This window comes from Mauremys mutica, chromosome 4 (assembly GCF_020497125.1).
Source record: "Mauremys mutica isolate MM-2020 ecotype Southern chromosome 4, ASM2049712v1, whole genome shotgun sequence".
Lineage (NCBI taxonomy): Eukaryota > Metazoa > Chordata > Testudines > Geoemydidae > Mauremys > Mauremys mutica.
Genome location: NC_059075.1, coordinates 124484585 through 124613881, shown reverse-complemented (window position 1 = coordinate 124613881; position 129297 = coordinate 124484585). Strand labels below are relative to the sequence as shown.

At 50.9% G+C, this 129297-nt stretch overlaps 2 protein-coding genes across 4 annotated transcripts; one reads left to right on the top strand and one right to left on the bottom strand.

Annotated features, from left to right (window-relative positions):
• Nucleotides 1-60460: 60460 nt before the first annotated feature.
• Nucleotides 60461-72525, top strand: LOC123370165 (myb-related transcription factor, partner of profilin-like). Its single transcript, XM_045016440.1, has 2 exons — nucleotides 60461-61038; nucleotides 71755-72525. The coding sequence occupies exons 1-2, from the start codon at nucleotides 60603-60605 to the stop codon at nucleotides 72318-72320; spliced, it is 1002 nt and encodes a 333-aa protein (XP_044872375.1). The 5' UTR covers nucleotides 60461-60602; the 3' UTR covers nucleotides 72321-72525.
• Nucleotides 72526-83865: 11340 nt separating this feature from the next.
• On the bottom strand, nucleotides 83866-128910 carry SHISA4 (shisa family member 4). 3 transcript variants are annotated; one of them, XM_045015236.1, is made up of 6 exons: nucleotides 128510-128910; nucleotides 116879-116960; nucleotides 100174-100345; nucleotides 96098-96231; nucleotides 88466-88645; nucleotides 83866-87115 (listed from the first exon to the last, which is right to left on the bottom strand). In XM_045015236.1, the coding sequence occupies exons 2-6, from the start codon at nucleotides 116904-116906 to the stop codon at nucleotides 87069-87071; spliced, it is 561 nt and encodes a 186-aa protein (XP_044871171.1). In that variant the 5' UTR covers nucleotides 116907-116960; nucleotides 128510-128910; the 3' UTR covers nucleotides 83866-87068. The 3 variants fall into 3 exon arrangements, with proteins under 3 accessions (XP_044871171.1, XP_044871170.1, XP_044871172.1); XM_045015235.1 differs by lacking the exon at nucleotides 116879-116960 and having other exon boundaries at nucleotides 128510-128904; XM_045015237.1 differs by lacking the exons at nucleotides 116879-116960; nucleotides 128510-128910 and adding an exon at nucleotides 100895-100976.
• Between the last annotated feature and the right edge of the window lie 387 nt (nucleotides 128911-129297).

Genomic DNA, 129297 nt, shown 5'->3' with positions numbered 1-129297 from the left:
CTCCAAGCATGGCTTGCTTGCTGCCAAGGAGCAAATGGCCCGCCAGGCTGTCCAATGAGAAATGAAACCACCCTGCTTTCAGGTCTGACCAACACCCCAAGTTCTCATGTTAGTGTCAGACACATGACACCTGCCTCCTTCAGGGCCTTGTGGCAGCTGCCCTCTTGGCTGACACCAGTGATCAACCAGGGTTCTCCAGAGTTGAGGGCCTGAGCTAGGCTTTGGCACTGGAGCTGCAACTAGGGTGACCAGATGTCCCGATTTTATAGGGACAATCCTGATTTTTGGGTCTTTTTCTTATATAAGCTCCTATTACCCCCCACCCCATCCCGATTTTTCACACTTGCTGTCTGGTCACCCTACTTACACCCAAGCTTGCCAGGCAGCTGGATGAGCCTGACCCTTGCTTGGCCAAACAAGGTACTGCGGAGCAGCACAACAAGCTCCCATTCCCCACCCCCGAGGCTAAGCATGTTGATACTGCATCCATCTGAGACCTCACATCAGATCTGGGGGATCTCAACAAGCGCCAATCCCTGATCTCCCTATGGCCTGACAGAGCAAGATCCAGTCACTGAGCTGTCCCAACATCCACTGATGCTCATGAGTAACCCACTCAAAAGACCTGCCAGCAGCATCTTGAAGATGTAGGAGACAATGTTGCATGCTCTGCTACTGCACAGAGTACAAGTTACCTGCCAACCCCATGCTCTGAGCTGTCCTGCCCCATTGTCTCAAAGGCACAGGCAGTGTGTGCCAACGAATAGCGTAGACCTCAGAGCCAGGAACAGCTCAGTTCTAACCCACCACTGATGCTGACTCCTTGTAGCCCTAGCAAAGTAACATAGCCTCGCTGCTTCAGTGTCTCTCGGTATAACAAGGGACTAATGCCCATCTTGTGGGGTGGGGAGCATTTAATTAGTGTCTGCAAAGGGCTTTTTAAGTGCTGGAGATGCTGATTTATAAACAGAAGCCAAGTCACGTTACCCCAGAACCACCCAGTGGGGGCTTCATCCTGCCACGCAGGAAGGGAAGGACATTGTGGAGAATACATTGAAAAGTGTGAAGCTACAAGCAAACACCGCAGCTGTTCTCAGCTCTGTCCTCTGTGATGGTAAAACCTGTTTGCACCGTGTACAACATCACCCACTGTGTCACTAATAAAGCTCACCAAACACTGCCTGTGATCAATATGGATGGCTCTGGGGTTGGGGGAAAAGAGCCCTGGGGCTTGCTGCAGAGTTTACCAGAGCAGGGCAGCGCTGCAGCAGCAGGACTCCTGCCCTTGGCTGCTGGTGAAGATTGGCCCAGGCTGTGGGTGTGCCAGTGGCACTAATGGTAATGTGACTGGCCTGGGTTGGAATTAAACCACCAGGGATAATTTGCACCAGAGGGAACTGTTGCATCTATGCACATGGCTGATTTGGGAACACATTGTTCCTTGTGTAAATAGGTGTTTAAATGGGAATTCTGCTACTCCTGCTGGTTGTTGGCAGGAAACTCCTTCTCCTGATGGGGGATGCTGAGGGTTTCAGGCACATTAAGATAAATGCTCAACTGCTGGGAAACTCCAGAGTTGCTGGGAAAACCTGCCAGAGCAAAGCAACTAACCAGTGCAAAGTAAAGGACAGTGATTGGAGGCTCTGGCCTGAGTCGCTCCTTGTTTGTCCAGTGCAAATTGGGGGGTAGGGTTACCAACTTTCCAGTCGCACAAAACTGAACACCCTAGCTCCGCCCCTGCCCTGAGGCCCCACCCCCCGCTCACTACATTCCCCTTCCGTCCGTGGCTTGCTCTCTCCCACTCTCACTCACTTGCACTGGGCTGAGGCAAGGGGTTGAGATATGGGAGGTGGTGAGGGCTCTAACTGAGGGTGCAGGCTCCGGGGTGGGGCCAGAAATGAGGGATTCAGGGCACAGGTGCCAACTTTTTTTTTCTCCAGTGGGTGCTCGTGCCCTCGGCCCCGCCCTTGCCCTGACTCCACCCCTGCGCCAAAGTCTCCACCCTAACTCTGCTCCTATTGGATCCCTCTCCCGGTCCCACCTCCTCCCACAAGCGTGCCACATTCCCCCCCTCCCTCCCAGGCTTGCCGCACGAAACAGCTGTTTTGTGGTGCAAGCACTGGGAGGGAGGGGGGAGAAGCAGTGTGCTCAGGGGAGGAGGCGGAGCAGAGGCGGAGGTGAGCTGGAGTGTGGGGGGGAGCTGCCGGTGGGTGCAGAGCACCCACCAATTTTTCCCCATGGGTGCTCCAGCCCTGGAGCACTCACGGAGTCGGCGCCTATGATTCCGGGTGCAGGATGGAGCTCCGGGCTGGGGCAGGGAGTTGGGGTGTGGGAGGGGGTGAGAACTCCGGCTGGGGGTGTGGTCTCTGGGGTGGGGGGTTGGGGATGAGGGGTTTGGGGTGCAGGAGGGTGCTCCAGGTTTGGGGGTTGGGGCTCAGGGGCTAAGGCAGGCTGCCTGCCTCTCCTGGCACCGTGCTGCATGGTGCCCTGGAAGCGGCCAGAAGGTCCAGATCTTAGGTGGGGGGGAGCAAGAGGCTCCACGTGCCACTCTTACCTGCAGGCACCGCTCCCCAAGCTCCCATTGGCTGGTTCCCAGTACTTGGGGCGGGGGCAGCGGCACACAGAGCCCCATAGCCCCACGCCCCTGCCTAGGACCTGGACCTGCTGGCAGCTTCTGGGGCGCCGCGTAGCACGGTGCCAGGATAGGTAGGGACTAGCCTGCCTTAGCGCTGCAGCACCGACCAGACTTTTAACGACCCAGTTGACGGTGCTGACCGGAGCCGCCAGAGTCCCTTTTCGACCAGGTGTTCCAGTCGAAAACCGGACACCTGGTCACCCTAGGGCCACATGCACCACTGACCCCAGTGGAGAGTCTCCGGTGAAACCCAGAAGCAATGAGACTAGCTGGGCCCTCCATACACTTGATGAATGGCAGGGCCAGGCATGGAGGCTGGGTCAAGGCTTCATAAACTCAAAACTGATTTTCCCTGGTAACCTAAGTCCAGCAGATGAGTCCAGGTCTGCAGAGCCGAACAGCCAATGGAAGACCAACCCACAGAGCCTCATGGCAGTAGCAGCCTTTCTACCGTGTCCAGGAGGAGCAGAGATTTGGTGCTGAACCTCCTGCAGCTGGGGTGGAGGGCGAAGGTGGGTCAATGACCATCAAGAGGGGAGGCACTATCGCAGCATGGGGCTCTGGCTCTGGAGCTCAGAGACCTGCCAGAGAACAGCCAAGGCTGTAGTGTCAACCAGGCGCAAAGCCATCACTGCAGCGTAGCTCCCCATCCGCGCAACCCACAGACACCCAGCACACCTGCTCCCAGCACACCCACACACCCTCCTCCCCCGCCCCACACACACCCACCCCCCCACCACACACCCTCAGCTGAGAGAACCTTACAGGCAAACAAGCACTTGCCCAACGCTGTCCTCTGGGTCCTTTCCAAGCAAGGACAAAGCAACTGCAGAGCTACTCCTCTGCCCCACTGGGACGGCCCATGTGTCAGGAACGCCTAAGCACTGGCAATGGGACCAAAGGCTGAGCCCAAAACATCAGCATGGGCACTTCATCCCCACCCTATGCTGGCAGGAGGCCGCTGACTCCCAGGCCCAGAGTCTGCATCCCACAGCAACGCCCCCACCTGACAGGTTAGTCCCAGGATGGCTCACCCTAGCCAATGCACCCCTTAAGGGCTGGTGGGGGAATGGGCCCTTCCTTGTAGGGCTTTTGTATTCGCCAGCACTCACAGTGAGGCTGTTGCTACCCGATCAGGCTCTGGGCTTAGCTCACGTATAAGAGAGGAGTTTTCAGAGGGGACCATGGAAAAGGCCCCATTTAACAAAATGCCGGTGGGAACGCCACATAAGAGTTTGCCATGTGGACATCCCAGTACGCACAGACACATGCCTGGGTGTACACATGCACACAGAAACACATATGTGCATCCCCACCTACACCCAGATACTCCCATGCATGTGCGTGCAAACACATAGCCAGCTGGCTCACTGGGCAAGGGGGGCTCAGGGCTGCACCAGGCCAGAGGGGCCCCTCCCTGGTCAGGCCTCGCTGCTCGTTCAGCTGAGCCCTGCAGCAGATGGCTGAGTCAGGCTCATACCCCACATTAGCTGCAGATGCTGCCAGCTGCTGAGTCTGGTTCCAAAGCTGGCTTCTTGGGACCCAGCAAAATGTCTATATTTGGGCATTGTGCACAGAGCTGCCCAAGCGGAGTCTCATTCCTCTGTTCTTCCTAACTCTGGGCAGGCAGCCAGTTCCAGGCTAGCAAGAGCGCTGGGATTTGCTTACTGCACCCACAAGGAAAGAAAACAAGGCCCAACTCCCTCCTGCTGCCCATGACACAGTCACAGCGCGCCCAGGGGATGGGGAGGGCCTGGCCATCACAGGACTTGGGGGGGGGGGTCCTGAGGCCCAAGGGATGGAGGTCCTGGCCATCAGAGACTCCTGGGGGGGAGAGGGTCTGGCCATCACAGAGTCATGGGGCGGGGGGGGGGGGTGGGAATCATGCCATCACAGACTCCTGGTGGGGGGGAGCGCTTGGCCATCACAGACTGCTGGGGGGGGGCGGGGGCGGGAGCACCTGGCCATCACAGGCTCGGGGGGGGCGGGGGGAAGGGCCTGGCCATCACAGACTCCTGGAGGGGAGGGGGGCCTGGACATCACAGGCTCCTTGAGGGGGCGGGAGGCCTGGACATCACAGGTGCCTGACAGGGGCCTGGCCATTGGGGTGGCGGGGAAAGGTAGTGCCCATCTCCTGAGCCCTGTGGCACCTAAGTGTAACAGCCTAGAAGAGCAATGGTGGCACATGGCTAGGGCCAGATTAACCCCTCCCTGTCCCTAGGCAAACATACATGTCTGGGCCTTTCTACTGGCCCACTAAGACAGTGGCTCCCAGGCATAGCGTAAGAGCAAAGCCCCTACCCAGCGACACTGACACCCCAAAAGCTGCACTGCGCGCAGGGGCATTGATTAGCTTAGCTGGGCCCATGCCCAGCACTCCACCTCCAACTGGTTAATGGCATGGGTTTTGCTCTACTGGCATCTATTTCCATGATAGCAGCATCTTTCTCAATAGTTTTCTTACATATCACCAAGTGACCACCTCTTTCCCCTTTTCCACAAGGTGGTATCCTCTCAAGGGCTTGTCTAGGTACACATTTGAGAGCCATACAGCAGCCAAACCTTCTCAAAGCGTCTGTTGGCCAGTCCTTTGTCACACACCAGGGCCATGTATGCTAAGAGGCATGGCCCTTGGGTGGTGTATGAGGGATGTGACATTATGCCCTTGTATTCTTCATAGAAATATGTTTATGATATGAATATGACATACGTAAGATGTATTTTTTTTTTAGATTCAGATTCATAGATTCATAGATTCTAGGACTGGAAGGGACCTCGAGAAGTCATCGAGTCCAGTCCCCTGCCCTCATGGCAGGACCAAATACTGTCTAGTCCATCCCTGATAGACATTTATCTAACCTATTCTTAAATATCTCCAGAGATGGAGATTCCACAACCTCCCTGGGCAATTTATTCCAGCGTTTAACCACCTGACAGTTAGGAACTTTTTCCTAATGTCCAACCTAAATCTCCCTTGCTGCAGTTTAAGCCCATTGCTTCTTGTTCTATCATTAGAGGCTAAGGTGAACAAGTTTTCTCCCTCCTCCTGATGACACCCTTTTAGATACCTGAAAACGGCTATTCTGTCCCCTCTGTCTCCTCTTTTCCAAACTAAACAAACCCAATTCTTTCAGCCTTCCTTCGTAGGTCATGTTCTCAAGACTTTTAATCATTCTTGTTACTCTTCTCTGGACCCTGTCCAATTTCTCCACATCTTTCTTGAAATGCAGTGCCCAGAACTGGACACAATACTCCAGTTGAGGCCTAACCAGCGCAGAGTAGAGCAGAAGAATGACTTCTCGTGTCTTGCTCACAACACACCTGTTAATGCATCCCAGAATCACGTTTGCTTTTTTTGCAACAGCATCACATGTTGACTCATATTTAGCTTGTGGTCCACTATAACCCCTAGGTCAGGGGTCAGCAACCTTTCAGAAGTGCTGTGCTGAGTCTTCATTTATTCACTCTAATTTAAGGTTTCACGTGCCGCTGATACATTTTAACCTTTTTAGAAGGTCACTTTTTATAAGTCTAGAATATATAACTAAACTATTGTTGTATGTAAAGTAAATAAGGTTTTTAAGAAACTTCATTTAAAGTTAAATTAAAATGCAGAGCCCCCCGGACCGGTGGCCAGGACCTAGGCAGTGTGAGGGCCACTGAAAATCAGCTTGCGTGCCACCTTTGACATCTCTGCCATAGGTTGCCTACCCCTGCCCTAGATCCCTTTCTGCCATACTCCTTCCTAGACAGTCTCTTCCCATTTTGTGTGTGTGAAACTGATTTTTCCTTCCTAAGTGGAGCACTTTGCACTTTTGATTTTATGAAAGATGGGTCATGTGAGGTAACTGGAAAGGTTCTGATTTACTGAATATGATTAGCCAATTCATATGCATGTATCATTTCTGAATCTGAAGTTAGGAATATTGACTATGTAACAATTACAACTGTGTTTTCACCTGGGGAATGCCCACCAGACAGTATGCAAACAGCCTGTCACATGGTACTGGACACCATTTTGTACTTCTAGTGTTTTTCCATTAAGGGGGGGGGTGTCGTCAAACTGGGAAACAAAGGATTCTCACCATATGCAAATCCTATTTAAGGCTGGGAAGGAAAGTAATCTTGGTTCATTCTACACTGAATCCCCACCCAAGATGACTGCTTGAGATATCAAAGAAACAAAGACAAAAGGGAAGGGGGGGGGAAGTACTGAACCCAGACTGGGAACGGTGTCTGGCCCATGAAGGATATACCTGGAGTTTTAAACTGCAAGCAAGAGCTGTCTGTACACAAAGAAATTCTGCAATCTGCTTAAAACAACATTTTAGGGTGAGAAATTACTATTTGTAGCCAGTTTCTTTAGTGTATTGAACTTAGTCTGCGTGTTTGTTTTATTTGCTCAGTAATCTGCTTTGTTCTGTTTGCTAGCCCTTAAAATCTACCTTTTATAGTTAATAAACTTGTTTTTTGTTTATTCCAAAACCAGTTTGTGTAATTCATAACTGGGGGGCGGGAGGGTGCAAAAAGTTGTGCATATCTTCCTCCACACTGAGGGAGGAGGTGGATTTCCTGAGATTGCGCTGTCCAGATTCCTGTGCAGTGCAAGACAAGACAATTTTGGGTTTACACTACAGAGGGGGGCGTGCACGTGAGCGCTGGGCAATTCCCTAGCTGAAAGCCTTCCCATGCAGCACTGATTTCAGTATCGGTGTCATTCTGCAGGGGTGTGTGTGTGTGTGCGTGTGTGTGCGCGTGCAGCAGGACAAGGTGAGGGAGTTCAGGCTGGTGGAATAGGCTCAGTGGAACCCCAGTACATCAGGTGCATCCTGGAGAAGGGTGGGAATCCATCACAAGGGACTCAGACATGGGAAGGAGAGATTAAAAACACCGGGACTTTTCAGCTTGGAAAAGAGACGACTAAGCGGGAATATGATAGAGGTCTATAGACTTGTGAATGATGTGGAGAAAGTAAATAGGGAAGTATAATTTATTCCTTTACATAACACACAAATCAGGGGTAATCCAATGACATTAATAGGCAGCAGGTTTAAAACAAACAAAAGGAAGTACTTCTCCACACAACACACAGTCAACATGTGGAACTCTTTGCCAGGGGATGTTGTGAAGGCCAACACTACGACAGAACTAGAGACGTTCCTGGGGGATAGGTCCATCAATGGCTATTTGACAGGCTGGTCAGGGATGCGTCACCTTGCTCTGAGTGTCTCTAGCCACTAATTGCCAGAACCTCGGTGTGGCTGATGGGATGGACCCAGGGCCGGTGCAACCATTAGGCAAACTAGGCGGCCGCCTAGGGTGCCAAGATTTGAGGGCGCCAAAAAGCTCACCCGGTGCTGCAGCTTTGATCAGCTCCAGCCGGCCAGGAAGTGATGTCATTCCTCCTTCGGCTGCCAGGGGTGCTGCACTGCTCCCTGCTGCTCTGGCTCTTCTCCAGGGCCCCGGCCCCTGCTCAGCCCGCCCCGCCCCCACTCTCCTGAGATCTGCAGCAGGGCCAGCCTGCACTCACCGGCAGGGGAAAGTGCAAAGACCCGGCCCCAGCCGTGCCGCTGGGGAGTGCTGGGGGGGGTGGTTTCCCCCCGCCCTCAAAGCCAGTGCAGGGGGGAGGCGGTGTAGGGCCTCAGAATATCTATGGACGGCCCCGGTACCCGCCACCCTGCCTGCAGCCAGCCCCACACCCCCTGCCCACAGCCAGCCAGCCCCACACCCCCTGCCCTGCCTCTAGCCAGCCCCGCAACCCCTGTCTCCAGCCAGCCCGTGCCGCACTCTCCTGCCCTGCCCGCAGCCAGCCCTGCACCCCCTTGTCTCCAGCCAATCCCTGCCCCCGCCCCCGCCTGAAGCCAGCCAGCCCCACACCCTGTCAGGTTATTCATTTATTTTCGTTAAATATGTAGACTAAATAATGAAATTAATAAATTTTCAAGCCAAACGTGTATTAATTCTAATGAACAATGCCATATTATGCAGTATTCATTTTTGAAAGTTTATAATCGATGCTCTGCGGGGAGGGGTGGGGGGAAGGGGCACAAGGTGGATGTTTTGCCTAGGGCGCAAAGTATCCTTGCACTGGCCCTGGATGGACCACTCAATGTGTGTCTGTTCTGTTCATTCCCTCTGAAGCACCTGGCCTAGGCCACTGTCGGCAATCAGGATACTGAGCTAGATGGACCATTGGCGTGGCACAGTGTGGGCGTTCTCACATAAGAGCTGCTCAGAATATATTGCATAATGAGCCCTGGCCCTACACTTGTGAATCAGGCTAAGTACCAATCCACATGAAAAAGATATAACCCAAGGACACTGACTACTCACCTATGATGGGCAGACAGACACATGGGTGCTGACTCCGTGGGTGCTCTGGGGCTCAAGCACCCAAGGAAAAAAATAGTGGGTGCTCCGCACCCAGCAGCCACAGCTCTTCAGTGGCAAGGGGAAGCACTTGGGGGAGGGAGGAGAGCGGTGAGTGGCAAGTAGGCGGGAGCCTCGGGGCATGGGCTGGAGCTGGGACAGGAAGAGGCACAGCGAGGGCAGGGCCTTGGGGAGGGGGCAGAGCAGGGTGGGGCCTCGGGGTGGAACGAGGATGGTACACCCCCAGGGAAAAATAAAAGTCAGCACCTATGGACAGTCCCCACACTGACCAAGTAGGGGGTACAACTAGGTGAGATGTCAAGCCTGGCCAGAGGCATTACAAGGGGAAAGGCCAATTCAGTCCCACTGGCTTTGGGAGACGCAGCGATTCCCAGGCCAGAAGGGACCATTGTGGCACCCTGTAACACAGGCCAGAGACCTGCCCCCACAGTATTCCTAGCGGAGAGCTGGTGGACAAACATCCCAGCTGGATTTGACCATTGTCAGTGACGGTGAATCCCCCAGCCCTTGGTCAGTAGTTGCAGTGGTGTGGGAGAGGGCCCTCGCGCGGGCCCTGCGAAGGAAGGACGGGTGGGGGCCAGCGCCTGACCAGCAACTCATAAACCCCAGCACTGCCTTGTGGCAGGTAGCCCGGTGTGGGGCCTTTTGTTTCTCTTGTTCCACAGAATTAGTTTGTTCTGCAGAGGAGTCGTCTGGGGAAGAGCCCATGGGCAGGCCGAGCTGCAGGCTACAGAAGGAAGCAGCCATGCCAGAGGTGACATGTAAATGTTGGGAGTGGGGGGGCAGAATTTAAAGATGGGCGGAGGGGCACATGACCACCCAACGCATATCCTCTGGCTGCAGGAACCTTTCAGCCCCACCTACCTGGGCCAGGGCAGCCAATCCCACTGGGGGGTCTGGGGCCACAGGAGTCAGGATCATGTGCCTCTGGGCCGCCTCTGGGCCACCTCTGGGTGGGGGGACTCACAGACATCTCAGCAAGGGGAGGGGCGCGGGCACTACCCACAACTCGGGCTGAGCAGAGAAAACTGCCTCCCAGCGCCTTCCCCAGTCACACACACCCCCGCCACCCCCCGTGCCTGGCCTGGAGCTGCCGCACTCTCCTCAACCCACCAGAGTTACCTGCCACACAGGCCTCCACCTCCTCCCCTGCACAGAGGCAGCAACCCAGAGCAGCCACCCTCACCCTGCAGGAGAAGCAGATCTGTCCCACCCACCCCCTTCACTCCCCGCCCAGGCCCAGTTGCCAGGGAGAGGGGCCGAGTGAGCTGGAAACATGCCAGGTGGGTACAGCATGAGATGGACAGAGCGCCCCCCTTCCCCGCTCCCCCCCCCCCCCCGCTGGCTGAGCAGAGCAAGCCCTGCAAAGGCAGCTCAGAGCTCACCGAAATCTGGGGGTCACGTGTCGCCTCTGGGTCAAGGGTGGGCCTGGGGTCCTGTGCGCCAGGTGTGTGAAGCCTCTGGAACCAAGGGCTGGAAGCCCCACAAAGCCTGAAGTCGGTCCAAAGCCCTGGTGCAGCGCTGCCAGACTATTGATGTTAGACTAAAGTGATCTGGCTGGAGGGCTGAGTCGCAGGATAAGGCAGCCCAGTGCAGGCCCAGTGCAGGCCTCGGCAGCTGTCTGCAAGGGGGTGCCAGAGAAGGAGAGGATGCTCTGGAATATATGTGCACAAATAAGATGACCACCCTCTTTCCAAATGCTTTTGTTGCTCTGCGCATACTTCTAATACTTCCTGTAACAGTTGCCAGTGGAGAATGCAGCTTCTCCAAGCTGAAGTTAATAAAAACACATCTACACTCCACAATGACACAGGAGAGGCTGGTTGGCCTTGCAACCATCTCAGTAGAGCACGAGCTGGCCCAGACTGTGGACCTTCAGGAAGGATTTCAAATCTTTGCAACCAAGAAGGCATGGAAAGCACCACTTTGATTATTCAAACAGATTAAAATGCCACTGTTTACTATGCAGACAAGAAAAGTTACATTTCGTGTTCAGGCATTTGAAAGTTGTGTTACTTACATTTTTTTTTGAACAAGGCATTTTTAAGTTGTTAGTTCTCCTTTATTGTGGGCCAGCCCTACCCCCAATCTCTGGGCTCTCCCCCAAGGCCTATAGCCAGACTAAGACAGACCATCCGAGTGCTGCTGTGTGTGTGTGTCTGTGTGTATCTGTGTGTGTGTGAAATCTCTCTCACACACCCTAGAGACGGCACCAACTGGTGGGCTCATCTGTGACAATTCGACCAACAGTTCTTAGCTAACATCTATGGCAGAAACCCTCCATGTCTCACCTTGCTTTTCAGACCAGCCAGCTGTGCTGAGGGCCCATTGCTGCTAGCTTGTCTGAGAGCCCCTTACCTTGGTGCTGCGGGCTCCGTGTTTAGTATTCCTGGGGAAATTATTGTGCTGCGCATAATTTTTTTCCACTAAAATAACTTCTGCCAGAAAGTTGCTGCAGTTCCACCTTTTGCCCAGCAGGGGCCACTGTGGCAGGAGCAGCCCCAGCTGCTGCTAAGGAAGGGAAGAGGTTGCCTGCCTGGCAGCACTTGTCAGGCCATGTAGGAGACGGGGGGATAGCCAGCGTTGGGCTGGGAGGTCAGAGACTGGGGGTCATAAGGGCTATTGGGGGAGGACAGACTGGGGCAGGGGCTGAATGGGAGTGGAGGTGCAGGACAACATGGGGACAGTGGGGAGGGGGTGCAGGGCCACATGAGAGAAGAGGGGTTGCTGAGGGGGCACAGGGACCCATGGGGATGGGGGAGGGCGTGCAGGGACACACGAGGGGTGTCTGAGTGCAGGTGGAGGGACACATGGGGACAGGGGGAGGGGGTGCAAGGACACATAGGGACAAGGGCAAATGTGCCTGACTGAATGGGAGGGGCTAGGAGTCAAACAAGATCTACATGGGGGCGACTCCTTAACAATTCCTCCCTGCCCCCCAAAAACACCCTTTCCATATTTCTCCCACCCACACCAAACAATCCTCCAAGTTCACTCCTAGGCTCCATCCCTCTTCCTCAGCTCCTGTTACCCCTAACTCCCACAAGCCTTTGCACTGCTTCTGAGGGGGGAGGTGGAAAATACGGTACTGTATTGTAGTTTAAATGAATTACTCAAAGTTCTGTATTTATATGCCTAGTAAGGATTCTATTTGACTAAAAAAAAAAATGCTAAATTTTTTTCATTGTCTGTATTGTTACAGACGTACTTGCTAACAGGTATTTTGAAATAAATTACCAAAATAATTGAAACAGGTGTGATTATATTGTGTTATTCTGACAAATAAAATATGAAGAATTTTGCAGAATTTAAATATATTGTGTGCAGAATTTTTTATTTTTTGGCGCAGAATTCCCCCAGGAGTAGTTTAGGGGCAGGCTGTCACTCAGGTGCATGGTTCATGGCATAGCAATGGGGAGGAATGAGACACTTCTGGGGGAAAGAGAAACAGCTAGGCTGTGCTGAGGCCTCCCTTCCCCAGTACAAATTCCTACTACTCACCAGCCAGGACAGGGCCTGCTGCCTAGATTGGGCAAAGGCTCATGTTCTAGTCTGGTTATAGAACATGATTCAGTGCCCATCTGCACTGCAGCCTAGAGGTGTCTGCCAGCGAGGTGTGTGCACGTACACACACACACACACACACACACACACACACACATGCACGCACGCTGACAGCTTTATTCAGATCCAGGTCTGCTCCTCACTCCCGTCCCGTCATCTCTTTTCACAGCTCTAAGAGTGGCATTTGCATTAGTGAAGAGCCAGGAGTGGGGGCCCCAAAACCCATCCAAGAGCAGAACAGCAAAGGGATGTGTGACATCATTGCCTTGTGCAGGGTTCTTGGGAACGGGCAATGGAGTCAGCAGGGCAAATTCAGGCCAGCAGGGACTGTGGGACGTCTCTATCTGCTGGCTGTTTGCTGGCCTATGTGTGATGAGTCAGGACAAGAGGGACAGCTCGGCCCACTTCCTAAGGAACTGGCGTCCTCAGCACAAATGCCTGACCACAGTGAACAGTGTGTGACACCCCACTGGCTGGCTCGGCAGAGAGGCTGCAGTGAGTTTGCACGGCGGCCCACATCATATCTGTCCTTCTCTCCTGGATGGTCAGAGGCCACCAGATCCCAGAGATATTCCAGCTGCGGTATATACATTACAGAGACAGGGGGATTCCATGGTTAGCTGAGCTGTGCTTTCCACTTAAAGCAGGTCTCAAATCCCTGCCTTTAGTAACTGAAGTTAATCTCCAAATTTGGCAGTAGCCCTTCAGAGGATGCGTGAATTTCCTCTACCATTTTTCAGTAAATACTGGCTCACTTTCACAGGGAAGCGTTTAAAAATGACCTTGCTTGAAATGTTGCCATTTCCCCCACATTTGTTTGGGTTCTTCTAGCTAAACAACCCCTCAAACTCCAAACATCTTGCTCTCCCATCTACTACAGTGATGGAGGCCAGAGCCGTATCTTAGACAGATAGTGTTTGCGATGCTGGCAGACCAAGCGCCAGCTCTTGCCAAAGTGCCTGTTGGTGTCACTAGGCATAAATCTAGGTAACTCGGGAGGATGGCTTTGGGCCTATGTGACCCAAAGTACCTTTACGTAAAGTGCTTTTGTTAGCCTTACTAAACTTTTGTAACCTTTTGTGTTATGTGCTAATTACTGGCAGTGGCAAGGTTGCTTGATACTAGATGTAGCCAATACTAAATAAGATAGGCGGAAAGCAGGTGCTGTAATTAAAGTTATATGCATGAGAACGTAGCCCCCACGGTGGGAAAGTACAGATAACTGATCACAGAAGAGTTGCTAACGAACTAAAGTGGTTTTTGCCAAGTATGACTTAATTGCTTAAGGTAATTGCTATTGCAAAGTGTATTTGCTGCATGGGAATGAAAGGTGGGGGGAGAGGAGGAGTGTGGGGGTGATGGGAATGCTTAGCTGAAGTTATGTATAAAGAGAGGAAAACTGCTTGTATGGGTGTGCAGGATTTGAGATTGATATGTCTCCCTTGCACCACCTTATTTGGGCTCAAATAAACTTTTTTTGCTTCTCCACCCTGGTGTGTCTATTGGAGCGAGGCACTCCGGGCAACGAACCACTGTTGCTGTCGCCTCGGGCCTTTGTGCCGGCAACAGTTTTGGCGTCCCTGGGTGGGCTCGAGGCAAAATTGTGCCTTGCCCGGACTCCTCCAATGGCCGGTGGACGATGGTGACAGCCGACGCCCAGCGCGCACCGGTGCCTTTACCGGGGGCCTCGGCAGAGACGCGTCAGGCTGACCTTGGAGGACACAACGGTGCAACGCGCTCAGATAGTGGAGAAGCAGCTGCAGGCGACGGTGAGGAACCGGTCTCGTGGATAAGGTAGGAACAGTCCAGTGGTGTGGACTTTTGCCTGAGGCTGGGGATGCCCAGCCGTTGTAATTCCCACTAGACGAGAGAGCGTTCTATAGTGGGTCAAGGGCAAGCCCGTGGTATGGGGCAGGGACAGAGTACAGGCAGGGTATGGTGTACACCCTTAGAATGCATTCTGATGAATTGGAGAGTGTTTGAATCAGATCCATTGACTAAAAGCAAACTGAAAAGGTTTTGTACAGTAGACTGGCCTCAGTATCAGCTAGAGAGCCAGGAAAGGTGGCCACCGGAAGGATCACTTAATTACAACACGATCCTTCAATTACTCCTGTTTTGTCAGCGAACAGGTAGCTTCTGAAGCTGTTTGTATGTAGAGCTCTTGTAAAAAATCCCTCATCATAAGCCCCAGAGCTGCACTGGGAGGAGAACTGTCCTTGGGGACGTCTGTCTCTGTTGGGCTCACGCAATCTGAACTTATTGACTGTGCAGCAAGATAAGATGCATCGTGGTAATAGGAAATAATGGTCTTGGTGTGTGTGTGTGCGTGTATACCAGTGTGAGTGTCTCTCCTGTGTAAGTGTCCTGTAGGAAGAGATCCTTAGTTTATGTGCCGCTAGCGGGGACAGGGCACCCTCTCTGTGTGTGTAAGTGGAAAATGGGGGAGGGACAGTCTAAACATTTTACCTCACCCCCTAAGGGTACCCCAGTATGTTACATGTACGTACATTATGGTCCTAAAACCTGCAGGTATTTAGAGAATTGGAATTTTTATATCTAAACAATGTCCATTAGAAGGTACCTTCAATCTAAATAAGATCATACATCTCAGAGGAGCTTTTAATCACAAAGAAAAGCCTCTGACACAGTGTGAGCAATTTGTCTAGGAACGGGTTAATTTGAAACTCGGCTAACCCCAGAGATAAAGAGAAAGCTGCTCTGCGTACAAGGTCAAGAATCAGTACAGACTATGTTAAGTACAAAGAAAAAAAACTGTTTTCAGCCCCAGCTGGTTGTGGAAAATAGAGAATGGGGGAGCCCTGCAGAATTTACACCATCTATCTGTTTTGCCCTTGTTATTTTATGTTTGCTTTGTTTGGTATTGTTGGTGTTATATGTTGAGGATTGTATGATTAAAGGTGTGCCCACTCTCAGCCGCAGTAAGTCTGAGAACTGGAGGGGGGTTTAGCATTCCTCTCTCGACCCTGGTTGACCGGGAAGGGTGGCAGGTGGATCTACCCCCAGTTGTAGCAGGACTGGGCAATAAAGTGGTTGGAAAAAAAGGAAGGACCCGGGTAGTCTTGTAAGTAAAAATGTTTTAGGGAAAAGACCAGAAGGGTGGGGGCAAGTTGAAAAGCCCAGCCTCCTAGCTAAACTGGTTGTGGAATAAGTTGGTACCCATGGAAGCGACGGTTCAGCGAGAAAAGAAGGATCGGGCCCAGGCGGGCAGGCAACAGACAGAGACATTGAAAAACAGGTTGGAACAAGTAAGTGATTTAAGGCAAAGTGCAAAGTTAACTCTATAGTTGCTAAAGGGAACAGCAGTTGAACTTTGTAAGAACACATACAAGAAAATATGGGGTAATTCCCCTGTGTTGTCTGAAATCAATAAAGGTATTTGTGTATTTTAAGTAATAATTGACTGCCCAGAAGGGGCAGACCTCTGTTTTTGTCTTTCAGATAATCAAAGAAAATTAATGCCAGCTGAACAGCATTCAATATACCATGCGTTTACTAATGGAGTAAAGAATTAAGTTTTGTGTTCTATGTTCTGTATTGTGGTGTTTGTCTTGTGGCCAGAATTGTTGTGTTTAATATTTTCATGGGATGGTCTGGTTTAAAATCAAGTGAAAGGGTTGGATTAAAATGCAGATACTTGTTTTGTTCAACTTAGAATACAAAGTGTTTGGATACATCAGGAAAAATGTGATATACTAAAGTCTAGTACATTTCCTTAAGAGAAAGAAAAACTTTATTGGCCAAATCTGTTAATTGAAAGTTTTTAAATTGATTGTTTAATTGAAGTTATTAAAATTTGCATATTAACAGTCTTTGGAAGCAAGGACATGAAGAGTTAACCCACTCCCCATATTGTGCAAGGGATCCTTCTGGCTACCTCAGACTTCTAGCCAGCGGGCTGGGGATGGTGGGAAGCTATTGGACTAGAGTTTGTATTGAATGAACTCCTCAAAGTGGGTGTGCTTGTCCTGACTTGTTGTTCCAAAGCTCTGTAATAAGGTTAATTTAGTAAAAGGGTATATGTGGCATACATTAAATAATAAGTGTATGTGTTCATTGTTAACAAAAGGTGTATAAATGAAAAGTAAAAGTTTCCTTTGTAGGTTAAAAGAAGCCAAAAAGGGGGGCTTAAATATACCCAAGCAGCTGTAAAATCTGCAAAGACACTAATGCAATGTGTTAGGTTTCTTTTCTCACAGGTAAAGAAGCACTATCCGAAGACCCTAGCAGCCCCGCTACTCCTTGGAACCAGAAGACCGGATCAATGTAAAAGACCACCAGCGAAAGACTGCTTTGGCTCCATGCTGGAACGGCCCTTATTAAGTCCTGCTGACTACCAACACCGCTGTGATGTGCCAAAGACTGACTGCCTGGACCCATGATTCTTACTGCAAAAAGACCCCTCCACCTCAGAAGAATTTTCCTACTGATGATTAGCCTATTCCTTTTTCTAGTTCTATTGTGCTTCTGGACAGCAGGGAAAAAGGACAAGGTGACGTGCTGGTTAAACCTCTCCCTTGTCCACGAACAAATCTGCTGTGCCTTTGAATTTTTCTATAAGAAGCAAAACCATTACAGGGTGATGTACTCGTAATTCCTCCCCTGTAGAATGCTGAACTACAACTGTTTGGGGAAAGGAGAAGAAACACTCACTCCACTGACATTGCCAAAGTCCAGGAATTCCTGACTAGAAAGGACATTGAGAACTGACCCTGGTGAAGAAACCCCAGGAAGAAACTTGTGGGACCCATGTTTGGGAATGTGGTATTAATTGGATTTTGGGGTTTATTCTACAGGCTGCGCCCTGTGTTTTGGATAAATCCTTCAGTATGTATTGCCCTCCCTAATTGGATTTTAAATGACATTGCCTTTATCCAGTTTTCAGATCACTTTTACATACCCAGATTGCTCACAAGGGGCTGCCATTAGATTAGCACAACAAAGAGCCTGGGTTATTTCCTCTGGAAAAAGAGGAAATTGGGCAGATCCCTGTGGGCTGGGTGGGGCTAACAGTGTAACAGCCATCTGGAATATTCTTAAAGGCCAAGAACATGATAAGAAATTGGGCCAACCAGAAAGGGCCACTAGCCTTATTTCTGAAGTTCAGCTAACCCAAGTATAGGCTGGAGTTGTTGAGTTACATGTCATTTCCACCATTAGTCCTATGACCCAGAAGTTACTGACAGAGATGGTATTGAATATCACTGAGGCTGGGAAGGCATTGCAGTGGGATCTAGTATGTTTAGAAATTCAGGATTTCCTGAATGACCAGCTGATGGCCATTCAGAGTGATCTTGAGCACCAGACTTGACCCACTGCCCTTACAGACATATCAGGAGTACCATCCGATCTGTGGTCATGAAGATATACTTGGACACTTTCTGGATGGAAGTGTGTACATTTACAGTGCTCCTTCCAAGCATTTGGACCGGTTAGGGTGGGTGTGGGCTCCCACATACCGAATCCTGCTGGGTCCATGGGGAGCATGCATATGGGACTGAATTATTCACCGAGACATCTGGGAAATTAAACCACTTGGTATACCTACCTGATTTATAGTCAGTGCCCCAATCCCTTAGTTGTTAAATGAACATTCCACTCTTTTGTCCATACGTTCATTCTTGGGTTGGGGTGACTAAGCTCAAAAGAGCAGTTGTACATATTTCTGCAGAGCTTCATTGTTTTCGGTCTTTAAAGTTTGAGAAGACTCAGCCAAAAGTTTGTTGAGTATTCTCAAAGGGGGGAGTTGTTGGTGTCACTAGGCATAAATCTAGGTAACTCGGGAGGATGGCTTTGGGCCTATGTGACCCAAAGTACCTTTATGTAAAGTGCTTTTGTTAGCCTTACTAAACTTTTGTAACCTTTTGTGTTATGTGCTAATTACTGGCAGTGGCAAGGTTGCTTGATACTAGATGTAGCCAATACTAAATAAGATAGGCGGAAAGCAGGTGCTGTAATTAAAGTTATATGCATGAGAACGTAGCCCCCATGGTGGGAAAGTACAGATAACTGATCACAGAAGAGTTGCTAACGAACTAAAGTGGTTTTTGCCAAGTATGACTTAATTGCTTAAGGTAATTGCTATTGCAAAGTGTATTTGCTGCATGGGAATGAAAGGTGGGGGGAGAGGAGGAGTGTGGGGGTGATGGGAATGCTTAGCTGAAGTTATGTATAAAGAGAGGAAAACCGCTTGTATGGGTGTGCAGGATTTGAGATTGATATGTCTCCCTTGCACCACCTTATTTGGGCTCAAATAAACTTTTTTTGCTTCTCCACCCTGGTGTGTCTATTGGAGCGAGGAACTCTGGGCAACGAACCACTGTTGCTGTCGCCTCGGGCCTTTGTGCCGGCAACATACCTTAGTTGAATACTGACAAGTACAGAGCTGGAATCAGTTTGGCTCACCTGGCTGTTAGTATTGTTCAAATAGGTATCGGAATGATAACAATGTGTTTGGTGTTTAGACTTTATGAAGCGCTTGTGAGTTGCTGCAGCATTAATCCCACTTGTAACATCTGTATCCCACACTGTAAGATAACATTGAAGTGTTTGCTTTGTGAGCCTTTGTGATGGTGTGAACCACCAGCCAGGAGGGAGACATGAATCATTGGGACATGCTGGTCTTCAGCAGAAGGAGTTATGTCCTGCCACACAAGGGAGGCCCAGCGACACCAGACGGACCAGAGTGGAACATTAAAAGGAGACAAAAGACTTTGTTTACTCTGTCCCTCCCAGGAAGATGAACCTTGCAAGTGAATTCCTCCCATCGCCTGAGCTTGCAGAAGGTGAGAAGGGAATAAAAAAACACTAACAAGGAGGAAGGGACTGTATTTCAGTGCTTCTTGGACTCTGGGGGGCAAGGTTTCTAGGCATAAGCAAGGGATTCCCAGTTGCTTAGCCTGGGCATATAGAGCTTGCTTGTTATAGAAGCTTTTACTACCTTTTGAAATTTAAGATTGTAACTCATTTGTGTATCTATGTTTACCTGCTTTAACCTTGTAAATAACTCTTATTTCCTTTTCCTATTTAATAAATCATTACTAGTTTATTATAGGATTGGCCAAAAGCATTGTCTTTGGTGTGCGATCTAAGATGCAATTGACCTGGGGTAAGTGATAGGTCCTTTGGAACTACGAGTAACCTGATTAGTGCTGTGATCATTGGTGTAAGGGACCACCTAACACAAAGGCAGCTCACCTGAGTGGCAGGACAGATCGGAGTGTCTGTGACTCCATGGTAAGGCTGTTACAATGCCTGAGGAGTTCTCACTTGATAATTGGTTGGTGAAATCTAAGTATAGAACTCATAGCCGGTTTGGGGCTTGGTTCCTACCAGGCTGCCCATGTCCCTGCAGGACAGCTTGACAGTGTTCACTAAACAGTGCAACAGTCACTTTTCTGTGCCAGGAGTTGTAACTTCATCCAGCATTAGTTCAGCTGTCCTGGACCATTACACAGGTTTAGAATCATAGATATTAAGGTTAGAAGAGACCTCAGGAGGTCATTTAGTCCAACCCCTGCTCAAAGCAGGACCAATCCCCAACTAAATCATCCCAGCCAGGGCTTTGTCAAGCCTGACCTTAAAAACCTCTAAGGAAGGAGATTCTACCACCTCCCTAGGTAACTGATTCCAGTGCTTCACAACCCTCCTAGTGAAATAGTATTTCCTAATATCCAACCTAGACCTCCCCCACTGCAACTTGAGACCATTGCTTCTTGTTCTGTCATCTGCCACCACTGAGAACAGCTGAGCTCCATCCTCTTTGGAACCCCCTTTCAGGTAGTTGAAAGCTGCTATCAAATCCCCCCTCACTCTTTTCTTCTGCAGACTAAACAAGCCCAATTCTCTCAGCCTATCCTCATAAGTCATGTGCCCCAGCCCCCTGATCATTTTCGTTGTCCTCTGCTGGACTCTCTCCAATTTGTCCACATCCTTCTTGCAGTGGGGGGCCCAAAACTGGACAAAACACTCCAGGTGTGGCCTCATCAGTGCCGAATAGAGGGGAATAATCACTTCCCTCGATCTGCTGGCAATGCTCCTACGAATACAGCCCAATATGCCATTAGCCTTTTTGGCAACAAGGGCACACTGCAGACTTATATCCAGCTTCTCGTCCACTGTAATCCCCAGCAGAACTGCTGGTTAACCAGTCAGTCCCCAGCCTGAAGCAATGCATGGGATTCTTCCGTCCTAAGTTCAGGACTCTGCAGTTGTCCTTGTTGAACCGCATCAGATTTCTTTTGGCCCAATCCTCCAATTTGTCTAGGTCACTCTGTATCCTATCTCTACCCTCCAGTGTATCTACCTCTCCCCCCCAGCTTAGTGTCATTTGCAAACTTGCTGAGGGTGCAATCCATCCCATCATCTAGATCGTTGATAAAGATCTGACCACTGGGGCACTCTGCTGGATACCGGCTGCCAACTAGACATCAAGCTGTTGATCACTACCCGTTGAGCCCGACGATCTAACCGGCTTTCTATCCACCTAACAGTCCATTCATCCAATCCATACTTTTTTAACTTGCTGGCAAGAATACTGTGGGGGACCATACCAAAAGCTTTGCTAATGTCAAGATATATCACGTCCACTGCTTTCCCCATATCCACAGGGCCAGTTATCTCATCATAGAAGGCAATCAGGTTGGTCAGGTTGGCTTCTCACAAGCTCTCACTTCCACTCACATGCTCCTGTCCGTCTCCTGTTTCTTTTCTCATTGACAGAGTCTAATCTACTTTCTGAAAGATGGGTCTTGGTCCCCATCTTATTTAATCTTGTCATTAATGACCTTGACACAAAAGTAGGATGTGAGCTAATGAAATTTGCTGGCGACACAAAGTTAGGAGACAGCATCAATACTGTGGAGGGTTGGAAGATTGTACAGGAAGAACGGGATGACCTAGAGGACTGGAGCAATAGAAATTTAATAAGCCTTGCACTTAGGGTCTAATAACAAGAATTTCTTCTATAAACTGGTGTCTCATCCATTGGAAACAACAGAGGAGAAACACGTGGGTGTATTGTTCAGTCACAGGACAACTAAGAGCCACCAGTGCGGTGTGGCTATGCAAAAGGCAACTGCAACTCATTTGGAGATGGGGCCTGATCAGTTTCTGAAGGGGATTATGTGCTATGGTTGCCTACATTGGACTCCGGGGCCAAGGAACCTGTCCTGTCCTTTGTCCTAATTGCTTCTTTCCGGCTCTCCCTCCATCTCTCTTCAGATCCTGCTGAGCTTTTCCTTTTCACCTTCCCCACATAAGCATTGGGTTGTTCAGCACAGACAGGATAAAAACTCCAACTTCATTGTCTCCTGTGGGGAGTCTTGGGGCTTGTCTCTGCCCAGGGTTCACACTGAGGCCAGTTCTAATGGCTCAGTTAGCTCGGCACAGCTAGTTCACGGAGGGTGTTCACACTGTTGTCCTTGCACCACTGCACGTTGCAACGCTTGTGTCTACAGAGTGGCACATTACACCATGCATATGTAAGCGGGGGAATGGTCCCGCTATTGTGGGGAACTTTTCTGGCTTCTGTGCTACCCCGGTGAAGTGGGCGAGCGAAAGGATCTGAGTCCTCGCTCCCACTTCCTTTACCCAGAGGCCTCCCTGCCCTTGAGGACTCCCCTTCCACTTTCCTGTCTGGCAGAGTTCTCGTAGCCCCAACAAGGCTGGGCCCAGGATTCCTGGGGGGCTCGACCCCCAACCCTGCTGTGGTCACCTAGGACAGGGGCTAAGGTGTTCCCACTCCAGGGTACCCTTTCTGCACTGGGCACCTCCCTGACCCACTGATTATTCCATACAATATAAAGCAAATACAAGTTGTTTACTTAACAATTAATTTAAAGAAAAGAATAAGAAAAAACGGGAAAGGTTACAGGGAAACACATCACCCTGCTCTGTGGCAGGGAACATCACAAACAGTGTCTCTGGACATTAAAGCACTTTGCAGTCAGTTCCTTGTAGGTTCCAGGCCGCCTTCTCAGGCCCTGGCTGTGCTGCAGTTATGCTGCCGGTTAGACACTTGCAATGGCGGTGACCACACACCTCCAGGCTTTGGGTGGTGGGACCCTTCTTCCCAGTGCCAGCCCCCCAGTCAGGTTAAGATCCCCCTCCCAGCCTGGCCTGCAAGGACCCTTGGCTGGGGTGTCTTCCTGCACTGGGCCCTTTTACCAAGGTTCCCCCCTTGGCTGGCCCCAGTTGCTCACCACACCTGGCTCTCTGGCTGAAGCTCCGCTCCCAGCACAGGATCTGCTTTTTCTGGGCTGTGCCTCTGGCTCTCTGGCTGCAGCTCCGCTCCCAGCACAGGATCTGCTCTCTCTGGGCTGTGCCTCTGGCTCTCTGGCTGCAGTTCTGCTCCCAGCACTGGATCTGCTCTTCCTGGGCTGTGCCTCTGGCTCTCCGGCTGCAGCTCTGGCCCCTCTGGATCTGGCCCAGCTCTGCTCTTCAGCTCAGCTTGGGCCCCTGCTTTCTCCTTAGCTTAGCCCCACTCTGACTCAGGCACATTCCTGCTCACACGGAGGACGGGACCCACCCTGGCCTTCTGTCTCCTTGATTAGCCAGCCCACCCTGTCAATCAGGCTGACCTGGAGCATTGGCCTCTTGCCATTGTTCCTGGGGACTGTCAGTCTCAGGGTCCTGATTTGCCATCAATTCCTCCCCTTTTAGTGCTGGGAGCTAGCAACCAAAACACCCCCACTGAATGTTAGTAAGGGGGCAACAGTCCCCTTACACATACATCAGAGCACATGGCTTCAGGGACATTCTCACAGCACAATGTAGGATACTTACTGGCATCTGAGGGAATTGCAGGAGAAGGGGTTATGAAGGCCCCCCCCCGATAAGGCTTTATGGAAATATGCTTATGAATATATATGACATAACTGAATCTATTAATCCTATTTGTATGCATGTATCATGTTTGTACTAAAAGTTATGAATATTGGCCATGTACTGGCTTGATTTCTAAATAACCTTAGTAGATCACTTGGTCAGTTCCTGGAGAAAGGAATTCACAAAGTTAAGTGTCCAATCAGGAAGCACTTAAGGAACAATGCATCTTGGAATGCTCCAATCCACATTCAAGATACGAGGTGGCCAATGGCTTCTGCCTGTAAAAACTGTGAGTCATGCATGGACATGTGACTTGCCCAGGTGACTCCAGAACTCCATCTTGGAGCTGGACTTTGCATAGGAGAGAGGAGGGGGTCTCCACCCACAAGAGAAAGTCTATTTAAGCCCGTGGGAGACCCCTTCATTTTGTCTTTAGCTGGCTAAAGAGAGAGCATCTCCATCCCCAAAGATACCTGAAAGAAACTGGAACAAAAGACAGTGACTGCAAGGGGTGTGAGTGATTGCTGGACCCAGACTAAAAGGAGATTAGTCTGTAAAAGGAAGCATTCTGGAACTGGTGAGGATCTTATCTGTATTAAGTTTCTTACTGTATTAGACATAGATTTGCGTGTGTTATTTTATTTTACTTAATAATTCACTTTGTTCTGTCTGTTACTACTTGGAACCACTTAAATCCTACTTTCTGTATTTAATAAAATCACTTTTTACTTATTAATTAACCCGGCGTATGTATTAATACCTGGGGGTGGGGCAAACAGCTGTGCATACCTCTCTATCAGTGTTATAGAGAGCAAACAATTCATGAGTTTACCCTGTATAAGCTTTATACAGGGTAGAATGGATTAATTTGGGTTTAGACCCCATTGGGAGTTGAGCATTGAGTGTTAAAGACAGGAACACTTCTGTAAGCTGCTTTCAGTTAAGTCTGCAGCTTTGGGGCAAGTTGGAGCAGACAGGGGTGTCTGGCTCAGCAAGACAGGGTGCTAGGGTCCCGACCTGGCAGGGAAAGCAGGAGCAGAGGTAGTCTTGGCACATCAGGTGGCAGCTCCCAAATGGGGTTCTGTGATCCAACCCCTCACAGGGGTCAAATATCCATCAGCCCAAGAAGGCATCTCTGCCTGTGCTCATTGTCATCATGGCTGAGGGAACTGGGATTGTTTAGCCTGGAGAAGAGAAGAATGAGGGGGGATTTGATAGCTGCTTTCAACTACCTGAAAGGAGGTTCCAAAGAGGATGGATCTAGACTGTTCTCAGTGGTAGAAGATGACAGAACAAGGAGTAATGGTCTCAAGCTGCAGAGGGGGAGGTTTAGGTTGGACATTAGGAAAAACTTTTTCACTAGTAGGGTGGTGAAGAACTGGAATGGGTTACCTAGGGAGGTGGTGGAATCTCCTTCCTTAGAGGTTTTTAAGGTCAGGCTTGACAAAGCCCTGGCTGGGATGATTTAGTTGGGTTTGGTCCTGCTTTGAGCAGGGGGTTGGACTAGATGACCTCCTGAGGGCCCTTCCAACCCTGAGATTCTATGATTCTGTGGCTGAGGGACAGAGAATGCAGTGCTCCTGTGTGTTGTTAAGACAGGAAAGAAGACTCTGCTACACTCAGCCAAGAGGCACAGGAGTGCTGAGCTTGGTGAGCCATTCCTCTTTGATCTATGCTCAAAGCAGCCACACTCAGTGGATTGACAATCTGGGGTCCAACCGATAAGCACTGAATGGTGGGACCGGATCATTCTGGAGACCCTGGATGGCCAGCAGTGCCTCCAGAACTGCCAGGTGCAGAAGGTTGTGTTCCTGGAATTGTGTCCCAAGCTTACCCAGACCTGCAGCACTATGACGAGAGCTGCCACCAGTGTGGAGTGGCACAGCAATATGGGAACTCACCACACTAGATTGTTACTGGTCTGTAAGTAAATCTTCAGTGGGGCACTGATGGATGTCTGCCAGGGAATTCAGCATGTCCTACTGCACAGGGAGACAGTGGGCATTGTGCAGGATATAACAGATGAATTCATGCAGTCAGGGTTCCCTCATTGTGGCAGTTGATAAGATCAATATGCCAAATTTGTGCCAGTCTCGCCTAGCCTCTGAACACAGCAATAGGAAGGGCCCAGGAACGGGGGAAAGTACTCGGCCTGGAAATGGCTGTGCTTTGGCTCTCGGCTCCCCACCTAGACCAAGCGCCCCTGAACTAAACCACTCAGCAGACACACATCCCGGCAGAGCCCGCAGGGCCGATGAGAGGAGGGGGAAGCCGGTACAAATTACCAGGGCCTGGCGGTCCAGAAGGAGCCCAGGGCCTGGCTTCGACAGCCCTGTTTAGCCAGTCTGCCCTTGCTGGGGGGCCCCAAAAATTTTTTTCACCAGGGCCCGAACCCGCTCTCGGCGGCCCTGCAGAGCCGTACAAACTGCAGTACCTCAGGCCATGGCTGTTCCCCGTAATGATGTGCAGGGGGATCTCCTAGGGAGCGCAATGCATCTGCCAGTAGCCAGTGTTCTCCATGCTCCGCAAAGCAAGGCACTAAGATTGCCTGTTCCCCTGTGTTCTCCAGCAGCACTGGCTGCATTTCCACTAACTGCCCCATGCTCATCTGGAGTTCTCTGTCCTCCCACCACTCCTTGAACATCTCCTCATGCCACCTGCCATCCTGACTGCCTGCTCCCTGGCACTTGGCCAGAATTCCAAGAAGCATTTTGCCCTCTCTCATGCCCTCCTTCTCCTGATGGTCACCAAACTCCGCCCTCATGCTAGGTCCATGGTGAAGGCTTTTACCCACTGAACAGGCTGATAAAGCAAACCCAGGGCACTTGTTAGCCACAGCTAAGTGCCACGATGATGGACATCAGGTCTCCCTGGATACAGCATGCAGGAGAGGAGCTCAGAGGCCTACAGTAATGAGCACAGCCTCCATAAGCAGACAGCTGGGAGGTCGTAGGTGGTCACAGACACAGCCCAGGTAAGTTTGAGTTTGCAATCCTTTGTGTTTCTCATCACCTCTGCCACGCTCATGTCCACACAACACCCTTCAAGACAAAGAATCTCAAAGCACTGTACAGACAGAAATCACATCCTGTTCACCCTACAGCAGCCACCTCTGGGTGGAATGAGGCAGCCTCTGAAGCAGTGCACTGCAACACTATACAGCAGCTTCAGACAAGATCCAAAGAAGTAGCCTGAACACACATGAAACTGCAGGGAATTAGGCAGCGTTTGGATCACATCAAAATCTAAATAACTGTGTGGCATGGAGCCCAGCTGTGGCTGGTGAATGCAGCAGCGCCCTCATGTGGTGGCATTCTCTGCTCCCTCACTTCTAATCCAGCTCATTTATACCCTGGTTTGGGGAGCCCAAGTTGAGTCAACTTGAGCCTGGTTTCTGGAGGGGCTGAGCCCCTGCAGCTCTGGCTGGTGGCAGTTGGAACTGGGAGTGCTCAGCACCTCTGACAGAGGCTAAAGCCTTGGAATTCATGAGCATTTTTAAGGTGAGGGGCTAAACCTCACACTTACGAGTGTGGGCTGCCTGGCTTCGCGCTAAGCTAGGTGACCATGACGTGGGCCTGATGAGATGGCTATGCAGAAGCTCTGGCTAGCACAGAAGCTGGCTGCACCCACCGGCTGGCCAGACCATACCCCGCTGGCAGCAGAGCATTCTAAGGGACTTCCATGGCCCTTGTCACTATAGGACCTAAGCGCCTCTGACCTCAATGCATTTGTCCTCCCAATACCCCAGAGAAGTATGGCAGTGCTCTCAGATGGGAAACTGAGGCCAGTCTAGGTGCTATGTTCACAAAGGGGACTTGGGCATTGTGACACCTAGCTCCTAGGTACCCTGCTGCGCAGGGAATTCACAGCCCTGAGCTAGGTGCCCAGGCCCCCATATAACACATGGGCAAAGTCAGGCACTTAAGAAAGAGACCATTGAAGCCAGCATGCTGAACAGGGACCTGCCTGAGCCAGCCAGGGGCGAAATGCAGAGAAGGCAGTGAGACTCAGGCCCACATGCTCCCCTTGAGCTGGGCCTTAGGTGCCTGACAGATTGGAAGGAGGCACATCCCTCCACTCAGGAATCTCAGCTGTGAACCCTCTCCTGGAGGTAGTTGCCTAAGAAAGATCTTCCCCTTCTCAGGACACACACACACACACACAATTACAGCCAATAGACAGTGTTCAGGGCATTCACGTGAGATAATTAAATCACAGCGCTTTAATATCATGTGCTGCAAAGAGTCGCAGGAGACACGTTAAAGAGCCTCTTGCTGCTCGTGAGCCTCAGTCAATCTCACTGATCTATAGGTTCCTCTTAACATTGCAAAACAGAACCAGCTCCCAGTAATCTGGGAAAACTAAACACCACTGCTGGGTGCCTCTAAGAGGCAATACTTCCTCACGCGCAGGCAGTGAGCCTGAGTATAACAACAGAAAGCTTTTATTAAAAGGAAAAGGGAACCAGCACTAGTTTGTGAAAACTTCACAACCACATTCAAAAGCATGTGACCATAAGGAAACCCGACCCCAAAACGTATTGGGCAGTATCCTTTGCCTCAGCTTTCCACCTTGCAGGGGAAAAGTCAGATGAATGAATGTCCCTTTAGCACATCACTCCCCTCTCCCTCTGCTGCACCCCACTCACAATTGGCTGTCCTTGGTTAGCAAAGTCCCAGAGTTCAGAGGTGTGGTCACCTCCCACCCTAGAAGGGAGAGAACATTGAACAACATCTCTGCAGTCACACCTCTGAAACTGGCTGTTTTTCCTTGCTGCTACTGCTGGATTCTTGCTGCTATTTCTACCATGCCACATTCTGAGGTTCCATTGTTTAACCCCGGTCTTTAATGATTTCACTGAGTAGCAGGGAACCTTGGTGCCAGTACAGCCTTTGCACTGTCTTTCATTTCATCACTGTCTTTACCCCTTTACCCACTGTCCTTAGACCTATTTATCAGTGATTCCGCTCTTGTAATCACTGAACACAAACACAGACCCTCAGTTAAGCCTAATCAGCTCTGTCTTTAAACACTAGAGAGGAAAGAGTCAAATGGTGGCTAGGACTCTTTGGGCAGAACCCATGGCACTAGGTTAGAGCAAAAACACTCAGCCTTCACTCTTTCTGTGGGATTTAGCATCCCTACCACTGCTTAGTGTGTAAGATTCAGTTTAGGGTGATCCCCTCAATCAGGCAGGCTAAGTACAGTTCCTCTGTCCTTTACTAATACAATAAGGATAACAGCATTTCTTATCTTCACTGTTAAGGATGTGAGGGAGATTCCCAAACCTGAGCCATTCTTTTTGGGTGCGAGAAGATACCCCAACACCATCTGGAAGGAGAGTCCCAACTATGGGAAGGTTTCTCTCTGCTCCTGTTGACTGCTCTACTTCCCTGGATCTTTCATCCTCCAACCAAAGGGTCAGTCCTAGGACCAATCCTATTCAACTTATTCATAAATGATCTGGAGAAAGGGGTAAACAGTGAGGTGGCAAAGTTTGCAGATGATACTAAACTGCTCAAGATAGTTAAGACCAAAGCAGACTGTGAAGAACTTCAAAAAGATCTCACAAAACTAAGTGATTGGGCAACAAAATGGCAAATGAAATTTAATGTGGATAAATGTAAAGTAATGCACATTGGAAGAAATAACCCCAACTATACATACAATATGATGAGGGTTAATTTAGCTACAACGAATGAGGAAAAAGATCTTGGAGTCATCGTGGATAGTTCTCTGAAAACATCCACTCAATGTGCAGCGGCAGTCAAAAAAGTGAACAGAATGTTGGGAATCATCAAGAAAGGGATAGATAATAAGACAGAAAATATCATATTACCTCTATATAAATCCATGGTACACCCACACCTTGAATACGGCGTGCAGATTTTTTCATGCAACGTATTGTCAACCTCTGGAACTCCTTGCCAGAGGGTGTTGTGAAGGGGTTCAAAAGGGAGCTTGATAGATTCATGGAGGATAGGTCCATCAATGGCTATTAGCCAGGATGGGCAGGAATGGTGTCCCTAGCCTCTGTTTGCCAGAAGCTGGGATTGGGTGACAGGGCATGGATCACTTGATGATAACCTGTCTGTTCATTCCCTTTGGGGCACCTGTCATTGGCCACTGTCAGAGGACAGGATACTGGGCTTGATGGACCTTTGGACTGACCCAGTATGGCCGTTCTTATGTTCTTACCCCTGCACACAACACTAGGGTAATTTGTAACCCAACCCCAGCCCAAAGTGATCGTTTTGCCAAAGCAGATCCATCATGCTGTGCACCTAGGCAGAGTAGGCCTGTCTATGCAAACATGGTCAGTTCCTCAAGTCTTTTCCCCCAGCTCAATGGAAAGCGGATATACACCAGCCTTTGCAAAACCTGAGCAGATTTACCACACGCTTCATACAAACTCACTGGTAAAGATAAATAGTAAAACAAATGTATTGACTACAAAAGATAGATTTTAAGTGATATTAAATGATAGGCTAAAAAAGTCAGAGTTAGTTACCAAAAGACTATAAAATATAAACATGCATTCTAAACTCTCAACCCCATTAGACTGGGCAACATCTAGATTAAACTGTTTTTCTCACCCCACTGGATATTGCAGTTCATAGTATACAGATTTCACCCTTGAAATCTGTGCCATTCCCTTCAGTTGGAGTCTTCAGAGTGTCCTCGTTGCTTGCAGCGTAAGTGGGTGAAGGAGAAAGGTCAAGCATGGGCCCTCTGTGTGTGGTTTTATACTCTCAGTCCATGTGCTTGGAAAACACAAGCCCAGGCATGTCTGGGTGGGCATTACTGAGCCTCCAGGCAAGGTTGAGCAATTCCCCTGGAGTAGCCTCATGCAAGTGAGTCATTGCATTGTAGCTCCCTTGCTGGACAATGGTTGTTGATGGGTTGATTGACACCCCAGCTGGGTGTTGGTTACTTTCCTTATTGTTGCCTCTGGGGAGCTAATATCTGGCTGATTTCCCAACTTACAGCATGTTTGGGTGACAACCATACAACCCAATTCTCATAACTTCATATGTGTTAATGATATATGTATATGGACAGAGAAATGACTTTCAGCAGACCATAACTTTTCCCCTGATACCTTACAAGGTATGCTTTATATGTAAGATCATGATTACATAAAAATGAGAAATATGGGGGTTCCTCCCCCCTTAGTTTACTGCAAGAGGGTTTAGTCATTGACTAACTCGAAGGCAGTTTGTGTTATGGCCTTGGAGGCTGGATGCCAAGAGAACTATGAGGCAGTGTGCCTCAATTTCCCCATTTACACACAGGAAACTAAGTCTCTGTCTCTGTCCCTGAGAAGTCAGCTGTGTGACTGCTCCCCTCCAGGATGTCAGTTACACAGTTCCCTCTCAAAGTCTGGGCCACAGGCTGATCAGATGCTGATTCACCCATTCGGTCCTGAGCGTCCTTTCCCAAGTGACCAGTGAGGATACATTCCTGCACTCCCACTATTTTTTCCCCAGTTCCCTTCTCTGGGCCCCTCTCCAAGACACATCTCTCTCTGCTCCCTAGGAAGGGGTCTGCCCCTTGTTCATCTGCAAAACTCTGCCTGCTAACAACTGGGACTGTTTCCTTAATCACCTCTCCAGCCCCTGCTCCTGAGGGCATGTTGTCTTCTGTTGGAAAGGAGCTAGTCTCAGCCCCTCCCATACTTAGAAGCATACTGCTTCTCCGTGTTACAGAATCATTGACTTTAACGTCAGAAGGGACCATTATGATCATCTAGTCTGACCTCCTGCACAACGCAGGCCACAGAATGTGACCCACCCACTCCTGTATCAAACCTGTGTCTGAGCCACTGAAGTCCTCAAATCATGGTTTAAAGACTTCAAGGTGCAGAGAACTTTCCAGCAAGTGACCTATGCCCCACGCTGCAGAGGAAGGTGGAAACCCCCCAGGGCTTCTGCCAATCTGCCCTGGAGGAAAATTCCTTCCTGACCCCAAATATGGCGATCAGCTAAACCCTGAGCATGTGGGCAAGACTCACCAGCCAGCACCCAGAAAATAATTCTCTGTAGTAACTCCGATCCCACCCCATCTAACATCCCATCACAGGCCATTGGGCATATTTACCGCTAGTAGTCAAAGACAAATTAACTGCCAAAATTAGGCTATCCCATTATACCATCCCCTTCATAAACTTATCAAGCTTAGACTTGAAGCCAGATATGTCTTCTGCCCTCACTACTCCCCTTGGAAGGCTGTTCCAGAACTTCACTCCTCTAATGGTTAGAAACCTTCGTCTAATTTCAAGTCTAAACTTCCTAGTGTCCAGTTTATATCCATTTGTTCTTGTGTCCACATTGGTACTAAGCTTAAATAATTCCTCTCCCTACCTGGTATTTATTCCTCTGATATATTTATAAAGAGCAATCATATCTCCCCTCAGCCTTCTTTTGATTAGGCTAAACAAGCCAAGCTCTTTGAGTCTCTTTTCATGACAGGTTTTCCATTCCTCAGATCATCCTAGTAGCCCTTCTCTGAACCTGTTCCAGTTTGAATTCATCTTTCTTAAACATGGGAGACCAGAACTGCACACAGTATTCCAGATGAGGTCTCACCAGTGCCTTGTATAATGGTACTAACACCTCCTTATCTCTACTGGAAATACCTCACCTGATGCATCCTAAAACCGCATTAGCTTTTTTTCACAGCCATATCACATTGGTGGCTCATAGTCATCCTGTGATCAACCAATACTCCGAGGTCCTTCTCCTCCTCTGTTACTTCCAACTGATGCATCCCCAATTTATAACTAAAATTCTTGTTATTAATCCCTAAATGCATGACCTTGCACTTTTCACTATTAAATTTCATCCTATTACTATTACTCCAGTTTACAAGGTCATCCAGATCTTCCTGTATGATATCCCGGTCCTTCTCTGTGTTAGCAATACCTCCCAGCTTTGTGTCATCCACAAACTTTATTAGCACATTCCCACTTTTTGTGCCAAGGTCAGTAATAAAAAGATTAAATAAGATTGGTCCCCAAACCAATCCCTGAGGAGCTCCACTAGTAACCTCCCTCCAGCCTGACAATTTGCCTTTCAGTACAACCTGTTGTAGTCTCCCCTTTAACCAGTTCCTTATCCACCTTTCAATTTTCATATTGAACCCCATCTTCTCTAATTTAGCTAATAATTCCCCATGTGGAACCGTATCACATGCCTTACTGAAATCGAGGTAAATTAGATCCACTGCGTTTCCTTTATCTAAAAAATCTGTTATCTTCTCAAAGGAGGAGATCAGGTTGGTTTGGCACGATCTACCTTTTGTAAAACCATGTTGTATTTTGTCCCAATTACCACTGACCTCAATGTCCTTAACTACTTTCTCCTTCAAAAATTTTTCCAAGACCTTGCATACTACAGCTGTCAAACTGACAGGCCTGTAGTTGCCCGGATCACTTTTTTCCCCTTTCTTAAAGATAGGAACTATGTTAGCAATTCTCCAGTCATACGGTACAACCGTTTACAGATTCATTAAAAATTCTTGCTAATGGGCTTGCAATTTCATGTGCCAGTTCCTGTAATATTCTTGGATGAAGATTATCTGGGCCCCCCGATTTAGTCCCATTAAGCTGTTCGAGTTTGGCTTCTACCTCGGATGTGGTAATATCTACCTCCATATCCTCATTCCTATTTGTCATCCTACCATTATCCCTAAGCTCCTCATTAGCCTCATTAAAGACTGAGGCAAAGTATTCATTTAGATATTGGGCCATGCCTAGATCAGGGCCGCCGGGGGGGGCAGGGGTGCAAGTGGGGCAATTTGCCCCAGGCCCCGCAGGGGCCCCCACAAGAATTTTTCAGGGGCCCTGGAGCGGGGTTCTTCACTCGCTCCGGGGGCCCGGAAAACTCTCACGGGTCCCGGGTCCCCGGAGCATCTTCTGCGGCAATTCGGCGGTGGGGGGGGTGTCCTTCCACTCCGGGACCTGCCGCCAAAGTGCCCCGAAGACACGCGGTGGGGGGGGGGGTCCTTCCGTCCTGGGACCTGCCTCTGCAGTGCCGGGTCTTCGGCGGCAATTTGGCAGCAATTCGGCGGCGGGGGGTCCTTCTGCTCCAGGACCCGCCGCTGAAGTGCCCCGAAGACCTGCGGCGGGGGAGGGGGGTCCTTCTGCCCTGGGACCCGCTGCCGAAGTGCCAGGTCTTCGGTGGAAATTCGGCGGCAGACCCCAGGCCCCCTGAATCCTCTGGGCGGCCCTGGCCTAGATTATCATAGAATCATAGAATCTCAGGGTTGGAAGGGACCTCAGGAGGTCATCTAGTCCAACCCCCTGCTCAAAGCAGGACCAAACCCAACTAAATCATCCCAGCCAGGGCTTTGTCAAGCCTGACCTTAAAAACCTCTAAGGAAGGAGATTCCACCACCTCCCTAGGTAACCCATTCCAGTTCTTCACCACCCTACTAGTGAAAAAGTTTTTCCTAATATCCAACCTAAACCTCCCCCTCTGCAACTTGAGACCATTACTCCTTGTTCTGTCATCTTCTACCACTGAGAACAGTCTAGATCCATCCTCTTTGGAACCCCCTTTCAGGTAGTTGAAAGCAGCTATCAAATCCCCCCTCATTCTTCTCTTCTGCAGGCTAAACAATCCCAGTTCCCTCAGCCTCTCCTCATAAGTCATGTGTTCCAGCCCCCTAATCATTTTTGTTGCCCTCCGCTGGACTCTCTCCAATTTATCCACATCCTTCTTGTAGTGTGGGGCCCAAAACTGGACACAGTACTCCAGATGAGGCCTCACCAGTGCTGAATAGAGGGGAATGATCACATCCCTCGATCTGCTGGAAATGCCCCTACTTATACAACCCAAAATGCCATTAACCTTCTTGGCAACAAGGGCACACTGTTGACTCATATTCAGCTTTTTGTCCACCATAACCCCTAGGTCCTTTTCTGCAGAACTGCTGCCCAGCCATTCGGTCCCTAGTCTGTAGCAGTGCATGGGATTCTTCCGTCCTAAGTGCAGGACTCTGCACTTGTCCTTGTTGAACCTCATCATATTTCTTTTGGCCCAATCCTCTAATTTGTCTAGGTCCCTCTGTATCCTATCCCTACCCTCCCAGTTTAGTGTCATCTGCAAACTTGCTAAGGGTGCAGTCCACACCATCCTCCAGATCGTTAATGAAGATATTGAATAAAACCGGCCCCAGCACCGACCCTTGGGGCACCCCACTTGATACCGGCTGCCAACAAGACATGGAACCATTGATCACTACCCGTTGAGCCCGACCATCTAGCCAGTTTTCTATCCACCTTACCGTCCATTCATCCAGCCCAGACTTCTTTAACTTGCTGGCAAGAATACTGTGGGAGACTGTATCAAAAGCTTTGCTAAAGTCCAGAAATAGCACATCCACTGCTTTCCCCTCATCCACAGAGCCGGTTATCTCATCATAGAAGGCAATTAGGTTAGTCAGGCATGACTTGCCCTTGATGAATCCATGCTGACTGTTCCTGATCACTTTCCCCTCCTTTAAGTGGTTCAGAATTGATTCCTTGAGGACCTGTTCCATGATTTTTCCAGGGACTGAGGTGAGACTGACTGGCCTGTAGTTCCCTGGATCTTCCTTCTTCCCTTTTTTAAAGATGGGCACTACATTAGCCTTTTTCCAGTCATCCGGGACCTTCCCCGATCGCCATGATTTTTCAAAGATAATGGCCAATTGCTCTGCAATCTCATCGGCCAACTCCTTTAGCACCCTCGGATGCAGCGCATCCGGCCCCATGGACTTGTGCTCGTCCAGCTTTTCTAAATAGTCCCGAACTACTTCTTTCCCCACAGAGAGCTGGTCACCTCCTCCCCATACCGTGCTGCAGAGTGCAGCTGTCTGGGAGCTGACCTTGTCTGTGAAGACAGAGGCAAAAAAAGCATTGAGTACACTAGCTTTCTCCACATCCTCTGTCACTAGGTTCCCTCCCTCATTCAGCAAGGGGCCCACAATTTCCTTGACTTTCTTCTTGTTGCTAACATATCTGAAGAAACCCTTCTTGTTACTCCTAACATCTCCGGCTAGCTGCAACTCCAAGCGTGATTTGGCTTTCCTAATTTCACTCCTGCATGCCTGAGCAATACTTTTATACTCCTCCCTGGTTATTTGTCCAGTCTTCCACTTCTTGTAAGCTGATTTTTTGTGTTTAAGACGAGCAAGGATTTCACTGTTAAGCCAAGCTGGTCGCCTGCCATATTTACTTTTCTTCCTACACATCGGGATGGTTTGTTCCTGCAACCTCAATAAGGTTTCTTTAAAATACAGCCAGCTTCCCTCGACTCCTTTCCCCGTCATGTTATTCTCCCAGGGGACCTTGCCCATCAGTTCCCTGAGGGAATCGAAGTCTGCTTTTCTGAAGTCCAGGGTCTCTGTTCTACTGCTCTCCTTTCTTCCTTGTCTTCCCCAGCCTGGCATAGTCTCCCTTGATATGTTCCAGCGAGAATCTAGCCGTATAATTCGTTCCCACATGAAGGACAAATCAGCGGATTCTTTCCCGCTCCCGTTAGGATCCTCTTCAGCCTCAGGTCCACATCCCATATCTTAGCACCGGGCAGACAGCACACCCTTCTGTTCTCTGGATCAGCTCTGGTTACAGGCCTGTCTATTCTTCTCAGTAAGGAGTCCCCAATCACATAGACCTGCCTTTTCCTGGTGATGGTATGATTTTCTAGTCTTTCTCCTGTTCCCTCTGGCTGCAAGTCTCGATTCCTATTCACCCTTGCAGTCCTCTGCAACCATCCTGTATCCTCCTGAGGCTCATGTTTGGTGTCATCTCCATTGACTCTTCCCCTCTCCTTATAGGGCTAGCTGCTCCTCTCTTCTTCCTTGCCCTCTCACCTTCAGCGACCACCTGCTCTGCCCCTTCTTCATTTTCCAACTCTGCAAACCTGTTCCTGAGCTCTATTGCTCCCTCACTAGCCTGTCTTTTCCTGTTTGGTTTGCTTAGTCACGTGCTTCCACCGTCCACTTTCCTCACCCAGCAGTCTCCCCTCAGAGTTCTTTGGTCCTGCTTCCATCTGCAAGTCTGAGCTTTTCCCTTCAGCCTCATCATGTCTTTGCTCCATCATCCGCTCGAACTCCCTTCTAAACTCGACCAGAGTTTCCACGTGCATCTCCAATCCTCGGATCTTTTCTTCCATCAGCTCTATCAGGCAGCACTTCATGCAGACAAAACTCTTTTCAGGTACCCTCTCCAGGATCATGTACATGCCGCAGCTTCCACATCCAGTCACCTTCATTGCGTCTTCCACTGCTTGGGTCACTACAACTGTTGCCTCTGTATCTGTCATAGACTTCCCACCTAAATCCTGTAAATCTGGGAAACACAAACCAACCCAAACCACCACCACCCATAGTAAAACAAACCCCCAACAAGAACCAAATCACTGCTAGAACACCGCACACTCCCTTCAGTAGTCTGTGTGTTCCTCTGCCTGCCTCTCTTAGTCTTCCCCCAAACTCCCACTCAAACTCCCCTGTTTACAGCTCTGTTTGCTGGCTCCTGCGAGGCTGTTTATGCCACTGCCTGACTGGCTGGCTACCTTTTATAGGACCTCTAGTCAGAGAAGCCCTGCCCCCTAATCAGGGCTCAGCTTCTCTCCCAGCACACTGCCCCTACCAGCCTCCACACATACAAATACAACTACAAATACAAATAGCTACAGAGTCTCAGGAATCCTCACCTCACTGGTTTCTGAGATTCCCTCCCTTTTCTCTGGGCTCCCCTCTGCGACACATTTCCCTATGCTCCCTAGAGTGTGGTCCGTCTCTAATTCAGCTGCAACCTGCTGGAAGCTAACAACCTGGATGATTCCCTGGCAGGGATTACACCCCCATCTCTTCCTGATGTGGTGTGGCCTCCCACATCCCAGTTGAGTGGATCTCCCACATCCCAGCTGAGTGCCCTAACCACTGGGCAATTGGAATAATAGGACATGGGCACAGGCATATAGTTGGCCATGCATGCTCAACACACACCTGGCAGCTCAGGCCCTGCAAGCGAGCTAGGCAAGGAATTTAGTGCAACAGTCCCACTGGTGTGAGAGTCAGGACTCCAAGCAGCTCACTGGCATCAGGACTTAGGTGGCTTGTGCATGCTGACTGGTGGGACTTTAGGTGCCTCCAGGGGAGGTTGTGATTTTGTGAATGTCACTGGTGCCTAAATGTTGGATTTAGCTTCCCCTTTAGGGAACCTAGTTGCCTACATCTCTTTCTGAACCTAGCCTTAAGTGACTTGCCCAAGGTCACCCCAATGAGTCTGTGGCAGAGGAAGGAATTGAATTTAGGTCTCCCAAGGCTCAGCTAGTGCATTAATCAGCAAGCCATCCTTCCTCTCTCTGCATGCATCCTACCTGCATGCCACTCCACTTCCAGGTTATATTCCAGGTGCTTATTTCCCTTCACAGAGCCCAAAATATCCTAGTCCCAAGTCACCTCAGGGAGGCCTTCTATGCACCTGGTAACCAGAACTCTTCAGCTCTCTAGCAGAGTGGGATGGATGATCCAGGAATCAGGGCATGCTCTCAGTAGTCACCTCAAGATCCAACCAAAGCAGTTTCCATTCGACAGCTGGCTCCTGCCCTGAGGATCTTTGCAGCTATCTTGTGGAGAGTATTGTTCAAATTCTGGGTAGATTTTATGGGGACAGTTTTGACCCTCAGTGGCCTGGGACCAGCCTACCTAACAGATGCCTCTTCTATGATCACTGGCCACCCTGTGACAGTGGGCAGGGCTGGTACTAGATCTCCCCCGTATCATAGAGAGTGGGTGGCTCACAGGGTGTTCTCCCTATTGGCTTCAGGGCACGGTGCATGGCCCACTTGACTCTGCTGAGCTTTGAAGAGAGGCAGGGTCTGGAGACAGTGCTTAATTTGTAATGAAAGAGGTGCTGGGGCTCAAGCTGGGCACCTGGAGAGCCGTGGCTACTGGCGGGGCGCCCAGCTCTGTAGCTGCTGGCAGCAGCACAGAAGTAAGGGGGACATGGTATGGCATTGTGTGCAGTGCTGCTAATGGCAGCACTCAGGGCCGGCCTTAGGGGTGGCCAAGCTGGGCCACCGCCCAGGGCACCATGCTCAAGGGGACGCTGTTTGGTAGCTCCCAACCTGACCTGCCAAGAGTCAGCTGGGCTTATGGAAGCAGCCAGGCAGGCAAGCGGTGTCCAGACATGCAGCACTGGAGAGAGCAGATGGACCCAGGCTGCAGGGGGACAACTGGACCTGCCAGGTAACTCCTCCAGAGCAGGGTATCCAGGGCTCCCCTCCCTCCCAGGATGGAGGCCCCCATGTTAGAGGCTATGCCTGAGCTGGAAGAGGCTCTCTATTTCTCTGGGATGAGCAGCTGAGGTTCATGTGGCGGGTGGAGGGGAAAGCGTATTCCAGCTGCTCTATGTGTCCCTGCTGGAGGCTCGGAGCCTCCTGCTGTCTAGGTTGTGGTGGGGTTAGGCCTGCAATATCACCCCCTCACAGCTCCACCGCTGTCGAGGCTGGGGCTCTCCTGTTTCCACTGGCAGGTAGGGGAGTGCATGCTGTCAAGGCTGAATCCCCATTCTGTCACTCCGAGTGCACAAGTTGGGGCCCACAAGGATTTTAAAAATTAATACTGGCCATTCCAGGTTTGTATTAAACTCCAGCTTCTCTCTGACCTTGGCTTGGTAAACGCTACCACCACCCAAATTAAAAAACAAAACAAAAAACCTTTGAACCCAGGAAAGAGCACTTGGGAATTCCTTCCTGTGGGGTACCCTCAAGCCTCCTCCCCACCCCACAAGGGAAGAGCTAAGAAAGAAAACAAAGGAAATTAGCTGTTGCCGCCAGCTAATCAAACAACATGCACAAACCTCTTAGGACACCAAAAATCCAATCCGGTTCTTAAAAAAGGTAAATTTTATTAAAAACAAAAAGGGAAAAAATACATCTGGAACTTAAGCTTTTTACTAGATCTTAAAAGAAACAATTACAAAAATTAAGCACCCAAAATAGCTTTCTTGGGGGTTCAGCTGAAAGATTACAAGCAAACAAAAGCATCTAGGGGGGTTAGTACAGAGGAGATCCAGGAGCCAAAATAAGAACTAAACTTGATCACATCTAGCTAAACATTCTGATCTACTTACACATTTGGAGTTCAGAGAAATAGTTCTAGGATGATCTGATGATTCATGATCATACCTGGCTTAAGCTGCTTACAACATTGCTGCTCTGTCCCTCCAGCCCAGAGAGAACAGACAAAGGGAAAGTTTCTTTCTCCCAATTTAAAAGTTCTAGCCTTCCCATTGGCTCTTTTGGTCAGGTGCCCACTCCTGTCCTTTTACCTGTGGGCTTGTTAATCCTTTACAGGTAAAGCAGGCAGAGAACAGACACCAAGAGGGATTTTACAGCTAACTGGCGGCTGGGTGTTCATAAACGGGGGCTACCCCCCCTTCATTTATTATACATGCTGTGCTCCGCACATGTGCACAGCCTGCTCCAATCCCTCTCCTGCAGGGGTGACATGTGGGGGGTCACGTGGGGTTATGTACCCCCCTAGATTTCTGCCAGTATTTGCTGGACAGCCCCCTCCCTGTGCAGCAGCTGCTGGAGCTGGCCAAGTGCGAGCTGCAGCCTGGAGAGAGAGGCAAACAAACTAGATGCTGCAGGGAGGCACTGCTGCTTTCCTGGAGGAGAGAGTGAGGGGAAGGGGAAGGGCTTCCTGGGGGGTAGGGGGCATGACTTGAGCTGTTGGGGAGAACCTTTCAATTGTGCCTACACACACACACTATGTCCCGCCCTGCTCTCCTGGCTCAGCAGCCTCCCTCACTTAGCCTCAGGGGCTGCCTCCCCAAAGTCAGGCAGGGAGATGCACAGGATGGAGATAACTAGGTGTTGGCTCAGTGCCCTCATGTGCCTTCCTCCCCCGCCCCCATCTGAACAGGAGTGGGTATGGGGGCCATAGTGAGTAGGGAGCTGAGTCATGGCCCTGTGCCCTGTCCCGGGGGATATTCCCAGCACAGTCAGTCCCTAACCATTGATCCCCACCCTCAGGCTTCTAGTTTGTAACTGTTTCTGTTTCCACCACATAACAGAATACTGACATTCCTTGGGGCTGGGCCTTGTCTAAGCTGTTGGGCAAAGTGCTGTGCACATTTCTAAATGGCATCAAGAATACAGAAACACTTTTCTTTACTCCCATCTCTGACTTAATTCCATATCCTGCAAGCCTCCTTTGTCCTATGGAAGTCGATGGGGTTCCTGCTGTTAGTGTGAGAACAATGTGTGATGTGACTTCAAGTTTCAGGCCCTTAAACTCTAGTGAGGATAGACTCTGCCCTCCTTCACCCCTCCGCCCTGCGCTTCAATCCTGCGGCTTTGGTGGCTTATAAATAGGCTTGGTAGACACAGTATTTATTTTTTATGACTTTGGCGGATAATATCAATTGTTTATTATAAGCTTTTTTGTTTTTTTTATCAATTTAAAATTGTGGGAAATTATGGGGGGAGGTCCAATAATTATTTAATGACAATAGAAGTGGAGATTCAAAGAGTTCAAGCTTTAAAGCTGTTAAAACACAAACTGAGAGAGTCAAGGCGGGTGAGGTAATAGTTTTGTTTGGGCCAACTTTGGTTGGTGAAAGAGACAAGCTTTTGAGCTCCGCAGAGCGTATAGGCCCACAGAGAAGAGCTCTGTGGAGCTTAAAAGCTTGTCTCTTTCAGCAACAGAAGTTGGGCCAATAAAAGATATTACTTCAGCCCCCTTGTGGCTCTTATATCCTGGGACCAACACGGCTACAACACTGCAAACACCACACGTTGTCAATGTCACATGTCAAGATATACAAAATATATATCCTAAAACCAGAAAGGATTTGTTGATTGAAGTATTCATTCACTAGTCCATTTTTAACCAGCTCATTTCAGAGTCTAAATCACTGGAGCATTTCCTTGTTTCCCTATTTGTATATTTCAATTATGATTGATGGAAATATTCTTGTGACTTTGTATGTGTACAGTGAAATCAACAGCTAATTTCTAAGTTACTATCTGCAAAAACAACTAGAGTTTTCAGGTGCCTGAGTAGCCCCTGGAAACACAGTGAAAGTTGTCTCCCCACTCAAATATGAAACGGCACCCCCAGTGAGCCAGGAGTGACCAGCGGGCTGCGGATGGCCATGGGCTCTGGCAAGATGCAGTTCCCGTGTGGCAGTGCAGAGCCTGCCTTGAGCCACAGGCTGAGTGCCACTATGAGCCACAGCAGCAGCAGCAAGTGCACCCGTGGCAGAAGCTGAGGGGGCTGCCAGTGCTTCTGCAGAGCAGCTCGCGCTGCGGAGGAAGAACCCTGCCACTGGCAGCTGGTCAAGTGACCATTGAACTTTCTTACCCTCTGTGTTTCATTTCACAATCTGATGCCATTCAAAAATAGCAGTCTTCCTTCTGTACATCACATTGCAGGAATGCCTTAGGGCAGGGCTCCCCAACACGGTGCCTGCGGGGGCATCTTAATGCGCCCGTGTCCTGGCCGCCGGGAGAGCACCCACCTAAATGCCGCAGCGGCATTTTGGCGGGGACGCCTCTCGATGATGGCGCTTGTTGCCGACAAGTGATGTCATCGAGAGGCATCGCTCCCGAATTTCGGCAGGGATGCCTCTCAATGACGTCGCTTGTCGACGGCAAGCGACGTCATCGAGAGGCGTCACCGCCGAAATGCCACCGAAATTCAGCGGCATTTCGGCAGGTGCTCCACCGCCGCAGTGGTCCTTCGGCTGGCGCCCGCCAGCCAAAAAGGTTGGGGACCATTGCCTTAGGGTAAATGCTTAATCTAAAATCATCCATTCTCTATGTCACTGTTAGGGGGCGCTCTGCCAAGGACTGATGCATGACAGCCCCTTCGCAAGGGACAGAGAAAATAACAGGCCCTGCACTCAGGGGAGCATAGGAGTGAGCTGCTTCCTTCATATGCCCCAGGGATGTGCATTGTCTCAAAGGGGTTAGGAGACATGGTGGGACCACCAGAGCAACTGGATAATCATAGAATCATAGAAGATTAGGGTTGGAAGAGACCTCAGGAGGTCATCTAGTCCAACCCCCTGCTCAAAGCAGGACCAACACCAACTAAATCATCACAGCCAGGGCTTTGTCAAGCCAGGCCTTAAAAACCTCTAAGGATAGAGATTCTACCATCTCCCTAGGTAACCCATTCCAGTGCTTCACCACCCTTCTAGTGAAACAGTTTTTCCTAATATCCAACATAGACCTCTCCCACTGTAACTTGAGACCATTTCTTCTTGTTCACATCTGCCACCACTGAGAACAGCCTAGCGCCATCCTCTTTGGAACCTCCCTTCAGGTAGTTGAAGGCTGCTATCAAATCCCCCCTCAGTCTTCTCTTCTGCAGACTAAACAAGCCCAATTCCCTCAGCCTCTCCTCATAAGTCATGTGTTCCAGCCCCCTAATCATTTTTGTTGCCCTCCGCTGGACTCTCTCCAATTTATCCACATCCTTCTTGTAGTGTGGGGCCCAAAACTGGACACAGTACTCCAGATGAGGCCTCACCAGTGCCAAATAGAGAGCAATAATCACTTCCCTCGATCTGCTGGCAATGATCCTACTAATGCAGCCCAATATGCCATTAGCCTTCTTGGCAAAAAGGGCACACTGCTGACTCATATCCAGCTTCTCGTCCACTGTAATCCCCAGGTCCTTTTCTGCAGAACTGCTGCTTAGCCAGTTGGTCCCCAGCCTGTAGCGGTGCATGGGATTCTTCCTTCCTAAGTGCAGGACTCTGCACTTGTCCTTGTTAAAATTCATCAGATTTATTTTGGCCCAATCCTCCAATTTGTCTAGTTCACTCTGTATCCTGTCCCTACCCTCCATCATATCAACCACTCCTCCCACGTCAGTGTCATCTGAGAACTTGCTCTGGGTGCAATTCATCCCATCTTCCAGATCATTAATAAAGATGTTGAACAAAATTGGCCCCAAGATCGACCCCTGGGACTCTCCGCTTGATACTGGCTGCCAACTAGACATCGAGCCATTGATCACTACACATTGAGCCCAATAAACTAGCCAGCTTTCTATCCACCTTATAGTCCATTCATCCAATCCATACTTTTTTAACTTGCTGGCAAGGATACTGTGGGAGATCATATCAAAAGCTCTGCTAAAGTCAAGATATATCACGTCCACTGCCTTCCTCTCATCCACAGAGCCAGTTATCTCATCAGAGAAGGCAATCAGGTTGGTCAGGCATGAATTGACCTTGGTGAATACATGTTGACTGTTCCTGATCACCTTCCTCTCCTCCAGATGCTTCATAATGGATTCCTTGAGGACCTGCTCTATGATTTTTCCAGGGACTGAGGTGAGGGACTCCCCAGATTCTTCTTCTTCCCTTTTTTAAAGATAGGGATTATATTTCCCTTTTTCCAATTGTCCGGGACCTCCCCCAATCGCCACGAGTTTTCAAAGATAATTGCCAATGGCCCTGCGATCACATCAGCCAACTCCCTTGTTAGGATATAGATATTCAGGCCTGTCTGTAAAGGCCTATATTTTAAGAATTTAGGTGCATTCTTATCACTTAGCTAGTTATAGAGATATAAAAGAAAGAATCAAAATCACTGTCTGTCTGTGTAATGGCCTTCTCTTACTGTGACAGGCTAAGGCCTTCAGCTAAGATGTAGTTAGGCAGCCATAAGCTGGGAAGTGTATGGTCACATCCTCACATTCCAAACTAGTCACATTTAAATAAGGTGCTATTGGGCTATTAAGAATACAATCCTGCCCTGATATTCCTATCACCTCCAGAGAAAGGGAAGAGCCTGCCTAGAAGATGTAAAAGGAAATTTAGTTTGATAGCATCCTGTCTGGCAAGAACTCACTTATCAATAGACACAGCTGGAAAACCCTTATGTCTGTATAGATGTAGTTGTGAAATCCTCACTTCTGTATTGTGTTGTATGTTTATTTGCATGGTCTCTGTCTGGTTCTGTGATTGTTTCTGTCTGCTGTATAATTAATTTTGTTGGGTGTAAACCAATTAAGGTGGTGGGGTATAATTGGCTAAATAACCATGTTACAGTAAGTTAGGATTGGTTAGTTAAATTTCAGTAAAATAATTGGTTAAGGTATAGCTAAGCAGAACTCAAGTTTTACTATATAGTCTGCAGTCAATCAGGAAGTGGGGGGGGGAAATGGGAACAGGGACTGGGGATGGGGGAATTGGGATCATGTTTTGCTAAAGGGGGAAATGGGAACAGGGGATGGGAACGGGAACAGAAACAGGGACACAGACAAGGCTCTGTGGTGTCAGAGCTGGGAAGGGGGGACACTGAGGAAGGAAACTGGAATCATGCTTGCTGGAAGTTCACCCCAATAAACATTGAATTGTTTGCGCCTTTGGACTTCGGGTATTGTTTTTCTCTGTTCACGCGAGAAGGACCAGGAAAGTGAGAGGGTGTAGGAATAAGCCCCCTAACATCCCTCAGCACCCTCGGGTGCACTGCATCCAACCCCATGGACTTGTGCATGTCCAGCTTTTCTAAATAGTTCTTGACCTGTTCTTTCACCACTGAGGGCTGCTCACCTCCTCCCCATACTGTGCTGCCCAGTGCAGCAGTCTGGGAGCTGACCTTAGCTGTGAAGACCAAGGCAAAAAAAGGATTGAGTACATCAGCTTTTTCCTCATCATCTGTCACTATGTTGCCTCCCCCTTTCAGTAAGGGTCCCACACTTTCCCTGACCTTTTTCTTGTTGCTAACATACCTGTAGAAATCCTTCTTGTTACACTTCACATCCCTTGCTAGCTGCAACTCCAATTGTGCCTTGGCCTTTCTGATTACACCCCTTCATGCTCTAGCAATATTTTTATATGCCTCCCTAGTCATCTGTCTAAATTTCCACTTATTGTAAGCTTCTTTTTGAGTCAGCCAAGCTGGTCGCCTGACATATTTGCTATTTTTTCATGCACTTCGGGATGCTTTGTTCCTGAGCTTCTTTAAAATACAGCCAGCTCTCCTGGACTCCTTTCCCCCTCATATTAGCCTCCCAGGGGATCCTGCCCATCAGGTCCCTAAGGGAGTCTAAGTCTGCTAATCCTAAAAGATGCTGAAGAGCTCAGGAAGAGATGGCACTTCCCCTGGGGCACACACCCTATTTAGATATACGCCTTTCTGGGACAATTAATTAATGTTTTTAACGCCCATGGCAGACTCCTATTGGCTATATAAAGCATATGTTGTGATAGATCAAGCATGTTTTCTTGCCAATTCTGAGACAGACATTGCAGGTATGTAATGTTGTTAAAGCTAGAATGTATGGGTTTGCACGGGAGGACATAGGTGTTGGAACTACAGGGGTGGGGGTGGGGCTTGAAGTGGCTGCCATTATGTATAGGGTTTACAGTGTCATAGAATTATAGATTAGGGTTTGAAGAGACCTCAGGAGGTCATCTACTCCAATCCCCTGCTCAAAGCAGGACCAACCCCAACTTAATCATCCCAGCCAGGGCTTTGTCAAGCCGGGCCTTAGGGCTTGGCTACACTCGAAACTCCAAAGTGCTGCCGCGGAAGCGCTCCTGCGGCAGCGCTTTGAAGTGCGAGTGTGGTCGCAGCGCCAGAGCTGGGAGAGAGCTCTCCCAGCGCTGCAGGTACTCCACCTCCCCATGGGGATTAGCTTACAGCGCTGGGGCACTGTTTACACTGGCGCTGTACAGCGCTGTAACTTGCTGCGCTCAGGGGGGTGTTTTTTTCACACCCCTGAGTGAGAAAGTTGCAGCGCTGTAAAGCACCAGTGTAGCCAAGGCCTAAAAAACCTCTAAGGAAGGAGATTCCACCACCTTCCTAGGTAACCCATTCCAGTGCTTCACCACCCTACTAGTGAAATAGCTTTTCCTAATATCCAACCTAAACCTCCCCCACTGCAACTTGAGACCATTGCTTCTTGTTCTGCCACCACTGAGAACAGCTGAGCTCCATCCTCTTCGGAACCCCCCTTCAAGTAGTTGAAGGCTGCTATCAAATCCCCCCTCACTCGTCTCTTCTGCAGACTAAATAACCCCAGTTCCCTCTGTGACAAAGTGGGGGGGGTTTCTTGTTTTTTCCTTGTTTTCCAATGGTTTGCATGCAGAGGGGGTGGGGACTCAGTTTCCCTGGGTGTTACTGGTTTAATGAGGTGAGGGGAGAGGGAGTTTGTTGTTACAGAGGACCGGAGAAGGAACTTGGGACCCCAGCCACTGGCCTGGAGGACGGATACCTCAGCGACTGGTGACCTGGCGACCCGGAGGCCCAGCTCAGGAGTCACAGCTAGTTCTGGCCAGTGGGAGGACAATGGGCTGCGAAGAGAGGACCCCGGTGACCTGACCAGCTGGCTCCAGCGAGAGGGGGCCAGAGGACAGACGAGAAGAGAGGAGGCCCAGATGACCCTGTTTACAACCCTGTTTACCTGGAGAGAAGACAATGGACAGAGGTGGGGCTTGGGACCGGTGATATCAGATGCCCAGCTGAGAAGCAAGGCGGACTTTGGGCTGGAGAAAGGGAGCAGGCAGAGCCCACCTGGATGCAGGGGAGACTGGGATGTGCTGTGCTGAGGGAGGCCAGGCCTGAGGCCCTAAGAGTTTCCTGTGATGTGTTCAACACTCAATAAACCCTCCTGTTTTATGCTGGCTGAGAGCCACTCTGGTCTAGAGAAAAAAGAACAGGAGTACTTGTGGCACCTTAAAGACTAACACATTTATTTTAGCATGAGCTTTCGTGAGCTACAGCTCACTTCTTCGGATGCATAGAATGGAACACACAGACAGGAGATATTTATGTGTTCCATTCTATGCATCCGAAGAAGTGAGCTGTAGCTCACGAAAGCTCATGCTAAAATAAATGTGTTAGTCTTTAAGGTGCCACAAGTACTCCTGTTCTTTTTGCAGATACAGACTAACACGGCTGCTACTCTGAAATCTGGTCTAGAGAACAGGGTTGCATCATCCCCTTTGGGGGGTGGAGGCCCCCGGGGTCCAGAGCGAGTGGACTCCCTGAGGGGGCCCACGGCAAGAAACAGGTGTGCTAAGGCCCAGAGAGGTGCGGCTCCAGGAGGTGGAGGGGCCTAACCCTGAGAGAGAGTGGACCCTCGAGAAGGGCTGTCTCACTGAAAGGGGCACCCCCCACAGACCGCACGGGGCCAAGAGTGGGCACAATCTGTGAGTCCGTGACAGCCTCAGCCTCTCCTCGTAAGTCATGTACCCCAGCCCCCTATCATTTTCGTTGCCCTTCGCTGGACTCTCGCCAATTTTCCACATCCTTCTTGTAGTGTGGAGCCCAAAACTGGACACAGTACTCAGATGTGGCCTCACCAGTTTGGTTCAATGGTTCTCAGCACCTCCAATATACAAATTGTTCCAGCAGCCCTGCAGGAGGAACTTACCTACAAATGAATTGCTAATAAAGAGAATTTCATCAGACTAAGCATTGGAATCAACTGCTGCAATATTGATTAGCCTAATCAACCAAATGATTAGTTTTGTAAAGACTGTGTAATAGCAGACAAAGTATGTCCAAGTCCAAAATTTATACCCTTTATGCAGGGTTTTGCACTTGTTGATATATTTTCATTATTGCTTTTTATTTTTAGCTAACACAGAATTTGCTAAGTGGTTGCTAACCTACATGATTCTAAGTTAAGTTTATTACATCACTGCCACTATCTGGAATTACAGACCATGACTCACCTGTGCACACATTTTTACCTGCTTTAACCCTTCAATAGCTCTCACCTCCTTTTCTTAGCTAATAAAACTTGAGCTAGTTTACTATAGAATTGGCTGCCAACATTGTCTTTGGCGTAAGATCTAGAGAACCAACTGATCTGGGGTAAGTGACTGGTCTCTTGGGACTGGGAGCAACCTGATGTGGTATGATTTTTTAAGTGACCTTTTATCACAAAGTCCAGTTTGTCTGTGTGGCAAGATAGACTGGAGAATCTAGGGGGACTGTCTGTGACTCCATGGTAAGACTGGTACAGCAATCCAGGAGTTCACATTTGTTACTGCACAGCTCTTACCATGGCTCTGAGGCTCCACCCCCACAGCCAGAGCAGGTTGGGGTAAGAGCTGCGCAGGCAGCTGTGGGGAGCCTGGGTCCCTCCACCAGCTCTGGGCAGGAGGACTGTGGGGCAGGGACATGGGCAGGGGGCTGCTTTCAGCCCCCCCCCCCCTTCCAGGGAAGAGAAGGTGAAGAGGTAATGCATTGGGGGGAAGGGGCAGGCTGGACAGGGGCAGGGCCTCATGGGGAAGTGGGGGGCCAGAGGTGCTGGAACAATGTGTATAGTGGGGGCGCTGAGAGCCATTGAACCAAACTGTAAACCCTGGATGTGATGGAAACCACTTCAAGCCAGGGAGGGCTGCAGCACCCCAGAGGTAAGGTGACCAGACGTCCCATTTTTAGAGGGATAGTCCTGTATTTAAGCCCTCCTGCAGTTGTCCCGACTTTTTCTTAAAAATAGGCAAATTGTTCCATATTTTCTGTCCCCCCCATCAGTTCTGGCGGGTCCGGCTGCTGGCCAGGTCCCTGCTCACCACTCACCTGCCCACCAGCGGTGAGTGGGAGGGTCCAGCGGCCAAAGATGCAGATGGGTGTGCAAAGCTGGTGACAGGGCCGGCCACTCCCCTGCTGTCTGTCATCACAGCCCCTGCTGTGTGCCGGCTCTCTGACGGCAGGGTTTTGCCCCCTGTCCTGTTTCCGGCCAGCACTGGTTGTGTGCTGTCAGCTGCAGCAGCCAACAAGTGCAGGAAGGTACCAGGCTGCGGCCAGTTATATGTTGCCTCTGCTGCCCACCCATCATCCCCCTCTCCCTGCCTTCTCCTTGCTTTGTCCCTTCACCTCCCCTTCCCCAGTCCCAGTGTTCCTTCATATCACCCCCTGGAAGGGCGCGTCCTGCTCCCAGTGCTGTGCGGAGAACGGCATGCTCAGCTCACCAACATCCTGGTCGGGAGGCTCCTTCCTTCCCCCACTGCCTCTGGCTAGGCTGGCATCCCCGGAAAGCCCAAGACCCTGTGGCCCAGGGTGCTGGCCAGGAGTAGCCAAGCCCTGCATGTGCCAAAGCCTGCATAGAGCTGGCACAGAGAAGTATCTCCACCCCTCAGCTAAGCTGTGGAATGGTGGAGGGGAAGCAATCTCCAGCCTGTTCACTCCCTGACCCTGCAGGCTCCACAGCAGCACCCCCTCTCCCCCAGCAGGGGCTTAGCACCCTCTTCACCAACACCCCACTCCCCGGGTCCTGCCCCCAGGGACTGCTCTGTCCCCTAGGCACCCTCTCCTGCTGAGCCACCTCTATGGCCAGGTTCACTGAAGCCCCTGCAGTCAGGTTCCCTGGGCCCCAATGCACAATGCATCCTGTGTGAGAGAGGTATACGGGAGTGTGTGTGTGTCATCTCTCCCTGTGTGAATCCTAAAGCCTTAAAGTTAAGAAGATAAAAAAAGGACTCCAACTACACAGTATTTCTTTTTAACAGGAGCTCAGTCAATTTTATGTTAATTTGACCATTTGTACTGCATAATTCTGACTGATTGCCATTGAACTTTGTTTGTCCAGTTGTTCCATTGCTCCAGATATATCAAGGTCAACACCTTGGAGTCTCTTGCTTACAACATTTATTTCAAACAGTATGTCATGCCACAACACTAAGCCACACAGAAATTTGAAGTTATGTATGTTTCTGGTGATTCCATTTCCCTCTGCCACTGTTCTCCCACGAACAATTCCTGTCATAGCATTATCCTCCATAATGGCAACTATGGCATCATCTATCTTCTCAATTTGGTGTTTGATAGGCTTTATCGTCTCCACTTGATTTTCCCATTGTGAGACACTCAGTGGTTTCAGTGTCAGAGAGGATGTTCCCAGATGTTGCTTCAAAATTTGCCATCAATGAGTTGATGCAGAGAAAAATACATAGATGCTTTGAATTACATTAAAAAATTCAGCAGCCTCACTAGAAGCTGATGCTGCATCACTGACCACCAATTTCAATGAATGAGAACTGCATGGGACAAAAAAATGTCAATGTCAATAAATTCTATAAAATGCTCTGTGACGGTCACCATTGCAGGGATATTTTCACTAGGTTCTGTTGTTGTTACAAAACGCACCATTAAAGTAATTTGTTCCGTATGGCTGATGTCTGGTGTGCAGTCCAAAATAACAGAGTAATATCTTGCTGACTTCAGATCTGCCACAATCTTCTGTTTGACTTTTGTTGCCAGTAACTGTATGATCTCATTTTGAATTGTTTTTCCAAGGTAGTGGTGTGTGTACATTTCTTGGGTACACTCTTCTTAGATGCTCCTGGAGTACAGCATCAAACTCAGCCATCAGCTCCACAATTTTAAAGAAGTTTCCATTGTTTTGGCACATACAGCTGATCTGAAGTGCCACGCAGGGCTAGGTTTTGGGTAGCAAGCACTCTCACAATGGCAGTGAGCCTTTTCAGAACATTTTGCCAGTAAACAGACTCTGATGCAATCTTCTCTTGATGCTGATCATCTATGGTGGCCTTTTAACCTTAGTCTCATCTCAAGCTCTTTCCACCTATGGAATGCTCTCTGGTGATTTGCTGCCTTCTCACGGCATGCAGATTTCTAGCCAGATTTTTCCAGTCCTTTGTTCCTGTAGAACCCAATGTGGCTGGAACATTAGACTGGAAGAGTTTGCAACAAAAACAGTATGCAGCATTCTGGGTTTTTGAGTACATAAGCCATGGCCTCTCCTCTTTGTCACCATTGGGGATTTCATGCCAGTCATGTGTTGGATGGAAACTTCTATTTTCATTGTCTTTGGGGAACATGACGTTTTTCACTTGCTGTGGCCCATGCAGTACAAGTCCCTCAGGCTACTGCTCAAGTGGGTCCACAGTCCTGGATCATCTAGACTTAAGGAACTAAACTCAGCAGCAGATGTTTCCTGCGCCTCCACCACACACTTCTCTGATCTACACTTTTCTTTAGGAATGTGCATGGTTACATCCATTTGAGATGGAGATATGGATGCTGCAGTAGCTGCCAGGTCACCTGCACTCTGACTAATTGGAAGATCAGGCATCTCCTCACCACTCACATCCTCACTGGGGCCAGAAGGCTCACCGTGAACATTTATGTCTATGTATTTCAGGAGAGCTCCTTCCTCATAGACTTTAAAGTCAGAAGGGACCATTATGATCATCTAGTCTGACCTCCTGCACAATGCAGGCCACAGAATCTCACCCATCCACTTCTATAACAAACCCCTAGCCTATGTCTGAGCCTTCCTGCTTCGATAGAAAAGCTTCCTTTGCTTTCTTTCTTTTTCTGAATGCTGCCCCAGGGTGGCATTTTCTTCTTTCACTCCTGACTGCTGTTGTGTGTCAGGTATAGTGGCTCTCAACACTCAATTGAAGGGGACAAATAAGCAGGCTGGTAGCAGGGCCTGAGTGAGGGAAGATATCAGCATCTTAAGAGCGTAACTGGCTCCTACTACTTCAGTTGACTGCCTGTTCTCCTCAAGTGGGTTCAGGGAAGCAGCAGGAAACAGGAAGCTCCCTGAGAAGCTGGTGTTAATCAGTCCAGGCTCCTGGGGATGCTAGAGAGGTCATAAGAGGCTCCTCCTCCTCTCTCTCCCTGCAGCTCCTGCTGCTTTCTGTTATTCCCTCTCCCCTTTTCTCCTGCCTGCCTGTTATGTCTCTTATGCCCTCCTTCCTCCAGCACAGCACTCCACCATCTCTGTACATCTAGAGCAGAGAGAATACATATGCACCAGCACCAGACACAATTTTCTACACTCTGTGTCCTAGTGGCATCCCCCCAGTCTGGCACCGAGGTGGCTGCCTCAGTTCGCCTCATGGTAAGGCCAGCCCTGGCTGCTGGCCAGGAGCTCAGAGCTGCCAGGGCTATGAACTCCCAATCCTAGATGTGCTCAGCCTTGGCACAAATGAAGCACTGGCTGGATATACATTCTGATGGATGGGGATGCTCCTGTTAGACTAGCAATAGACTGAGTCTCACCAGCCGCAAGTGGCTCTTTAATGTGTTTCCTGCAGCTCTTTGGCACATGTGATATTAAAACACTGTGTGATTGAATTATTAACCCATCTACGTTATTAACCAATCAGAATGCCTTTACTGTTATTAACCAATTATAGTTGATAAAATAGTCATTTTGCTGTGAGAATTTTAGATAGATAGATAGATAGATTAGATAGGCAGTCAATTAATCACACTTAATGCATGCAATTAATGCAAACAAATTAACTAGATTTAAAAAAATATTATTTATCAGTTTTAATCGCATTGTTAATACCAATTTAAATTTATTATAAATATTTTTAGATGTTTTTCTACATTTTCAAATATATTGATTTCAGTTACAACACAGAATACAACGTGCAGTGCTCACTTTATATTATTTTTATTACAAATATTTACACTATAAAAATATAAATAAAAGAAATAGTATTATTGAATTCACCACATGCAAGTACTGTACTGCAATCCCTTTTTCATGACAGTGCAACTTACAAGTGTAGAATTATTTTATCATACCTGCACTCAGAAACAAAACAATGTAAAACTTTAGAGCCTACAAGTACACCCAGAGTGTGTGTGTGGCGGGGGTGGGGGCAGAAGATAGCTCAGTGGTTTGAGCCTTGGCCTGCTAAACCCAGAGTTGGGAGCCAGCTAGGGATCTGGGGCAAAAATCTGCCTGGGGACTAGTACCTGCCTCAAGCAGGGGGGCTGGAGTAGGTCCCTTCCAACCGTGACATTCTATGATTCTACTTCTTGTTCAGACAAACAAGTTTGTTTACATTTAAAGGAGATAGTGCTGCCCACTCCTTATTTACAATGTCACCTGAAAGTGAGAATAGACATTCACATGGCACTATTGTAGCCAGTGTTGCAAGGTATTTACATCCCAGATATGCCAAACATTTGCATGCTCCTGCATGCTTCAACTTGTAGGCTCTAAGGCACTGGTTCTCAAACTTTTTCTTTCATGGACCAATTGAAATTTGCTGAGGGTCTCAGCAGACCACTTAATGATCTTTCCAAATGTTGCTTGTACCATTAGCTAACTATTGTAAAGTGCTTTGGATAAAAGCACTATATAAAAAAACCTTAATAATTAACTTGTTTTTGTTCTACAAATAAAAGCACACAACTCATATTTTAATATCAGTAGTCTTACTTTTCTAATGTAATAGATGTGCCCTCTCTCCCTCACCACAGCAGCCCCTGAGCTGGGACTGAGAAGCAGGGGCATCTCTCCCCAGCAGCCACAGCCCCCAAGCTGTGGAAAGTCACCTCTTTCTCTGGCCACCACAGCCCTGGACATCCCAAATTCCCCCACCCCCTCTTCTCACCCCCACTGCCCCTTCCCATCTACCCCTTATTCCCCCCAAGGCCACCACCTTACATGTGCATCTTCTCCAGGGTCCAGGCACCTAATTAGTGGAGCCACGCCTGTGCAGCTCCACTAATTAGGTGGGTGGTCCTTCATTCTCTCATGTGCAGCCACCCAGGCGTGCACCTTAGAGGAAACTATCTGTGGACCACCTGAATAGAGAGTCCGCAGAGCACAGTTTGAGAATCTCTGCTCTAAGGTTTTACATTGTTTTGGTTTTGAGTGCAGTTATGTATAAAAATAATAATTCTACATTTGTAAATTGCACTTTCACAATAAAGATATTGCACTACAGTACTTGTATGAGGTGAATTGAAAAATAGTTTATTTTGTTTTTTACAGTGTATTTATAATAAACATAATATAAAGTGAGCACTGTACACTTTGTATTCTGTGTTGTAACTGAAATCAATATATTTGAAAATGTAGAAAAACCAAAATTTTTTTATAAATGTAAATTATTCTATTATTGTTTAACAGTGTGATTAAAACTGTGATTAATCATGATTTTTTTAATCTCACAATTGATATTTTTTAATCATTTGACAGCCCTAATGTATACATACATATAAACTAAATATTTTCCATCATACTGTTTAAATATGACTCTACAGCACTAAAGTAAATGAAACAATGAATGCACACGACTGTGGCTCTTTCGGGTAATGTCAATCTCTAATCTGACTCCTGAACCCCTGAGGTCTGAATGGTGAAGGGATGAGCGGGTTGTAATTGGTAGCTGCTTGCACGGGCATGTTTCTTATTCTAAATCAAAATAAAATAAAAATAATATATAGAATTTGCTCCCCTTAGAAATCTCTCTGAGCCTGGCGCTGTCAAGAACTCCCTGCATGAGCCACTGCCCTGCCCCGGCTTTCCACTAACTGGGGGAACATAGGAAATGGAATTATCAGACTGGATTAGACCCAGGGTCTGTCAAGTCCAGTGTTTGGTCTCTGACTGGAACCACCACCAGCTATTTCAGAGAAAGGAGCAAGAAACCTCGCATTGGGCAGAAGGGAAATAATCTGCACCCCAGGGGAGTCTCAGCCTGAACCTTACTAGCTAGAGATGGGCTTAAGCCCTTAAACCAGAGGACTGATCCCCGCTACAATGTTTAATTTTTTTAACTATTCTAACTCTGGCTATTCTTGTTGTCCATATAACTGTCTAATCCCTTTTTTAATCTTGGAAAGTTCTTGGCCTCAGAATCCTGTGGCAATGAGTTCCACATGCTAATCATATGCTGTGTGAAAGATTATTTCTTCTGTTTGGAATTTCCCACTTTTCAGTTTCATTAAATGTCCCCCATGTTCCTGTGTTGTGAGACAGGGAGAACAGACACTTCTTCACGTCCCTTCTCTAGACCAGTCAGTATATTTTACAGACTTAGAGCATGTCCCCTCTTACTCTTCTCCTTTATAATGTAAGAATCCCAAGCCCAATCTGGAGCAGGGAGCTGCATCTGAGGATCATAAGCACAAAGGTGATAGTCAAAGCCACATTTTCAGCTGAGATCATCCCTATAGAGGATGTAGAGACAGAAGAGGATGAAGCCCTGCGAAACTCCCACAGAAAGCAGAAGAGCTGATACACTGAAGGCAGCAGGAGAACAAGAAGAGGATGGAGTCATGGAAGCACAGAAATGACAATGGCAGGAATTGGCCAGCCAGCCCATACTTGTGGTGAGACGCTAGCCAGGAGAGGAGATTAGAGGAGAGTCTGAGGCCTGGTCTACACTGGGTGGTGATGGTGGGGAGGGTGTCGATGTAAGATATGCAACTTCAGCTACGGGAATAGCATAGCTGAAGTCAATGTATCTTATTTCGACTTACCTCCCGTCCTCACAGCGCGGGATCAAGGGCCGCAGCTCTCCCGTCGACTCCGCTTCCGCCACTCACCCTGGTGGAGTTCCGGAGTCGATGAGAGCGTGCTCGGGGATCGATATATCGCATCTAGACGAGACGCGATATATCGATCCCTGATAGATTGATCGCTACCAGCCGATCCAGCGGGTAGTCTGGACGTACCCTGAGAGTTATTTCACAGCCAGCCAGGCAGGCAGGTGCCAAGGGGAGGGGCAGAAAGCAGTTGTGTGAGTGGCATCACAGCAGCCAGTGTGGGGTCAGGGCAGTTTATCATGCAGTGGCCAGGTGGCAAGTAGTGTCAGCTGAAGCCCTGATCCCTTTGGGGGCTCAGTGTTCTCACTGGGATAAGCCAGACCTCAGAGCAGGGGGGAGCGTCTGCAGTAGAGATAACCAGCTGGTCTGTCAGAAGCCACCCAAAACACACTGTGTAGTGAGGGGGAGAGTGGAGAAATCTGCTCTGCAAGCCAGCTGCCCCTCTCCCTCAGCCCCCAGGAGGAGGAGGGGAGAGACAGGCAAAGGCCAAGGCAAGGAAGAGCTCACACAGGGCTACAGGCTTCCTCTTCTGTGCATCTGCTAGCCTACACAGTGCAGATGGCTGGTGACTTTATGCAAACGAATCAGCACCCTAATGTGCCTATTTGTATATGTGTGTCATCTTATTTACATAGGTGCCAGCAAGTGTCCAGATCCAACCGTCTCATCATGACATTGCCTCCAAGTGCAGGTCCTCTTTCCCTTCCCCCAACCATGGCGAACCTGGGCTGGGCTCCCCCTCCACCCACGGGCAACCCCCTGAGCCATCCTGCCCCCCATCACACACACACAGTTTCTCAACCAGTTGGGGGGGCCGAATGTTGTGCCCCTGCCTCCCTGCCAAGGCCTCAGCAGGACACTCTCCATAGCTCATAGCTCTCTGCTCGTGGTAGGGCGCACTGGAGGCAGCTGCTCAGGGTGGGGGAAGTCTTGACACTTAGGAGGATGGCAGAAACCCGGAGCCTTCCAGCTGATCCAGGAGTGTGCCCAGATCTGAGCTCACGGTCCTCAGAGTAGGCCTGGCAACAACCCCCAGGCTGGACACACTCCCTGGAAGGGGAGATTCACTGCCCCGCTGCTGTCCCCTGCAGGAATGCTGACAGCTGGGGGGCAAGGTGTCCCTGAGACACAGCCAGCCTGGCCAGAGGCCATGAGTGTCTGCCAGCTAGGGCAGCTATAAGGGGGGTTTAGCTGCAGAGAAGCTGGGCCTTTGTTTATATCATCCTCACAAGAAATGCATGAAAAGGAGCTTTAGGAAGTGGAGTCCAAAGGGAGGGTCACTCTGGACACACCAACCAAAGCTTGAAGAGCTTGGCATTAAGTTAGCCGACCCTGCCAGTTCTCCTCTGGCTCTTTCACCACTGCCTCCTCTGGGCTGGCCTACGGAAATCCAGGTCCTTAGGCACCTAAGTTCCCTCTAAGCTGCACAGCCGCGCAGCAGCCTATTAAGCACCGTACAGGTGCTCAGGGCTACAGGAGGGAGAGATGCCTCTCCCCCAGCCCCTAACCTGCTGCAGCCAGAGGGAGAGGTCCCAACCCAGCCCAACCCCAGCCTGGACCAGGGGTGGCTGGGAGAGGCGCCCCTCTCTTGCCCCCAACCCCAGTCCAGACTTGTGGTGGCCGGGAGAGAGGCGCCTATCCCACGGCTCCAGCCCCAGAGTGGCCTCTCCCCACACAGCCCAGGTGCTGCTGTGGGGAGAGAGAGCTGGGGGGAGTCCTCTCTCCCCACTGTAGCCCTGGGGCAGCCTGCACCCCAAATCCGCAGTCATGCCTGCGGGAGGTCCGCTGGTCCCGCGGCTCCGGTGGACCTCCCGCAGGCATGACTGCAGAAGGTCCGCCGGAGCCGCCTGCCGCCCTGCCGGCAAAATGCCGCCCCAAGCGCGCGCTTGGCGCGCTGGGGTCTGGAGCCGGCCCTGGTTACTAATCCAGGCTATGACAGACTTCAGCAGGCATTGTACATTAGCTACACACTGCTCATATTTTCAAGGTTTTCTTTGAAACGATGAGCTAGAAATTTACCTTACATCAGACTCTTGTTTGTTTTTAAATCACAGCTTCAAGGGCGGGGGCCCCGGGCACAGACCTAGAGTCATGGGCGGCAGGTTATATATTTGTGTGGGGCCCGGGCCCCAGCAATATTCAGGGCTGGGCGCCCTGCTCCAGCAATAGTTGGAGCTGGGTCTCTTCCCGCCACCCCCCCGCCCCGGTCCTGCCTGGATCGGCCCCGGCCACCGCAGGTCTCCCCCCGCCGCCGCGACCCTGCCTGGAGCAGGTCCCAGCCCCCGCCTGCCACCCCCCCTCCGCGTGTTCCCCCCCCTCCGCCGCGTTGTGTTGCATCCCTGCCTGACAGAACGCAGCGCGCCTCTCCCCTGCCTGCTGCCCGGAGGGCTCCCAGCAGATTTGCTGTCTGCTGCCGCAGGGTCCTAGTGCCTGCCCTCCGCCAGTACTGGCAAGGCAGGCTGCCCTTACCCTGAGCCTCTCCAACCCCAAACCCTCAGCCCCAGCCAGAGCCCTCATTCCCCCCGCACCCTAATCCTCAGCCCCAGCCCTGAGCACCCCCACATCATGAACCCCTCATCCCCCTGCACCCTAATCCTCAGCCCCAGCCAGAGCCCTCATTCCCCCCGCACCCTAATCCTCAGCCCCAGCCCTGAGCACCCCCACATCATGAACCCCTCATCCCCCTGCACCCTAATCCTCAGCCCCAGCCAGAGCCCTCATCCCCCTGCACCCTAATCCTCAGCCCCAGCCAGAGCCCTCATCCCCCCGCACCCTAATCCTCTGCCCCAGCCCTGAGCGCCCCCACATCATGAACCCCTCATCCCCCCGCACCCTAATCCTCTGCCCCAGCCCTGAGCGCCCCCACATCATGAACCCCTCATCCACAGCCCTCACCCCACACTCCAAACCTCTGCCCTAGCCCTGAGCCCCCTCCTGCATCATGAACCCCTCATCCACAGCCCTCACCCCACAGCCCAACCCTCTTCCCTAGCCCTGAGCCCCCTCCTGCATCATGTACCCCTCATCCTCAGCCCCACAGTCCTCACCCTGCACTCCCTCCTATCCCCAAACTCCCTCCCCCTTCCCACACACCCCTTCCCAACCCCAAACTCCATCCCAAAGCCTGCACCCTTCACCTCCTCCTGCACACCCACCCCCTGCCCCAGCCCAGAGCCTGCACCCAGCACCCTTCCTGCACCCTAATCCCCAGCCCAGGATCTGCACCCCAGACCTCCCCCGCCGAGCCCCCTCCCAGAGCCTTAGGCAGGTGGGGGCGGAGTTGGGGGGGGCGGAGTTGGGGGTGGGTTCTGGGCCCCACCAAAATTTTTACAAACTTGCCACCCATGCCTAGAGTGTCTGTGCTGGGAGCCTTTGGCCCTGTGCACTACCCAACCTACACCACTCACCCAACCTTAACTTTCTCCCTCCGAAAATGCAGACAAACATACAAAAAATCACCAGAACAAATCAGCATCAGATGATAAAACTCTCTCTCTCTCTTAGGAATTCATCTCCAGTGTTACTGTGAACTAACAAAGAACAAAAGCATCCATCTGTTATTTCCTACAAAATAGAGTTAAAAAGGCAAATGCATGAGTTCAACATGTACATCTTTAAGCCCGCCGTACTCTAAAATCAACACACTTCATAACACCAGACAGATCGACCATTCCAATCCTAGTTACCCAGGTAATCTCCTCATGCAACACCCCACCCCACAGTCCATTGTGATCATCTAATCTGTCCTGGATAGCACAGGCCAGAGACCCAACCCACAATAATTCCTAGGCCCTACTCAGCAGTTCAAGTTGTGACAAGTGGCCTATATGTCTGTTACTTGCTACCTGGGTTGAGTAAGGAGCATGATCCTCATTTCACAGATAGAAAGGCAGAGGCTCCAAGAGGTTAAGCAACCTACCTACAGGACATTCTGGATTAAGTATGGGACTGGCAACCTGGAACAAACTGTGTCCTAATTGGATGGATACTGATTCACTGCATGGCTTTAGGCATCTCACAAAGGTCCATATTTTCAAAAATGGCAGCCGATGTTGGGTGCCTCAAATTTTAGGTGGCCAACTTGAGATCCCTTGGGTCTGATTCACTGAGTTGCTGACCTGCACTGCAGCTGGTGGCACTCAGCCAAGCTAAAAAATCCAGCCTGAAAACAAGGCACCCGCTACCTGCACCAGAGGCCCCTTTTGACAAGTTTGGCCTGGACTCTTTGGGCTCAGGGTCCCTAGCTGCAAAGTGGGGCCACAAGTTGCTTCATAAGGCGAGTCTGGAGAGCCCACTGGGGCTGGCACTGAGCAGCTGGCTGGACATCCCACCAGCCCTGGATCACACAGTGCCCAGGCGGAGCTGGGTTTGCTGGGGGCAGCACAGGACACAGGCTGACCCTGCTTGAAGGCCATGGGCTAGCCACAAGCTCCATGTCCCTTAGTCCGGGGCTGGTTCCTTGGCTCGGTGTGGCGCCCCCGGACAACCCCCAGCCCAGCGGCCGGGCGAGCCCCTGGCCCGGGACGCCCAACAGGCAGCAGCCGGGCAGAAATCGGTGCCCCAAGGCCCGGCGACGGCCTGGGGGGTCCGGGCCCCACCCCGCGGGCTTTGTCCCCGCGGCCGGCCGGGCCGCAGCCTCCAGCAGGGGGCGGCGGCGCCGCGCAGGAGCCGCTCCCCTGGCCCGCCCCGCTCCGCTCCGCTCCGCTCCGCTCCCCGCCCGGCCGCAGACAAAGGCCGGCCTCCCGCCCGTCCCGCCGGCTGCCAGCTCCGCGCCGGGCCCGCGCGCGGCATGGGCGGCTCCGGGGCCCCCGCGGAGCCATGAGGCGCGGGCTACGGGCGCAGCGGCGAGCAGCATGGCCGGGGCCGGGGCCAGGACCGGCCGGCGCGGCATCCCCAAGCGCAAGCCCAACTTCACGCTGCAGGAGATCGACATCCTGATGAGCGAGGTGCTGCGCTACGAGCAGCTGCTCTTCGGGGCCAGCTCCACCAACGTGAACGCCTACGAGAAGCAGAAGATCTGGTGGCGCATCACCAACAAGATCAACGCGGCGGGCCGCAACCAGCGCGACATCGGCGAGGTGAAGAACCGCTGGCGCGGCCTGCGCCGCCGGGCGAACGACAAGATCACCCGGCACCGCCAGGAGCGCCAGGCGCCGCCCGACGTCCGCGGCTACCCCGCGCCCCGCGGCGCCGAGCCCCGCGAACCCGAGCTCGGCCCGCAATGGGGCCTGCACGGCGTGTGCCCGCTGGACGCGCCGCCCGGCTCCGGCGAGGTGCCCGCGCCGCAGGGTGAGTGAAGGAGGCCCGGCCGCGCCAGCGCCCCTGAGCCGGGCCCTGTCCCCCCCTCCCCGGCGCTGCCTGGCCTGGGGCCGCTTCCCTGGCTGCCCCAGCTGTGGCCCGGCCCTGGAGGGGTAGCCCCTGAGCGCTCGCGGAGATCCGCTGCCCTGCGTGGGTCGTGGGGCTCCCCGGCTTCCTTCCCCTGCCCGCCTAGCCCGCGCCTGCTGCTGGCTAGTGGGGGGTCACCCCCGGGGCTGGCTCTCCCCCAGCCGCACGGCAGCAGCTTGTCTGTGGGGTGCCAGCCTGGAGGGCAGTTCCAGGCTGGTCTCTGATGCCCAAGAGTGTGTAACCCCGTGGGGTCGTGGTTGGGGAGATGTAGCCTTGAGATTGCTCGAGTTTGGAAGAGCTGCGTGATGCAGCCTGGCAAAGCCGGCGGCCTGTCCCTGCGCCCAGCACCCCGGAGAGCAGATCACACAAGAGCTGCGTGGTCCTGGGGCTTTTTACCAAATCCTTTAGCAGAGAGGCCATGTTACAAGAGACCGGGTTGGCTACGCTTCCCCGCGGGGGTGGAGGGGGGGGATTCCTGATTTGAGGAGACATGCTTGCAGTAGCTCTGATCAAGGGAGTGTGCTAAAAATGCAGGGTATCTGCCATAGCATGAGCCCCTAGCTGCCCCCGCACATACCCGTCTGAGATGTTAGGTGGGTGCTTGGGAGGCTAGCCCCTCAGCCCATTGTGGCTCCAATCTATTTAGCACAGTAGCTTGACATGTAGACACTCAGGCTCTCCTTTGGGCCCCACCCTACCTGGTGCATTTAATAGAGCTTGGGTGCAATTTCTCTGTTTGGTCAGTATCTTTCTGGTGTTGTTTGTAGTTCATGGCGCTTATCATAGTATCAGAGCACCTCCAACATCAGTGGATTAAGCCTCTATCACAGCACAGTACTGTGGCCATTTTAGAGGGGGGGAATTCAGGCATGGGTGGTGAACTGACTTGTCCAAGCTCACACACAGAGTCTGGCAGTGCCAGGAATAGAAGCAGATTTCCTGATTAGCTGTACTATGCCTTAACAAGCAAATCTTTGCTTCCAAAAGGCACCAGAACAGAACACCGTGATCTAGGTGTGGCTGGCACACAGCTGTGGGGAGGGCCTTGCCTCCATGCTTGGGAACATGATACCTCAGCAGCTGCTGCCCTGTGCCACACCGCTTTGTTGCCATATCACTCTGCAAACTCGCATCTGTCTTGCTATTCTCACTACTTCCTCTGGCTCTTGTAGCACTGCTCCTTTTCAGATTTCTCCCTCCCCATGAGTACTTTCTTTCAGGCTCTCTTCCCTCCATGGCACTCGTATTTTTATTTATTTATTTAAATTTTTTTAAGCTATTGCAGTTTTGCTCTTTTATTTTTAGCTTCAGCAAGAGCCTCTGGATCTCTCCTGTGTCCTCCCTGGTATCTTGACTTTAGCAAAGCTTTTGATACAGTGTCCCACAGTATTCTTGCCAGAAAGTTCAAGAAATATGGATTGGATGAATGGACAATAAACTGGCTAGATTGTCGAGATCAACGGATAGTGATCAATGGTTTGATGTCTAGTTGGCAGCCAGTATCAAGCGGAATGCCCCAGGGGTCAGTCTTGGGCCAGTTTTGTTCAACATCTTTATTAATGATCTGGATGATGGGATGAATTGCACTCTTAGCAAGTTTGCGGATGACACTAAACTGGGGAGGGGAGTAGAATAAGTCATAGAATAAGAGGAAAGAGGGAAGGTCCTCTCATGGATGGATAACTGGTTAAAATATAGGAATCAAAGGGTAGGAATAAAAGGTCAGTTTTCAGAATGGAGAGAGGTAAATAGTGGTGTCCCCCAGGGGTCTGTACTGGGCCGAGTGCTATTCAACATATTCATAAATGATCTGGAAAAAAGGGTAAACAGGGAGGTGGCAAAATTTGCAGATGATAGAAAACTACTCAAGATAGTAAAGTCCCAGGCAGACTGCGAGGAGTTACAAAAGGATCTCTCAGAACTGGGTGACTGGGCAACAAAATGGCAGATGAAATTCAGTGTTGATAAATGCAAAGTAATGCACATTGGAAAACATAATCCCAACTATACATATACAATGATGGGGTCTAAATTAGCTGTTACCACTCAAGAAAGAGATCTTGGAGTCATTGTGGATAGTTCTCTGAAAACATCCACTCAATGTGCAGCTGCAATCAAAAAAGTGAACAGACTGTTGGGAATCATTAAGAAAGGGATAGGTAATAAAACAGAAAATATCATATTGTCTCTATGTAAATCCACGGTACGCCCACATCTTGAATACAGCATACAGATGTGGTCACCACATCTCAAAAAAGATATATTGGAATTGGAAAAGGTTCAGAAAAGGGCAACAAAAATGATTAGGGGTATGGAATGGCTTCCATATGTGAAGAGATTAATGAGAATGGGACTTTTCAGTTTAGAAAAGAGATGACTAAAGGGGGGTATGATAGAGGTCTATAAAATCATGACTGGTGTGGAGAAAATAATACTTCCGTATTTACTTACTCCTTCTCATAACACAAGAACTAGGAGTCTCCCAATGAAATTAATAGGTAGCAGGTTTAAAACAAACACAAAGGAGTATTTCTTCACACAATGCACAGTCAACCTGTGGAACTCTTTGCCAGAGGATGTTGTGAAGGCCAAGACTATTGCAGGGTTCAAAAAAGAACTAGATAAGTTCATGGAAGATAGGTCCATCAATGGCTATTAGCCAGGATGGGGAGGGATGGTGTCCCTAGCCTCTGTTTGCCAGAAGCTGGGAATGGGTGACGGGATGGATCACTCAATGATTACCTGTTCTGTTCATTCCCTCTGGGGCACCTGGCATTGGCCACTGTTGGCAGACAGGATACTGGGTTAGATGGACCTTTGGTCTGACCCAGTATGGCCGTTCTTATGTTCTTATGTCTGCGTGGCTGTTCTGTGTCTGCATTATGGCTGGGGAGCTTTGAGGAGGCACTCCAAGGAGGATATGGTTATTGATGGCTTTAGGGATTCTTGCTGGGATGAAGGGCTAACATGGGAGAAAGTTGGAAAATACTAGATGATCCTCGCTCAGATGAGACTTTTGGCATCATGGGGGTGGGAAGACTGGATCTTGGAGGTCTCATGTAATAAGAAGTGGCAGAACTTAAGCACAGCCTAGTCAAAGAAGGTGGCCAAGTAAAACATAGGACTTGAGAGATGCTGTCCATTGTGCTAGAGAAGTGAAAGAGTAGGAGCCCCAACTTGGCCAAGTTAAATTTCATTTGGCAGCTGTTTTGTTCAACATCTTCATTAATGATTTGGATGATGGGATGGATTTCACCTGCCGCACGTTTGCGGATGACACTAAGATGGGGGAAAGAGGTAGATATGCTGGAGGGTAGGGATAGGGTCCAGAATGACCTAGACAAATTGGAGGATTGGGCCAAAAGAAATCTGAGGAGGTTCAACAAGGACAAGTGCAGAGTCCTGTACTTAGGAAGGAAGAATCCCATGCACAGCTATAGGCTAGGGACCAACTGGCTAAGCAGCAGTTCTGCAGAAAAGGACCTGGGGATTACAGTGGACGAGAAGCTGGATATAAGTCAGCAGTGTTCCCTTGTTGCCAAGAAGGCTAACGGCATATTGGGCTGCATTAGTAGGATCATTGCCAGCAGATCGAGGGAAGTGATTATTACTCTCTATTTGGCACTGGTGAGGTTGCATCTGGAGTATTACGTCCAGTTTCGTGGCCCCCACTATAGAAAGGATGTGAACAAATTGGAGAGAGTCCAGCGGAGGGCAACACATTGATCAGGGGGCTGGGACACATGACTTATGAGGAGAGGCTGAGGGAACTGGGCTTATTTAGTCTGCAGAAGAGAAGAGTGAGGGGGGATTTGATAGCAGCCTTCAACTACCCAAAGGGGGGTTCCAGAGAGGATGGAGCTAGGCTGTTCTCAGTGATGACAGATGACACCTCAAGAAGCAATGATCTCAAGTTGCAGTGGGGGAGATCTAGGTTGGATATTATGATCTCAAGTTGCAGTGGGGGAGATCTAGGTTGGATATTAGGAAACACTATTTCACTAGGAGGATGGAGAAGCACTGGAATGGGTTACCTAGGGAGGTGGTAAAAATCTCCTTCCTTAGTGGTTTTTAAGGCCCATCTTGACAAAGCCCTGGCTGGGATTATTTAGTTGGTGTTGGTCCTGCTTTGGGCAGGGATTTGTACTAGATGACCTCCTGAAGTCTCTTCCAAGCCGATTCTTCTATGATTAATTCTGAGGATGCTGGTAAATTGAAGAAGGTTCAGAGAGGATCTGGGAGAATGATTAAAGGATTAGAAACAAGCCTTATAGTGATAAAATCAAGGAGTCCAATCCATTTAGCTTAACAAAGAGAACACGAAAGGGTGACTTGATCACTGTCTGTAAATACCTACATGGGGAAAAAATATTTTAAAATGGACTTTTCAGTCTAGCAGAGGAAGGTCTAACACGATCCAACAGCTGGAAGTTGTGGTTAGACAAATGCAGACTGGAAATAAGGTGTAAATGTAACAGTGAGGGTAACTGGTAAATTAAGCATTGGAACAAGGGGCATGGTGGAGTCTCAATCACTGACCATTTTTAAATTAAGATGGGTGTTTTTTCTTAAAGAGGTGCTTCACTAATTGTTTGGGGGAAGTTCTGATTTCCTGCATCATGCAGGCCGTAAACCAGATGATCACAATGGTCCCTTCTGGTCTTTGGAGTCTGTGAATCAGAGGGAGATGTTTGGAGTCAAGGTAGGTCTGTGAGTTATCAGCTCATCAGCAGAAGCAAGCTCCCCACAGTCCAGGACACACCTGCTCAAAGTGGCATCTGACCCTGCTGTAACAGCAGATGCAAAACCTGCAGCCATATCTCCACAGCTACTTATGATCAATACCCCCCACAGCACACCTTTTAGGATCCATGGGTGCTACACGTTCCCATCATAATATGTGGTGTACCTCACCCAGCACACTAAATGCTCCAGTAACAATTAGATAGGAGAAATGAGATCATCGCTACATGCTGGAATTAATGCACGCAGAAAAATGAGACAAATACTCTACCACCTGTGGGTGAACACTTCACAAAGCAACTCTCTATAGCTGATATGCCACACCGCTTTGTTGCCATATCACTCTGCAAACTCGCATCTGTCTTGCTATTCTCACTACTCAGTCTCAGGACAGGATCTCTCAGTCCTCATTCTCAAAGGAAACCTGCACAACACGGTCAAAAGACAAGTCTGGGAGCATAACTGTGCTAGATGCTAACAGTCATGGACTCAAACTCTCTAGTGTAGACATAGCCTACAGCGGTGCAGCTCTACCGCTGCAGTGGCACTGCTGTAAGGTCTCCCTATAGCTGCTCTTTGCTGATGGGAGAGAGCTCTCCTGTCGACATAACCCACTCCCAACGAGCGGCAGTAGCTCTGTCGGCAGGAGAAGCTCTCCCACTGACATAGTGCTGTGCACACTAGTGCTTATGCCGGTATAATTTATGTCACTTGGGGGTGGAATATTCACACCCTTGAGTGACATCAGTTTTGCAGACATAAGTGGTAGTATAGCCATGGCCTTAATACAGACACTGGATTTATGGCTTATTACAACAATCTGTAACCCACTAATCCCCCTCCCTCCCCTCCTTTTTTTGTTCTCTGACTGCAGGGGTGTTAACAGGCCACTTCACCTTGGACTGTCCCTTACCATTGTGTCAAGTATCAGAGGGGTAGCCGTGTTAGTCTGGTTCTGTAGAAGCAGCAAAGAATCCTGTGGCACCTTATAGACTAACAGACGTTTTGCAGCATGAGCTTTCGTGGGTGAATACCCACTTCTTCGGATGCAAGTCTTGCATCCGAAGAAGTGGGTATTCACCCACGAAAGCTCATGCTGCAAAACGTCTGTTAGTCTATAAGGTGCCACAGGATTCTTTGCTGCCTTACCATTGTGTTAACTACTTAGGCTAAACAATGTGTTCTACCTTGCCCTTAGCTATGATGCTCAGAGTACTTTTCCCAGGCCTGAAAAAGAGCTCTGTGTGGCCCGAATGCTTGTTTCTCTCACCAACAGTATTTGGTCCAGTAAAGGATATTCCCTCACCCACTTGTCTCTGTTAGCAGCATAGAGATAGTAGCCAAAGCCACGTTTGCAGCTGAGAACATCGGAGACAAGGCCAGTGTAGAGGCCGTAGGGGGGTGGGCATAAGGACAGATGGAGGGAGAAGGGAGGGCACTGATGGAGCAATCTGAGAGGTTCTAGGAGAACCAGAAAGGGACTAGCTCATGAAAGCCCTGGGCTGACAGGATTTGTTTTAGAAGAGATGGGGTGATTGTGTTAAAGGCAGCCAATGGGCCACGAAGGCACCGGCCCCGAAATCGGGCCAGGAAATGGCTGTTGGAGACCGTGCAGGAGCCATTTCAGGACAATGCAGGGGGCAGGTGCTGGCTTGAGAAGGCACTCAATGGAATTAGGGAGGAGTTTCAGACAGTGGCTGTAGCACCATGCTCTCAATGAGGGGGCGGGGCAGTAATTTGTGGGGAGTTGGGGTCAAGATGGCTTTTTATCATCTGAGAGGCCATGCACATCTGCATGTTGAAGGGCAGGAGCAGGAGAATGGAGGCAAGCGGTTAGGAGTCAGGGCTGGGTCCCTGGTACCAGTGAGTAGGAGGGTGAGCAGGGAAGTCAATGGAGTGCATGAGCACCCACCGGCAGCCCTGCTATCAGCTCCCCCAGTGCCTCCCACCCACCATGAACAGATGTTTTGTGGTGTGCAGGAGACTGAGAGGGAGGGGGAGGAGTGAGGACACGATGTGCTGGGGGGGTTGGAACTGGGTGGAGCAGGGGTGGGAAGAGGTGGGGCCTGGAGGGAAGGGGTGGAGTGGGTGTGGGGCCTGGGACAGAGCTGGGGGTCAAGCACCCCCCAGCACTTTGGAAAGTCGGTACCTGTGCTGGAGTGTTAGTAATGGGAGAGGGGGAAGATTGGTCTGGAGCTTATCTGGCAACCCCCTGCCCTGCCCTCATTGCTTCCTAGGGAAGGAAACTTGGCCGAGCAGCGATTGGCTGGGTTATGCTCCTTTCCTCTCTGGAAAACTTGGTTTTCTCGTCTGATAATTCCTCAGTTCCTCCCAGATCTTCAGCGAGTCTGTGCTCTAAGTAGCCCCTTGCATGTCACCAATAACGTGCGCTTCTGAGGAGCTGGGATGCCAGACTGCCCCACACAGCTCTTGAATACAGAACTGCTCACTAAGATGTCAGTTGGCCCCCCCCTTCCTTTTAGCACTCTGATGTTTTCTGAGCCAACCCTGCTCTGATGTATTCCTCTTGCTTGGGTTAAAATATCCTTACTCCTCCCTTATGAAGGGGTAAGTGAGCTCACCTGGCCTCCTTTTCTCTGCATGTGTAGCTTTGGAGCTGTCCTTAACATGGAAAAATCTCTTCCCATTCTGGCCTCTGCAGGGCTGGCAATGCCAAAGGGCTGTGGATGGTGAGAACTGGCAACTTCTTTCAGAAATGCCACTTGGCCCCATGTCAGACAAATCCATCCAGACAGCTCAGTTTTCTGCAATAACTTTATTAGTGCTTAGATGCAGAGGAGCATATATAGTAACTCATGGGCCAAATTCAGCATTGGCAGGAACAGTGCCAATGGAATGGTGTGTTTACACCAGCACTGAATTTGGCTCTAGAGCTGGCTATACAGCACCTTACTGCTTCTCTGGCCTTGGGCAAGTCACTTAACTTCTCTGCTCTCTGCCTTTCTGTGACATGGGGTAACTGCCTCCCTACCTCCCTGAGATCTTAAGCAGCCACTCTGCAGTCTTTTAGCACAGACCCTGCATAAGCCCATTGATTTGATGAGGGCTTAACATAGGACTCCATGTTAGTGAAGACTTGCAAGAATGGGGCCTTAATTAGCTGACACTTCTGAAGGGCATTCAAAGAGTGCTTTCAGGTCAAGCTCCATTGTTGGGGTTACATTCTAAAATGGGACCATGTTCCTGTTTTCGGGGTTATAGGTTTGTGAGGGTTTTTTCCCCCTCTTGGAAAAGCAGGTGGGCCATTGGTGTGACAGCTCACATGGGGTCACTTTCAGGCCACCGGAATGTTCTTCGTCGTGCTGTGGTGGGTTTTTCTCTCTCAAAATATTTTAGTGAGGAAATTTTTTTCGGGCTCTGGTTGAAATTTTTCCTTGGTACTTTGTTGACGCTGTCTCTTCAATAAACCCTGTCTGGCTCCACAAAATGTAGAGGGGTGGGTCGTGGGTACAGCTGGTGCAGCGTGGAATATGGAGGTGTGTTGGAGGGACACACTTAGGAGTCCTGCACTTAGGACGGAAGAATCCCATTCACTGTTACAGACTAGGGACCGAATGTCTAGGAAGCAGTTCCGCAGAAAAGGACCTAGGGGTTACAGTGGACGAGAAGCTGAATATGAGTCAGCAGTGTGCCCTTGTTGCCAAGAAGGCTAATGGCATTTTGGGCTGTATAAGTAGGGGTATTGCCAGCAGATCAAGGGACGTGATCATTCCCCTCTATTCGACATTGGTGAGGCCTCATCTGGAGTACTGTGTCCAGTTTTGGGCCCCACACTACAAGAAGAATGTGAAAAAATTAGGAAGAGTCCAGCGGAGGGCAACAAAAATGATTGGGGGCTGGAGCACATGACTTGTGAGGAGAGGCTGAGGGAACTGGGATTGTTTAGTCTGCAGAAGAGAAGAATGAGGGGGGATTTGATAGCTGCTTTCAACTACCTGAAAGGGGGTTCCAACGAGGATGGATCTAGACTGTTCTCAGTGGTACCTGATGACAGAACAAGGAGTAATGGTCTCAGGTTGCAGTGGGGGAGGTTTAGGTTGGATATTAGGAAAAACTTTTTCACTCAGAGAGTGGTGAAGCACTGGAATGGGTTACCTAGGGAGGTGGTGGAATCTCCTTCCTTAGTGGTTTTTAAGGTCAGGCTTGACAAAGCCCTGGCTGGGATGATTTAGTTGGGAATTGGTCCTGCTTTGAGCAGGGGGTTGGACTAGATGACCTCCTGAAGTCCCTTCCAACCCTGATATTCTATGACAGTTTTAGCTGTTTGTTCACGTTATAACTGAAAGCTTGTGCACAGTGCACCCAGACTAGATTGACTGACCCCATGACATTTTTCCTGTCAGATTCTATCCTACAGCTGAGAAGGGCTCATGTGCAGCTGCTGAATGATTTAAAATGTATTCTCTCTCAGCAGCTGTACTTCAAACATCCATATCATCTGCTCTCGTTTCTCCTCCCTCCAGTAGCGTGGCTGGGTGGCGGCCGCTCCCTCACTGAGCATCTTGGCGCCTTTTTAATTTTTACTCACCCAGCGGCTCTCCAGGTCTTCGGCAGCACTTCGGCAGTGGGCCCTCACTCGCTCCGGGTGTCTTCGGCAGCACTGAAGGAAATGCCGCTGAAGACCTGCGGAGCGAGTGAAGGTCCTGCCGCCAAGGTGCCGCCGAAGACCCAGAGCGCTGCTGGGTGAGTAAAAGCACCACTCCGACAGTAAAAGCACCGCAGTGGGTGGCGCCTTTTTTTTAATCGCCCTCCCTGTTCCCTCCACCTGGCTATGCCACTGCTTCCATCCCCCTTTGTGTGTAACCCTCCACTCCCAAAACACCACTTAAAAAATGCTAGGAAATTCATACACACAGCTCTGCTGGTAAGCAGTTAAGGTTGCTACACACGCAACATACCTGACACAAAAACAAGGAAATGAAGTTAAGCCACCTAACAAACAGTATGTAGCGATCCCTGCATATACATCTGCACGCACATACCTTATCCTTGCCACAAACCATACAGTGTAGTCTCCCTCTGTCCCCTTCGGTACCAGCCTTCCGCTACTACCGTTAACCCACCCCTTTACCAGAGTGCCCCCTCCCACCACAACCACCATCCACAACTACTAGTGGGAGAGAAGTGGGAATAGTCTCTTCTGTGGTATCTCCATTACTGGAGGCTTGCACTCATGGTAGCCCATTGTATACGATCCTCAGCTAATCTCTTTGCGGATTAGTAGTTTTCTTGATCCGCCCAGGACATTGCTGTTAAATGGCTCAAGTTTTTGTGTCGTGTATGGGAGGGGAGTGGGTGGCATCTCTAGCTTCTTCACAAGGGAGTTCATGTACTAGATACTAAAATTGGAATGGGGGGAAAAATTAAATCCACTACATGTATGTCCTTGTCCATGTAGCCTAGATGTCTTCACTATGCAATGCTGCCAGTCCTGGCATGGGGTGAAATTGGCGGAGGGGGGGCAGGCCTGGGATATGGCTCTCCCTGCAACGGGGAGGACTGGAAACTCTTATTTAATGAAAAAATAAGGTGCCACAGGACTCTTTGTTGCTTTTTACAGATCCAGACTAACATGGCTACCCCCCTTATTTAATGGTAGCTGAGATTGGAAGATGGTGCTGTGGCTGACCCCCGGCCCTCCTTTTGGAGGAGAGTGGGAGACAGAAGGTTTTTCTGGTCTTGCTTTGGTGGGGGTGGGGTTCAAACGTAACCCTGGCTATCCAGAGCCAAAGCACAGGCTGTATTTTCCTGGGTGGCCCATGTCCAGGTCAGAAGCCGCCCTCTGTTGGTGACCCTGGTTCTGGCCTGCTGCCTGCTTTCTCTTTCCAGTCTGATCTGATCTATCCTCTTTGCCAGGGACGGGTGTGAAGGAGGAGCCAGTAAAGGAGGAGCCAGTGGACGTGAAGCCAGAACCATTCCATACGCCTTCCACTGAGACTATCCATCAGCAAGTGACGCGGGGAGGAGAGAGGCGGCTCCTCAGGAGTGCTGGCCATGTGCCGGATGATCCATGTGAAGGCTGGAGCCGGAGCCCGCAGAATCCCTCGCAAACCGAACTCGCCATCAGCGAGCTGGGAGGGCAGCAGGAGCCCCTGGGCACGGATTTCACAAGTATTATCTTTGACCAAGAGGCAGAGCACCTGAATGACTGTAACGCAAGTGAGAGCGTGACCCCTGTAACTGTGGCACTGCAGGAGGGGGGGCTGGAGAGTGGCCATCTCAGCCCTGTGGAGAAGCGGATTCTCCAGTCCAATGAGCAGCTGGTGCAGGAGATGCGAGCCTTCCGCAGGGAGTACACGGAAAGCCGCAGGGAAACTGCCTCTATCCTACGCATCATCGCCAAGGCCCTCAGCAGTGTGAGCAGCAGCCTCTGTGAGATCCGCGATCTCTACCTCCGACAGCAAGTGACCCCCAAGCAGTGAGGGGCCACTAGGCCGGGTCATCATGCAGCATGGGTCGGGGGGGCGGGTAGGACCTCCCACTCCCAGGGAGGGAAGTGCTTAGGGGCTGCATGGAACAGAGACGTGAACCACCCCTCAGCCAGCGGGAGAGAGATCTGGGGTTGGGGACATGGTTCTCCCACACTTCCCCCCCACTTTCCCTACTTGAATAAAACTCTGAACTGGCCATGTGCTCCCCCGTCAGTATCTGTTCCAGGCAGGGCCTGTGCAGGGAGCTGCACTCCAGTAAGAGTAGCTGGGGCATGGTCGTGGCATTTCTTTCTAAACACTTAAGTGCGTTTGTTGCCTTCTCTGCTTCTGCTGCCTGTCCCTCCTGTGTCTCCTCTGCTGCAGCCCTGCCCTGTAACACTGACACCGAAAGAGTCCCCAGAGCTCTGCATGGAACTGGGATGTGGCCACCTCTCAGACTGGGCTGTCACTAGGGCTGGGGGGAAGGGAAAGTGGAGGAGGGGATCCTTGGGTTGGAGGGCACGAAGCCAGAAATGTTCAGCAGTGTCCGTTGGTTGCGTGAGTGATCCATTTCAGCAAGTTCTTCTGGAACTGTAGCACTATTGAGGGAAGATGGGGGAACTGTTGGGGGAAGGTCAGTCTCTTAGGGTGACACTAACATGCCTGTTCACACTAAATCCCATCCCTCCCTTCCTCCTGGGCCAGAATCTCCTTCACCTGGCGATGGGGTAAGTGCTACACACTCTGAGGTGAACAGCCTAGGCTGCCATGTCTGGGCAATGCAGAGTCTTTTCCATGACATCAGCCTGGCCTGTGCCCTCACTGTGCTCTGCTGGGTTCTGAAGTGGGGGAGGTGTAGGCTGGATAATAGGAAACACTATTTCACTAGGAGGGTGGTGAAGCACTGGAATGGGTTACCTAGGAAGGTGGTGGAATCTCCTTCCTTAAAAACCTCTAAGGTCAGGCTTGACGAAGCCCTGGCTGGGATGATTTAGTTGGGAATTGGTCCTGCTTTGAGCAGAAGGTTGGACTCGATGACATCCTGAGGTCCCTTCCAACCCTGATATTCTATGCTTCTAAGTGGGACTGCAGTACCGCAGTTCAGGGAGAGAGCACGCACAGCTGCTGGGCCAGTCCTTCTCTGCTGTTTCTCCAGAAAGGTGGGAAGGGCCCCTGATCCCAGCCAGGCCAGGCCCCCAGGCTCAGGGCATGAGGCGTCTGACAGTGAATCCTTATGGGGCTCTTCCAGCATGGACCAGGTAAGTGCTTTCCCACTGCTGCCCACACTCGGGAGCTACTCATCCCTATCATAGGAAGGGTCCCAGGGCCTTCAGTGGGACTAGGGTACTCTCACTCGGGCTGGGGTGGGGTGGTAGAATCTAACCCAAAGCAGCACTCCAACCCCTTTGTTGTGTTGCTTTTCTCTGACTTCCCTCCCTGTTGCCTCTCCCCCTCTGGGACTGTGCTGCCCACTGTGGAAAGGGATGTACTGCAGGGGCAGCGCCCCAGAGCCCTGCACATGGGCGGATTATTGCTTCCTTTCAGCACAGAAGCTGTGCGAAATGACATTGGCTATTATGTTTGCAGCCTTTCCAGGGCCCTTAGTAATATTTCCCTGTCTTCCCAGGCATTGTCAGCTCCTGTCATCTTTAGCTGATTAGCAGGCTTCCTCCCACCTCCCAGCGAAGTAGGGAAGAGATAGAGAAGGACCCAACACCAGTTCCTTCAGTCCCTATTGGACACTCTCGCTTACTCACCAGCTTATAAGATCTTTGGGGGACCCTATCAGACACTCCACTAAATGCAGTTATTTCTGTATTTGCTGCATTGCAATCAGAGATCTTCCCCAACAGTTTGTATCTTGTTCTGAACATGGGTTAGGTGGCAAAAATGTTCCCCTGTGGGACCCTACCATTGAGCACCCCAATAAGAGCCTTCCCTTTCAGAGGGGCTGGGAACCAGCAACTGCCATCTGCTTCAACAGAGACTGAGAGGTGTTGCATGTTCATAGATCATTAGGGTTGGAAGAGACCTCAAGAGGTCATCTAGTCCAACCCCCTGCTCAAAGCAGGACTAATCCCCAACTAAATCCCCAAATGGCCCCCTCAAGGATTGAACTCACAATCCTGGGTTTAGCAGGCCACTGCTCAAACTACTGAGCTATCCCTCCCCCCAAAATTAGGGGTGAAAATCTTGATCTACATCCTTGGTGGCTTTTGCCTTTAATGTCTTCGGTAAGGCTGAAATTTAGACTTACTGGCTGGGTCTGGATTGCATTTCTTCCCATTTTGAAATGTTACTGAATTTTCTTGTTCCAGTCTCCCGACACTTTGACAGTAATTGTCAGAGGTTTGTTAGCTAATTCCTTCAACTCCCTCCAGCCCAATAGGATCTAAGCCAGTGGAGTTGTACATGTTCATGTTTCCCACTATTCTATTGTTTTACAAGCTCTTAATTACTTCCTGCTGTCAAAACTCACCTGTATTTTTCCATTCAGGACGGATCTGACTCAAGCCCTGTCCTTGGTAAAATAGATATTGTGAGATGGGGCCACCTAAAAACTGACCTTTTAACAAATCAGTCCTATTTCCCCTTTGTAGAATGGGTTTTGTCCACAGCCAGCTTTGAGCAGGAGGTAGGATCAACATGAAACAGCTGACACAGGCATCCTTCTGAGACCTAGTGTCTGGTACCAAGAGTAGTTCCAAAACCCTACTAGTAAGTGATTTGGGCTTGTTTTCTGATCCTGTGGCTCACTGGGCTGCCATACTCCCTGCCTGAAGCAGCAGCACTGTGTGTAGCAGGAGAGACCCCCCCCACACCCCACCTGTAGTCCAGAGGAGGTGCTCTGGGCTGAGAGCCAGGAAGCTGTGAGTTGGAGTGTTACTTTCTGTTGGCTGCTAACATTTCTGTGACCTTCACAACCCTTTCTAGTGGCCAAGCCCTCCTCTGACTGCTTTAGAAGTAGGCATCTATCACCCCACCCCCCAGTGTGCAGACAAGAATACCGTGTGCCAGAGCAGCCAGTGGCACCCAGCTCTTCACTAGGGCAGAACCAAGTCTCACTCACTCACCCACACACTTTTGGCAATGAAGGTGCTAGTACTAGGTGTAGCTATGCCGACAGGCATGGTGCTGAACTGGCTGGAGTTACAATGCAGTGGTTAAGGTAATGGACTATAGCCCAGATCCACAAAGGTATCTAGGCTCCTACTTCAACTGACATCAATGGAAGTTAGGAGCCTAAATACCTGTGAGCATCTGGGTTGATGAGGCTGAGCTGTGGGCTGGGCACATCAGTGTATTAGGCCCCTAAATACTATTAAAATTTGGGCCTTGGGCTAGAACTGTCCCCTCTTTGCAGTCAATGCTTCTGCCCCCCACACAGTGAGATGTTGGGGGAAGATGGTCTTGTGGTTAAGGCAATGGACTTAGGAGAGACTCCTGGTATTGGCAGAGACTTGCTGGCTGACCTTACCCAAGTTGTTTAATATGTGCCTCAGTTTCTCCAGCTGCAGAGTGGACTTTTCAAAGGCCTGACTGGCCCATTTTTTGCTCATTGAGGGTTAGAATAGTGGTTGGAAAACAGGTCTTGCCCCCAGTGGAAAATTTTGATTTTCATTGGCAAACTAAACATTTTCAGCCAAACACTGAAAACTTCATTTTTTGTCCATTTTTAAATTTTTTTTTGATTTTTTCACTTTTTTGACAAAACTGAAAACTTGTGAGGGAAAAGGGACCCATTTTCCATCTGGGGAAAAGACTGGATGGAACATTTCCCCATCAGCCCTAACTAGGAGCTAGGGCTGGTTGCCTTGGTGCCAAGAAGCCTTTAGAGGAAGGGAGGAGACACCCCCCCCCCCCCAGACCATTCCCCCACTGCCTGGGGTGGCTGGGTAATCTGCAGGGAGCATGGGCCAGTGCTGTGCCCACCAGGGCTGAGGGGGCAGGGAGCTGGCAGGGAGTCCCGTGTGGGCAGCTGGCTGTGCAGCAGGACTCCTGCTCAAAGCTGAATCCTCTGCAAACAGGGCTGCAGTGGGAGCAGCCTCAAGGGCGCTGTGCCAGCCCAGGGGCCCACTTGGAGCTGCTCCACCGAGCAGCGCCTCCCCTTTCGCACCCACCAGGGAGCCTGCAGGGCAGGGAGCTGGTGCTGGAGCTGTCTCCAGAGGACTGCTAACAGCTTGGCTCCAGCAACTGCTGCACTCCATCCCTGGCCTCAACTCTGCCTGCTTTGACCAGGTCCTGGACTGCAGAGCTGCCCCCACCCCAGCTACAGGGATGCCAACATTGTATTTCAAAATTAAGGGACTGTTTTCTGAGCCCTCCTGCCCCATCTCTCCTCCCCATATTATTAATACTAAGCAGGACTCACCTGCATTAGCTGGTGGTATTTCTTCCTGCTTTGGGCAGCACTCAGCAACTCCTGAGATGAGTTTTCATCTAAAGAGATGAAAAAATCAGGGGTGTCCCTTGTAATAAGGAACTGTTGGGAAACCTAGCTCCAGCTCTGCTCCTGCTGGGAGCTGCAGTGGGGTGGTGGAACAGTGTCTCCTGCTCCTGAGGGCTGGGGCAGCATGGAGTCCCCTTCTCCAATCTCTGGGCTGTAAGACTCAGGCTCCCCTTCCCCCCAGGGCTGCTTCTAACTGGTAGCTGTGCCCATTTCAGCCCTTCCAGAGGCACGGGGCAGCCAGGAGAGGGCAGGGTCCCTCACTAGCTCTATTGTGGTGATAGCAGGAATTCACACGGGGTTGCAGGGCTGGCGCTCAGCATGTCCCAGGCCTCTTGCCCCTAGCTGGAACCAGAGAAGGTGATGCCTTCCAGCCCTGCTGGGGCCGAGCTGCTGAGCTGGGCTCATGGGTTCCACCACCCATGGGGAGTGGAGAGCACTGGTGACCGAGGAGCTGGGTCTCCTGTGCAGTAGCATGTTTACACTGGGCCTGCACCACACACAGCCCCTGGCTGGGCCCACTGCAGTCTTCTCTTGTACTGCAGGGTGCTGGTAACAGGCAAGGCAGTAAAACGGGCAAGCCTTCTCGATCAGCTCTGAGACCGCAGCAAGCCCACGGAGGGCTTGTTGGATAGTGGGACCGGTTGCCTGTCAGTCCTGAAGGTGCTGGCAATGCCTGTAGCACTGGCATCCTGCATGTGTGGCTATGCTGGCAGCTGGGGAGTCACCCAAACTCTGCAATTCCTGCATTTGCAAACATTGGAGCTGTGGGAATGAAACTCCTGTTGTGGGTGGCCAGTGTGCACTCTGGGCTGCTGCACCATGCGCCTGGGGCAGAACAGTTCTCTGCATGTCGGTGCTAGGGTTAGTGCTAGTGCTGGGGGCCTGGCTATGGACCAGTCCCCTCCCCTGTGCAATAGGGCAGCCTGCCCCATTAGTGCTCACAGACCATTCCCATTTGCTACAGTGAGTCATAAGAGGACAAAGACTGAGTCAAAGGCCTTGTCATTGGAGCAGATTGTGTCTTGATCCTGTGTTCAGCCCTGCATGTGAGCTAGAATCCCCCATTGTCTGCTCCTGGGGTCCAACCCTTGCCTGCTTGTTCACCTGCTGGGAGCGGAGAACCCTAGGCACTACTGCCCATTTGGTGCCATCCCCTCTTCCCATCCTTTGGTACAGCCGCAGGAAGCCTGTAATGTGCGGCTGTACTGCCATCAGGTGCGCACACTGAGCAGCAAGTAGTAGAGGGAGCACAAAGCCCTGGAGTGTGGGACACCTGTCCCGAGACCAAGATTCTGCTTCACTGCCTCTGCGGTGTCTTTGGGTGCAATGGAGAGCAAAGGCCCCGGGAGACTCCAAGGCTGGGTTGTCCAACACAGTGGACAGGGCTGGGCTGTAATGGACATAAAGGGGCTTCTTGTGCAAGGTCACAGACAGGCCACAGGACTCACTCTGGCTCTCAGCCTGACACTACAGCCCCAGCTGCTTACAGTCACCACGGGCAGGTTCCCTTGATGTTCTGGCCTGGACCCTGCTGTCATGGAAGGGACTGTAGGCTACCCAAGAGATGTGAGGCATGCACAGGCCTGCCTGACACAATCATAGAATATCAGGGTTGGAAGGGACCTCAGGAGGTCATCTAGTCCAACCCCCTGCTCAAAGCAGGACCAATCCCCAGACAGATTTTTACCCCAGTTCCTCAAATGGCCCTCTCAAGGACTGAACTCACAATCCTGGGTTTAGCAGGCCAATGCTCAAACCACTGAGCTATCCCTCCATAGGCCTGGGTTTATTCTTCCTTCTGCTCTCCCCTTTCCTTGTGCCAGCAGAAACTGCCCTGGTGGGTGCTTGCAGCTAGGGAAGCTGCTGCACAAGCCCCAAGCATCCCAGAAGCCACCCCCACTAACTCATTTGGCCTACTTCCTAGATTCCAAGGCCAGAAGGGACCACTGTGATCATCTAGTCTGACTTCCTGCATAGCACAGACCGGCAAACTTGATAGACTCAAGAAGCTCAATATATTTAGTTTAACAATGAGCATAAGGAGTGACTTGATTACAATTGCTAAATACATAGTTATTTACGACTGGGCTCTTTGATCTAGCAAAGGAAGGGATAACACAATCCAGTGTCTGCAAGTTTAAGCTAGACAAATTCAGGGTGGAAATAGGTGTACGTTTTTAACAGCATAATTAACCAGTGCAACAATTTGCTGCAGGGGTGTGGTGGCTTCTCCATCACTGACAATGTTTACATCAAGAAGGGATGTTTTTCTAACAGCTCTTCTCTAGGAATTCTTTGGGGCCGTTCTCTGGCCTGTGTTACAGGGATGGGCAGACTAGATGATCACAATGATCCATGGATCTTGGAATCCATGAATCTAAACTTACCCAAAATTGTGGTCTTGGTGATTTACAGCTTGGATGGCACAGCTGAAAGGCGCTAGAAACTCCCAAATCTGCACTGCACAAGACATGCTGCCTCCCCTTCCTTATCTGGGGGTTCATTCTGCACAGCAACATTACCCCTCACCCTGCTGAGGCTGCCAGCAAGGGGGCCTGTGCCAACTGGGACTGATTTTGCACCAGGCCTGTGAGCTCCAATAGCTTTTTGCTGTGGCCAGCTGTTCCCTGAACACTGAACTGAGACTTACCTAACAGCAGCCTGTGAGCAACCATCTACAGGGAATGCCTGATCACAGCAGGAGTGAAGCCATGGGAGTTCCTTCATAGCGCATCAAGTTAACGCCTAAGCTTTTCTCCAGTCCAGTAAATAGACTGTCTGCTCTTCTGTCTCACAGTAAGGCAAGTTTTCTGACTTGTCACTCTTGTAGCTCTACTCTGAACTCGTTCCAATTTGTCAACATCCCTTTAGAAATGTGGACATAATATCCAGTCCTGCTCTCACCAATGCCAAATTCCACTCCCTGCTCCTACTCTACATTCCTCTGCTTATCCAGCCAAGAATCATGTGACCCCCCTCTTAGCCACAGCATAGGCCTGGGAGCTCATGGTCAGTTGGGCCCAGGATCCCAAGGTCTTTCCAGAATCACTGCATTCCAGGATACCATTTCCCATCCTGTTTCTAGATTTAGGGACTTGCATTTGGCTGTATGAAATCATATGTTGTTCAAATGAGCCCAGCTGACCATGTGATCCACCTTGTTCTGTAGAATTGATCTGGCTCCATCGCTATTTACCTCTCCATTAATGTGTCTTCTGCAAAATTTACCTGCAGTGATTTCGTATTTTCTTTCAGATCATAGATACAAGTATTGACTAGCATTGGGCTGAGACCCAAACCTTGTGGGACCCCACTAATTGCTGATTCCCCATTAACAATCACTGGATTGTGAGATTTCTCAGCAGCCACTTTTTGAATCTATTAAGTATGGGCCATATTGATTTTGAATGCTGCTGACTGTTGTGTGGTACTAAGACATATGCCATAGGCCATCCAATTACCTTAGCGACCAGACTAACTTGTCAAACAATGATATCAAGTTCATTTGACAAGATCTATTTTCTATGGCACTGTATGGCTCCAGTATTTCTATCTTTCATCTCTTTACTGATGGAGTCCCATATCAACAATTATTTTACCCAGGATCAATCTCAGGCTAATAGGCTTCTAATTAGACAGATCCTTTGGTTCACCCTTTTTAAGGTATGGAAAACTTGCCTCACAGTGAGACTCCGGGAGTTCACTCTATTTAACTTAGCCAAGAGAAAGTGAAGAGGGCCCAGATCCACAAAGGTATTTGATTTCAATGGAAGTTTGGAGCCTAAATACCCTTCTGTATTTGGGCCCTCTTCACTGGGAACAGGGGGCAGTCACCTGGGCTTCTCAGCTACCCGCAGGGGGCAGCCACCCGGGCTTCTTGGCTCCCTGAGCAAGGAGCTGGGGCAGGAGGCAGCAGCCCGTCTGGGAGCTTGGGGGCAGCCGGGTTCCCAGCAGGGAGCATGGGCAGCAGCCTGGCTCGGAGAGGGGAGCTGGGATGGGGGTGGGGGGGGGTAGCTGGAGCCTACCACTGGCCTGGGCTTTCTTGTCAATTTCACTGCTCCAGCATAGAGACATGAAATTGGCAATGACAGCCAACAGCCGATGTAATGCTGTGTGTACAATGTGTCGCTGTAACTACACCAACATAAGCCATGCGCCTCTCGAGGTGGTGCCATTATGTCGGTGTAGTAGGGCACTTACATTGGTGGGAGCAAGGCTGTGGTGTGTACGCTGCCATAATTAGGTTGACATAAAGTTGCCTTATGTCAACCTACCTGTAGTGTAGACCAGGCCTAAGGCTAAGCATCTGGATGTCGGTCTCCCGTCTAAGGCCCGGTGTTATCCATGACCCACGGGAAGACAGGTGCTTCTCCACCTAACTCTCCTGTGGGGCCTGATCAGGGAGGCGTGCTCAGAGACCACCTAATGGATCGGGCCCCATTCAAAAGCTGTCAGCAGGAGGTGGTGCTGATCACTGTTAGTCCAGTGATCAGAGCACTCACCTGGGATGTGGGAAACCCAAGGTCAATTGCCTCCCTCCCTCCACCTAAGGGGGAGAAAGGATTTGAACAGGGGGTTCCCACACCTCTTAGGTGACTTCTACAGCCACTGGTCTAAAAGTTCTAAGATGGCCACCTCCTCCTCCAGCGTGAGGCAGGCACTTGGTACATTCCCACGAGAAACGCCTGGCTCCAGCAGAGGGTTCCTGGCAGGAGCACTGGAAGCTCCCTAGAAGTGGGGAGCCACTGGTGGCTGGACCGTGGCCCCGCACCCATGGTCCACTCATGCTCGGCCCTGAGGCCCTGCTCCTGCTTGGCCTCTTCCCCCAAGGCTCCACCCCCACTCTGCCTTTTCCCTCCCCTACTCTGGCCCTCCCTCCCAAGACCCCACACCCACTCTGCCTCTTCCTGCCATCATTCCACCTCTTCTTAGCTCAGTGGTTTGAGCATTGGCTTGCTAAATCCAGGGTTGTGAGTTCAATCCTTGAGGGAGCCAGTTAGGAATCTGGTGCAAAAATCATCCTGCTAGTGAAGGCAGGAGGCTGGACTCGATGACCTTTCAAGATCCCTTCCAGTTGTAGAAGATTGGTATATCTCCAATTACTACCTCTTCTCCCTGAGACCCTGCCCACCGCTCACTCCTCTCCGCCCCATCCCCCCCTGTTCTGGTGCCCTTGGTTCCTAGATGAGAATTGCTGGCACGGCTACGTGCTTCCCTGCAGCCTGGACTCAGATGCCAAACTCCCAGAGGGGGCAGGGCTTAGCACACCCCTTTTCCTCAGATCGCCTGGGGGCTAGCATAGGTGGCCAGTGTGCTGGCTTGTGTGCATGGCATTCTAAGGGTATGTCTACACTATAGCTAGCCACTCACGGCTGGCCCCTGACAGCTGCCTCGGGCAAAGGGGCTGGTTCATTGTGATGTAGGCATTTGGGCTTGGGCTGGGGCCCAGGCGCCAGGACCCTGTGAGTTGGGGGTCCCAGAACATCTGCTCCACAATTACACAACCCCTTAACCCAGCCCAGCAAGCCTGAGGTAGCTGGTAGGGGCCAGCCTGGGGTGTCTAACTGCAGAGTAGACATACCATAAGGCACCTAGCTCTCCCCATTCATTGCATAGGGAGCCTAGACACCTATCTATGGCTTTGTTGATCCCAGTGGATAAGAACCAATATGGGCCGTAGATTTCTGATGATAGAGGGCTCTTTAATATAGCAGGCAAAAGCAGTACAAGATTAAGTGTCTGGAAGCTGAAGTTAGACAAATGCAAAGGGCTTAAGGGTCATGGTGGAAACCAGCAGACCGTGAGCACCCAGACCTGCGAGAGCAATGCTGTGGCTAAAAGGAATCACATGACCGTGGGATTTGTCCATGGGCATACTGAGCAGGAGTGGGAAGGTGTGTCTCAGTACAGTTCTGGAGAGACCTTACTGCATTCACCCTTCAAAAAGGATGTTGAAACATTGGAAAGGGATCAGCAAAGAGCTCCAAGGAAGATTCCAGGTCTGGAAAACCTGCATCACAGTTAGAGCTCTATCTATTTAGTTTACTGAAGAGAAGTTTAAGAGGTGACTTGATTGCTTTCTGTAAGTGCCAGCATAGGGAGATTTCTGACACTAGAGGGCTGGTCAACCCAGCACACAAAGACCCAAGAGCCAGTGGTTGGAAGGTGAAGCTGTAAAGGAGGCACACGTTTTAACAATGAGAGCAATTAATCTTTGGAACAACTCACCTAGAGCTGTGGTGGAGTCTCCTCACTTGGTGTTTTTAAATCAAGTGTGGGTATCTTTCTAACATAGGGGTTCTCAAACTGGGGGTCGGGACCCCTCAGGAGGTCGCAAGGTTATTACATGGGGGGTCATGAGCTGTCAGCCTCCAGCCTAAACCCCGCTCTGCCTCCAGCATTTATAATGGCGTTAAATATATTTTTAAAGTGTTTTTAATTTATGGGGGGGGCGCACTTGGAGGCTTGCTATGTGAAAGGGGTCACCAGAAGAAACATTTGAGAACCATTGATCTAACAGAACTGCTCTAGCTCAGTGGCTCCCTAACTGGGATATGAGCTCCATGTGGCATTCATTCACTTCACAACAATCTTTAAGAATCAGTGCAGTTGAGGAACCGCTGCTAGCTCTTCCACAAGATAAAGTCTCACCGCAGGATTTACTGGGTGAAATTTGATGGTCCATGTTATATGCAGGAGGTCAGACAACATGCAGTCACTGCTGGCCTACATTTCATCCAACTGCGGGGGCCAGCTTGTACGGATGCAAGGGCAGTGGTGCAGATGTGAGCCCATCCCCCAGAGGGTAGTTGTGGAGACACACACCGCCAGCTTGATGCTGCTGCCTCTGGCATCTGGGAGTGTGTGATACATGGGGGGGCATATGGCAGACAGGTATCAGCCCCACACACATTCGCCAAATTCATTATGAAGTGGTTTTGTTGCTTTCACATAAGAGACTACTAGGGTTATTATCTGTCAGTAGCCCCTGGAGCCCTGCAGAGTGCCACGTGCTGCACAGACACATGGTTCACAGTTCATGGAGGATAGGTCCATCAATGGCTATTAGCCAGGATGGGCTGGAATGGTGTCCCTAGCCTGTGTTTGCCAGAATCAAGGAATGGGTGACAGGGGGTGGATCACTTGATGATTACCTGTTCTGGTCATTCCCTCTGGGGCACCTGGCATTGGCTACTGTCAGAAGACAGAATACTGGGCTAGATGGACCTTTGACCTGACCCAGCATGGCCTTTCTTGTGTTCTTATAGTGAGTGGCAGGGCCTGCCCCAAAGAGCTTACAGTCTCAACAGACAAGACAAATGGGGATGGGGAAACAGGCATAGAGATTTGCTCAAAGTCATACAACAAGGCAATGGCAGAGCTGGAAATAGAACCCTCGTGTGCTATTGTGTCCTGTCCACCACACTATGCTGTCTCCCATCAGTGGGGTCCTGCTGTGCCCCCCAAGGTGACTGTGTTAAGAAGACAATGGGATCCCTGAGATGACTAACCTGAAGTGTTTGAATCAGCCCCGTTGCTATGGGAGGAGGAAAGAGGCTTTCCTGCCCAGCTCGAAGGCCCAGGGACAGCAGGACAGAGCTTGGCTGACTCTGCCAGAGCCTGACAGCACCCTCACACACCCTCACACCACAGGGGAGCCCAAGAGAGGTGACTCCCTGATGTGCCATGCCTAGCCCTGCTGGAGTGACGCCCTGTGCACAGGGAGGCAGGTGTAGGAGCACTCTGCCTGCTCAGGATGCTCACGCTGGAATTTGCCTCCTGAGCAGCTGAGGGCAGAGACATTGACTGTGTCCCCCTGAGGGCTTGTTGTCATGGACTATGTAAAAGAAACTCACCCTTCCAGCTGAGCTCTTGTCACACCCCATAGTGCAGCCTCCTCCCCTCAGTCAGAGGGCCTTGGAGGCCAAGAGTCTGTCCCTGCTCCTTGCTCAGTGGCTGGGATGTTTGATGGTACCCGAAGCCAGGCTGAATATGGTCCCTGCCCCTGCCAGGCCTCACCCTGCACTCTTCAAGTCCCAGAACACAGAAGGCGTTTACCTATGAACAGGTTTAATCAGGTTTTTAGTGCACACTGATGGACACACTTGTCATTCCAGCTATGACAGCACAGCAGTGGCTGCTGCACGGCTCCGGGCAGCAGGAGGCGGGTGCATGGCTGGAGCAGGAGGCCACCACACATAGGGTGATGAGGCAGCTCACCTCCTGCCTCCAAGCCTTACTCCTGCCTCTTGGGGAAAAGCAAAATCTGGGCTTCAGTGCAGGCGTCAGGGAGGGGAAATCCCCAGGGCAGTATCGCACAGTTGGCCAGGTGACTTTCCTTTGAAGCACCAAACACCAGCTGTTGGCAGAGGTGAGCCAGCAGCCTAGACAGGCTGAGTCTGAGGTGGCAGGGCACAGGCCAGAGGGGCCAGCAGGTCTGACTTAACAGAGCAGGGTCTAGGGCAGGACAGGCCGGACCACTGATCAAATCTTGCGCACCTAGCTTCCCAGTGACCTGGCCATGGCCCCAGGCTGCCCAACTGTCCTAGAGGCCCTCCTGTCTCCCCCAGGGAAAGGGCAGTAAACAGCCTCAAATACTGTACTGAAGTGAACTAGGAGGAGCAATGACCCCAAATGACCCTGGCCAGCTGGGCAGGGACCCCACAGTCAGTGCCCTGGCACTACAGACAAGGTGAGAACTGATCTCTGTTACCCATTTCCAGGGATCCCAATGCACCTGGGGAAGGGTCAGTCACAGGTTTGTCCACTTGTAGAGCAGGGAAAGTAGGAGAGGAAGAGACAGGCTGGGAAGCCAACCCGGCCTGCAGGGGAGGAGGCAGAGTTTCCCTCTGCCCTGCCATGTGCATGGGGGTGGGATCTCTAGTCTGAGGGTCAGGAAGGGTGGCACTGATCAGAGGTGGTGAGATGGTGTTTCTCCAAGGAAATTCCCACTCCAGCTCTGGGGGATTCCTGTGAAGCTTGAGTGTAAGCTCCCGTGCCGCTACCCCCATGAGCCACCTGGACGCAGTGAGCCCCTAACTTTGCCACTGCTCCCTGGGAGCAGCATGGTGCAAGCGGGGGCCCTCTTGGCCAGTGAACAGAGGATGCAATAGCATGGGGGCTGCGGCTCACCTGCGAGAGCAATGGTCACACTTGCTTTGTGGGGCTGAGCTGCGTGATGCTGGCCAGATGCCAGATGGAAGCAGGAGCCTCCTGCCATTCAGGGGCCCTGAGAGGAGCCCCACTGGGCTTGGCAAGTGATCCTGGACACCCAAGTGCAGTGCGGGGCCATCCGCTGTTAGTGTGCTATGCCCGGCCCCATACAGGCTGCAATGGCAGCTCCTAATGTGATGTTTCTCCTTTGGGAGGACACCCACTGGGAGCAACGAGCCGTACCAGGCCCCACTGAGCAACAGAACTGTGGGTGCCTGCCAAGTGGCACCCTGCTCTGCCCCAGTGCCTGCAGCTCGCACCTGTCCTGCTGCAGCTGCAAATGGACAGGGCCCTTGTGCTAGGTTTGGAGAAATTGCACCATGCCACAGGAGGTGCTGGCTAGGAGCCCCCCAGACCTTGGTTCCATGGCAATCGTTCTCAGGCTAACCTGCCCCTTGGGAAGGGCTGGCCTCTGCCAGGAGGACAAGGGGCCCAAGGTCACACCAGGGTCACACCAACAGGGCACTGCTCCCCCTCACAATTGGGCTATTGAGATCTCGGTGCCTGTGAGCACTGAGCTCAGGTGGAGCCTTTGCAGAGGCGGCTTCAGCAGAGGGAACTCGTCCCACAAAGGAGCCAGTGTCTGGCTGCACAAGAGCTTCCTTTGTGCTCATGTTGTGTATTTTGGTCCCTCAGAACTCAGCCTCCCTCACTAAGGCCAGACAGAGCTGTGACAGAAATGGCTCAGGGACTGCAGGGGTGCCCCACTTGGCACATCCTGGGGTACCCCACTTGGCATGCCCAGGGGACTGTGGGGGTACCCCATTCAGTACGCCCTGGAGAGAGACACTTATCATGCCCAAGGGACTTCAGGGGGACCCCATTTGGCATGCCCTGGGGGGACCCACTTGTCATACCCAGGGGACCACAGGGGGACTCTAATCGGCATGGTCCCTCAGTGAAGCAGGCAGGAGAGGGCAGAGGGTGTACTGCACCGCTTTGCTGAGGGAGAAGGTGGCAATGGCTAGTCTGGGACCAGGCACGGGGTGTCTGAGGTTCACAGGAGTCACAATGCAGCAGAGAAGCCCACAGCAGGGGCTCATAAGCTCACAGTCCAGGGCACAAGGCGCTGACTCTGCAGTCTCTCTGGGGTCTCCTCAGGCTCCAGGGTAGGTGGGCTGTGGTGGGAGATAGGGTGGGGGTGCTGTGGAGGAAAGAGATGGAGAGCGTCATTCAGCAGAGCCAAGTGCAGCGAGTGCCAGGATCAGAAGGCTCCCACATGCCGCAGGTTTTTGGGATAACATGAGTGGGTGAGGCTGCAGCACACCCAGCCAATACACTCAGGGACCTGCTGCTATGACCAGCTGAGGGCAAGCTGAAGGCTCATAAACTGTCCCAAGAACTGATAACAATAAATGCTGATGGGAAAAGTTGCAGAGGTGAGACCGAAGAGGGATTTTCGGGGGAAGCTGCCTTCTGAAACACTGGCGGACTGAAAAACAGGAGATGGGGAAGAAGCAAGCTTCACTGTCACAGCTGCCACCCCGGACCCCAGATCTTCTTCTGCCTAACCCTGAGAGATGTCCTGACCAGACCAGGCCAGAGGGTGCGGGGGCCCTGATGACACCAGTACTGGCTCAGGCTCAAGGGGCTCAGGCTGAGGGGTTGTAACCGCAGTACAGACATTCGGGCTCAGGCTGGAACCCAGGCTCTAGGACCCTGCAAGGTGGGAGGGTCCCAGGGCTCAGGCTGCAGCCTAAGCCTGAATATCTATGCCAGAGTGGCTGATCAGAGCGTGCGCTGGGCCTGGGTTTTCCAGCACTGTCGTAGCAAGTGAGAGCCAACCCCAGAGACAGAAGCTGCATTTCCTCTTCTAGCTGTTCGGTTCTTTTCCCACTTCTCTGTGTTTTTCTTGGTTCGTCTGCTATGATGCGGGATCAGACTTTAACAGCAGAAGCAATGACAGCTCCAGCCCAGTAACTTCTCTTTAACCCAAACAGATGGTTATTACCCACTCTGATACCATCTAAAAGACTGTCAGAGTCAGACAAGGGCTTTTTCCTTTCAAGACTCTCCAGCTAAAGGGACAGGGAATGAGAGAGGCTGTTACAACACAAGCCTTTCACTGGTTTTCCTTCTGTTCTGTCTCTTTACTGAAGTGTTAATGTGTAATGGGGGTTTGGTGTGGGACTGAGCAGGCTGAGGTCTCTATGTACCAAACCCTGGACCTTGGTAAACCCTGGTTAAAGTTGGATGGTGACAGGGTCATGTTAATGCCTATGACACTTTGGGACCCTTTCTTCCATCTCAAAGAATACAAACAACCCCTCCCCTCCCGACCCAGAGAACAATGAACCCCCACTCCCTATGGAACCTGCTGGGTCCTGAGCCCTTCTGAGAATATGGCTGTGAGTACTGGATCTCAGGGCAGAGGATACAGACTGTCCCCTAAGCGATTGGTGTTGGAGGAGACCCCAGGGCTCCTAGTTTTGGAGGGACACAATTCTGTAAAGAAGAGAGCTTCAAGCAGTATTGTGGTTCCTGCTGCTCTTACCTGTTGGGTTGTACAGCGGGGGCCCTGCTGGGTACATCGGATACTGTGCAGCTGGGGCAGTGGGTGGATACATGGCCATGGGGGCAAAGCCTGGCTGGGGGGGTGCAGGTCCTGCTTTGGGATCCACAGGGTAGGTGAATGACGGCTGAGCTGGGTAGCTGGACAACGGGATCTCTTGGCCTGTGTGAAAAAGACAAGGTTTGCGCTTCAAGCCCCAGAGTGTGCACTGACATTCTCCTGCCGCAGAGCAGGGGCACTCTGCAGCAAATACCCCCTCCCCATCCCCTTTTGAGACGCCTTCAGCAGGCTTTCTCCAAGCCAGCCCCCAAAGTACCTCAGAGCCTCCGAAATGCTCCAGGCCCTCTGACAAACTTCCAGCAGACCCCCACCCCAAGACTCCACCACAGAGAGATCCCACCAGGCCACCCCAGATACCCCCATTGCAAGAGAATCTGCATCAAACAGCTCCCTGAGACACTCAAGCTCCTGCGGACCATTCCATTTTGGGGCAAAAATCTGTCTGGGGATTGGTCCTGCTTTGAGCAGGGGGTTGGACTAGATGACCTCCTGAGGTCCCTTCCAACCCTGATATTCTATGATTCTATGCTTCCACGCCTGCAGCTCCATAGCGCACTAAAACGGCATAGTACACTGGGGCTAGAATGCCCAGGGTGGGAAATTGCCACCATCCCCAGGCCCAAGAGCCCTAGCTTCCTGCCTGGACTGGACCCTCCCTTGCAAGCATCACAGACTTAAGCTTCACCACCGGATCGGCCAGCAAAATGTTTAAGGGAGCTGCAAAGGCCAGGGGTCCAATGGAGGAGGTGACTGCTCCAAACCTCCCATGGGGCTTTCAAACCTCCCATGGTGCTCTACCCTGAGCAGTGGGGCCCTCTCCCTGTGACATCCTAAGCTCTGCTGGGCTGGACACCCACATCCTGAGTGAACCTCTCTGCTGAGAGCCCCAGGAACCTGCTTCAGATGCTACAGGGACCATGTACACCCCCTAAAACTCACTATCTGCAAAGAGTAGAGATAGTTCCTCCTTCCAGCCCAATATTTTACAGTGACCACAGTGCAGGGAGTAGGGCTGGGCTGGCAGCCTCAGAGACAGAGTCACAGAACAAATACAGAAGGAGCACAGTATGCGCCCCCACCCCCTGCAAATGTCCCTCCATCGAGTCGTGGGGGGAGGAGAGGGTCACTCAGTCTCTGGGGCCCATTCATGGGGGAATTCTGTGCTACTGCGCATGCACAGAATTTATGTCCCCTGCAGATTTCTTTGCTTCCCCACAGAAAAATGACTTTCTGATGGGGAAGCAGAGGGAAGCCACAAAAGTGGTCATGCAACCTTCCCCAGGAGTATGTTTCGGGTGCCCAGGGCAGCCAGCAGAGAAGTAAGTCACAGTAGGCCAGGAGGCAGGACTGGGGAAGACCCGGCTGGTGGCTCCTACCCTGTGCTGGGCTCAGCTGCTAGTCCCAGCTGGGATGGGGAGGATGGGACTTCCTGTTTCCCTGCATGGCGTCTGGGGCTGGGTCAAACCCACCCCCAGATTTCTCCCTTGGCTGCAGGAAACTATAAACTCTCCCCCCCCGCCTGCTTCCTGCACCCATCGCTCCTGAGCTGCACAGGGAGGGATCCCTGTACAGGGAGCTGCACCCCCATCTGCCCCTGTGCATCCAGCCCCCTCATGCCCAGACCCTCCTGCCAAGCCTCACCCCCGCACACTCAGAACCCCCCCGATGAGCCCCACTCCCCCTGCACCTGAACCACCCCAATGAGCCACCCTCACCCAGATCCCCACCCCACCAAGCCCCAACCAGCTGCACCTGGATCTCCACCCCAATGAGACTCTCTTCCCCCACATCTGGACTCCTCACTGAGCACCCCACACCCAGACCCCCCTGCCGAGCTCTATCCCCCCCATATCCATACCTGCCCTGCTGAGCTCCAACCACCTTCACCCCCATGCAAAGTCTCATTACCATTGCATCCAGAACCACCCCCCCCAAACATACCCCTGTGTATCCAGATCCCCTCTGCAGCTGGATCCCCCACTGAGCTGCCTGCAGCCAGATTGCCCAACACAGAATTCTTTCACCCCACACCTAGATCCCCCCACACTAAGCCCCTCCACACTTGGATTATGCCTTGCTGAGCCTGCCTGCCCACACGGAGGGGCAGGGCCCTGGGGTGTTTCTGGGGCAGGCCCGGTCCTTGCACTGTGTCAGGGTTGGGTGCAGCCTCACTGCTGAGTTCATGTCCCAGGAGAGGGGGAGCTTCACAGTGATCTCCCACCTCTGTGCAGCCAGTGGCCTGTGCTCCCCAACACCATGCTGGAGCCTCTACATTTATTTGACAAATAAAATTAGAAGAATTTTAAAATATTGTGTGCAGAATTTTTATTTTTTGGCACAGAATCCCCTCAGGAGTAGGTATTGAAGGGCAGGGAAGGCTGAGCCTCCCCAAACAGCCTTGTGTGGCCCTGCCCATGCTCTGCTCCCAGGTCCCTTCCCGCTTCCCGGTGCTGTGCTGCGGGAGGCTCTACCACCCGTGGCTGGGGCCCCTAGACTGGTGCTGGGGCTAATGGGGGCCAGCCTGTGCTCCGGGACTGGAGGGGGGGCACCCCAGTGCTGCGGGGAAGTGGGGCACACTGCCCACCCTCCTGCCCAGTGCTCTGGGGCTGGGGGAGGAGGACCCTGTCACCCGCCTGGTACGCTGGGGGGCGGGGGGAATGTGCTGCTCATCCAACCACCCGGCACCCTGGGGCTGTGGGTGGCCTGGGACTGTGGGAGGTAGCTGGCAACCACGCAGGGGGTAGGGGGGCTCTGGCCTCTAGCAGGAGGAGCAGAGCCTTGGGCAGAAGGGGTGGGGTGGGCTGGACTGGACCAGGAGCTAGCCTCCCCGAGCCTGGGGTTCAACTGCCACCCATGGGCCCATTCATCCCTTGGTCTCTGCTGAGATGTAATTCGCAAAATCATATGTGGCATATGGCTGAGAACTTCAAAACTGGATGGTAACAGACTGCAAATCTGGTGATATTCTCAACAAAGAAACGGCCTCAACCAGGCCTGGAGCTCTTTCCACTGCTTCACACGGACTCAACAGACACTCTAGATGTCAGAGTGACAATCCTGGAATCTTATTATATAGATGAGTGGAGAATGGGACCGGGATTGTGATGCTGGCGAGCCCGGTGCCAGCTCATGCCAGGCCCCTAGCACTGACAAATGCATAGCTAGAAACCAGTCTGGCTCCCCTGTCTATTAGCATTTGTAAAGTAAGAATTAGGTTTATGAAAATGCATTTGGTGTTTAGACTTTATGGAATGCTTGTAAATTGCTGCCGGCATTAATCTCACTTATAATACCCGTGTCCCATGTTTAAGGTTAATATTCTGTCACGGGTATTTTTAGTAGAAGTCAGAGGTACAGGCAATAAACAACAATTCACGGAAGCCTGCAACCTGTCCCTGACTTTTACTAAAAATACCCTGGGGTGGGGGTGGGGGAGACAAACAGAGCACGGTTGGGGCGTGCTTCTGCTCCAGCCATGCTGCTGCTCCTGCAGCAGAGGCTGACTGCTGCTGCTCCATCCACAGGAGGGCTGACCCAACCCTAGCTGCTGCTCTGCTGGTCAGCTGTTTGGCAGCCTTAGGGTTGACTGCTGGTTAGCTATCCTTGCAGCACCCCCGGCTGTTATGCTCGGGCGGCCCCGCAGCTAGACACTGGCCAGTGGTTCCAGAGGCTGCTGCTCCAGCCTGATCACTGCTCCAGCAGTCCAGCCGGCGGCTGCTCCATGTCTGTGGGGCTGGCTGCCTGTCAGCTGTTCCAGCAGCTGCTGTTCCAGCAGTCCTGGGGCTGGCCATCAGTCAGCTATTGGCCAGCCCCCCCCAATCATTGTTCTGGTGGCCCCAGGGTTGGCTATGGTGGTCGTTGCTCTGGCAGCCCCAGGGCTGACTGCCAGTCTGCTGCTCTGGCACTGTGCCACCAAACACCCCACCTTGCGCCCCACCCCCCTGTTCCAGCGGCCCTGGGGCTGGCCACTGACCAGCTGTTCCATGGGCCTCAGCTCCAGCCCTGAACCAGAAGAAGTCCTGGAGGTCCCAGAAAGTCCCCCCGTGACTAAATCGTATTCTTATCCATGTTACAAGGTAGTATTTAAGTGTCTGTGCTGAACCTGTAAAAGCACCAGAAGCATTACCAAGTGTGAAATACTAGTTTACCACAGGAGGTGTTATCTCCTGCCCAGCAAAAGCACATAGGAACATAAGAATGGCCACACTGGGTCAGACCAAAGGTCCATCTAGCCCAGTATCCTGTCTTCCGACTGGCCAATGCCAGGTGCCCAGAGGGAATGAACAGAACAGGTAATCATCAAGTGATCCATTCCCTGCGTCTGGCAAACAGAGGCTAGGGACACCATATCCCTGCACATCCTGGCTAATAGCCATTGAGGGACCTATCCTCCATGAATGACATGCATCCGACAAAGTGGTTATTCACCCACGAAAGCTCATGCTCTAATACGTCTGTTAGTCTATAAGGTGCCACAGGACTCTGCTGCTTTTATCCTCCATGAATGTATCTAGTTCTTTTTTGAACCCTGGTATAGTCTTGGCCTTCACAATATCCTCTGGCAAGGAGTTCCACAGGTTGACTGCACGTTGTATGAAGAAATACTTATAATAATTGGAGATATACCAATCTCCTAGAACCGGAAGGGACCTTGAAAGGCCATTGAGTCCAGCCCCCTGCCTTCACTAGCAGGACCAATTTTTTGCCCCAGATCCCTAAGTGGCCCCCTCAGGGATTGAACTCACAACCCTGGATTTAGCAGGCCAATGCTCAAACCACTGAGCTATCCCTCCTTTTATTTGTTTTAAACCTGCTGCCTATTAATTTCATTTGGTGACCCCTAGTGCTTGTGTTATGAGAAGGAGTAAATAACACTTCCTCATTTACTTTCTCCACATGAGTCATGATTTTATAGACCTCTATCATATCCCCCCTTATTTGTCTCTTTTCCAAGCTGAAAAGTCACATTCTTATAAATCTCTCCCCATATGGAAGCTGTTCCATACCCCGAATCATTTTTATTATCCTTTTCTGAACCTTTTCCAATTCCAATATATATTTTCTGAGATGGGGTGACCACATCTGCATACAGTATTCAAGATGTGGGTGTACCGTGGATTTATACAGAGGCAATATGATATTTTCTGTCTTATTATCTATCCCTTTCTTAATGATTCCCAACATTTTGTTCACTTTTTTGATTGCCGCTGCACATTGAGTGGATGTTTTCAGAGAAGTATCAACAATGACTCCAAGATCTCTTTCTTGAGTGGTAACAGCTAATTTAGACCCCATCATTTTATATGTACAGTTGGGAATTCAGACACCAGACGAATTGTTGTGGAACATCAGAGAACAAAATACTTTGTTGATTGCTCCCCCCATACCAATGAAGAGGAGCTGTGCATGAGGCTCGTCCCATCAGCTTGAGCTCTGCGGGAAAGGAATAAAAATCCCTGCCAGGAAGAACTGGATCCCTTTGCTGCTTGGACTTTGTGAGAGCAAGATTTCTAAGCACAAGCAAAGGATCCCCAGCTGCTTAGCCTGGGTTAGCCCTAGAGGACATACAGGGCTTGCATATTACAGCAGCCTCTGTTACCTTTTGGAACCTAAGACTGTAACTCATTTGTGTACTTGTGGCACCTTAGAGACTAACACATTTATCTGAGCATAAGCTTTCGTGGGCTACAGACCACTTCATTGGATGCATGCAGTGGAAAATACAGTAGGAAGATATATATATACACACAGAAAACATGAAACAATCAGTGTTACCATACATACTCTAATGAGAGTGATCAGTTAAGGTGAGCTATTACCAGCAGGAGAGAAAAAAAACTTTTTGTAGTGGTAATCAAAATGGTCCATTTGCAGCAGTTGACAAGAACTTGTGAGGAACAGTAGCGGGGGAAAGGGGGGAATAAACATGGAGAAATAGTTTTACTTTGTGTAATGACTCATCCACTCCCAGTCTTTATTCAAGCCTAATTGTTTCATGTTCTCTGTGTATATATATATATATATATATATATATATATATATATATATATATATATATATATATATATATATATATTCCTACTGTATTTTCCACTGCATGCATTCGATGAAGTGGGCTGTAGCCCACGAAAGCTTATGCTCAAATAAATTTGTTAGTCTCTAAGGTGCCACAAGTACTCCTGTTCTTTTTGCGGATACAGACTAACACGGCTGCTACTCTGAAACCACTCATTTGTGTGTGTATGTTTACCTGCTTTAACCTTGTAAATAATTCTCATTTCTTTTTCTTAGTTATTAACTCTTTAGTTCATGTATTATAGTATTGGCTACAAGTGTTGTCTTTGGTGTGAGATCTGAGGTGCAAGTGACCTGAGGCAAGTTCTTTGGGACTTGGAGTAACCTGAATATTATGGTGATTTGGGGTGTAAGGGACCATCGACCACAAAGGCAAGCTTCTCTGGGTGGCAAGATCATAGAATCATAGGGATAGAAGGGACTGTAAGGCTCATTTATTATAACCCCCAGAGATGGATCGGAGTACCCAAGGGAACTGTCTGTGGTTCCATGTCGAGGCTGGTGTAGTGTCTGAGGAGTTCACACTTGATTGGTTGGTGAAATACAAATATAGAACTCACAGCCAATTTGGGACGTGTGCCCTGTTTCTTGACAGTCTGCCCTGAGGTTGGTATTCATGCTCCTGAGCCACTGCAGACAGCTTAACAGGGACCAGGAGCTGGAGATGTGGACAGGACGGGTTAGGGACAGGTTAGAAGAGACAGGGCAGAAGGGGTGAAATATGTGTGTGTATTTGGGGCGGGGGGAGGAGGGACACAGGTAGAGTGTCTGTGACCACTAGAGAATACCCCCCTGCAGAGCCTGGAATGGAACCCACAAATCCTGGGTTTCACCATTCCTCTAGTGTCAGCAAATATCTGTGAAACCCATTAGCAAAATGTCTCTGTAGTGCTGATGACAACCTACTGTGATCAATTACTTCCTTAGCTCAAGTGATAGAGATCTGTGCAGTGGATCAAAAGGTTCCAAACCCGATGATGATCCATGTGGGTGTCAATATGAGGCACATTATGTAATTTCTGATTTTTTCAGTTTGCTGTTTTAAAAACCTAGAACATTACACACAAAAAACTATGGTAAGTTTGCAAAGTCAAAACCACAGAAGTTAGGAAATGCCAGAAATAAGGTTGCCTGTGCAACCTTAATTCAGCCCCCCATTTTGCATATGCATGATGATACATGATCATGTTGTATTTTCCCCCATTCAGTGCACAGGATGGACAGTGCTCAGTTAAGGAGCAGCTAGTCAATATTTTCCTTCTCTCCCTTCCTCCTGGACACACACACTACAGTCACCCTAATTGCATCCCTCCCCTCTCTCCCCAGCCTAAAGTCAAAGAGAACTAAACCAACTAACATTTACCAAGTACTTCCTGTGCCTGAGCCCCCTCTGGTGCCCCCTCTACCCCCCTCTTGGGCCCCACCCTGCTCTTCTCAGGCCGTGGCAGCACAGAGGGTAGTTGTGCTGCCAGCCCCTACCTTGGAAGGGTGTCCGCATGTGCTGCCGTCTCTGGTACAGGTAGCAGCAGGAGCACATGAAGCAGCAGATGATGGTGGCAACGATGGCCACGAAGAGGACGACGGCTGAGGCAATGCCAGCGATGGTCTTTGGGCTGTGGAACACAAGCAGACATGGTTACAGGGCAATCTCAAGTACTGTCCCGAGTGCCCAATGCTGCCCTTCCCTGGACCAAGTGGATCCTTCACAGACTCATGCTGGTTACATGCTGCACAAAGAGAGATGTGCAGTTCACAGGCAGCGCCTGATCCCTGCACATTGCATGGATCCAGCTCCCTGCAAGGGATGAATCCTGGGACTCTGCCCTCCCTCCCCAAGGCTGTGGAGATGAAAGGATTAATGGGTGGTCTTGGGGTTTGTGCATGGCAGGGACTTGGGACCCCTTCCCCAACCCTGGGAATGCCCCACCTGATGTTCTGGGCAGTGCTTTGATCAAGTAGAGCCTGCCTGTGCCATGAGTCACTGGAGATCTGGATCATAGCAGCAGTCAAAATCCTCCCAAAAGATTACAACAGAGAAGAGAAAGGCAGGATTTGCAGAGCTCCTCTAATGTCTCTGCCCTGCACCTCAGCACAGTGGGCTTCATTCCACTCAGGGCTCCACTGCAGGGATGAGAGACCCACTGCCACTGGAGTTAGGAACCCACATGGGAATGGGCCGTGCACTGGAGCACACTGCATGCCATGTACCGCCACCCCCTCCACGCACCGCTGCCTCCCCCCACATACACGGCCATGCACGACCATTTCCGCCCCTCTCGCCCCCGCCATGTACATGGCCACACACCACCACCCCCTCCATACACAGCCATGCCTCCCCATGTCTACGGCATGCACCGCCATCCCCCCAACATATATGGCCATGCACTACCACATCCCCCATATACACGGCCACGCACTGCCGTCCCCCACACATACATAGCTCCCCACCCCCAACATAAATGACCATGCACAGAACATTCCCTCTCATACACAGCCAGGCACTGCTGCCCCCTCCACATACATGGCCACGCACTGCCGGTGGCTCCCCATGCAGAGCCGTGCCCCAATGCTCCTTTCTCCTAAATGGCCACATGTTACTGCCCCTCCCCCCACACTACAGCCACTAACCAAGATGCCTCCCCAAACACAGCCCCACCCTTCCCCACCCTTCCCTCCATATGGCATACACTGCTACTCCCCCCCCCCCACGATCCCAGTATACAGCTACACACACACCTGCACTGGCTGCACATACACAAACACCAAGCAGACTGCAGGGGATCTTCAGTCCTGGGTGCTATCAGGTGCCAAGTCCCCTCTCTCTCCCTCCATCTCCTCCCCTCCTCCCTCAGCCCCTCCTTCAGCTCCTTCCCACCCTCCATCTCCAACCTGAATCCTCAGTCATCCCTCCCCTTTCGCTCTGCCTTTATCATGTGGCACTCTCCCCTCACACAAATCCTCCCGAGTCTCCCAACCCAACCCCCAAATGGGCAGCCTCCTCCCACTGCTCTCGCCTGTCCACTGTGGCGACTCACACACACTTGCTTGCCTTAGGGACCTTCTGAGCTTGTCACCATGGCTGGGTAGCCAACCAGTGAGGGCTGTAAACCATGCCCTCTTCCAGCCGTGGCTGGTGAGCAATCTGATCCCCAGCCTGAGCCCCAAGGCTGTGGCTATCCCCACACTCCTGGCCACCAGGCCACAGGGCAATGTACCCAGCACGAGTGATGAAGACACAGCAGCCAAGCTACTTGACAGCACAGGTGTGCACAGCACAATACACCTGCGCTCCGCTCTGCACAGGCTCCTGGCTAAACACTGGGGCCAAATGCAAGGCTCACTCCTTATCTTCAAAGCCCTGCACTGGACTGGCCCAAGAGCTCCCTCCCACTGCCAGATCCTACCCTGTCACCACAGCACACAGCATGGGACAACAGAAATGCCAAGCTCACAAGAGCAGGGGGAGGGGAGGAGGACTTGGCTACAGGGCTGGCTGCTGGGAGAGATCAGAATAAGCACCAATCTCAGCCACTTCTTCCCACAATCAAACCCAAGGAGCCTGGCACTGAGCCAGACAGAAGCCCTGTGGCCTCTCCTCCAGCCTCACCCTCCAACTGGTCAACTCGACACTACTGATCACACCAACCTTCTCACCCCCATCACCTTATCCTGTGTGCTTGTGCCCTCACCCCATGCCTACAGCCATCTTTCCCCTTTACTCTGTCTTAATCTGGGTAGAGCCTCAGTATCGGGGATGGGCAGGTGATGCTCCAGTCGTGCCTTGGCCACTAGCCACAAGCGTTCAGTAATCACACCCATTAGAGACCCGCTGCAATAGCAGCTCATGTTACAAACTCGCCGCTGGATACTCATCTCTGTCTTGCACATGGAGGAACTCAAGGCAACGGCACTCCACAAAGAGTCCCTGATTCAGCACTGCACTGTGGCCCATTTATCCCAGCTTTAGCATCACAGTGAACCAGGCAAGGGGAATTCCCCTGGCATGGGGGGAAGCCCTGCAGAAGACAAGGCCTGTGTAATGGCTCCGCACCACCCCTCACAGCTCTAAGGGGGCATGGCCAGATCATTGGTGTGCTCTGCTTCCCTTTGTCAGGCACCAGGGCAGAGACAGAGACCACCCTGCACTCTGCCAGGAAGAGGCCATCCACCAGAGTCGGAGAGAGGAACAGCCACCTTTGGTAGCACTGGCTACCCGATCAGCAAGCATGGTTCTGCCTCCATAAAGCCCTGGGGTGAACTGTTATGTCCTCCTTTTTCTATCCACTCACAGGGTCATGATGAGCAACAGTTCTTTCATCCCCAGGGCCCTCACTTTTGCAGTGCCCTGGGGCTCAATCTTCCCCCCACTTTACTCAGCATCTATATGGAGCCACAGAGAGAGCTGGGGAAACAAGATGCTCTGAAGGGCAGCAGTCCCAGACATGGCCAGCGCCACCCATCCACATTAGAGACAGCCAGCCCCAGCTCTTCCGGCACCTCTGAGTTCAGCACCTGTCTGAGGAACAGACGCCAGCCCATGCAGAGCTGATGCTGGTGGGAAGCACTTTGAACAACTCACCTCCTCTGACCCCTGCTATTGAGGGCATCTGCCTGCAGGTTGTTACATCTGTCAGTGGTCTGGGGGTCCTTCTGAGCTCCTCAAAGCCACTGGGTGCCCAAAGAATCACAGCAGCAAATGCACTCACCTGCACCCCACTCCCCACATCCCCATGGCAGAGCTGGCCAAGGTGATGCCCAGGCCTGATTATCACAACTTGCTGCACCTGAGAATGAAAACGCAGGACCTGGAAAAGCTCCAAAATGCAGCAACCCACCTGTTCAGCGCACAGACCACCGTAAGCACTGTACTCTGGTTCCACTCTCTGTGCTGCCTCCCCACCCAGTACAAAGCCCAGGGCAAGGTCTTTGTCACAAGAGACAAAGCCCCGTAGCACCAGCCCTCACCACTTGAGAGTCACTTCCCCAGTGCAATCATCACCTCTCACGACAGCTGCACCCCTGCAGCCATAACACGATCAACAAACAGTGGGGATTCATTAATGCAGGAGACAGAACTACCATGGGAGCCCGACCCAGACTGTGCAGCTACCTCCCAGAATGACACATCCAGAACTACCTGCAGCACTCACCTCCTTCTCTCAGAGCTCCTCATACACACATGCACCAACACCTGGCCACCCACCTGCTCCTACTTGGAGGAATGGAGAGGAAGAGACATTGCTGCTGTTTGCTATTTTTAACCTGTGGGAGGGAGGTGTCCAGATCCTGGGCTGGGGGCCAGCAGCCAAGCAGCTACACAGAGAGTTGGTCACAGTGAGAGGAGAGATGTCAAAGGCTACAATACCTGAACAGGGTGGTTTCTAGGCGGGGATGGCATGTGTCTTCAACTCCTGAAATTGGGGGCAGGAGTCTCAACCTCCAATCGCCTTTCCATAACCCTATCAACACTCCCTCCCTGTGCCAGGACACAGTCATTCCCAGTGGGACCAGTGTCCCCAGGCAGGAGCTCTGGCCAGGCTCTGTGCCCCTCTCACCTGAAAGCAAGGCAGTGCTTCTGCTGCCTCTCCGTGATGAGCTTCAGGGGGTCGATGCAGCAGTAGCGCTGGTAACAATTGCCGCAGCAAAAGGTGAAGAAGTTGCATTCAAAGCCAGGGTGCCACGAGCCATTCTTGTCCAGGTACCACAGGCAGTCTTCATCCGCCAAGCCTGTGGAGAGAGAAGCCAGCTGTCAGACCCCCCGGACCGTTCAGAGCCCCCAGCCGGGGAGGGGCCCCAACTCTCCAACCCTCCAGACCAGGAATTAGAAATGCAGGCAGGGTCTGGGGAGCTCTACACCAGGTCCAGTGTTCCTGCTGCCCTTTCCCAGTTCAATGATGGATGCAAAGAGGTGTCCAGAATAATACTGGCTCTTGCTGCAGCGGACTGCCATGGCCTCTGCTCAGGTTTTTCTGAGTGTTACCCACTGGGGAAGCATTCACCCTGCTTTCCAAGGACAAGTCCCTGAAGCTGGGCCTGTGCATAGAGTCACTGCCCGTCGAAGATGGCAGGAGCAGGATGTTCACAGCTAATGGCATGGTTATTGGGGCACAACTCAGAGGCCTGGCAGGGGATGAACTGCCCTCTCTGAAGACTAGAGCCTCTGGAGCAGTCCCTTTCTCACTGCCTTGCATCAGGCTGGGGCATCCATCCTGGATGGGTTCCTGAGGTGAAGCACCTGGCAAGCATGGCCAATGAGACTCACATGGCAGCAGGCACCTTGTATATAGAATATGGATTGGAACAGGGACTCCAGGCAAGCTCCGTCCTTCCCCCTCCCCGCCATACTCATACCAGAGAACAGCACAAGGTAAAAAAGTATCAGGACATCAGACAGGAAAGAAAAGCAGAGGCCTGCGCTCATCAGCAGGGCGGATTGGGCCCCTCATGGGCACAGATCCATTAGACAGGAGTGCTGACAACCCACTCACCATGGAGAGAGACACTCCAACTCAGTGAACAACTGATTTTGCAGTTTGGTAGCTGAACCAAGGGGGTGGAGTGTGGGGGCAGCGAGGTTCATTTCAAACCAATGTGTTTTGATGCCAGGATGCTCCCCTACACACACCTCCCCATACACAAGCTGTGTCAGCCCTCTCCCAAGCATCCCCTCTCTGGGAGGTACCCTAGGAGGTGGCTGTGTGATGCCACCATGTTACCATAACAACATTACTCTACTGGCATAAGGAAGTGGTGTCCCCTTGAAAAATATGTGAAGGGGTTAAAAACCTCAAACCTAACCCTAACTCCTAGTGCAAGGTATTCACTGAGGAGAGCTGGGGACATGGCTATTGGCACTCAGCTCTCCCCCCTAAAGGGGGGAGGCCCTGGCTTTACAGGAATGAGGATTCCAGGATTTTCCTGGCACAGGACTTGGTTTTGTTTATGTGAGCAGGATCTGAATGAGCTCTCCCCGACATCTACTGATGCACTGAAGGAAAAGACTTCAGGACTTCAGACCATATTTGCACCCCAGGTCAGGGGTCAGCAACCTTTCAGAAGTGGTGTGCCGCGTCTTCATTTATTCACTCTAATTTAAGGTTTTGCATGCCAGTAATACACTTTAACGTTCTTAGAAAGTCTCTTTCTATAAGTCTATAATATATAACTAAACTATTGTTGTATGTAAAGTAAATAAGGTTTTTAAAATGTTTAAGAAGCTTCATTTAAAATTAAATTAAAATGCAGAGCCCCCCCTCGGACCAGTAGCCAGGACCCAGGCAGTGTGAGTGCCACTGAAAATCAGCTTGCGTGCCACCTTCGGCACGTGTGCCATAGGTTGCCTACCCCTGCCCTAGGTGATCAGCAGATCTGCTTTGCCAAAGTGATCAAGTGTTGGTGTTTTGGGTTAAAATTCACTTTAGTCTTGAATGCCATTATCCTTATTGTATGACTAAAGGGCAGCAGAACTTCACTGACCATGCCCTAATTAAGGGGATCACCCTAAGTGTAGCTTCACTCCCTAAGTAGGGGGTAGTGCTGCCAAATCAAAGTAGAACTCAGACAGATGCTAACAGGTGTTCTTCTCTGGTGATGGGGAGTCCTTGAAGCTGTTTGATTTTCCTTTCCACAATGTTAATGATAAAGCTGATCTCGCTTATGCATGGGCGGGGAGTGAAGCTTCCCCTTGAAGAGGCCAGCCCCCTGCCTGCCTCTTCCGGCCAAGGACCTGCCCCCACTTGCTCCTCTCAGGCCCCACCACTCATGGCCCTGTCTCCTCCACCCCCCCCCCCCACCCCCACCCCAAGACCAGATAAGCTCTGTGAGCCATAGCAGGGAGCGAGAGCTCCTCCAGCTCTGGGACCATGCTGGGAGATTTTTCAGGGGGCTCCAAATCCGCCACTGCCTCCGCTCATTGGCACGAGATTTGGGGAGGCTTAGTCCCTGGCCTCCATTACGTGCTACCTATGCACTCATGTAAGAGTCTTTGTTTCTGAATAGGGATTACTAGAGCTGAAATCACTGATGACACGGTGTACTTATTGGGTTTCCGGGAACCGGGTGGGCGGAAGCCCGCCCAATGCTAAAGGATCCCCCCACCTGCCTAAGGGGAGGATCTACAGGACCTCAGAGACCCACTAAGTTCGGGGGACAACTAATAAAAGAACAGGGACAGGAGTGCGGTCAAAGGGTCATAAGAAGGGAGCCTGACGGGGACACCGAGCAGAGAACCCCGGACAGCGCCCACTGCTCCTCGAAGGCGTCAAGGGAGCCAGTGGACGCCGCCCAGAGGAACTCCGCCCGGAGACGTGAACGGACTAAGGACCGGAAACAAGCCCCACAGTCGCAGGAGTCTCCATTGGCCAACCGCCTCTCCCTGGTCGCGTAGATGGCCATTTTAGCCAGGGCAAGGAGGAGGTTGACCAGGAGGTCCCGTGACTTCGTGGGGCCACGGATAGGGAGTGCATGGAGAAGGAGGTGACGGGAAAAGTGCAGCCAGAAACGTAACAGGGATATTGGTGAGGAGCCGGTATAGGGGCTGCAACCTGGCGCACTCTAAGTAAACGTGCGCCAGGGTCTCCCTCACGCCGCAGAAGGGGCAGGTGTCTGGGACAGGGGTAAACCGCGCCAAGTACATGCCCGTGCTCACGGCCCCATGGAGGAGTCGCCAACTGATATCCCCGGTGGGCCTCGGGACCAAGGTAGAGTAGAGGCAGTCTACATTTCTATGACACTACAGGGGCTGGGGGTTATGGCTCTGGTGTCACACAGCAGGTGTGGAGCAGGGTCGGGCTGTGACTGCACTTCAAGCCCTTGAATGAGTTACTGTATGAGCCCTTTTCTGGCCAGAGGCAGCAAGATACTCAGTGCAGAGCCTGTTAAAAAGCCCCTGCAACACTACCAATCTAGGGTATTTTATCCCAACTCTAAAGCCTTACAATCTCCCAAGTATGTTTCTTAGCCCCCTAGTTGCAGGGGCCTGAGGATGGCAGCCCTAAATTCTCAGGAACCAAAGGTAAAGAACGCCAGCATCTCAGATGTTCTGAAATCTGATGATTTGGGGGCCTGCCTGCTGACGGCTGAACACTTGGGGCTGGCAACTCTGCAGCCCTTGGCCTTCCCAGAGCTCCTGGAGGTGCCCTTTAGCCTGCACTGTGCTGAGGCTGCAGCGTGTCCAGTGACACCCACAGAGCCAGCACCAGCTCCTCTTTCAGGAACTCCTCCGCTGTTGCTGAGTCTGCTCCATTTATGGCCTGCAGCTGGCACAGCTGACCAGTGCTTTCTGAAGCCGTCTAGGAGCAGAGGCTGGAAATAGTACTCCCTGGGAAATGGAGCCAGGAAGTTTGCTGCTATGCTGGACAGGTGCTGGGCTTTGGGAAGGCTATAGCATGAGGCTACGTCCCAGCACAGTGCTGTGCTGCAGGAAGCCACATGGATGACTTCCCTCCCTGATGCCTCCATGCCCTGCCACGGCTCATGAGCCTTGCTGAGAGCAAGAGTCTGGGAAGGGAGCAGTGATGGAGCTTGGAAGAGAATCTCCTAAAGAGCCGACAGCAGAGGCAGATTACCGCACAGGCCAATGGGACCCATGCCCAAAGGCCCCGGCCAATTGGACAGCCGCAGCAGGATTGCTGGAACTCCATCCCTCCCCTCTGCCCTGATCTTCCTCCTCCTCCCCCCCACCCCCGCCCTGCTCCTTCTCTCCCTCCAGCCTCCTGGGATCCCGGTGCCTTGCTTCTCCTCTTCCCGCCTGGTTAGGCCAGAAGCCAGAGCCCAGCTGTAGTAGGGTAAGTATATTGCCCACGCATGGAGCTGGATGAGCCATTCACCCAAAGCCGTTCCCCAGACTCCCTTCCCACCCACGCATGGATCTGGTCCGAGCCTCTCTCCCCGATTTCCACCTCGGCCCCCCGGCAGATGTGGCCCAAGCCCCTTTCCCCCTCCCCACCCAGTCCCAAGCCACTCACCCCCGTCCCCTTGGTTCTGAGCCGTTCTCCCCCGCCCAGGGCTGGCCTTCAAGAAAACAGCACTCCTAGCCCCTGTGGGCTCCCCAGACTCCCCATCCCCCCTGCACCCAACCCCCTTCTGTGCCCCAACCCCTGCACTGGTTCCCTCTTTGCCCCTAATCCCGGTACCCGAACCCCTGCACCACCCTCCTGCACCCATGTGAGGAAACTGACCTGAATGCATGGAGCAGCTGGCATTGCTGCTTGCTCCCCCCTCAAATGCCACTCCTCCTCATGGACCCCTAGGGGGATGTGGGGGGGGGGAGTGAGGAGCAACTTCAGGGCTCCCTTCATCCAGGTCACTTACTCGACCTGGGCTGCATAAGAGGAGAGAAGAAAGGAGCGGCCCCTGATGTTCACCTCCCAGCATAGCCCAGGTGGAGGAAAGTGACCTGAATGAATGGAATTGGTGTTGCTCTTCACTCTCCCCCTCAGCCCCCTAGAGGGGCGCAAGAAAACTTTGGGGATGAGCAGTATGTGTGTGTCACTGCTCACTCCCCAGCAGAGGAATATGGGGGGAGGAAGCCCAGAGAAATCTGGGTGCCCCCAGATGCAGCACTCTTCTGCCAGCTGGGAACAGTTTCTGACTCTACACCAGCAGTGCACCTGCTTGATTATGGCACCCTTGGGAAGTTGCCGGGGTGGCCTACCCTTAAGGCCAGTCCTGCCCCCATGCGCCTCCCCTCCCCCTCATGTGGACCAGGCTCGAGCCCCTCTCCTGAGCCTCTGCTCTGCACAGACCTGGCCCAAACACTCCCCTGTACCCCACTGCTCACTCCCCTGTACCCACCACTCACTCCCCAGCCCTTTTTCACAAAACTGGGCATTTGTCCCGTTTGCTCTTGCCAACTGATGATCAGTTGGTAAGAGCACACAGCACAAATGCCCACTTTTTCCAAAAAAGTCAGGCCATCTGTGGCAGGGTTAAAAAGGAGACTGTCCCAGGCAAAACGGGATGTATGGTCACTCTAGGCTGTAGTAAGAGCTACCCAGGTAGCCCGGGCAGCTGTGGGGAGCCCCAGACCCTCTACCTGCCCTGGGTGAAGTGCTGGGATGCCAGCATCCCTGTCCCCCAGGGTGCGCCCCCCAGGGTGCACCCCCCAGGGCAGGTGGAGGGTCCACGGCTCACCACAGTGGCTCAGACTCCCTGGGCAGCTCTTACCACCAACCAGCTTTTGTCCAGGCCAGGAGGCAGAGCCATGGGGGAACAGGAGGAGCGGGGGCAGGGCCCCATGGCAGGAAGTGTGGGGGGTTGGGCCCAAATGTTCTTTGTGCCCAGAGCACAAAGAATCTTAATCTGCACTGGCTGGCAAGAAGTCAGACTATATGATCATAGTGGTTCTTTGTGGTCTTAACTTCTATGACGGCCAGCTCAGCGACCACAGGAGCTGGACAGGCTCATCAACTGAGATAAATAACTGCAAACCAACATAGGCATGAGGCATAGCAGAACACCACTAACATTTGTGCACTGAGTGTGGCTGCACTGCCTTGGGTTGAGATTGATTGATCCATTCTCATGCTGCAACAGAGACAAACCCATAGGTGTTTCTGAGGCAGCTAGACCTTGGAATTTGAAGGAGCACCACAGGGAGATACAACACCAAGCAGTGTCACATACTGCCTAATACAATGTACAGTGAAGCCCATTCTGAATAGTCACTGGAGGGCCTGCTAGCTTTCTGGAGCACTGCAATAGGAGGCTGCAGAACAGTGTGGTGAATACAACAGAATCCTCACAAGGACCATGTTGCTGTACACACAGAGGCCCACTGCATTTCAGCATGACATCATCCCCCTGCAGAAAACCGTATTCCTGTGCAGGTAGGGGTTACCATAAAGGCTGGGAAGTTCTTAGCTAAGGAGCCTACACCCAGCTTTACAGACTAAATGTAACACCGACAGACCCCGGTCATCAGCGGGCGTGACCGTACCTGGGACCACTGGAGCTTAGTGCATGAGCCTCTACTGCATCAGCTAAAAGCCATATGGCTGTTAGCTAAGGCTGTAGAGCAAACTTACTGATCTCTCTCTAAGTGGTCTCTGTGCCACTAGATGGGACAGAGCACCACACCCAGGAGGTGTGTGGGTTACATAGGCACAATATATCTAATACATATTCAGCCAGGAAAAAGCACGTACATTTTAACACGATAAGCAGTGGAATTTGTTTTTTTTTTTCCAGAACTTTCCAAACAACGACCCTCACATGTGGCTCATACAGCACATCGCGGAGAGGAGAGCTAGCCCGAGACAATACAGCCTCAGAAGCACTTGCGTGGGAGACTATAAACCATTGCATACAGGATGTTGGAACTGAAATATCTGCTCAGCCATAATGACAAGAATAACTGCACTCTAGCAAGCAAACAAATAATTGCAAAGCCTGGAGGGCTGCAAATGAGCCAGCATTGACTAATTGGCCTTGTTTTGGTACGCAACTCAGTGCAGCAAGTTACTGAACCAGAGCATCTAAAACAGCAATATCTGAAAAGTAGTAGGGGCTACCCAGAAGGCTAAAGAAGTCTGACTTTCCTGTCTCTACTGATGACCTACAATGGAAAGATAAGATTGATTGTGCTCATTCTGTTTTGTCGTTTTGCTTCGTTCTGCAACAGAAAAATAACCTAGAAGGCATTTACATTTTCACTTTTTTCTGCTTGGATTTTTATTATTTTTAGGTTACAAATCATCAATATCAAGTCTGAACTTCTCTGGTTATGCTGAAGATTTACGGGAGGTGTCAGAATCAGGGCCTATGAATTTCTCAAAGGCCAGAGAGGCTGAATCTTAACGGCTATTTTTTAGTCATGTGTTTCTTGGACACTGACACTAAATAGGAGTTTTTTAAACAGGCTGACCACCTCACTGTCATAGAGATTTAACTTTCTCAGTGCGGTGATGTAATAATCTGACTGGCTCTCTTGTCACACAAGAGACTGCCTGGGTACCAGACCAGAATTTCAAATGTAAAAAACCAATGAAATGGACATAAACTCTTTGGTGAAGAATCCTTCCAGGCTTTCTTCAGATGTGTAAAGATGCAAACAAGAGCCCAGGGCCTAGCTTTACCTTGTGCAGGTTGTTTTAAGGGCTCTTAATAATAAGTAATAAAGGTCTGAGTGATAAGAAACTCATACTTCCTGATTCTGCGTCAGGTTACTCCTGCGAATACAGCAGTTACTATTACAGCCTGTACACCAGAGACTGCTGCAAAAAAAAAAAAAATTCCATTTAACTGTGCTGGATTCCCCCAGCTGTCAATCTCTGCCGGCCTCTCTCACCATCAGTCAGGAGGCTCTGGGATGCAGGTAAGGTTCTTGTTCCTACAGTTTATTAGACAATGTGGCACTAGAGAAGGGGTCAGCAACCTTTCAGAAGTGGTGTGCCGAGTCTTCTTTTATTCACTCTAAATTAAGGATTACACGTGCCAGTAATACATTTTAATGTTAGAAGGTCTCTTTCTATAAGTCTATAATATATAACTAAACTATTGTATGTAAAGTAAATAAGGTTTTTAAAATGTTTAAGAAGCTTAATTTAAAATTAAATTAAAATGCAGAACCCCCCCGGACTGGTGGCCAGGACCCAGGCAGTGTGAGTGCCACTGAAAATCAGCTCATGTGCTGCCTTTGGCACATGTGCCATAGGTTGCCTATCCCTGCACTAGAGGCAGATGTGGAAGTTGGAGTACCAAGCAGCACCAACAGGCAGCACCTTGGTAAGGCTCCCAGCCTCTGAGGGTAGGTGGGCTTCCCCACCAGAGATGCCAAATCACGTGGCATGGTCCTTGTGCATTTGGAAGAGCCATCACACCTACCCATGTAACTTCTAAATACACTTAGATGTTTATTGGTAAATGTCAATTTCTCTCTCTCTCTCTCTGTCTCTCTCTCTCACACTCACACACACACACACCTATGAACAAATATTTCCACAATAATAAAAGTACAGAAAGGCAAAGTATGAAAATGCCACCTGAGATTTCAGTCAAAATCCAGTGATTTAGACTGTAAATTAAGATTGTTAAATATGGACTAATGAATGAATAGTAAAAACAGGTATAATTTGTTGGTTTAAGAATATTTACTTTGTATATTTTGACGTATAATGTTGACAATGTGTTTTAATAGTTATAAAACTTTAACTTTTTTGAATATCAACATCTCATCATTAAACATCTGCTGTCATTAATTATCTGACTTATAACTTCCTACAACCGTGAAAATTTAAATCTATACAGATAAAAACATGCTTAAGCCAGATATTATCTAACAAAATTATTTAAAATCAAATTCTGCCAAGCCTACTTTTAAAACATCACTGTTTTGATACAAGTGCTCAGAGGTGCCCTGTTGTATACAGAAAAGTACACAAAGTTGCAAGCTGGAAAGACCATGAATCCTAGCCCTAGGTCTCCCACTGACTGGTGGCAACATTTCTGTGCCCTTCACAATCCTTTGTACTAACTAAGGCCTTGTACACCTACATAGGGCAAGTCACCCTTTTTCCCCCAAACAAGCATCATTCCTGAAGGTGTCACACTAGCACTGATGGGGACAGGAAGGGGATTGAACTACAGAGCCTTGGCTGAGAAATCACCATCATGAATCCAGCCCAACTCAGTAGAGATTATTCCCATCTAATGGTAGCCCCTATATGAGATTATCAGTTCCAGCTCCTACGCCAGAATCTCCCCATTTTACTCTGCACTAAGGTCTTGTCCACACTTGACAAATATGTTTGTTGGAGAATGTGATAGCTAACACATTTTCAATCCTACTGCAGACAGGGCAAACTGTCATTTGAAGCTATTAGACAGTTTGAAACTACAAGGGGCAAAGCCGACGCTCGGATTTTGAAACATGCCAGTGATCACCTTTTTCAAAACACGCTTTTTCCTCATGACAACAAGCCCTTATTGGCATACTCACTCAAGGCCAAGAACTCATGGCTCATAAAGACTGAACAGAAGAAACCACCCAGACCAGGGCTGAGCCTGCTGGCAGGGCAGCATGTATTCATTTAAATGTATACTGTGTAATAATAGTTATTGCTCAGGCTTTGGTGTCCTTATAAGAACGGCCGTACTGGGTCAGACCAAAGGTCCATCTAGCCTAGTATCTGTCTACTGACAGTGGCCAATGCAGGTGCCCCAGAGGGAGTGAACCTAACAGGCAATGATCAAGTGATCTCTCTCCTGCCATCCATCTCCATCCTCTGACAAACAGAGGCTAGGGAAACCATTTCTTACCCATCCTGGCTAATAGCCATTTATGGACTTAACCACCATGAATTTATCCAGTTCTCTTTTAAATGCTGTTATAGTCCTAGCCTTCACAACCTCCTCAGGTAAGGAGTTCCACAGGTTGACTGTGCGCTGCGTGAAGAAGAACTTCTTTTTATTTGTTTTAAACCTGCTGCCTATTAATTTCATTTGGTGACCCCTAGTTCTTGTATTATGGGAATAAATAACTTTTCCTTATCCACTTTCTTCACACCACTCATGATTTTATATACCTCTATCATATCCTCCCTTAGTCTCCTCTTTTCCAAGCTGAAGAGTCCTAGCCTCTTTAATCTTTCCTCATATGGGATCCTATCCAAACCCCTAATCATTTTAGTTGCCCTTTTCTGAACCTTTTCTAGTGCCAGTATATCTTTTTGGAGGTGAGGAGACCACATCTGTACACAGTATTCGAGATGTGGGCGTACCATGGATTTATATAAGGGCAATAATATATTCTCAGTCTTATTCTCTATCCTCTTTTTAATGATTCCTAACATCCTGTTTGCGTGGACATCTTCAGAGAACTGTCCACGATGACTCCAAGATCTTTTTCCTGACTCGTTGTAGCTAAATTAGCCCCCATCATATTGTATGTATAGTTGGGGTTATTCTTTCCAATGTGCATTACTTTACATTTATCCATATTAAATTTCATTTGCCATTTTGTTGCCCAATCACTTAGTTTTGTGAGATCTTTTTGAAGTTCTTCACAGTCTGCTTTGGTCTTAACTATCTTGAGCAGTTTAGTATCATCTGCAAACTTTGCCACCTCACTGTTTACCCCTTTCTCCAGATCATTTATGAATAAATTGAATAGGATTGGTCCTAGGACTGACCCTTGGGGAACACCACTAGTTACCCCTCTCCATTGTGAGAATTTACCATTTATTCCTACCCTTTGTTCCCTGTCTTCTAACCAGTTCTCAATCCATGAAAGGACCTTCCCTTTTATCCCATGACAGCTTAATTTACGTAAGAGCCTTTGGTGAGGGACCTCGTCAAAGGCTTTCTGGAAATCTAAGTATACTATGTCCACTGGAGCCCCCTTGTCCACATGTTTGTTGACCCCTTCAAAGAACTCTAATAGATTAGTAAGACACGACTTCTCTTTACAGAAACCATGTTGACTATTGCTCAACAGTTTGTTTTTCTGTGACTGACAATTTTATTCTTAACTATTGTTTTGACTAATTTGTTCGGTACCGACGTTAGACTTACCCATCTGTAATTGCCGGGATCACCTCTAGAGCCCTTTTTAAATATTGGCATTACATTAGCTAACTTCCAGTCATTGGGTACCAAAGCCGATTTAAAGGACAGATTACAAATCTTAGTTAATAGTCCCGCAACTTCACATTTGAGTTCTTTCAGAACTCTTGGGTGAATGCCATCTGATCCCGGTGACTCGTTAATGTTGAGTTAATCAATTAATTCCAAAACCTCCTCTAGTGATACTTTAATCTGTGACAGTTCCTCAGATTTGTCACCTACAAAAGCCAGCTCAGGTTTGGGAATCTCCCTAACATCCTCAGCTGTGAAGACTGAAGCAAAGAATCCATTGATATTTTTTTAAAAAATACACTAAAATAAACAGACCTGTCTTTCCTTTCTAGATAAGTTCAGACACACAGGGGCAAGAGAAATGTGACTGCAGTGAGTCGACCCCCAGAATCCCACCCCAGCCCTTGTTTCTTCATGAGCCTGAAGATAACGTGGGCTTTGCAGAGCACCGTGAAGGCTGACAAACTTGGGCTGTGATGGGCCTCTGGGGGAAGAAGGGAGCGAGTCACAGAGGCCCAGGGCCCATTGCCTCCTCTCTCTTATACTGAAGGGCCTTCAGACCAGGCTGGGGTTGCCAGGTGTCCAGTTTTTAACCAGAACACCCGGAACACTGCTGAACCAGAACACTGCTGACCGGGTCGTTAAAAGTCCGGACAGTGGCACAGCGGGGCTAAGGCTCTGCGTGGCTCCCAGAACCAACGGCATGTCCTCCCTCCGGTTCCTAGGCATAGGGTAAGTCAGGGGGCTCCGTGTGCTGCCCCCACCCCAAGCGCCAGCTCTGCAGCTCCTGCTGACAGGGCCATAGGCGGCAGGTTTGTATAATTTTTGGTGGGGCCCAAAATGGTGGTGTCCCCCCCCCCACTCCCGCCCTGTAAACCGATATAAAATGAAGCTACAACGCGTCAGTGCCACAAGATTACAAGGTTGGAGAAGGGGTAGGGGGTTCCAGGGGCCAGTCAAGGGACAAGGAGCAGGGGGGGTTGGATGGGGCAGAAGTTCGGAGGGGCAGTCAGGGGACAGGCAGCAATTGGATAGGCATGGGAGTCTAGGAGGTTTATCAGGGGACAGGTAGGGGGTGGGGTCCTGGGGGGAAGTTGGGTGGGGTCTCAGGAGGGGGCAGTTGGGGACAAGGAGAAGGGAGGCTTAGATAGGGGCTGGGGTCCCAAGGGGCAGTTAGGGGCAGTTGTCTCGGGAGTGGGTAACGGGGGACAAGGACCAGTGGTGCTTAGATAGGGGGTGGGGGTCCTGGGGGGCAGTTGGGGCAGGGGTCTGGGGAGGGGGCAATCAGCGGCCAGGGGCTGGGATTCAAAGGGCTCTGAGCTGCTGGCAGCCGCGGGGAGCCCTGAGCCCTTTAAATCCCAGCCGCCGCGGCTGGGATTCAAAGGGCTCTGGGCTCTCTGCCCCTGCGGGCAGCCCAGAGCCCTCCGATTCCCAGCCGCGGCTGAGATTTAAAGGGCTCTGGGCTCCCCGCGGTTGCAGGCAGCCCGGAGCCCTCTGATTCCCAGCCGTGGCTGAGATTTAAAGGGCTCTGGGCTCCCCGCGGTTGCAGGCAGCCCAGAGCCCTCTGATTCCCGGCTGCGGCTGGGATTTAAAAGGCTCTGGGCTCCCCGCCGCAGCGGGCAGCCCAGAGCCCTCTGATTCCCGGCTGCGGCTGGGATTTAAAAGGCTCTGGGCTCCCCGCCGCTGCCGGCAGCCCAGAGCCCTCTGATTCCCGGCCCCGGCTGGGATTTAAAAGGCTCTGGGCTCCCCGCAGCAGCGGGCAGTCCAGAGCCCTCTGATTCCCAGCCGCAGCTGAGATTTAAAGGGCTCTGGGCTCCCCGCAGCAGCGGGCAGTCCAGAGCCCTCTGATTCCCTGCCGCGGCTGGGATTTAAAAGGCTCTGGGCTCCCCGCAGCAGCAGGCAGTGCACAGAGCCGCCTGGCCGCACCTCCATGTAGGAGCTGGAGTGGGGACATGCAGCTGCTTCTGAGAACCGCCTGAGGTAAGCGCCACCCAGAGCCTGCACCCCTGACCGCCCCCCCACACCCCAACCCTCTGCCCCAGCCATGATCCCTCTCCCGCCCTCCAAACCCCTCAGTCCGAACCCAGAGCACCCTCCTGCATCCCAAACCCCTCATCCCCAGCCCCACCACAGAGCCCGCACTACCAGCCAGAGCCCTCCCCCCCACACCCCAGCCCTGGTCCCCCTCCCGCCCTCTGAACCCCTCGGTTGCAGCCCAGAGCACCCTCCTGCATCCCAAACCCCTTATCCCCAGCCAGAGCCTGCACACACAGCTGCACCCCAACCCTCTGCACCAACCAGGAGCCCCCTCCCACACTCTGAACCCCTCAGCCCCAGCCCAGAGCCCCATCCTGCACCCAAAACCCCTCATCTCTGGCCCCACCCCAGAGCCCATGCCCCCAGCCGGAGCTCTCATCCCCTCCCACATTCCAACCCACTGCCTCAGCCTGAAGCCCCCTCCCGCACCCTGAACTCATTTCTGGACCCACTGCAGAGCCCTCACCCCCTCCTATACCCCAACCCCCTGAGCCAGCCCGGTGAAAATGAGCAAGTGAGTGAGGGTGGGGAGAGCAAGCAACAGAAGGAGGGGGGATGGAGTGGGTGGGGGGCAGGGCCTCAGAGAATGGGCAGAGCAAGGGTGTTCAGTTTTTTGTGCGAGTAGAAAGTTGGCAACCCTAGATCAGGCGCCTCTGTGGACCACAGCTACAGCAGTGAGACTCGCAGGGAAACATCTCTGTAAAGGCTTGTCTTCATGGGGGGATTGATCAGTACAGCTGCGACGTTAAGCCAGAAAGGGTTAAGCAACTCGCAGGCTAAATGACCCAAATTCTACCTTCAAAGACATATTAAGAAAGTATGTAAATGGTAATTAGGGCTATTCCTTATAAATAGCTAATAAAGCCATGTTAGATAGACTAGAGCAGTGGTTCTCAAACTGAGAGTCAGGACCCCAAAGTGGGTTGCGACCCCATTTTAATGGGGTTACCAGGGCTGGCTTAGACTTGCTGGGGCCCAGGGCTGAAGCCAAAGCCCAAGTCCCACTGCCCAGGGCTGAAACCAAAACCCAAGGGCTTCAGTCTGGGCAGCGGGGCTCAGATTACATGCCCCCTGCTTGGGGCTGAAGCCCTTGGGCTTTGACCACCCAACCTGGGCTGGTGGAGCTCAGATCATTAATAAAGATGTTGAACAAAACCAGCCCTAAGACTGACCCCTGGGGCACTCCACTTGATACCGGCTGCCAACTAGACATCGAGCCATTGATCACTACCTGTTGAACCGAACGATCTAGCCAGCTTTCTATCTGCCTTATAGTCCATCCAGCCCATACTTTTTTAACTTGCTGGCAAGAATACTGTGGGAGACCATATCAAAAGCTTTGCTAAAATCAAGATATATCACGTCCACTGCTTTCTCCATATCCACAGAGCCAGTTATCTCATCATAGAAGGCAATCAAATTGGTCAGGCATGACTTGCCCTTGGTGAATCCATGTAGTGTAATTACTGGTGATGTTTAGGAAATAGGAGGTCTACTTTAAAACCACAATGATTCACCTATTATTCACCTGCTGTCAAGAGGCTGCAAGAGAACTATAAAAATAACTCTTGGGCCCTGATCCTGTATCTCAGATCTGCTTAAGCTTCATCAGAGGAAGTCTGAGTCGCAAGACTGAGGTCCCCAGCTCCAGTCTGGGTCACCGTGATATTGGACATTGGACTATAACCTATGGAATTTATTCTGAAAATTTTTTGCAACCCTAAAGCTTACCATCTCTCTCCTATGAAACTGACGTAAGAACTTTATTCATATCTGTATGTGTAATGATCTTTGAATCAATATTCTCGCTCTCTTTTCCTTTTAAATAAATCTTAGTTTAGTTAATAAGAATATGCTATAAATGAATCTTTGGGTAAGATCTGAAATATTCACTGACCTGGTGGGTAATGTGTCATAGAATATCAGGGTTGGAAGGGACCTCAGCAGGGGCGGCTCCAGACCCCAGCATGCCAAGTGCGTGCTTGGGGCTGCATGCTGCGGGGGGTGCTTTGCCGGTCGCCGGGAGGGCGGCAGGTGGCTCCGGTGGACCTTCCGCAGGCGTCCCTGTGGAGGTTCCGCTGGTCCCATGGCTCCGGTGGAGGAGTCGCGGGACCAGCGGACCCTCCGCAGGCACGCCTGCGGGAGGTCCACCGGAGCCGCGGGACCAGCAACCGGCAGAGTGCCCCCTGCGGCGTGCTGCCCTGCTTGGGGCGGCGAAATGTCTAGAGCCACCCCTGGACCTCAGGAGGTCATCTAGTCCAACCCCCTGCTCAAAGCAGGACCAACACCAACTAAATCATCCCAGCCAGGGCTTTGTCAAGCTGGGCCTTAAAAACCTCTAAGGAAGGAGATTCCACCACCTCCCTAGGTAACCCATTCCAGTACTTCACCACCCTCTTAGTGAAATAGCGTTTCCTAATATCAAACCTAGACCTCCCCCACTGTAACTTGGGACCATTGCTTCTTGTTCTGTCATCTGGTACCACTGAGAACAGTCTAGATCCATCCTCTTCGGAACCCCCTGTCAAGTAGTTGAAAGCAGCTATCAAATCCCCCCTCAGTCTTCTCTTCTGCAGACTAAATCATCCCAGTTCCCTCAGCCTCTCCTCATAAATCATGTGCTCCAGCCCCCAATCATTTTTGTTGCCCTCTGCTGGACTCTTTCCAATTTTTTCACATCCTTCTTGTAGTGTGGGACCCAAAACTGTACTCCAGATGAGGCCTCACCAATGCCAAATAGAGGGGAATGATCACATCCCTCGATCTGCTGTCAATGCTTCTACTAATGTAGCCCAAAATGCCGTTAGGCTTTTTGGCAACAAGGGCACACTGCTGACTCATATCCAGCTTCTCGTCCACTGTAACCCCTAGGTCCTTTTCTGCAGAACTGCTACCTAGCCACTCAGTCCCTAGTCTATAGCAGTGTATGGGTTCTTTCCGTCCTGGGTGCAGTACTCTGCACTTGTCCTTGTTAAACCTCATCAGGTTCCTTTTGGCCCAATCCTCAAATTTATCTAGGTCCCTCTGTATCCTATCCCTACCCTCCAGCATATCTACCACTCCTCCCAGTTAATGTCCGACCCTTTGGGATTGGTAGAACTTTTTATATGATGAACAAGATTTTCAATAATCCTCATCATATCTGACTTGGCTGTCTGGCTGTCACAGTTTAAGGGAACTGTGGCTTTTGGCTTCTGGGTAACCAGGAAAGTATTGCAGAAGCTGTTTTGTTGCTGGATTGGTGAATCTAATTATTAGAAATAACTCCAGTTTTGGGGATTGTCTGCCCCATTTTTCGCAGTTTGCCCTGAGTGAGCAATCTCAGTGTGGCCCTCCCTGGGACCCTGGTCACAGTAACTATAGCAGAATAATTATATCCTATAGCTATGCTGGAATAACTCCATGTGCGGTTGCTTCCTTCTGGAATTAAAGTGATTTTATTCTGGAATAACTGTTCCACTTTGGATCTCTATCTGCCAACCCCTCCTGTTGCAGAGAGATTGCAAGAGAAGCCACAGGATTGAGACCAGACATCTAGCCTCTGGCTTAGACCTTCTCATATGTTTCCTGTGACCTTGTCTCCCACTGCCCTCTACCACAGGGATTGAGGGTCCTGCTTCCCTCTCAGCCAACGCCCCCGTCACAGACCTCTACTTCTCCACTCTGCGGTGGTCATCGAAGGTGAACAGCTGGGCACCCAAGCAGGAGCCTCTAGTGGGAGCTATAAAGTCTGTTGGAGAAAAACTTAGTTTTTATTTTTTGGTTGGGTATAGCAAACAATTCTCATTCTCAAACAAACACATCCCTCTTCAGAGCCCACTCCCCACCCCCGCAAGGGCACACAAAGACCCCATTCTACATGTTCCCCCCAGAATAGCTAGGCAACCCCTATCTACGGTTGGGTCTCCTACACACACAAGGCAGGGTCTGTGACCACCAATTCCCTCTCACAGAGGCATGGGAGTAGGGATGCCATATACTCACACTTTCTAGGTGCACTGAACCCCACCAAACATACCACACAGCCTCCTCCCCACACTCCCCCATCACCCAGCACTTCAAAACCCAGCCTCTCACCAGGGAAGAGCAGGGCCCACAAATACCGTATCCAGCTCTGCTGGTAGTACTGTATCCAGCAGTACTGTATCCATCCCTGGAGGGGGACAGAGAGAGGTACCCACCCACCTGCTACGTCTCTCAGCCACCTCAGTGTGGAGAAGACTTTGTGCTCAGGTAAGCAAAGCACCAAGCACCAGCTGAAAGGCAACAGGCCACGACCAAGTAAACCCCGCACAGGCTCAACACCCAAACACCACAGATGAGTCTTGACCTGTCTGCGTGGGAGGGTCCCTAATAGGGGTTTTCTCCTCCCATAAATGGCACTGCTGCTGCTGTGGAGTCAGGCTGGAGGCCCTGCTGTGAAGGTGACTCCCGGGTCTCTGCCTGACTGGGTGTGGAGGCTGGGGGTTCGCCCTGCTGCTGTTCTGTAGATAAACAGAGGGGTTCGTCCCCAGAGCAGTTACCAGCACTATATCCACACTGTTGTTAAAACTGAAGTGGAAGATAGGCAAAATAATGTGCAAAAATGCTAGTTAAATAACTATATAATGCACCTGACATGGCACATCTGGCACAACAGCGGGCAGTTTCGCTTATTAGGGCACTACTTTGGCCCATCCCACTCACTTTCCCCAGTCTCAGTCTCTGCTTACTAGCATAAGTCTGCTTACAGACATCAGGAATCATAACACTCAAAAACCAGTAGGAGAACACTTTAACCTGTCTGGTCATTCAATGACAGACCTGCGGGTGGCAATTTTGCAACAGAAAAGCTTCAAAACCAGACTCCAACGAGAAACTGTTGAACTGGAATTGATATGCAAACTAGATACAATCAATTTAGGCTTAAATAGGGACTGGGAATGGATGAGCCATTACAAACATTGAATCTATCTCCCCTTGTAAGTATTCTCACACTTCTTATCAAACTGTCTGTACTGGGCTATCTTGATTATCACTTCAAAAGTTTTTTTCTCTTACTTAATTGGCCTCTCAGAGTTGGTAAGACAACTCCCACCTTTTCATGCTTTCTGTATGTGTGTGTGTGTGTGTGTATTTCCTCAATATATGTTCCATTCTATGCATCCGAAGAAGTGGGCTGTAGCCCACAAAAGCTTATGCTCAAATAAATGTGTTAGTCTCTAAGGTGCCACAAGTACTCCTGTTCTTTTTGCGGATACAGACTAACACGGTTGCTACTCTGGAACCTGCTTACTAGTATGAGTTCCCAGACTTGTATCAGCTCCACTGAGTCTGTCTCTAAGGAGGATTCCTAGCCAATCACTAACCACAACCAGCACTTCCTAGTTTTTAACAGCAGGGAGGTCTTGCATATTCAAGCCAATACAACCCTGTTCCTTCAACCTGAAGCCAAGGGATAGATGCTGTGTGCTCTTCCCAACAACTTTTTCCATTGCAGTGTCCTGTGCTTCCCATAATTTATTCATCTCACACACATTGCTTTGTCACATTTGCAAAATAACGGAGAGTTTCTTACAGCACTAGCATTAACATCTTATAACACTGAGCATAGGTGACGCAGAACCGTTAAGTGGGGTGATATTTTTGCTACAGAAAAAGACTACTGAGCAAGGTTCTTCATTCATTAGAAGAAAGAATCTTCTTGTCTGCTATCCAGAAAGATTTGCAGGGACAAAACTTCCCCCAAATCTAGACTACAGAGTCCTCTGGAATCAGTATCTGGAACCACAGAAAAATCCAGTATCACAGTGCAATCATTTGGACCTCAGACCTTGGGAAAGAGGCAGTCTGATTCAGTAACTAGAACACAGCTGTGGGAGTCAGGAGACATGGGTTATAGTATCTGCCACTTAACTTGAGCAAATCTTGTGTCCTCTGTGCGTCTGTTTCCTGATCTGTAAAATGGAGATAATGAAATGTAACTACCTCCTGGAGATTGTAAATCATAACTAATATTTGTTAAATGCTTTGAGTTGCTTGGCTGCAAGCTGTTGAGTATCATTATTATGGAAAATATAATAGTGTACATATGAAGATCAAGGCCCAGTTTTGAGAAAGTTTGGTGCCCATGCACACACCTATGTGCACATGTTTAAAACACTGACTCCGGCCTACATGGGTGATGGTCTAGATTCCAAAACCTGCATGTGCATGGGATATGTACACACTCAAAAGAGGTTGGGTTTGGGACCCAAGATTTTCAAACATTCAGAACTCTGTTCTCTTGAAAGCAAAGATTCTCAAACTTAGTGAAGTAGTTTGGACCCCCCCAAAAAGCTGTTTTTAGCTATCCAAGTGCAAAAACATAACTGAACAAATTTTTAAATGCACAAAAAGGTTGTTTTTACTCACACAATTCAAAAAGGGACAAACTAATTTCATTGCAATTTCTCAACATTATTCATATCTGGTATGAAAATTCTAGCCTCGAAGGAAATGGATGAGACTTTTAAGCAAAAAAACAAAAAACCAGCCACATAGATATGTAGAACAGCATAGCACTTTCAAACATATTCTGGTTGTTTCAATACTACAACCATATACTAGAGTAGTGGTCTCCAACCTTTTTATGCCCAAGATCACTTTTTGAATTTAAGGGCAACCCAAGATCTACCCCGCCCCTTCCCCAAAGCGCCGCCCACTCCACCCCCCCCCCCCGTCACTTACTCACCCCTATGCTCACTCACTTTGCACTGGGCTGGAGCAGGGGGTTGGGGTTTGGGAGGGAGTGCGGGCTCTGGGCTGGGGCCGAGGGGTTCGCAGTGTGGGAGGGGGCTCTGGGCTGAGCCTGGGGCAGGGAGTTGGGGTGCAGGAGGAGTTACGGGGTGCTGGCTCTGAGAGGAGGTAAGGGCTGGGGCAGGGGGTTGGGGTGCAGGAGGGGGTATGAGGTGCTGGCTCTGGGAGGGTGTTTGGGTGGCTCCAGGCTGGGGCAGAGTGTTGGGGTGCAGGAGGGGGTGCGGGGTGTTGGCTCTGGGAGTGGGGGCAGGGCTTGGGCAGGGTGTTGGGGTGCAGGTGGGGGTACGGGGTGCTGGCTCTGGGAGGAGGCTCAGGGCTGGGGCAGGGACTTGGGGTGCAGGAGAGGGTAAGAGGTGCAGGAAGGGGTACGGGGTGCTGGCTCCCACCGGGCGGCACTTACCTCAGTCAGTGGTGCAGCGAGGCTAAGGCAGGCTCCCTGCCTGCCGCAGGCCCACACTGCTCCCAGGGGCCAACGCGCCCCTGCAGCCCTGGGTGGGGCTGGGGCAGGGGGCACGTGGCGCTGTGCACTGCCCCTCTCTGCAGGCACTGCCTCAAAGCCCCCATTGGCCACAGTTCCCCGTTCCCGGCCAATGGGAGATGTGGGGGTGGTGCCTGCAGGCAGGAGCTGCATGTAGAGACCCCTGGCCCCAACACAGGCCGTGGGGGCATGCTGGCCGCTTCTGAGAGTGGCGTGGAGCCCTGGCCACCGCAGCCGAAGATCACGATCAACCAGTCAATCACGATCAACAGGTTGGTTACCACTGTACTAGAGAAAACTGGGTTCTGAAACCAGGGACTGTACTCCCTTATTTTTTGTTAAGCACTAATGTTTAGGGCAGGGGTCAGCAACCTATGGGATGCATGCCAAAGGTGGCACGCAAGCTGATTTACTGTGGCATGCTGCTGCTGGCCTGGGGTCCCAGCCACCAGCCCCACTCAGCCTGCTGCCGGCCTGAATGGACAGGACCCCAGGCTGGCAGGGCTGAGCGGGGCCAGCGGCCGGGACCCCCGGCTGGCAGGGGCCAGCAGACAGAACCCCAGACCAGCAGCAGGCTGAGTGGCTGAGTGGCTCAGTCCGCTGCCAGCCTGGGGTCCCGGCTGCCAGCCCCGCTCAGTCCGCTGCCAGTCTGGGGTTCCATCCGCCAGCCCCCGTAAATGTAAAATTCACTCTAAATTAAGGATTACACGTGAAACCTTAAATTACTGCTAATAAATGAAGACATGGCACAACACTTCTGAAAGGCTGCCGACCCCTGGTTTAGAGTGACCACATATCCAGAATTCTTCCCCTTTAACAAATCAGGTCCTGGTGTCTGCTCAGATTATAGGGATATAGACTGGGAAGGGATCTCCTGGGTCATCTAGTCCAGTCCCTGCTCTTGCTGGCAACCCCAACACATAATCCCCTTCATGAATTTATCAGGCTCCAATTTAAAATGGGTTAGGTTGTTTGCCCCCCACACTGCTCCTAGTGGGAGGCAGTTCTAGATCATCCCATCCCTCCTCTTATGGTTAGAAACTTTCTTCTCATTTCCAGTCTTCATTTATTCATGGCCAGTTTATCCCCATTTCTTCTTGTGCCAACATTGTCCTTTAGCTTCAATAGCTCTTCACCCACCTTGGTGTTTGCCCTCCCCGCGATGTTGTGCTAGACCAGTGGTTCTCAAACTTTTGCACTGGTGACTCCTTTCACATAGCTAGGGTGACCAGATGTCCCAATTTTATAGGGACAGTCCCAATTTTGGGGGCTTTTTCCTAAAGAGGCACCTATTACCCCCCATCCCCATCCCGTTTTTTTACACTTGCTATCTGGTTACCCTACACATAGCAAACCTCTGAGTGTGACCCCCTGTAATGTCTGCTCAGATTATAGGGATATAGACTTTAATAAATGTATGGACATTTGTGGCTCACAGTCATCCTGTGATCAATTAATACACCCAGGTCTCTCTCCTCCTCTGTCATATCCAACTGATGAGGCCTCAGCTTACAGCAGAAATTCTTATTAGTCCCTAAATGCATAACCCTGCACTTTATACTGTTGACTTTCATCCCATTTCTATTGCTCCAGTCCTCTAAGTCATCCAGTTGTTCCTGTACAATATTCCAATCCTCCTCTGTATTGGTGATGCCTCCCAACTTTGTGTGACCAGCAAATTTCATTAGCTCATGTCCTCTTTTTGTGCCAAGGTCATTAATTAAACTATTAAATAAGATCTGTCCTAACTCCCTAAGGACCTCCACTAGTAATTTTGCTGTACCCTGATAGTTCTTCCCTTTAGCCAGTTCCTTACCCACCTTACAATGCTTGCACTATGCCCCATATTCTCCATCTTAACTAATTTCCCATATTGTACTATATCAAATGTTTTACTGAAGTCCTGATAGATCAGATCCACTGCATTTCCCTTGGCTAAGAAATTAGTTATCTTATCAAAGAAAGATAGCAAGCTAGTATGGCATGATCTACCTTTGGTAAACCCATGTTGTATTTTATTCCATTTTCCATTTACCTCCATGTCTAACTATTTTTTTCCTTCAGAATTTGTTCTAAAGCCTTGCATGCTATTTAGGTCAGACTAATGGGCCTATAGTTTTCTGGATTACTTTTTTCTCCTCGTTCTTAAATATACGTGTACAACATTTGTTATTCTCCAATCATATAGTACTACCCCTGATTTGATCATTTATTACAAATCCTTGCCACTGGACTTGCATTTTCATGTGTCAGTTCTTTCTGTATTCTGGTCCGGCGATCCCCCAACTTGAATGCATTAAACTCTGTTTTCCTTCCACCATGGATTTGGTAGTTTCCATTTCTATATACTCATTCCCATCAGGAGTACTTGTGGCACCTTAAAGACTAACAAATTTATTTTAGCATGAGCTTTCGTGAGCTGCAGCTCACTTCTTCGGATGCATAGAATGGAACACACAGACAGGAGATATTTATACATACAGAGAACATGAAAAGGTGGAAGTATGCATACCAACAGGAAGAGTCTAATCAATTGAGATGAGCTATCGTCAGCAGGAGGAAAAAAAACTTTTTGAACTTTTTGAACTTCAAAAAGTTTTTTTTCCTCCTGCTGACGATAGCTCATCTCAATTGATTAGACTCTTCCTGTTGGTATGCATACTTCCACCTTTTCATGTTCTCTGTATGTATAAATATCTCCTGTCTGTGTGTTCCATTCTATGCATCCGAAGAAGTGAGCTGCAGCTCATGAAAGCTCATGCTAAAATAAATTTGTTAGTCTTTAAGGTGCCACAAGTACTCCTGTTCTTTTTGCGGATACAGACTAACATGGCTGCTACTCTGAAACCTGTCATTCCCATCAGCCATCCTGCCTTTGCCTCCATGTTTAGAACCCTGCGCAGATACACGCTCCTGTCCAGCAACGGCCTAACATGCTGCTGCTTTTGCTGCCGCAGTTCGTGGCCTTGCTGGTCTTGCTCGTTGTCACTAGAGCCCTGCAAATCCACAGATATCTGCTTTATATCCATGGATATAAATTGTGTATCTGCACAGGGCTCTACCCATGTTCTACATCACCATTATTACTGACAACTGAGGAAAAATATTCATTTAGTTTTGGAGCTGTACCTAGATTATCCTTGCACTCTACCTCATCCTCACTGCATAGCAGCCCCACTTCTTTTCCTATTCTATTTTATTTATATGGCTAAAGAGCCTTTTTACTATTTATTTTATTTTCCTTCTAATTCAGCTTCACTTCCAGCAACTCTCTTTATTCCTACACTCTCTGATATCCAAAACAGAGCTTTCTTTGCTGATCAATCCCTCCTTCCATTCTTTGTAGGCCTCTGCTTACTCCTGATATCCTTTTTGAAGTGTTTATTCATTCAGTTAGATCTGGAGCCCTTCCCTACAAATGTTATGCCCTTGTTTGGGATGCAAATTCCAGATGGAATTTCTTTAAGTCTGTCATAAACAGATAGTTAAGGGTTAATGCCTCTTTTACCTGTAAAGGGTTAAAAAGTTCACCTAGCCTAGCTGACACCTGACCAGAGGAACCAATGGGGGAACAAGATGTTTCAAAAGGAGGGAGGGAAATTTTCCTTTGTTTAGAGTCTCAGTTTCAGCCAGAGTGGAAAAGATCAAGGAACCAACCTCTTACCAGAGTAGTAAGTTTAGAAGGGAATAAATAGGTTTATGTTTATTTCTTTGTAACCTGCAGGGCCGGCTCTAGACCCCAGCGCGCCAAGCGCGCGCTTGGGGCGGCGTCCCGCGGGAGGGCGGCAGGCGGCTCCGGTGGACCTCCCGCAGGCATGCCTGCGGAGGCTCCGCTGGTCCCGCGGCTTCGGTGGAGCATCCGCAGCCATGCCTGCGGGAGGTCCACCGGAGCCGCAGGACTGGCGACCGCCAGAGCGCCCCCCGCGGTGTGCCGCCCTGCTTGGGGTGGCGCAAATCCTAGAGCCGCCCCTGGTAACCTGTCTTGTGCAATTAGAGGTAGAATCAAATTGGGTATTGGGGTATTTTCATTGGTGTACTAAGTTTTTGCCCAGGGGAACATCCTCTGTGATTTGAATCTGTTGTCTGTGAGAGTAGCTGGTATGCTAATCTCTCCCAGAGGGTTTTCTTTTACCTTTCTTTTCTTTAATTAAAAGCCTTTTTCTTAATACCTGATTGATTTTTCCTTGTTTTTTAGATCCAAGGGGGTTGGATCTGGATCCACCAGAAGTTGGTGGGAGAAAGGAGGGGGAATGGTTAATTTCTCCTTGTTTTAAGATCCAAGGGGTTTGGATCTGTGTTCACCAGGAAATTGGTGAAGTCTCTCAAGGCTACCCTGGGAGGGGAAGGTTTTGGGGGGAAAGGGGGAGTTCCAGACGGAGGGATCTGGATGGTGGCAGCGATACCAGATCTAAGCTGGTAATTAAGCTTAGAAGTGTCCATGCAGGTCCCCACATCTGTACCCTAAAGTTCAGAGTGGGGAAGGAACCTTAACAAAGTCAAAGGTAGAAAAAGGTAAGTCTCCTCCACATTGAAGTCCCTGAGCTCTTCAGTCCAGTTGACTTCACTAACTAATTCCCTTAATTTATCAAATTCTTCCCTTTTGCAATTGAAAACCTTAGTTATGACCTGATTTGGATTATCCTTCCATTTGATTTAAACTGAATCAACTTGTGATCACTTGATTCAGCGTTATTTTCTACAACCAGCTCTTCTATACTGTCCTCACTACTTACACCAAAATCAAGTCTAAAATAGCATCCTCTCAGGTTGGTTCAGTGACTACTTGGTGAAGAAATCTGTTAGCTATCACATCCAGAAATAAGTGGGCCCTACCACCTTTATTTCCCCCTAAACACATACCTTCAACACTTGTCTTCCAGCTATTAGTGCTAGTCCACCATGTTTCTGTTATCCCTATAATGCCCTTCACCAAGAGTTCTCATTCCTCCATTTTGTCACCAAGGCCATAGGTGCCGACTCCGTGGGTCCTCCAGGGCTGGAGCACCCACGGGGAAAAATTGGTGGGTGCTGAGCACTTGCCAGCAGCTCCCTGCCCCTCCCCCCAGCTCTGCTCCGCCTCCTCCCCTGAGCACGCCGTGTGCCTGCTTTTCCCCCCTAGCTCCCAGCGCTTGCACCACAAAACAGTTGTTTTGCGTGGCTGGGAGGGAGGAGGAGGGGAACGCAGTGCACTCGGGGAAGAGGCAGAGCTGGGGCAGGGAGTTGGGGAAGGGGTTGGAATGGGGGTGGGGCAGGGTGGGGAAAGGATGGAGTCAGGATGGGGCGGGGGGGCACGAACACCCACCAGCGCCAGGGAAAGTTGGCGCCTATGGCTGAGGCTCTTTGTATTAGCACAAAAAATTGTTTTCTCTCTGACCTCATTCAATTTCTTAGCAGGATTTGGCATAGTCCTTTTGCTGTCCATATGCCTATCTTCTGGTGTTCATTTATCCATTACTATATTTTCACTTACCTGATTTTCCTATTCCTGTATATTAAAACCATGTGTGGAGATTAAACGAGTCTCTCCTAACTTCTAGCAATGAAACCAATAAAAGAAGAAGAGATTGGAAGAATGCAGAATAAGAGAGAGGTAGGAAGACGGAAAGCAGAGCAACTCAAAGCATCAGTTAGGGTCTTGCAATAGAACTTTAAGCCAATCACAAATATGAGATGTGTTAAAGCTGGCCAATACATGCAGACACAAAGAGTGAGCAGCATGACACTGCTAGTGTAACCCACACACCTCCTGGCCAATGGGAGTGCGGAAATGGTGCTTGGGGCAGGGGCAGGGGCAGGGGCAGCGCGCAGAGCCCCGTGGCCCCCTGCCTAGGAGCCAGACCTGCTGCTGGCTGCTTCTGGGGCACAGCGCAGTATCAGAACAGGTAGGGACTAGCCTGTCTTAGCCTGGCAGCATTGCCAACCGGACTTTTAACAGCCCGGTCAGTGGTGCTGACCAGAGCCACCTCGACCCAGTACTTTACATTCTGCGACCCAGTACTGGGTCATGACCCGCAGTTTGAAAACCACTGCTCTAGTGGAACTGAGACCACTTAGAGATTAATGAGTCTGCTACCTTAGCTAAAAGCCATGTGGCTTTTAGCTCATGCAGCAGAGCAGGGGTGGGCAAACTTTTTGGCCCGAGGGCCACATCTGGGTATGGAAATTGGATGGTGGGCATGAATGCTCACCAAACTGGGGGTTGGGAGGTGTGGGGGGTGAGGGCTCTAGCTGGGGCTGCGGGCTCTGGGGTGGGGCTGGGGAAGAGGGGTTGGAGGTGCAGGAGAGTGCTCCGGGCTGGGACCAAGGGGTTTGGAGGGTGGGAGGAGGATTGGGGCTGGGGCTGGGGCAGTAGCCTGGGGGGGTGGCTCAGGGGTGCAAGCACTGGGTGGTGCTTAACTCAAGGTGCTCACGGAAGCAGGGGCATGTCCTCCCTCCGGCTCCTAAGCAGAGGCACGGCCAAGTGGCTCTGTGCCCTGCCCCATCCGCAGGTGCTGCTCCTGCAGCTCCCACAGGCCGTGGTTCCCAGCAAATAGGAGCTGCGGGGATGGCACTTGGGGTGGGGGCAGCGTGCAGAGCCCCTTGGTTGCCCCTGTACATAGGAGCCAGGGGGGGATATGCCGCTGCTTCCAGGAGCTGCGCAGAGCTATGGCACATGTGGAGCAGGGCCAACCCCCAACCTTGCTCCCCAGCTGGAGCTCGAGGGCCAGATCAAAACATCTGAAGGGCCAGATATAGCCCCCAGCCCATAGTTTGCCCACCCCTGCAGTAGAGCCTCAGGCATTTAGCTCTAGAGGTCCCAGGTTCAATCCTGCTTGCAGGTGGTCCTCACTCCCTCACACACCCATCCCCACGTTTCCCCATTACCTCAGCACCCTACACACGCTTCCCCCTGACACCCAGCCCCACTTTCCCCCATTACCTCAACACCCCACACATGCTCCCCCCGCACCTAGCCCCATGTTCCCCCAATACCTCAGCACCCCACATAGGCTCCCCCGTGCACCCAACCCCACGCTCCCCCAGTTACTTCAGTACCCCACACACACTCCTCCCATTCCTCTCAGTTATCTCATTACCTGCCATAGACTCCCCCCACACCCAACCCTACACTCCCCTCCCAGTTACCTCAGCTGCCCCAACATACTTCCAGCTGCACCCAGCCCCATACCCCCCATACACCACAGGGTGATTACAGTTTTGTGAGGCCCTGGGCCAGAACAAGCGGAGGTCCTCCCCACCCCTTCCGCCTGCAGTCCCTCCCCCCCCCCCACACACTCCTGCTGGGGAAATGGGGTTGGGGCACGGGGCATGCCCCTTCCCACCCCCCGCCCGGCACTCCTGCCAGGGAGCTGGTTCAGAGTACAGGGGCACCCATTTTTTTCAGGGCCCCCCAATTGGCCAAGACCCTTGGGCAAAGGCCCTGTTAGTCCAGTGGCTAATCCACCACTGCTACTCGCTCCTCCCCGCAACCAGCCCCACATTCCCAGGTTAACTCAGCACCCCCCTCATGCTCCCCTGTTATCTCAGCATCCCCACACACTCCCCCCATTATCTCAGCACTCCCCACACACTCCCCCCACACCCAGCCCCATGATCCCCCATTACCTCAGCACCCACCATACACTCCCCCAGTTACCTCAGCCCCCCCCAGGGGATCCCCCTGCACTCAGCCCCACACTCCCCTTTGTTACCGCAGCATCCCCCACATGCTCCCTCCCCTGCACCCCTGCATCTAGCCCCCCAGCGCTCTCCTCTACATTCTTCACCTGAATCCAGCTCCATGCTCTCCCCTCCTGCTGCCCCCCCCCCCGGAGTTTTCCTCCCGCACAGCCCCACTCCCACACTTCCATCTCCACATTGCCTCCCCCAGCCCCATGCTCTCCCCCGGCCCCACACCCAGCCCCACGCTCTCCGTGCCCCAGTGCCAGGTCTGAATTCACCCCCTATAGCCAGTCCCAGTCGCCCCATACCCAGCTCTGAGTTCACCCCCCGGGCCTGCCCCCATGCCCAGCCCAGGCTCTTACCCAGAGAGGCGGTCAGGCTGAAGAGCACCATGGCCAGCAGAGGCCAGGCGGGTCGGGGGTCCCCATTCCCCATCCTCCTCCCGCTCCCCTGGAAGCACCAGGAGGCCGGTGCTGCCACGGGACGCGGCGGGCAGGCGGAACGATCCGCCCCGGGCCCGGCGGCGCAGGGAACCCTACCGACAGCGGCAGCTCCAACCCCGCAGCCCCCTCCTCCCGGGCCGGCTTAACCCGGCCCCTGCCGCAGGGCTGCGAGAGCCGTGTCCAGCGCAGGCGGTGCCCAAGGCCAGTCCGGAGTCAGACCACAAACAAAGAGAGCTGTCGCCGTCAGTGCGTGTGTGCGTGCCCAGTGTGTGCATGTGTGTGTGCGCGCCCAGGGTATCTCCCCGTGTTTGTCGTGTGCCCCGTGTGTCTCCCCCAGTATGTGTGTCTGCTCAGTTTGTGTGCGTGCCTTGTGTATGTGTGTGTGCTCATTGTGTCTCTTCCTGTGTATGTATGTGCCCAGTGTTTCCCCCAGTGTGTGTGTGCGTGTGCGTGTGCCCAGTGTGCATGTGTGCATGCCTAGTGTGCATGCCCAGTCTGTCTCCCGCAGTGTGTGTATATGTGTGTTCCCAGTGTGTCTCCCGCCATGTGTATATGTGCCCAGTATGTGTGCCCTGTGTGTGTGTGTGCCCTGTGTGTCTCCCCCAGTGTGTGTGTGCGCTCAGTTTGTGTGCATGCCTAATGTATGTGTGTGTGCTCATTGTGTCTCTGCCTGTGTATGTATGTGCCCAGTGTTTCCCCCAGTGTGT

Excerpts from the sequence above, each read along its gene's own strand:
- LOC123370165 (XM_045016440.1), top strand. The coding sequence starts at position 60,603 with ATGGCCGGGGCCGGGGCCAGGACCGGCCGGCGCGGCATCCCCAAGCGC. Across the intron at positions 61,039-71,754 it reads CGAGGTGCCCGCGCCGCAGG|GGACGGGTGTGAAGGAGGAG; the intron begins GTGAGTGAAGGA and ends CCTCTTTGCCAG.
- SHISA4 (XM_045015235.1), bottom strand. The coding sequence starts at position 128,582 with ATGGGGAATGGGGACCCCCGACCCGCCTGGCCTCTGCTGGCCATGGTG. Across the intron at positions 100,346-128,509 it reads CAGCCTGACCGCCTCTCTGG|GCTTGGCGGATGAAGACTGC; the intron begins GTAAGAGCCTGG and ends CTCTCTCCACAG. Across the intron at positions 88,646-96,097 it reads CATGCGGACACCCTTCCAAG|GCCAAGAGATCCCGTTGTCC; the intron begins GTAGGGGCTGGC and ends TTTTTCACACAG.